The following is a 144,179-nucleotide window of genomic DNA, read 5'->3' on the forward strand; positions in this document are numbered from 1 at the left end:
AAACATTTAGCCCAAAGGAAGGCCTGTATCATTTTTGGCTGACAGTGTGTATGGAGCATAAGTGAAAGGGTAATGTTGCAAATGGGAAAAATGCATGCTATACAAACATACTCATGTATCGTTCTAATGCTAAGCATGTTAACATGATAACATTAGCCTGGCAGTATATTAAGATGTAAACTTGCTAAACCACAAAGTGAGGCTTAAACTGATGAAGGTTTAGTTTAGCCTGACAAACTGGGTCTGACATGTCCTGACATGAGCAAAATTAGGAGTACAACCCCTTTTGATTAAGGTAATGGTTTTTTTTTCTTTTCTCTTGGGACATTATAAGCAGTGGCGCCAATAGGAATTTGTCAAAGGGATGGCCACTTGGGGCCAGGGAAAATCTCAGGGTGGCACACCAAAAAGCCGAAACTAAATTTCAAGAATTCAATTATACTTTTGTTCTACATAGGCTAGTTGAAAATTATGTCACTATGATAGTTAAGGAATCACATACTGTTACAGTTAATCTTTCTATTCATCTGACATGCATAAAGTTATAGTAAGACAATCAACATTTTGAGTTCCACAGCTGTCCTGTTTTAATGTGTTATGTTTGTCAGGCAATTCATTGGTCTTCAAATAGGCTGGTTGTCCATTTCCTTTAGAGACAGCTTCAATTTAAAGCAGTACATTCAGTACATTGATTGTAGGGAACAAAGCAGTTTCCTGGAACAAGCCTTCAAAAGTTCAGTGGACCCCTTTTAAAATGGACTCTGCACCAAAATCGTACCTAATTTTGATGTGTTATTTAGCCCTCTCCCCAAAAAAGCAATGCCAAAATGATTGTTATAATAGGTTCATGTTGTTTAGTTTCACATAATACGACTACCTACCTACTCATCTTAAAAATGAACAAGCCACAGTCTCCTGTGTTCCCTAGGATAGCAAAGTTATGGCCCAGCTTACTGAGCCTTACTTTACCTCGCATTGGCTTACCCTGGCATTCTAACAATCTTACTTCTCTTGCCTAAACCTAACCAATCCAACCATTGACAGCAACGAGTACGAGTCAATCACTGAGAGAGTGGCGCAAGTCATTTCTTCGCTATCATAGGAAATGAAAATTTGCAGCGTTTTGGGGAGTCAGAAATTATATCATAATTCTCCTGATTTATAAGATTCTATGCTGCATCATAAGTGATTAATACCAACCATACACTAGTGTACTTTGAAAATCTACTGAAAAGACTGAAGTTTGACACTCACTGACATCTAAAGACAATGTGTCAGCAGTCAGAGTTTTTAGCCACAAAATGAGATTTTGCAAAGACTGGAGATCTGAATGTTTTTATAATGCATTATAGATGTGGTCTTCATAGAAAGTGTTACCAATTTTTTTTTACCACTCCAACAATTCAGTTTCTTCAGGAATGAAATGACCTTTATAAACTGAGACAGCAATACTGTGGCTGTAGACTTATGATGGGAAATATAATAAGCTTTTACAAACTGTAAACTGTGTTTAATAGACTGTTGTGCATTGTATCAGATTAAAATGTTCACAGAAAGCAACAACTCATTTTCATTATAATAATTAATTAAACGGATTTCAGTAAAATGATGATATTATCATATCCTCACAATGAGATTCAAATAGAAAGTCAATAAACAATATTGTTCAATTCCTGTTAGCCCTAGTTTTAGTCTTGTAAAGTATGATTTGTGTTAAATGATGCAAATTAAATAAAATGCAATTAAACATATAATTATACCACACAGTGTTTGTGGAAATCATATGGATGCTTATTGCAAAATAATACGCATGTATAGATGGGAGGAATTCAAGATTTTCTGCACAGTTCTAACTACTGTATGATCTTTCCAACTCTTCTCATTAAAGTAAATTAATTTAGACAGTTCATCGATACGGCCACACTATTGATTAAGATATCATACATTTAGCAAATTAAGGTGTAGCTGGAGTTTGAATAAGATCATTTCTGTGCCTAGTCAGAATAACTGTCAGTTCATTGCCAAATAAATCCATACACAGGCTTGTAAAGAGCTAAGCTCTAAAATTTAGAGGATTAAAAAACTTAACTCATTTAGTGGCATGTGGTATTTAAAAGGTAAAAAGAATTGCTTTTCTCTCCTCTCTGCTCTTTTACAGGGTTGTCAGGCTCAATTACAGCAGGAGACAACCTTCCAACCTTTCCTCCTGGAGCACTTGCACTGCTTTACAGCGCACCAGTCACCAGCCATGCCTTTGCTATCTAATGCATAATTTGGTGCCTAATTTGACAGTCCTCACTTCAGCCTGTTTTGCCTGTAGGTTCTCAGTCAGCAGAACAAGCTCTGCGTGTATTGCATGCTATTTTTATCTGAGTGCACATCTCTTGTTGATAGGTAATTGTTGAAACCCTCCTTCTCATCACCATCAGAGTCTGGGAGCTGCACATCGGCATTGTAACCTATTTCTTTTCACTGAGGTGGGGATTTTTTTGTCTAATAATGATGTGGCAGAATCAAATAAGGTCACAGAGATGTTTTTATTTACTGTATAATTTTTTAGTTTGAATGTGGTAGAAGATGGTGTTTCAGGAGATGGAGAAAATGGAAACGCATTGAATTGACGTACTGCATCAAACATTCACCCCTCATACTGTATTTCTGCATCTCATTTGGGAAGCCAGTCCAATTACTAAACATGAGTCCTTCACAGACATCTGTTGCATGGGGTTATCCTTTTATAGTCATCAACCAAAAATCCTCCACAATCCTATTTGTTGATAACCCCAGCCTGTGCCGGCTTAAGAAACATGAAATGAGACCTGGGAAATACTATTGAGCAAAGTTGCCATTCTCCCCAATAAACACAGTGCCATTATATCAGTCTATAATGAAATCGACCAGCATAGGCTACTCTGTCTCATCTGCAGTCATTGCCGGCGCTCTGGAGATGGACTCCCTGTACGCATTCACTGTGTTGAGTGTTTTATCAGCAAACAATGATTCAATGCTTTGTGGTCTACCACAAACCGTGCTTCTCACACATCAAGTGGAGTGCTATTAGAGAATACTTGGGGTGAGGAAGGGTGGGGGTTCGGCGCCTTGGGACGAAGTCTCTTTGCACTGCAGGAATTGTGCTGACTGAGCCTTTCCGATAGACAGACCATGTCTGTATTCAGAGCAGTGAGGTTCAGGAGTCCTATATGACAGCAGCAGTGTTTGCCAAAGGGGGGGAAAGGCCACAGCAAAACAAACACGTTGTTTTAGACCAGTGGAAAAGTCTGAGAGCCGGTCCTGTTTGCCAAAGTCCTCAGCTCTTTCTAAAACGGGAGAATGATGAGAGGTGAAATAATCCACAAAGAAAATCCTTTAGACATTTTGTGGTAAAAGCAATATTGTATTGCTCCACGGTACACACATCTCATCTCACTTAGTTAATAATCTCAAATGTCTGCAAGCTGCAAATTTGACTTCTGACACATGCATTTTAGCGTGATATATGGAATAAATCGGAGTGCAGCCAAGTCTTTTGAAGTCACACTCAGACAGCAGCATGGTACTGTTACAGAGCAATCTTTTGTGTCTGTAGCTTCCATTGTATTTGACCTTGGAAACTCTATTGTGAAAGAGACGATTAGCCAGCGGACAAACCCAGTCTAAACCACAGTTAAGTTCCACATAGTGGCCCAATGATGAACTGTTTACTTTTTCACCCAAACACTCCCACATAATACTGCAATTTTAAATGGGTCAAAGAAGAGTGAGCACGCAAGAGAACAAGTTCCATGTAGTGTTATGTATGTTTTCTGTAGGTGTTTATCACATGGCAACGTATCCTCATACAATGTATAATATCTTAAGAAAATACACATAAAATGGTTAGTATGAGATCAAGAAAAAATTGTCATCACATTATTTACTGAGCATAAAGTAACACATTTAGTGAAGAGTTACATAAGTTGGGTTTAAGCAAGTGAAGTTTCTCGGATAACATTTAGGAAAACAAACATGGTCTGGTTTAATAAAGTTACATGACTTAGGTAGAGGCAAGTAAAGTAAAGTATAGATTAAGGCAAGTTAAGTTACCTAGGTTAGACTGAGGCAAGTTAAGTAAGGTAAGTTATATTAAGGCAAGTAAAGTTACTTAGGTTAGACCGAGGCAAGCAAAGTAAGGTGAGATAGGTTGAGTAAAGTAAAGTTGCGTAGGTTAGGTTTAGGCAAATTAAGTTACATAGGATAGGTTTATGCAAGTAAAGGTACGCCAGGTCTCAGAAAAGAAACACAGTGATGATGTACCTTAAAATAAGTCAAAGTTCACTTGTTTTCACAAGACCCTATCTCTTTAGTTAAAGTCCTGTGATTGTTTGGCCAATCAACCACCACAACCTGCCTCCTTAGACTTTTGCTTTTCATCAGCACATTGGTCATGTGATCCCAGCTTTTCCGATCATGTGAATTATACTGGAATTACTGGCTCATGATTAAGTGTATTATATATAAACTGTGGTGCATTACATTATGGAGTATACATATGAACAATGCAGGAGAACAGCAGTTAAAGTTAAGTTTCTCATGCAGCCTCAGCATGAATATTTTACACTACGATTCAGATTCAGATTTCCTGTTGCGTTAAGAATAGAAAAGCAGTGCTGACTTTGCCAGCACTTAAAATTGTACATCATAATGTCTGTCGAAGGGGAGCACCTCGCGCGTAGACAATGAGAGTAGCCAGAAGTCACTGTAAAAACAAAATGTTTACATCTCAACCCAGCATGCAGCTAAAATCTGTTTGATTGCACCACTTATAAAAGAAAAAAAAACTACACAAGACACCAAGGTTTTTACAAATATCTCAGATAGCTTTTAGGTACATATGTATTCACTGCAAGCTTTGCATCATCTCTGTGTATATTAGTGATGCTGTTTGATCATATTTGCCTTCTAGGTGAAAGTGCACTCACAAAACCATAAACTACTCAGAAGGGCAGAAAGTGATGTGAGTAAAAGGTTTCTTCTCATGGGGTCAACAGCCATCCTCTTTTTTCTGTCAAGACCTGCCACAATCATATTCACAAAAAGGTTTTAAACCGCTACATGCTCCTGGGCAATTCACTTTCTTTCTTTCTTTCTTTCTTTCTTTCTTTCTTTCTATCTTTCTTTAAAGTTCTCTGCATGGCAGACTTTTTCAACCTGTCTCTTAAAAAGTAAGCTGCCAGTCATGAATAAACATCCTAATGAAATACTTTTTTTATCAGGATTACAAAACTCAAAGATGATAAATTGACCTTTTGCAGCACTACTTTCTAAGCTCCCATTTATTATTAGCACAGCTGCAACTACTCTTGTCAAGTAGAACTGATGTTTTGACAGTAATGAATCATAGCTCATAAGAAAATTAAAGCACTGATTCATATTATATATGCATGTGAAATTTTGTTTATTTATTATGTTCGTTAATTAATACATTTCATTAAACATACATTTACAAAAGATAAACAGTACCTCGTCAAAAGTTTGGACACACACTTACCCATTTACTTTAATAAAAAAAGTGTGTGTCCAAACTTCTGACGAGGTACTTTTTTTTAAATTATAATTCTGTTTATTGTATTTATTTATTAACACTTAACTCTCATGACAACTGAGTAACCACATCGGTTGATGAAGGCCACAACATGGGACTGAAAGCTCCAGGAGGAAGCTCAGGTGGGTAAAACTTGAGTTAAGTTGCTTGGTCCAGCCTGAAATATCACAATAACTATTTTAAATTACCATACAATCTTGTACAGACATGCATGTTCCCCAGAGGATGAAGTCCATTGACATTAATGATCTTTTTGACTTTTGCAATGGTGCCACCATCTGGTAAACATTTCCAGTTATCATGTAAAATATTTAAACCAGGGTTGGGTCAAATAATTTTGAAATATGATCAGTTGCTTAATGCAGCTTACTTTTATAATTACTGTTCAATGCATTGGATTACAAAAAAAATAATCTCAATACTTTTAGATTACTTTGAAATTAAACATTAAACCTATCTAACCATTTACCAAAAAAATGAATGCAGCAAGAAAAATTTGCATTTTTAATTAATTAAAAATGCAATTAATTAAAAATTAATTTGCATGCTTTTTGCATATTAAGCAATAAAAATTGGTCAAACTAAATTACCCTTACAAAAACAGTACTGGCACAAACTACAGGTTTGCTGTGGGGTGGCTGTTTCTTAAGTTTAAGGTTTTTTTCTGTTATTTTGTGATCATAGATCGTATTAGAAATGGACGAGTTTGGCATTTCAGCCTTTGCCATGCAGTTTTTTTGGAGCCAAAAGTTGCCATATTTGGCTGTTAAGGTAGAGCTGTATGGAGCAAAGGGTGGATCTGACTGAGGAGTCAAGGACACTACTGGCAGACAGTCTGTCACTCAGAGTGGCCCGCCCTTAAATTTGCGCAACTTTTGGCCTTAATAAAAAGTAAACAAGTGAGTTATTTAAAAAATCACCCAACATATGAGGTATGAGTGTTGGAATCAGCTATAGAGACCAAAACTGTTATTTGTGCTAGGCTGTAAATAAGTTCTGCAGTATAAAGTTTAGCAGTTTAATATAGGGGGGGGATTTACTGTTTTGCAGCCAGCCTGAAGTGGCCATTTGATGATTTGCAGTTTTTGGTACTAACACAATGGCTTCATTTTTCAGCCTCAGAGGTTGCCGCTTGTTTGTAATTAAGGGATCCACAGAGGACTTCTCTCTTGTAACATAAGAGGTCTTAAAATGTTCATCTTCTATTCTCATTGAAAATAAAAAAGAGGAATAAAAACTCCATTATCCGTAAATCATCAACAAAAAATTCCCATATTTAAAAGACTTATTTAAAAATGTTATCAAGTATCCTTGACAATATTATTAGAATCTTAGTACACATATTTTCCCAGTGTAATCTAGGCTGATTATACTTACTGTTTTATATACAGTATATATTCTGATTATGTTAGCCAGATTGCATGTAATGTGTTGCTCCCTAACCCTGAATTGGATGAATTGGCACAAAATTCTGTGCAGACATTCATACATTGTAAACATGTTAGCATGCTGACATAGTGTTTAAAACCGCATTACAGTGTTTGATAAATCATTTACTATGTGTTTACAAGCTGTTATTCCACTGTCAGACCTGAGCATCTCTCCAGCCAGATGTGTTGTGACTGCATTTCCTTTGTATCTTCCATCTTTCTGCTGCAGTGTTATTAATTCATGGGAGCTACATGTTTAAGGCTGGTGGCATCTATGTGACCACTACTGCACAGATCAGGTACAGCCCTGGGCAAGAGGATCCTGTGTCAGCGCATCTGGAGCTGCAGCAGGAGAGTGCTTCTGATACAATACACCATACCGCTCATCCCCTCCACAGAAATCAACCTGAGATTCAGGAGAGCTCCCCTTGAATCCCGTGACCCTCCATGACGGCACTAAATTTATGAGGCAGCGGACAGATTGACAGCGATTGAATAATCCTCGGTATTTATGAGTGCAGTGAGAGGACCTCCAAAGTGGTTGCGTATAATGAAAGATGATGCTGATGTTGTGTGAAAACACTGAGTGGAAGAGATGTGACTTGATATCAAAGTAATCTAATTGTGTGGAATCAAATGCATATAGTGGTGTATAAAGGGAGGAGGTTTGGCTCGCGCTAGTATGGAGCTGTCAATTCAATATTGTGTCCTTCCTGGTGCTGAATCGTATTCAATTCAGCAGAGGTTAAAACCTGATGATATGACTAGACAATTCGCCTGCAGAAATCTTATTGCTCCTGACAGTCAGGAAAGACGTCTTCTAAGTGACGTACAACAAAACAATGAAAGGAATAAATGCTCACTGCTTTGAGAGATATGCACATTCATAATGCTGTTAGAATTGGATAAAGAAAAACAAGTTATTAGCGTTTCCTCGAGCTGTTAAATTCCAACCTAAAAACGTATTTGTAGCCTCTACAAAGGAAAAAAAGTAATTAAGTTAATTTCATGATGTGCTACACTTCTTATACACTCCAGTCACATAAGAATTGTTAGGACAAATGCATGCATTAGTGCAACAATATACATTTTGGTGCTGGAACATCCTGATCCGACGTCTAGGAAAACACAGCATGCCCGGAATGTAAAATCAATGGCAACCTTCATTAGTGTAGAGCAAAGATCTCTATCGACACATAGAAATGTACTGAGAGTGAAATGGATATATTCAACAACACATTCTGTGTGTGCGTCTGTGTGTGTGTTTGTGTGTGTGTGAGTGGGTGTGTTAACCTTAGACAACATGCCAACAGTGGAGACTGCTCTTTCTAAGTAATGAGATTAGCTGACAGCACATGTGCAACAGGATAGTCTCTGTTGCAATGCACTCTTCTCCAACTCCACATTCTGGTCAGATTTACTGTTGCAAGATGCCAATAGCTTCCCAGTACTCTGTCCATTAACTTTCTGTAATATTTGGATTAGGAATAATATTGATAGATACAATTACCGTGGCCGACAGAGGCAAACGCGCTGCAGCTTAAGAAAACACTTGCAATTAGATAAAACATAAGCACATTTTTCAAAACATCATCAAGTTAAAGACACATGCGCAGCATTTGGAGAATGTGCTGAAAATACAACAAAACACAACACATTAAGAAAATGGGCTACAATCCATGGCAACACAATGGAAATGTGTCCAGACACTTAAGAGTGATGCACACGTCTGAATGCGCTTACAAAGGCTTACGTTACTCAAGTCAGCTATAACTGTAAGTGATGTTGGAATATTAGGTGAAATTTAAGTGTTTTTTATTCCAGTCAGGACAGTCTCCACTCCGTAAAGGACGGTCTAAATACCCACCACCTTGTTTAGTGGTTTGTATGATAGACATTATGGTAAGAGGATGTAAGAGCTGACTTTAAAATAACAGCTCTGTTTCGCTTAATCACATTCATTCAACAAGTCAGTCAGTCAGTCTGTCATAAAAAAAATGATTGAATACATAAACAAGCAAATATATAAATGAAACAATTCATAAATATATAAATAAATACACAGGCACAAATTAATACAGCAATAAATAGATTAGAGAAATGAATAAATATAACAAAATGGGTAATTCATAATGCATGCATGCATACATTCTAATACATCTAAGTTCTTTTTCCAACACCACTGCCAGATAGTGGACATAAGTCACAAGCTGCAGCCAAAACACATGCATCCAGATGTGTGCATCACTATTCACAGTCCTCTGGAAACACTTCCATTGTGTTGTGATGTATTGTAGCACATCTTCTTAATTTGATGTGTTGGGGGATTTGCAGTGTTTTTGCAATATGTTGTGTTATGGGATTTACAGCATATTCTCCAAATGCTGCGCATGTGTCTTCAAATTGATGATGTTTTCTTAATTTGCTTGTGTTTTGTCTATTTGCATGCGTCAGTTGCAGCATGTTTGCCCCTGTGGGGCACCTTATACAATGGATTAATTTTGCAAGAGATAAGAACAAATTCTATATCACTGGATTTAAGATCTGTCGATTGCTTACCACCTCGTTTTAAAGAGAAAACAGCCCCTAAGTGTAAGATACTTCATATAAAGTTCTGCTTGTTTTACACTTACACTTATATATATTCTTACCAATGCCTTCCGGCATTTAAATCTGTCATATTATGCAGGTTTGCGGTGGCGGGTGGTGAGGGCCGGGGGGCGGGGGGAGGGATGCAGTTTTCACTGGAGTGTGTGTGTGTGTGTGTGTGTGTGTGTGGGCATGTGAACTTGGCAGAGACATGAGATGAGAAAATACACTCACCAATTCTATTGTCTCCTGGAGATTGTACATCACGGTTCAGCCTGGGTGGTGTGTTTCTAAGCTCTGCAATGCATTTACCGTCCAAAGGGAGGATTAGTGAGGAACACGCAACAGGATTTGTCTTTTCACTGGAATGGCTCAGTTTTTATATCTCCTTCAACAGAGGCTCAAGTTAGGGTTCAACGAATGTTCGCAATCGCAACATTTTTATATCAATGGATTCTTTCAAAAATGTAACCAAAATAAAAAGACAGATATGACTGAATAACTAAGCTACAGCAGAATCATTGCCTCTGATGGCAAAACTCAGTCCTTGACCCTGTGAATTGTTATTCTGGAGTTTTTTGTTAAGATACAGAGAGTCAGTGATTAAGAGGTGGTAAAATGCTGCTTTTAACTTGATAAAATATGTGAAATAAAAATAAGTGTTCATTATGAAATTAATACATTTTTTTTTTAAAATAAAATTAAAAATTTTGTTTAGTAATATGTATTTAACTGTAGAAATGTTTATAGATGTAAAGTGTCTTTGGCACTTTAAAGGAAAGGCACTTAAAAAAATTTAAGGTATTAATATTATTTTACGCTTTTTTTTTTTAAAAAAAAAATCTGTTTTATTTGAAGCATTCTTTCTAATTTTGCTTTTTAGATATGTTTTAATACTATATTACAGAATAAGTACAAGTTGTCAGCAGTCATGCCCTTTGCCCTTTTTTCTAAAAAGCTCAACAAACGCAAACAAATTCAACAAGTTAACAACGGTAACAATGATGTCAACCTATTCTGGATCAGCTTACCAGATACTGCTGATTTAAAAAAAAGCAGTGTACATCTCCTTTTTTAAACAAACTTAATGCAGGAGGCTGCACATACCTACCAGTCGGCAAAATATAGGAAGCCTTGAAGAGAGTGGTAACGGCATCACTTCTTCTTCTGGTTCCTTATGGTGCGACTCCATTTGCACTGGGAAGTTGGAGTTTCTCTGTTCCCAGTTGGAGATTTCAACTGAAATGCCCCCCATGAAGTCAGATTTCTGACTTTAAAAGTTGGAGTCAACATCATCAACCCTGACTTCAAAATCCAAGATGGCTGCTCCACACATCAACAGTGATGTACGTCTGTCTTATTTGTCTAAATAAATCATCCATGCACACAGTACTGTCCAACTTCTATCTGTGGACATGTTGCTACAGTGTTTGTATGCACAAAATACCATGTTATCATTGCTAACGCTGTGTTCAAATGGAACTTGTGAGTTACAACTTTGGAAGCTGTGTACACGACATGTTTGGTGTTCAAGTGGTTAAGTCGTGAGAGAGACATGGTCTGTCTGGCTTATTATTAATAACATTGTAATTTCTTTATTTGGGGTTTTTTAGTTTGCTGTGTGTTTCCTCTCCTGTGTTCCTGTGCTGCCATTTTCCTCATTAACTATCCATACAGCTGTCCTGCATCAGCCTCCTTAGTCCTGCCCTGCTCTCACTTTCTCCCAGCCAATCAGCTTGCTGCTTCTTCTTCTGCCTCATCACCTCACCTGAGCTTCTCTGCCCTTTTTCTCCAGCTGCACTTCATCCCCTTGTCAGTCTAGTTTGTATTTAAGTCCTGTTCTGTTTACTGTTTTCGTGCTCCAACCTGGTATAAAGAGTTAGCGTATGTGTTTGAGCTGAGTATCTGTCTGCCCTCCCCTACATTTGGGTCCAGCTGCACCAGATCTCATGACAATAAACTGCATGAAATAAAAGTGTCACTGGCCAAAATGCCAACATGACATAAAATGTCCAAAACGGCTAATGTGAAAAAGATAATGATAGATCACTGATACTGAGTATTAATGCTTCAAAAAAAAAAATAAATAAATGTATGATTTATTTCTTTTAAAGAGAAAACTTTACCAGAATGAACCCAAAAAAAAACTGAATAAAAAACCACAAAACAAAAGTTACGAAAAATAATTCTGAAAATGAGTTCAAAAAAAGAAAAGTAAAAAAAAAAAAGTAAATGACCTCAGAAAAGTGCTTTAAAAATGATAATAGTTCTGTAACATAATTTTAAATGTAGAATTAATATAATAATTCTGGCTTTCTGAACATTTTCCCCTAGCCTCTCTCTTAAAACAAATCTAAATCTTATTTATTGCAGGATATTTTTTGCAAGGTTGATCTTTGTCTTTTATTCCATGTTTTCAAAAGAAATCAATCAAATATGCTCAAATTTCACAAGTTTAATACATCTGTAAGGTGTCTGAATGAAGCTCAAAAAGAGTAATGTCAGTCCAGGTTTCAAAGGGTAAATGATTTATTCAGGTATAATATATGATAGAATTGACAGAATATTTCACATTCATGTAGTTTTTTTTCTTTTAAATTTGTCAAGATTGACCACTTTCTCCACAAAGGGGTTCGTTTTAAATGTTACATGATAATGCTAAAGAAGAACCCTTAAAGTATTTAATATGTACATAAAAAAGTCATGAAGTCCTGTATGTTTCAGTCTCCTCATTTATCATTTCAGTACCTATCTACTATAAATGTTTAATTGCGAAGGAAAAGGCAGTCCTTTGAGGAATTTTGTTTAAATTCAAAGGGGAATTCAAGATGCTGAAACAGAAGTCAAAGGAATACTTGGGTCCATTGACTCCATCATGTTTCCGCCAGTGTTTGAAGCAGCGCCGAGGTACATCTGGGGTCTCTGCGCTGGAACCTTTGAGGGGAGGATTAATAGGAGTGGGGGTCTGCTGATGCATGCTCTTGCTCCTTCGGGTCTCCATAATTCACATTGTCAGCTGAAGAGCCGGTGCCGAGCGCCAACCCGGAGCTGTCTCTCATCATCACACACAGTCAAGAGCCTGTCAGAACAGATGAAGCCACCGGCTCAGCACTGTCGAGGAACATTGAGCCGTAATTCACATTCTCCTGCCCCGACAGGCCTCACTAAATCCAGGTCCTGCCATGAAACGCTGGAGTCTGATCAAGGAAACCCGGTGTCGAAACAACACGAGAGCCCCTGTGCTATGAACTGGATTAGTAATGATCGACTCGCCCTGCCACCCCATCACATGATACTGGCAACAATATATTCATATGTCACCTTCCGCTGCAGCTCAGTATGTGCCTGTGCATGAATTCTACGAGTGCAAAAGAATAAACTAAGACATATCTTTTCAATTCATGGTTGTTTCCGAATGTAGCAGATGTGTGTGACACATATAATAACTTCTTCTCTGCATTTTACTTGTGCAAATTGTATTTCAGCGATATGAAAATTAAACTCTGGGGGGTTGTTGGGGATTAAATTAGTGTAATGATACGCAACATCACACTGCAGTGTCCTTTTGCCACAGCCAAGAGAGGTGTGCAAGTTCATCCCACCCAGTGTAGTTGGATCTCGCAACAATTATCAGCAGCAGCAGCCTGATAATTGTGCTGATATACACATCTTGGCAGATGCAGACAAAAGCTGCAAACTCCCACGCCCCTCTTACAGAGAAAAAAACCTTGTGAGTATGTTTAACTGCATATTTTAACACCATCAGCATACAGAAGCCACATCTGTGTTTGAGTGGCTTAATTAAGCTGTAATTAAGAAGTGGGGGTGCTACACCCAGCTCAGGGATTTCTGGTGCCCGGTGTCAGACCTCATTTTACCACCAGGCTCCATGATTGGCACCCCAGTCTTCAGGGAACCTCAGGGCAACATGAACACCAGGAACAGACTGATGAAATTATAAGCTAAAAGCAAGACTGAAGACCACAAACGCGCAAAGTGAGAAATTACAGAAAGAGATCAGGAGCCAGAAACAGGAATATTTTGCATATTTTGTTAATTTCCCAGGAACGCATTTATCAGTGGACACAAATGATAGTTATAGAATATATAAATGAAACCGGGCTCATGGCTTGATTGAACATAACAGCAGTTTAGGAATGTTAATCACCACACCATTGCTTTAGCGTGCTGCTGATACAAATGTATAATTCAAATAATTCAAATACATATTTAATTTGCTCCAGGCTTGTGTGCAAGAGAACAAATTACAGTGCAGAAAAAGAACTGACATATTAACATATGTCATCTGCCAGGCTCTGGTTTTATGCTAGCTGCTCAATTAAATGGCTGTTTAAATTCTCTGTGCACGTCTCTTAAAGCTGTCAGACTTCTGCCAGACTGTGTAAGTGGCTTGCCCTGATGCATGCAACTTATACTACTGTATGTGCTGTATACTGTATAACTACATGCATATATGTGCTGCGCTGATGAGCAATTCATTTTTCAGCCTAATTTGCAAGTTTATCTATTAATAGTAAATGTTATGGAGGGCAGCCCTGAGAGCTCAAACCACTGCAGAGAGACACCACACAAGCAAATGAGAAACACCAGGAGCAACTTAACAACATACAGCATTTAGAAAACATTCACCAACTTGATAATAATAATAACTTTGTTTTTAAAGGTGCTATAAAGATGGAGTTTACAAACTGCTCTGACAAACAAGCAACACAGAAATGGGATACATAGATGGCAATATGACAACAGAAAGCTACACAGTCCTATTACACATGAGATAAAACTAGGGTGGAGTAAGGATGAAATTAAAACCAGAGGACAAATAAAGCAAGATATGGGACGTAAAATGTCATTATAAAATTATACAAAGAAAAAAACAAAAAACAAAAAAACAACAACAACAGACGCAATAAAAGTAATATAACCAAAATAATAAGAGAAATAAGAAATAAGAGAAATAAAAGGACCACTGGGCACAATGACACACAAAAACATCAAGCGCTGCAAGAACCTCAAAATACAATTGAAGCTGTTTCTAGTGATACTAAAAAGTGTTGCACACAGCTGGGACACACATTTTTGCAAAGATTTTTGCTTATTAAATACTGTTGTTGACTATCCATCAGTAATGTTTCAAAATCACCAAAAATGTTCATTTTATTTGCCTTACGTTAACATTGTGATCCCAAGATTCAGGTATGATCGCAAGTTAGCCCAGTAGAAGAAAATGTTGGCATTGTACGTTTCTGCACATCATGAATTTGTAATATTTTATTGTATACGTATGATAGGCACTGATTTATCTTTCTGTCAGTGGATGATCAAAACATCGTTGTTGTTTTATTATGAGTTATGAATTGTATGTTATGCTTTGTGTCCTCTTTTAACTGTCTTTGTTGCACATCAGTGTCACATAACTGCACTAACATAATGAAACTAACTTAGTTACAGGACTGCAAATGAACAATACCAGCTCATAATAGCAAAATGTACCTGCAATCCAGTTAGTCATCTCAGGGCAACTTTATTTTGAGAGGAGACTGAAAAAACAAAACAAAAATAAAAAAAACAAGTGAAGTGGCTGCTACTAGGAGCTGGCTATATTTACATCAACAGTAAAAACAAAACAGGATTGGAAAGGTCAGGAGGCCACAAACACACGGCTTGGTTCTCACACAACAAACAGCTCTGTCCATGGTCCTGAAATTTCAGTGACACTATCCATACACTGGATAACACCTCACCTGGCCAAACAAAACTGGTTATGTTTTAGCTCATCATCACTGTTTTTCCAGCAGATTTTTAGATACAAATGACTTTTTACTGCTAGGATAGTGCCACAAAAATGGACTTTTAAATAGAGACATTATGGGTTTTCCGACGGGGATTGTGCCACCAAAACCAAATTGGTGGCATCAGTCTAATTCATTTATTTTTTTGCCAAAAAAAGATCTTTTCCATCCATAACTACTTGGTTTTGTGTCTCAACCTGATCAAAAAATAACCCTGTGAAACCTGAGCACATATGCTTAATTTCTTTCAAAAACACAAAATGAAGTAACGAGCAACTTGACATGAAATGACCTAAAATTAGCATTAACAAAAAGTCAGACCTACAAGAAAATTCCCTGAAAATGAGCAAAAAATGAGACTTAATTATGTAAGTTCAATAATTATGAATAAAATAGGAAATGACATGGAAGAAAAGTTCTAAAATAATGAGAGGAAATAATTTATCTTATCATTATTAATGATAATGGATTTTTTGATATCATAATTTTAATTATATAATTCTAATAATTATAAACACTTTTCTTGATATTTTTCCTAGTTTTATATAATTTTCTTATGTCTCTATGTCTATCTCTGTCTCTCTCCATGGGCTCATTTTCAGGTCATTTTATGTCACCTTTCACTATCATTTTGTGCAATTTAAGGACATTTCTTGTTAAGTTTCCTATTGGCTTTTTCCAACTCTTTTTCAAAGAAATCGAACCAATTCGCTTACATTTGAAAGATTTAAATGCTTGTGAGAGGCATCTGAACACAGCATGAAAAAACAGATGGTGATCGTGGTTTCAAGGGTTGATTTTTAAGTCTCATTCCTATGTTGTCAAAAACCGCGATATTTGGTTGATGGCCAGACTGAAACACCAGTCAAAACCGTCAGTATTTGTTTCAATGTATCCACTACATAATAATGTACAAAGTTAAAGTATTCATGTTTTTACAAAAACATACAATCCCAACATTTCATTTTTTCTGGTGATTGGAATGTGCAAATTGCAGATCAGCTGTTAACCCAGCATTAGCCTGTTAATTAATGGAGAATGGAGAGTGGAGAGTGGAGATTTACATTCACCGGGTGGCCAGAAATATATAGCCAAATCAGTATTCATGTTGGTAAGCCAAACGTTTGCTCACAATACATTTCAACTTCATAGGGCCATGATGTCAGTTATGTCCCACTGTCCCCCAAGTGCCAAACAAATTAATTAATACTACTTTACCATGGTTATTGTTGTGCACAGTAAAAGCATGATACAGCCTGATAATATGTATACTATGTATATGATGATAATAATATCCTTCTAGAAAACTTATAATTGTTTTCTTCAAAAAAAAAGTAAAATGAAAAAAGTAATTTTGCAGCGCGAACAAATGTCACTGAGCTAAGAATATGCAGTTATTATGATAAGTCTAAAATAGAAGCTTTTAAATTTCAGTAACAAAGAAACTCTGCTGCTGTACTGATGAGCTTTTAATATAAACAGAATGAACTAATAGGGTGCATTGTATAAAGGCTTTCAGGTTGCAAACTTAAAACTCCACTCTCACCACTAAGTATTCTATAAAAGTACAAAATGTCTAGTGTTGATCAAATCTATCCATAATGTAGTTTAAGCACCTTATTGCTTGAATCCAGCGGACGATTTTTCATTAAGGTTTATTATTTGGGCTTGGGAATAATCATTTGAAGTTGTTTTAGCAGAAAGTTCTTCACGGTATAGGGAAAATTATAAAGCATGAAGAACATCATCGATCACTGTCTTGATCGCCAAGGTGCATGTACTGGCAGAACTTGCTGCCATCCGCTGTTCTGCAATAAAACTGGCGATGGAGATTTTAATAAAAAGACAGATTCATGAAATGCAATTAGACAAGTTCAGAAATAAAGAGCGTGGGTACATAATGTTATAAATATCGCCACAGTTTTTTTCAGCCTTTGCTCTTTGCACAAAGGGACATCTAGTTTACACTTTGACATTATGTTAAGATAGTGAATAGGTCTCTGATGCCAAAACAACATCCAGTTTTAAACTGGGTGGACACACAGTTCTCGGTGACATGTACAGTATCTGCAAGAATCCACACATAAACCTTTTTGTTTCAGATTAGCTACCATTCTGGATTATGCTGTTTTACAAGTTGTGAATGACGGCTGCTTCTGTTCATCCACGACAGCGTTATGATGAAACCAGACTCAGAGGATTAATTATCATGGGTGAAGAAACAGATTAATAACTTAAATACTTAAACCACACACTTTTTCTTAGGTGAACCTAACTATAAAATATACACTTCCAGACTTATCATACCTAATGATGTTTGTTTCACCAAAAAACAGATCCTGAATACTGACGTTTAACATGTTCTCATCCCAAGTCATCACCGTTTTTGCAGTAAACTGCAAAGTGGTCTGCGTCTAAATATTACACTCTGGGTATCTCTCTGCATCTGCTATTGACGTTTCAGGATGGCACTACCACAATGTCAATAAATGCATGTGGTGGTATAAATGCTGCATGTGGTTTGTTGTGTTTAAAAAAAATAAGCACACGGCAACCAACGCCAGGATGTCAACAAAGAACATACTGGCCAGGTGGTTAGGATTAGGCAAAGAGGCACATGGTGAGAGACATGAAAAGGTGCGGAAAGAAACATCACATTTAGAAGGGAAATGAACACCGGACTCCCGTATGAAAGTCCGGGATCTGTTTGAGCAATCCATTGCGCCCCCACAACCCTGCCTGTCTGCCCTATGAGCACCTTTATGCTCCTTTCATTATGTATTTCAACACGACACCTTCCAACAACATATCATATGGACAATACAGGTTCCATTCAACTGTGTTCGGACGCCATCCGGGTGTCAGCTGGCATATAACACCATGTATTTTTGTCCAACTGTCTGTCTAGACAACTTCTAGCAGCATTTCGTGCAGATAGGAAAGTTGGCTTATGGCATTGGGATCATATGCTGCAAGCACTGCAAAAGCTGCTGCATTTGACAAATTCAGAATGAAAACAGGTTGTGATGTTAGCCAGATATATAATAAAGTTAGAGGATAATTCTGGTTTATAACAACCTGAATTTTTTTTTTTTTCTTGTCGTTAATTTCAATTTGCACTAATACCAGAATTTAGAAATCTATTTATCTATGTATCCCTATTTCACAAATAGACCTCAAAGGGCTCTATAATCTGCACAACACATGGTACACTCTATCCTTAGATCAATAATTAAGGACCAATGAATTGCAAGAAAAAATGTTGGCATTGTAACCCTAACCCTAACCACTGATAAATTACATTTGTATATTTTTGTGTTGCAGATACTTTAAAATGTTGCATTGGTTGAGTTTAGGCACAAAAACCACTTAGTTATGGTTAGGAAAAGATCACATATTTACTTGCTTGGGATCATAATCCTGGTTGGAAGTGCAGCAATGTCTCTGTTAAAAACAACTGCTTTTATGGCACTATCCCCGCAGATAGCTTGCTATAAAACACCCACATTGACTAGCTAAAACACATCCTGTTTTGTTGTATGTTGGTCTCGAAAATTAGTCTGCAGCTCAGCATGTTTCTCATGAATGTGCAAATGTAGCATACTTGTTATTTGCAGAAATGTATAATGCCAACATTTTCCCCTGGTGGCTGGGCCAAGGAAAACTTGGGATAAAAAATCCTCTGGAAGACAAACATGAGTAGCAATACAGTAAAAAGAAACAAAATGACAATATTGTGTTAACTGCAAACATACAGTATATGAAGACTAAAGATGAGAGAAGATTTTCAAACCATACAGAGTCTTTACTATGAAGACATGTTAGTACACTCAAACACATCTGCAAGCATACTATAATGGCAAAATTTGGTACCTTTAATGAATTTTTTTTGGACAATCTGACAAAACTGTTTTCAAATTTCTGATATGACTGAGGGCTGCAGAAAAGCTACCATGTGGATCAGGTGGTGAGATTATTTGGTAACTGCTTTTTCCTGGTCAAGAAAAAACCTTCAATTTGAAGGTCCAGCATGTAAAAAAAAAAAAAAAAAAGTGTAGTTATCCTCCAAGGTTAAAATTGGGGTGAAATGTAAGTGTCTCTCTTCTGATTTTTTAGTTTTCTTGAAGTTGCAGTACCTTTTGAAAATTCATAGAAGAAGGTTACAGAGACTAATTTTTTTTAATCTCCTTAACATCCGAGTCCTTGTGTGGTCACATTTTGAGCTTGAAAAACCCAATTTATCTGATCTAGGTCACCCTTTGAAAATAAAACACTGTTAGCATTCAGAGGCACACACTAACCTTGTTTTTCTAATTTGTTATCCCTTATCTCTGTAGAGATGGTAGATGCTATGCTTCCCACTCACTCAGTTACATTTACAGCTTGGAGCTGCCCGGCACCGTCCTCGGCTGTTGGCCATGGAGCAGCGCCACAAGGGCAAATGGGGGTTAAGTGCCTATAACAAGGGGCAGTTCGATGGTAGTCGTTGAGGGAGGGAAAAACATTCCTCATTCACTTTCCCCACTTAGATTTCCCCCACTGGTCCTGGGATTTGAAGTAGAAACTGTCTACTTAGAAACCCGCCCGTTGAGTTTGACCCTCACTGATAGAAAAAGCAGAGAAAGACTAGTATTGAGTATCAGTCTTTTGCTGGTGCACTTTAATCAATCTTGATGTCCAAACCAAAGGAAATGTTGAAAGATTTGCCATACTTTTTGGTCAACTCATTCCCACATCCATACTGTATAACTTGCAACATCATTCATTTGAAGCACATGGTTTTTCGGACAATGACCAATGTCCTACTTCGTCGAGGTGGCCTTGTGCACCCTTGCAGGATTGCCAGTGGTTATGAAGTCACCCACAGAAACCGCCAGCGCACAGCCACTGTCTCCTGGCCCTCCACGCCTGACCAGCTGCCTCCTGGAAGGCGCCCTGAATTTATCCTCCAGAGCTCAGTGAGATCTGGGAGCTGGTTAAGGTGGTTTGGCTGGAGCCAGCTGTGAGTCAAAGCTCCCATGTGAGGTTCCCTTGACCTCACTGAAGTTGAGGCCAGGATGTTGTCCCAGTTTGTCCTTCTCATGTCATCACCTCTTTTACATTCAAACTTCTTCCGCTCGTGGTTACGTTCAAATTTGAGATATGATCCACTTCTCAAATACATATAAAATCCAAAAATTTGACAGTTCCTACTGTATTATATTGTGAATGCTGCTATGTGTGTTTTTGTGTGGGTTTGTTTTGTAGTTTATGAACATGCTGCTCTTAAATAATTGCCCCTAGTGGAATTAATAGTTGTTTGGAATTGAAATTGAAACTGACATATTTATCAAAGGTATTTCCAGGCAACTGTCCTCTCTGCTGCAGAAAATATTCTGTCCACAGCACAGCCAAGTAGATTTCTCACAATTTTTTACATGATGTAACTCCCTCAACCAAACAAAGACGTCAACCACAACTGACAGATCTCCTTGCTCACATTGTGCAATGTATCACCCCAGCTAACACTTTTCCTTTGATTTATCAAGATGGATTTCATTTTCTATTTTCATCTTATAGTTTTAAAACATGTCCATATTTTCCTTGCAATGCACAACACTTTCCTCTACAGCTAATACCCTACATACTGCACAGTGATACTCTTAGCGGGTGTAGTTCAGCAGAAAGAAATTAGTTCCTACATGAAACTTCTCACAACAAGGTCTGTGGATTATCTTGAGTCACCGGATCATGATTTCTGGAAAGAGACATTGCTGTTGAGTTTATCAGATTTAAATTTTTTTTGGGAGCTTTGAGCACCACAAGCCAACTGCCATCTAGTCCTGTTATATTCAATCAAAGGCAAACAGCTCTACAGCTGATATCTCCAACACACTGCAACCAAAATCAAAACAATCTAGACTGATAAATAGCACTACAGGTAAGAGGAAAAATATGTCTTTTTGATTCTGAGGTGAACTGTCATTTTTAGAGTCGCTCATGCAAGGTCAGATCCTGCTGGTAAAGTCTGCATACTGCATTATGTGTAATTCATCCTCCAGTCGACCAGAATTAATCTAAGATATAATTTTTTGGGAAAAATTCTGAAGACTGAATGCTCAGTGGGGGTGAAAAAAGCACCAGGAGGCTGACGGGATGACATTCAGGTGCTCTTTAATAAAGAGAAATTCATCCAGCTTCATTCAAACTAAATGTATGCAGTAGCTTTGCCTTTCAACAATAGCAAATATTAGTATTTCAGGTCCATTGCTGGTTAAATAATAATATTCCATTTGAGATGATGATTTTTCTTCTCTTCACTTGTGCCTATATTAAAGATTTCCTCTAAAAGCTTTGCTCAGCTGGTGTTTCCACGCAGTTCCCAGAGTGATGGATGGAGCTCGCATCAGACCGCTCCTTCTCATATTGTTCTCTGACCACACAGGGCAGATACCCCCTCATTAATAAACCTCAGTGATTAATTTCCAAACCTCCCTCTCGTGTCCCCTCCCTTGTCGTCTGTTAAAAAAAAAGGCACCTTCCTAATTACTGAACACTGATGGAGCATCTATAATGCCCAGGGACAAAGCTAAGGAACACCGCTGCTGTTGAAAAGCAATCTATGAATAGTGAAGTCACTGTGGCAGAACTCTTTAATCTGCACCATAAGTCTAGTAGATGTTGTCTGAGGGTATACATATCATTTATTCTTCACAATTTTCACATTCTAATGGCCTTTTGACTTAGCAGTCGCATATTATGTGATACCTTTATGTAACATAAAAGACAAAATGCATTAAACACATACTAGGCTATACATATTGGTAACAACTATTACACCCATGCCTATAATGCATTGTAAGTGTATGTATAATGCTTTAACATTTGTGCAATACTTTTAGGTCAGGTCATTTTTTGTTCATCCTTAACCCTTCAAAACCTAAGCAAATTGGTTTGATTTATTTGGTAAACACAAGGAGAGGGCATTGAGCAGAGAGAACAAGAAATGCCCAAAATTAGCAAGAAAGTAGAAACAAAGTGAAAAGGGAATTACCTAAACAAAAAAGTGCTGATGAATATATATATATATAAATATGTGTGTGTGTGTGTGTGTGTGTGTGTGTGTGCGTGCGTGCGTGCGTGTGTGTTTATTTTATTATATCATTGGTAACATAATTTTCAAAATCGTATAACATTTTTGCTACTTTTTGGACAGGTTTCTTATAATTTCCCCCTTTTTTTAAACAATTTTTTAGGTAATTTTCTTGTCACCTTTTACTAATCTCTTGCAGACTGTGGGACATTTCTTGCCTAGTTAGCCATTGCCTTTTATATACCATTTTTTAGAAAGAAATCAAACCAACTTGCTCAAGTTTCAAAAAGTTAAATGGCTTGTGACAGGTGTTTCAAGGGGTTAATTTTTCCATCTCATGTTAGTTTTATTTTATTAATCTCTGTCTCATGTCATCTCAGGCACCACATCCTGTCATGGTTCTCACAGTTCCCTCCTGAGTGATTACCTGCCCTGCCCTCATGTGTTTTACCTGTGTCTGATTGTCACACCTGTGTCTTGTAAGTGACCCTCCCCTTGTGTATATAAGCTGGCTGTTCCCTTCCTTCTGTGCCAGTTTGTCTTCGTCTCTAGTAGCAAATAGTCCAGCATTTTTTTATTATTAACCTTTTTGTGCCTGTAAGTTTTGGAATGTTTGTTGACTTTGCATCCTTTTTTGGATTTATTTGCCTCTCTGACAGATTGCTTGTGTACTGTTTTTATAATTAAAGACTTATTACTTACCTTCTGCCTCTGAGTCATGAATGTGGGTCTGTTCCCTGTGAGCCTGATAAACTGCTTACAGCAATGTATAAACACTGATTAAAAAAAAAAAAAAAAAAAAAAAACACATTTCAAACAACATCATTTACAACAATAATCATAACATAGTATAAAGGATTTTATCCTGACTTATGGGGTCAAGTATCATGATACTTTATAATTCCTGGTCTCTTACTGACTTTTATTTTGAAGAATCAATATTGTATTTCTCATAGTTTCAATAAATTATAGTAATAGTATAGTAATTTTATAATGCACTATAATCAGTGTTGTAATGTATTATAATTATAAGTTATTCTTACTGAGTCCTTTACTGTACGTGAGATAATGAAATTCCTAAAGGATGTATAGGCAGATTTTTAACATTACAAGCAAAAAATAAAAACATTACAAGCTGGTTATGAGTCACTACAAGTGGTTATTGTTTGCTTTAAATAAAGTAAAATAAAATATACAAGAACAACACAAAATGTTGTTAAATTAAGTTTTTGTCTATTTGTCCATTTGTCTATCATAACAGAAATTCAATAGTATAATTTGACACAGCCTTGTTTTGATAATAACTAATGGAAATTTACATTTCACTAATGTAATGTTTCCCACAATTTTCACTCTGAAGACTCATTTGACTCGAATAAAAGATAATACCTGAAATATAGATTATGCCTTTCTGCCAGAAAGCTTTTCTTAACACATGGGTAATGTTACGAAACACTCTCTGTTTAAGACACCAAAAGTATTAAGTTAGGTTTAGGAAAAGATCATGGTTTTGGTTACAAAAAAATGGTGCTACATATTTGACATAATAAATTTGATAAAATAAGTCAGTGTTGACTTTTGGTTTCACACAGGACACAAACAGCAGTCTCCTGGGTGAAAATCATGTATCATTTGACCCATTCATTAGTTTCTGCCTCCAGTGCTTACACTAAGCTAAGCACTTCCTATATGAGCTCTGCGGCAAACAAAAGTTTGTTATACTTACGTTTTGTTCAGCAGAATAATGGCCATAAATTAACTCCACTTTTCTGATTTTTGAAGCTTGAATGCAGAGCTAGAAGTAAAGCTAACACTGGGCCATAAACAAACTACACCACAACTCACTCCTGCACCACTCTATTTCTTTAATTAACATTTATGAGTTACAGATCCTGTTTTCTAGCAAATAAGAAGAAGAGAGATTGACTTTACAGCTCGTGTCAAGGCTTGATTGCTTTGATATTTTCCATTTTCATCAATCTTTTTAATCCGTTAAAAGAAAGCATTACTTGAATGGAAGGAAGGTTGAACTCTGTTATAGACTTATATCTCTTTTAAATACACAGTTACATTTTGTAGTCAGTTTGCACAGCACACAGTGGATCTGTGTGAAAAGACAAGAACCACTATATAATTGTAAAATTCTGATACACATATAGTATTAAGAACAGGCTACATAAGAAAGTATGAAGGGACCTTAAGTTATTCATAAACATCTCAAGAGTAATAAATGTACATTGCAAACAACTTACAATAAGCAGATTATGCTTACACTCCTGCTGCAGAGCAATTACTGCTGCTGCAGTTTGTAAGGAAAACGCTAAGTGAACTTTAATTTTGAAATGCTTTTATGTGACTATTTTGTGGAACTTGTGAAGCAGCCCTCCTGTCACCATATTTTAAAAACAATTTCCCTACACTGAAGGAAATATCACTTTCCAAAAGTAGAATAGACCACAAGAGCATGAACAGTGGTGCTTAAAAGAAAAGCTTTCATATATTTCTCATTACAACAGGACATTCTGTGGTGATCATTTGCATGCATAATAGATTGCATTTCTTCAAAGACACTGTAAAAACTGAACAGAGAGGCCAACAAGGGGTGAAAGCAAATAAGCAACCTTTTCTGACATATAATCACAAGTTTGAATCGCGCGGCTTGTGTATTACTTAGAGACGACCTCTGGTCAGAAATAAAGAAACATCTATTCTTCACAGATCTTGTGCCTGTGTGAGGCTAATGATGGGTAAAATGCACAGCGGAGAAGGCAGTGCAAAGCTGTCCTTTGATGAATCGGGTGATTATATTCTGAAACACTCCTTTGCTCTACAAACTGCTGTGGCATACAGTAATCCTGTTTGGATCTCACTGACTGAAAAAGCCTGCTTTCCACTGATGTGTGAATCCCACAAGCGGAGGCTTTCTGCCACTCCTGCCTCAGATGATAGGAGGTGGCACCTTTAGCACTGCTATGATGTCACCATTGTTGGTAAAGTTAATACATCTCATTTACACATTGGATTTCACCTGATATGTCTAAAGCCCTGGCATTTAACTGTTGTGAATTAATCAACAGCTAAGCTCTGTAGATCTATAGGTTTCTAATGCACTACTTTAAAATGTACAGTGCTTTAAAAAAGGGGTCATATTATTGATACTAGGTGTCATTTCTACCCAGAACCTCAAACACTGTGAGGATCTGACACGTAGAACAGACTGTATTTTGTTGTGCTCAAGCTTGTATGCAGTAATTGGTCAATTTCTGTGCATAATTAGATGTTTAGGAGTTTGAGCAAACAGATCTATGTCTCAGTTTATCCCTAAGAAACCCTTCCCAGCTGGGCACCAATGTCTTTCAACAGTGATTTTTGGTTGAGTTTTGGTTGTGACGCTGAGTGAGGGAAACTCAATGTCAGGACAATGTCTAATGTCAGCTTCAGTTGATGAGGAATACTGACAACAGATGATGTTGACATTTTGTTACAATTTTTGTTGCTAGGTAATCAAAATTTAACTTCTTCCAAATGTTCTATGCCAGCATCATCTTGACATAGAATAGATTTAGTCGTATGGTATGGAAGGACAAAACAACCTCTGCAAAATGTCATAATGGTAACATCAACACAAGTGAAAGTCAAATGTTGTTAGATATTTAGAATATCAACCTGATTTTCATTCCAACCACATTCAAGGTCTGCCAGATGTAAAAGTACAATATCTTTCTGATGTCATTGTGACATCCAGTGCCAGCAGGGGTTTATTATTGTTATTATTGAGATATGCAGGCTAATTTAGTCTTGAACTGGTCTTTGTCTCGATACCCTTAGGACCTTTGTCTGGTGTCTAGCTGCACTAGCTCAATCTTGGACTTCATTTGACTCCAAATTCTGCTTTCTGCAATGAAATTGTGTTATTTTGCAAAAATGGTTTCACTATCACATTGGTTGTTTTTACGAGCAGAAATTACCACCCATATTTATGTTTTTTCTTTATTCTGAGACCTCTAGTGGCTGTGTTTATTGTGATGGGGGAAAAGCACTGTCAGGTGACAAAGTATAAAGAACGACAAAGTCCGATCAGGACAAGAGGGAGGGAAGGAGCAATGGTTAAACAAACACAGGATTTTCATCTAGGAGACCGGCATTCATGTCCGCACTGACTTATTTTCCCAACACAGAATACATATGGGTACTATGAAAAATATAAAGGCTGAGCCTATTTTCAGGGATTGAGACCCACACATCCTATAGATGTCAATGCAATTTGATGTGTGTTTGAATTATAATTTTGACAGTTATGTATGCATTTATTTCTTGTTAAACAAATGTTTCTTTAATGTCTGATGATTGACGACAACCTTGCTTGAACCTGAGCAAAATCAAAATTTCATGTATTCTCAGTCTTTCCCCATCCAAGTGGATGACTGACCTAACTTAATGGCCTGATATTGCCTATCTGGACATTCATGAATATTTGATTGTACATTTTGCTTAGCGTTGTCTGTTTCTGTCAATGTGCAACGCATTTCTTTCCCCAAAAAGAGGACACAGAGTTGATGATAACACAATGCCAGTCTGGTCTACAGCTTGGAGCCAAAGTCCTTCTATTAACACTCGTATGGGTCGAATTCAGAGGTAGGAACATACAACTTGTGTGGTTGTATGGGTTGAAAGGCTTCCTATTCCAAATAAATATGTACCCTGTTGCCTACTAATTCCAATAAAGTACAATGCACACAGCAAAGCTTCATCATTTGCTAAAAGATCCAGAAAACTAACAATCCCTCCCAGCTGTAATGATACTTCCTGACCGTAGGTCTTCTGTGTGTCTGTCAGTTTGTGGTAATTTTGATAAAACACAACTTGATTTAGGAATATGCTCTGTGTGAGGAAAATATAAACAAAAATAACAGAACTTTCAAAACTAGGTTTCGACCCAGCAAGTAAAAGGTTAGCTCAAGATGAACTAATAATGCCGTCCTGCATTTGCTGATATTGTACTGTAAGGGGCAAATTCTCTAACAAATTTGCAATTAAGTAACCGCAAATCAACTGAACCTGGGGCTTAGGAGGCCCTTGGGGATTTGAATCGGGAAGCAAGCTGTTGGTGTGTGTATAGTTAGGGAGACGCAGAGGAACAGCCCACTGGCTGGAATAAACATTTTTATTAAGTTATAGTTTTAGAAAAAATCCAACACAAATTCACAAACAATGATTAACATGCACAATTTTAGTATACAAGACAAAACAGTTACTTTTCAATATGAAAATGCCATTCTACATGTCAGCATCTCACAGAGATCATTGATTAATACACCAGTATTAAGGTCGGGGAACACACTATATAAAAGCAGTAAGGTTGTCTTTGATGGCCATGTTTAAAAAATATATGCAAGCTATTTACACTGCACCAGGTACACTCCTTTCTAGCAACAACAACCACAGAAACCAATCTAACCAAACAGACCTTGTGGATATAAATAGATATGTTGTCGTTCTGTGATCAATACACTTCAACCATTCCAGCTGATGGCTCTGATCACTTCCTTCACTTCCTTTAGATTGTACTTTGTTATATTTATTAAAGCACAAGGCCAGAAACAATAGTTTTTGTTTTCTTATGTGAGCATGAGCAGAGGTAAGAAACATTAGGCTGAATTACAACTATGGAAATGATAAGAAAGCTCTGAGAAACTGCCACACAGCACTGTAAATTAATGACCTATGAGTCTGCCATCTTGCGATGAGGTTACCTTATTTGGATATTAACGAAAATATTAACACTACTTGGATCAAGTATTTGCACACACAAGCTGCTTTGAGGCCCGGTCACACCAGAAATTTATGTTAATATTAATCTGCATGTCTATGTGAAACGGGCATTGCCAGATGCTTGGTGACATAGTGAACACTCGCAGGGCTACTTTGTGAAGTACTGTAGCTGTCAAGCTGATGGCTAAATGTGCGAGACAGCTGGGAACAAGCTAGTGCTAGTCAGTCCTTTTGTTCTTTGTTCTCTATGATTAAAAAAAAACTCTCCAAGCTAGCTACCTCCTCACTTTCAGTTAGCAAGCCCATTAGCTTGACAAATAATGGGACATTAAGTTTATTCCATAGACATATTTGTTCCATCAAAACCTGTCTCATTACTTGTCAAAGACCTAGATTCTTTTGTGAAGCAGTTTGTACTTCGACAGTGCAGGGTTAAATGAAAGTGGTTCGTGCAACACAGCAAATAAGCCATGTTAGCTTCCCCCATTTTGATTTACCTGGTGGTCAAGACGGTATGCTAATGGTTAGCGGCACACAACAGTTCACCAAAGTTGAACAAAAGTTCATGAAAGTTGAAATTTGGATTTTTACCTGGATTTATGCTGCCTTCAAATGAATTTAGCAGGCCCGTGGGTACGACATGATAAGTCATGCACACAATATGCGTTCAAGTGCTTGAGCCATGAAAAGATCACTGCTAGGCAATGACAACATAGACGCTATTTGTCAGTGACACAACGCAGGCCCCATTCATTCCTCTTAGAGTTGCTCAGTGGTGCACGAAGCCATAATGGTTCAACTGCGAAGTATAAAATTACCCAAATGATCTGGGGATGACTGGCATGAACTGTGCGGCCCACAGAGCAAGTTGTGGACACAATATGCTTGCGGCTAACTTCCACTGGCAAAACAGCTAACATCCGGTTTGGCACTCTCAAAACTTATATTGGCATTAAAGTATTTAACTATGTGGCTCTTCTACACGTTCAAAATGTTATCGTACGGAATGGATTAAATTCTGATGGTTGAATTGAGTCATTATGCAAGGGTTGTGATGCTCAAAACAGTGTACCCACTGATTAGTAGATGTCTCTTTTAGCATGTAAGTTAATTGGAAAAAGTCTTTGTGGGAAGCAGGGCATCACAACACATATAATTACACTGTTAGGCCACTACTCCAAAGTCCAGCCATTTCCTGGGGGCCTGCTAGCAGCCACAGATGCTAACATTTTAGCAAGCTAGTGAGCAGGTCACATAATGCAGTTAATAGAAAGGCATAAGTAGAAAGAATAAGATGAGGACATCCGTGATATCAAAATTTTCCTCACACATACCATAAAATGACGAAGTAAAAACCTAAATGTCTAAAATTACAAAATATTATCTTACCATTGACCCAAACATAAACTTCCATGGCCTCTGCCATTTCTGAAAACCTCAGCAAACATGTTTTGAACTTGGAGCTTTCAAAAAATTTTTACTGACGAGGCTGTGAATATCACAAGAGGTTTAAGTGGAGTGGAGTTCATATGGACTCCAATCATGAATAAGCCAAATAGGACCCCCATTTGAAGGCAGCATTTCTTTGCCCCATAAGTTCATCTGTTGTCTGCAGCAATTTCATTGGGATGAACCGATTTTATTGTTTTAAGTGCTGGTGTGACTGGGCTTATAAGAAAGATACAACAATACTTGGACATGTAACTCAAAAGAATTGACTAGCCAATCAATTTCAGGTCACTGCTCCAGTCCAAAATCACAATCTACCACTACACTACAAAATACTTGTAAAATCTGTGAAAAAATTGAGCAAATACAGAGAGATTTCTAGTAAAAGCAAACTGAAATACAACAGAATAAAGAATGCCTTTGAAGTTGTCTGATAGGGAGGAATACTGAAATTTCAGTGACTGAAACACAACAGAACGAGTGCAATAAGAACGTAGCCATCAGTCAATCAAGCGGCTGAATTGTGACAGCTGTAATAATGGGGCAGGAAAATCAATATCCCATTGACTGGTCTGCAGCAGTCTAATCAAAGAGCACGGAGCTTTATGAAACCAGTCAAGGAGCAGATAGGACAGCCTGATTATGTCTGCCGTTTGGACTTTTTACGAGGCCTCTGGGGTCTGCACACCTGTTCAGATGGCTAAGTGAGGACATCCAGTCACCTTGCATCAATTCCTTGTGCTTTCATTCGACTTTGAGGAAGTGGGGGGGGGCGGGGGGGGGGACAAGAACAGGTGCAAAATACAGACAGCGACGACAGCCTCCGACCTAATGACCGTACACAGCCCCATGTTCGGCAAAGGCACAGTAATGTGTAGCAGTTCAGTTGACTGTATCCTTCCACATCCACATGAACATTGTAAGGACCCCAGTAATCGCACCTCAGCTTTTTCTTGGGTGGCTTTTGACAGACTCATCCACATGATAAAAGGGCATGAAAAGTAGCTGCCTCAGCAGAGTAGCAATGTTCTTTTGTTACTGTTCAGTCTGGTATGTGTCCAATAGACGATGATGGGGCAGGGGGGAGAATGACAGCCGTGCCTTTCGCTCCATTTCCAGTCAGGGCTCTTTCACCAGCATCAATTATTCTGATGCCTTAATAGCCCATAAATTATGCTTTGGATGGAGTCATACATTTATTATACCACAGACCATAAATACTGGGACCAAAATTTCCACCATATATCTCAATCCATTGCAGCTTTCCTAAAGCTTCCAACCCTCTTTGTCTTAGGTAACCTCTTAGGTGACTTGTCTCAATGGCTCCCTCTACATTCCTGTCTTTCTTAACTTCTCCAGAAAGAAAATCAAACAATGCCTCATCTGCAACATGAATCTTTCCCCTCAGCTATTTGAAAAGGAAAGAAAGAAAAAATCTGAGCTCTGGTGAAGGCACTGTTATCCTGTAGTCCATTGTGCACTAGGCCGGCTGGTCATCTGGGGTGTAGATGATGCATGTTCCGTGATATGATATACGTATCTAGAACACAGGTCGTCTAAATGTAGCGGAGGAACAGTACACATGGGATCTGTTTGACATGGTGAAACCACACATCTCTATCTTATGCAACCCTGGCTTTTTAGCCCAACTGAGAATGCAGAGTGTGATGGGCATTTATTATTTAGAGGACTATGAGATGGCAAAATGCCAAGATCTATCAGAGTATTGTAGAGAGGGCCTTAAGCTCAGGAGACTATGGCTGTCCAACAGACCTAATATTATTTCAGCATGGAGAGATAAGGGGGTTTGAGGCACAGTTGATCAATTTGCTATGCATCTTTTACATATATCTGTCAAAGCCTGGTAACATTTTTAAAGGTGCAGTGTGTAGGATTTAGGGGGAATATCATCAGAAATGGAATTTAATATAATAAGTTTATTTTCTTTAGAGTATAATCACCTGAAAATAAGATCTGTATTTTGTTACCTTAGAATAAGCTCTATATATCTATATAGTGGGGGGAGGTCCTCACCACCATGGATGTATCAACAGACCTGGATACAGCATTTGCAATGAGGCCCCAGTCATTCCAGTGAAAGTTGCTAAGTGCTCTGTTTCTGTGGTATGAAATGACCCGGCTGATCAGCACTGTCTCCACATCACTGGGTCCATAAAGCAAGCACATTCTACTGTAAACTGAGACAGCTACTTCTGGTTTAGCACTCCGCTAGCTTGATTGATATAAAATAATTTAATCTTGCAGCTCTTCTAAACTTTCCAAATAATATTGGACCAAATGAATTCAATCCCGATAGTGAAACAAGCCATTTCACAGGGAATTTGATACTAAAGAAAATGTATCCACTGGTTTAAAGATGTCTCTTTCCCAATGTAAGTCAAAGGGGAAAGTCATTTTGGGCCCAGTGGCATTACATGACGGAGTCAGGAGTTGTAATTCCACTGTTTGGCAATATCAAAAATTGGCTTTAAGTCCAACAAACCTCTTAGGGGCCTGAGATCGCCAAGTTACACTGCCATGTTTCTTATAGTAGTCTAGAATGGACAAACCAAACACTGGTTCTAGATAGGGCCATTATCATTTCCGGGATGGCCACCATAGTTCGCAGCCCCTCCGCAAAAAGCAGCATACTGTTTTAATGTGAAACTGTTTTATTCAGTGTTTTTTTTTTTTTTTTTAATGTTTTTTTTATCACCTGCTTTGTATGTTTTGGAGAGGGAGAGACATCCTCCGAAAATGTGGCTCCTGGTTACAGCCTCCTTAACAATGAAAACTGAAGGAATTCTAACTATGAGTAGATTCAGCTGGTTGCAATCTGCAATCCTAACCATTAGATGCCCTAAATCCCCCTAAATTTTACGCACTGTTTAATTAAGCCTGCAATGGATGTTTATTTTGGCAAAAGCTGCAGAAAATGTGATAAGGATATAAGCAGATGCTTGGTCAATGATCTGGTTTAGTTTAAGATTTTTGAGACAATAACATATGGGTGAAATCAGTGAATAAAGGTTAACCGTCTGTTGAGAAGTCAACCTGGAGAAGATAAATTCTAATGAGTGCATGTTTTCTTGGGTTTTTTTTTTTGCAAAAATAATGTATATACGGTCAAAGAAACCATAAAGCAAGCAGCCTCTGTCACCTACTTTGGTATGGACTGTATGTGTAAAATGGGTTTTAAGGCATTAGTATCTCCCAAGATACTACGACGATAAGTCATGTAGACATCATAACTTCTAAAATGAAACCTAGAGCATGGTGGCACTTATGACGCTGGAAGAAATACTGAAAGATATCATGCACGCAGATCATCACGTCTCTCTAACCGATGGCCCTTGAAACAAAAGCAGCATGGTCCCTTTAAGAGTTTGGCAGAGTCCAGTCCTTTCCAGTCTTTCCCAGTCCTGCCACTGAAGCCCGGGCCTTGTGCCAGTCTAGTGGACAGACTGACTGAAGGGATGGAGGGGGGAAGGGAGGGCGCTCCATAGGCTCCGATTAGACATCACCATGCGGAGCAGAGTAGCGCGCTGATGAGGACTGCAGAGAGGCACAATGGGCTGAGGCGGATCGCTTCTGAGCCCCGCGCCCCCATGCCTGCAACCAAAACCAGCAGAGCAGCTCGTGAGGAACCAGAAATCCCCCTCAGATGAAAAGAACAAAACCTGCACTCTGCTGTGCTATCCCCCTAAATTTCTGACAAGTCATCATAAATCAAACCCTGAATTTTTCCCATATCTACATTATTACTGCCTTTCAACAGGAGAGGCTATTTAAGTATCCTGGGAAGATAAAGTTCGTATCACATCAAAGAGGCGAGCGGCAAACTGAGCCGCCTCACAATTTTGCACAGCAGCAGGATGGGAGCACAGAACTGCTTTATATGCTGCAGCGCTGTGCAGCCAGTCAACAAGGAATAATAACCCAATGGCAGAGATGGATGACACCACGCACGCATTTCTAAAAAGGTCGCTTTTCTCGCACTCGAAATAAGTCTATTACACATGCTTGGAAAGGGATGCAGCCAAGGCCAAATTAAATGTTCTTTCTGAATTATTGAATCCTCACTTAAGTTTTATCAGTGGTCAAAAAGGAGCCCATGTGAAGGAGGAGAGACAAACTCACTTAATTTATGGATGTGGATGGCTTCACTGGCCGCACCTTCGCCGCCCTCACTCATGGCCTTGATCTGGATGAGATAGTTGTCATTAGCGGAGAGGCTGAGCTCCACAGTGGTTCTGTTGGTCCAGACAGTGTTGATGTCGTTGTAGCGGTGTCTCTTCAGCAGCACCTGAGGCAGGGGAGGGTGACGTGGAAAAATGAGCTAATGCAAAGAAACGTCATCCAAGATTCTGGAGATAAATCAGAGCTTTTCAGTGAACTGGGACCTACCAAATATCCAGTGACCTTTGACTCTGTCTCCATAGCTACGACGGGATCCCAGTGAAGCGTGAGCGTGGAGCCAATCATGGTCCATTGTATGTTGAGTGGAGCTCGATCTGGAGCTAGAAAAACAAGAAAACAGAAATAAAGGGATAGTATAGGATATGTTGCATATTATTTTCTGTGGTTATTTTTCTAAATCAATGCATATGGAACATTCCTGCTCTATACAATAGTTCCACTTGGAAAGATTTTGATATAAAAAAAAAAAAACACTATTATTCACAGTCTGAATAACAAATTGAGGCTAGGTCAGCGCAACACAGTACAACATGGAAAACGCATGCAGACAAACAGGCAAAATAAAGACAAATTAATAAAACACCTTAACTCATTTGTTACAACATTTGCATGGCATTTTGAAAAAAAAGTATGACAAAATGACAAAATCAAAAACAAAACGCAGAAAAAGCAAGAAACACTAACAAATTGCACTGTTTTATTTATTTTGCTGGGATTTTGTGTCCTTTTTTTTTAGTGCATGTTTTCTGTTTTTGCTGTGTTTTTAAGTATTTGATTATTGTCTGTTTTTGCTGTGTTTTTAAGTATTTGATTATTGTCTGTATTCTTCTGTTGCAGTGTGTAAAGCAGTGATTTAAGGCCATGGGCCAAATCTGGCTTGCAAAAGGGGTGGCCCACAGACATAATCTAATTCACAGTTTAAATAAATTGATTCACAGGGACTTTTTTGTGCTATGAATATAAATAAGGTGCCAGGGTGCAAAAAAGGTGAAAAAGAGCTTTAAGACCCCCAACAGATGTCCGAGGTAAGCTCCGATTGTCCTCAAATCCTAGAAACGGCCCTGTGTTTGGCTGACTGGATTTGCCTTGGCAAAGATGAGTCAGGGCAGCAAACATAGAAAAGGTTCAAACAGGCATTTCATTAACGGTGTTGTCAGTGTTAACACATTAAAAGCGATGCAATGAAGATCTGGACATAAAATGTTATTTATTCATTTTTTAAATCACGCTAACCACTTTCTGCTATTTTGTCCCTTCTATGCTCGACACCACTGTGTTTTTGAATGGATCAGTTCACTTTAATAAAATCAAATATAGCTCAGATGACAAGTCAAAGGTAATATGCACTATGTGTCAAACTGAATTAAATATCACTGAGGTACTTGGAGTTTGAGCTCCTGCCTACAGGCTGAGCACACAAGTGCAGTTAATCAGACTGATGTCAGCGGTAAAAAACGCTTTTCCAAAGCCAGCAAAGCATTATTTTGGATAGTGCAAATCACCACAGACCTGTGGATAAAACAAAATCAAAGTAGTTAACTAAAGCTTAATGAGTGGCAAAAGGCTGCAGATCATTGAAGAAGGGATCGCCTCAGGTTGACAAACACTGTATTAAGACACTGTACAAAGATTTCACCTCTTACACATGGTTTTATGACCACATTGTTTAAGCAGTGCAGCACTGATATGAAAGAAATTAAGTCAAGACTACAAGCAAATTTCTTTGTATTTATTTGATTCCCAGTCTAGTCACTCTGGTAACAATTGTTCCACCTTTTTAATATAAACTTCAAAACTACTGTGAAATGCAAAATAATGGAATTTGAAACATGCATTAAAAATTGCAATTAGCTATTGGAATGCAGCCAATAAAAAATTGAATTGTTTGACAGACCTCTTCAGAATATTAAAATTATTGCTTGTTTATTCACTAGCCTCTGGCCTCCTGTCGTTTTGAAAAAGTGGCCCCTGGGCAAAGCAAGTTGAGAATCTCTTGTAAAGAGCTTTCAGGGCCACCACAGAATTCTCACTATTTTCCCAAATAAAATTGTAGACCAGAATCCTGTTGTCATGAACATATAACAGGATGTCTGTAGGCTGACATCCCTAAATTTCCAGAAACTGGTTGTGCAGCAGTTGTCTAGATTAGCTTTAACATCACTTGTCCATTTAAAATACCTAAATTGTCATTGCAGCTATGTTCCACTCAACCCACTGATTACAGTTTTTCTCTTTTTTTTTCCCAAGGTAAATGGAAAGTTCCCTTGTCACATTGAATTTTATGAGCACAACCAACAAAGCTGCAGAAATGCTACGCCTGTCATGTCGAGGGCAGTACGACGTCATCACAGAAAGGCTGACACAGTTCCTGAACGAGGACCATTTGGAAATGATTTCAATGCCCCTCGGGGACGCACTCACGTGGTTTCTTTGTGGTGGCGTTGATGGGTGCCGACTGTGGCCCAGGGCCAGCTGTATTGAAAGCAGCCACAGAGAGGTAGTAGACTGTGTTCGCTTTCAGCCCTGTGATGTTAACCAGCGTGAAGTTTCCAGATATGCGCACTTTGCCAACGGTGTCAGGCTTGGTGTCGTCCTCCCAGTACACGACCTGTCGGGAGAGAAGAGTCACAATCATGGGCACAAATGACCAAATTCTAGTGGTGCATTTCATTGAAATTCATATTCCATCATGAAATCTGAAATGCAGTGTGTATTACAGAAGGGAGGGAGCGATGATGAGTAATGCATTTTTCACTAGTGGAGTCTCAATTACTGATGCATATCCTCTAAACCACCCCGGCCATATAAACAGGGCGCTGGTGGGTCATATGATAACTGACCCGGAAAGGAAAATTCATGATTATTGCCAGTTTTGTTCATAAAAACAGCCCCAGCTCTTACTTTTTTCTGAGGAAACTGGATATTAAAAGTGAAGAGGTTAGAGATAAATCTGGATAAATATTTCAAAATGCTTTATATGCAGTAACAAATCACCAGTTTCTCTGGCAAAGTGGGGTTCTGTGCTCTGCTGAACAAGATGCAGCGTTGGCTTTCCTTCAGGCTAGTAGCCTCTAATTAAGGGTGCAGGTGAAAGCGATATTTGATAAAGCAAATGGACTAATTTGCCGCTTGCTTTGGGTCGTCTTCAATATTCATGTGTCTGGTGTTTGGTGACATAAGAGTTAAGTCAATAAATAATTAAAGTGAAATGTAGAGTCTGCCCTCAGGGAAAATCCTGTTATTCAATTGCATTAAATTATTGTATTTCAAATTTGTTATCAATTAGAGTTGTGTTCGATAAGCGCCAGGATTCAGTTTGCAGTAATCTTTTGGTCAGTAATAACGATGATCACATTAAAGTTAAACTGGATTGCATTTTGCAATCTTAACAACATCTAATTAAAGGATTAGCACCGTACATGTGCAGTCCACCACAGCTCCGGATCCATACTGTTGGTGGCCTATTGAGATTCAGCGGCTTAAATCCACTTCAGGGCTGCATTTGGAGAAATGAGCTCTGTTTTAAAAGGACAATGTGGTAATGCCATGGCAACTGGAGAGCTTTGTGCTGAGGGCCAGAGGTGACAGATATTGAAAGAGCACCGGGAGGAGAAAAAAAACAGCAGTGCCCTGTGTGCATTCTTGAAAGGATGAGGGACTTTATTTTGCTCTTGTTGGTTTGCTGTTGGTGCACCAAAGTGTTGGGGTCATTTCATGATACTATTATTATTGCACTTAAAACCAAACTCTTGTCGAGGTACATAAAAAAATATGGTAGAACACAACAGGTAAAAACTACATTTACAGCTTTGGTTTTGTGCCTCCACCAGCTGGTCAAGTTGCTGTTTCTATGTCTGTCCAGACTAATAAAGAATATGCAGTTGAGACTTTGAAAAAATTTAATAAAGAGTACTTAGTGTATTTTTTGATTAAATGTGGTTGCATCACACCCAGATGATTTATACAATCACTGAAGTTTCAAGGTAGACTCATCAGAACTTGAACGTTTTTTGTAATGGTTTACAATGAGAATGAAGCGTTCTGCTTTCTGGTGAAGTGCACATGCGCATGTGCCCCCCTGCCCTCCTCCTCCTCCCTCCCCAATAAAGACATGAAAGTAGCAGAGCATTTTTATTTTATTTAGAAACTAAATTCATGGCAGGAAGTGTGTTTGAAAAGTGTTTGACACTCATGTTTCATATGTGTGCTCCCTAATGTTGCAACGAAACACACTCGTTGGAAGGGTGGGCAGACAACCTGAAAACATAATGCCTCCAGCCTCGGCTGTCACCAGCGCAGAGGCATTTGATAATCCTTGCAGAGATACGCGAGAAGATAGAGTAGAATATTAAAAGTTAAAAAAAACTGATATAAAACTAATTTTAAAAACTGTGAAAAGGTGGTTATGATCTCATAAACAAGCCACAAGGAGAAGCTCAATTATCATGTTATTTGAGGAAAGATAAAAAAGAAAAGAATGATTCTGCAGTGATTCATAGCGTACCTCATATCCAAGCACTCTTTCAGGGACGGCAGGGAGAGCTTCCCAGATCACTTCAATTTGCACTGCAGACACACTTCTAGTCCTAACCCTCTTAGGAGCCGCACTGGGGACTGCAGAAAATAGAGCGCGGGTGAGAATCCCAGAGACTCATCCAACACCATCACACACACTAATAGCAATAAGAGGGAAGGCACAGAGTAGACCTGTAGTTTCACTGAAAAGCTATTTCCCCCGCTGTCTTTTAATGGGATCTGTGACTGACATAAGGGAAGACTATCTGCCCAGCAAATTCAATTAACAGAATACCTCCCTGACAGCGCGGTGTGGTAAGTGTCTGCTAGGATTTCCTGTAATCTACCAGCACGATAACTAATATCAAGTTGACATTCCCAGCTTGAGAGGGGAGGGAAATAACAGCACTGTGAAAAAAAAGCTCATTTCATCATGACTATTCAAGGTCATAGTTGTAAGGAGAGAGATTATAGCTTATTTAAGCATCACTCTCTGCTGTGAAGTCAGTACGTACCTTCTTCTGCCGAGTACACAGTGGCAATAGAGCTAAAGGGCCCCTCCCCTCTGTTGTTGAAGGCCCCAACTTTTACGTCAAAGGGTGAGAAGGGTGGGATGGTGTCATTGCGGAAGTCGTAACGTGCCACACCGGGTGTGGAGATAACCGCTCTCGTCCATGTGACGGTTCCCACAGGCCTGAAGGCGATGATGTAGCCAAAGCCCTCTCCATTCTGCAGTTCCTCAGGCACAGGCTGGGAGCAAAACACAAAACTATAGTGATATTAAAAGGCATACAGACAAAGAAACAGACAGGCCCGTCTCTGCGCTGTACCTCCACAAGGACTCCTATGATTAGACGTAGCCCCCTTTCTTTGCCATCACCACCCAGAACTCTCTGCAATCACTTTTTTTGCCTTATCTTTTTGTCCCTCCTGCATGGCTATGTAATTGTGGCTAAAGTGCAAAGCTCTCTTGAGCAAGTGCTCTCTGTCCCTGCTTTTGGAGGGAGAAATGGCACTCGGAGGCAGAGCCCGGAGGAGAGGTGTCTCGCTCTAATGTGGGCCATAAAATTGCTCCGTTCAATTCTGCACAATTAAGCAAAACCATTACTCGGCGATGGAGAGAACAGTAAAATGTGACAGATGACTTACCTCCCATGTTATCACTAATTCAGACTTTGTGCCGCCTCCACCTCCGACATCAGTGGGAGCTGTATCAGGAACTGAGAGGTAAAGCCCAAAGGGGAGCAATTAGAACACAGTTTACAAAGCTCAATGACAAGCCTCCACTATATACTTGTAGCCTTATGACAAGGTCGCCTGCTGCAGCTCCCATTTTACAGCCCACAAATCCCCCCCACTCTGTGCAAACACAAACAGTTCAGAGAATGGTGAATTACTGATATTGCCCAAATGTCACCGTGCATAAACACCAAGTCAAGATCTGTAGCATTTTGGAAATGACACTCAGCTCAACCCACTTCATCCCTATTCCCATTCAGCTGTTTGTGCACTGCAGTGTGATGGCAAAGCTGATAGTGTAGGTGGAGGAGCACTGGTGCACGTCCTTATGGTATCCTATAGTAAGTGGAGCATCACATTTAATGTGTCATATCAGCAAATGGTTGATGCAGCATTTATATCTGATGCCACTGTATGGTTATCTATTAGGGTTCAGTGTTAGGGAACAGAGATCCAGGTACTACCTCGGAATTCTTACTGAAGTCTGCTTCTGTTTCTTGTCCAAAAATAACTGAAAATTATTTAGAATCATTCCAGGGCTGCTAACAGTTTTAAACTCTATTTTATGCTCTCGTGACATGACTTAGGCTGGCCACTGCACAGGGTTGGTGGTTTGATCCCTAACCCCCTCTGTCCCCTCTGTGTCTTTGGGCAAGACACTGAACCCCAAGTTGCTCCCAATGGGCGGGCTAGCACCTTGAATGGCAGCTCCATGTGTCAGTTTACATGCACAGTTAAGCCAAGCTGGTTATAGCTCGCTTAGGCAATTTAAATGGACTACTGTCTTTGTCCCAGTATACAAGCACCAGGGGATAATCCTTTTTTTGACAAAAGTGTGTCGAACTCTGCCACGGTAGGTGAAGATATGCCCCCTTTCAGCTATTGGACCTTCTTCCGGTTGATCTATTACATCACACACCAAACAAATTAGCAAGTTGCAAATGGATTGCATGACAACATGGATAACTTTTCGGCCCTGTATACTTTGTACATACTCTATGCTTTACTCGGTACCTTCATATACATTCCTATACATGAAAGAGTTAATCAACCCCCAACTGCATTATCTAGGTGTTAGTCCAACTTTCAAGAAATTTTACTAGTATGATTTCAGTCTGACTAAAATGCATACCTGTATTTAAAAAGACCAGTTTTTGTCAGACTAACACAAAAAAAATGACTTTTTCTGACATCAGGTAAATGTACTGACTTTGTGTGTGAATGGCAGAATGACAGGCCTTTTGTAGAGCTCTTTGACTGTTAGGGTAGAACAGAGCTATAAAGTAAATGCAGTCCATTTAGCCTAATAAATGGAATGTCAAACAAAAAGACTTGACAAACCCACTTGATGAAAAATAGAGCTATACAATATTATATTATGTAAATAAAGTATATTGTGTTTATATTATATTATATTATATTATATTATGCCCTTTTTTCACTTTTACAATTATAATGCTGTCTTACTGACTGGCATATGAACTCTAGGACCAACCGGTATCTAACATTAATTTGCCAGTAAGCCATTACCTTCATATTCCAAACGTATTTAGCAAAATCTTTTTGTAATAGGGTGGCCATCCTCAGAATGAACTCTAGGGCTGTTCTCATATACTGTTTTTTTATATGACCCATGTAATCATAAGCCAGAATTTCATATATAACCCAAGTAATTGGGAAGGCTGCAATCACAAGACGAATCTGCTGAGTAAAGAGGGAAGTAGTATAAAAACGAAAGTCTGTGTAAGAAGGAAGGTTGTGGTTGTGGAAGAGTCAAACAAACATAGGACTTTCCCCAAAGAGAATTTTTGTCCCATGTGAAACCAAGTGAACTTTGAGTTATTTTAAGTTACGTCATCACCATGTTTATTTTCCTAAACCTAACCGACATAACTTCAGGTTACATTCATAGCATGTCAATGCATGACATGATGATGACAATGATTTTTTCCAAAACCTAACCTACGTGACTTTACTTTCCTAAACCTAAGCTTAGTAATTTAAGTGAAGTACATAGCATGATGACCCATAGCAATGATTGTTTTCTAAAACCTAACCTACATAACTTTATCTAATGTCCGTAACATAATTTTGCAAAAAAATGTATTGTTTTCCTAAATCTAACATAGGAGACTTCACTTTCCTAAACCTAACCTATGTAACTAAACGTTAACAATTTAATGTGACAACACTCAACCATGATTGTTTTCCTAAACCTAGCTTAAGTGACTTTGCATTCCTAAACTTTATCCATGTAACTTTACTTTATGTGCAATATGTTGATGCAGTGAAGTGTTTAGTTTCACATACTGGCATCCTCTGTCCTGGTCTTGGCTGAGGGCGGGCTGGGCTCTCCCAGGCCTACGGTGTTGCGGGCCACCACCCTGAACTCGTACTCCACCCAGGCGTTCAGACCCACCACAGTGGCTGTCAGCATGTTACCATTGACCACCTCCGGCACTGCAAGGTGCAAAGTTGAAAATCCGATTGTCACACAACTGGACTCAAATTGAGAAAAAACTGACATGAGAATCCAGATAAATATTACAAAAAAGGCACGAGGAGTGTTTTACATTACCTGTGTCCACAGCCTGCCAGCCCACAGTGAAGGGCGTCCGAGCCTGGATGATGTAGCCGGTGATGGGACTGCCGTTGTCCCTTCCGGGCGTCCAGGAAAGCTGGGCTGTGCTGTCTGTGATCTCCTCCACTGCTACTTTGTCCGGAGGACCTGGCGGACCTAAATCAATGAGACAATGAGAAGGGTGAACCTGAGGTGATCACCCATTCCAAGAGGCCTCACCCTTATCACACTCATTAAGACTTCTGCACCTTGTTACATATCAAGGCCATCTTGCTCCCTTCAATTAAGGGCTGCGTCCTTGGTGTGTGCATTTGTGATGTGCAGTGCTACAAAGTGATTACAGTGCATGGGATTATCAGCAATGGAAAGAGACACTGGATAGGATCATTTATGAAGAAAAGGAAAGAGGGGGTAAATGGGAGCAGACATGAGCGAGGTGAATAAAAGTAGAGTTAATAGAGAGGGGAAGAGATAGGCGACTGTGTGTGACTGTCACACACTCTGGCTTTACCATGTTGCTGTTGTTTGCTCTGCTGCTCAATTATTTAAATGCTTTCCATGATATTTTGCCGATGTGTAAATGAGCCAATTATAGTCATTTTCTGTGATAAACATTGCCTCCTCAAAGCACCTGGGACCGCTATTACAGTTTGTTAAGGGCATGAATACCAATGTAAATCACCAGAGAGAAGCCCGCACAGTGAGCCAGATACACAGCACATATCAACAAAGCCACTCACACATGCCTGTGTGAGTGTGTGTGTATGTGTGCCTATTTTAAATTTTCAGCAACACATATATAATGTAAACAGAAGCTGACATAAGTCTGACTGGGGTAGAATCCATCTTTGTGTCCATGTGCTGTATATTTACGGGAGGCTTCAAGGATTTTTCACATCTTTCTCCGTCTTGCCATTCTCTTTGAATACTGATGCTTCAATGCTGCATTACTTTACAGTAAATATACTGGGGCATTAATGCACTAGCTAACAAAAGCAAGCACTTTAAATCAATTAATTCTCCTACCTTTGACGACCAAGATGGCAGAGGTGGACAGGCTCTCCACGTCTGTGTCAATAACGCAGACATATTTCCCTCCATGGTTCAGCTGGATGTTACGAATCATCAGATCCCCTGATATACTCTACAAGGGAATATGATCATTGAAAAAAAATAAAAATAAGGCTAAGTAAGAGATGCAGTGTTATTTCATCACTCAGCGTTTGGCTCTAGGATGTTTGAAACATTTATAATGCTTTGCACAATCACATCGTCTCCAGGCCACTGATTTTTGCATCTCTTCAAACACCAACAACAGACATGGCAGATGTACGCTGCACAAATAATGCTTTTGGCTGTCCTTCAGGCACTACCCGACCAACCAGCCCCCTCCCAGCCCCCTACAAACAGCTACCAGCTATACACAGGACACACAAAACAAACATAGTCAAGTTAATTGGCAAAACAATCCTAATTATTCTGTAATTACATAAGCTCAAGCAAGATATGAGTATAACTCCCAGTGTAAAGAGCAAATATTATTTTACATAAGCAGGATGCATGTGGAGGCCATGAGGGAACACAGCAGAACATCACAACAAATATTGGTAACTTTCTCATCTGTATTTATATTATCTGTGGCTGCAGGAAGGAACATTTCTAAGGGATGAGGCTGGTGTTTTCTAAAGTTTTCTTATTGTCAACAAATCCAGTGAAAATAACAAAACCAACAATGCCCTCATTTGTCTCTCGATTAATAACTTTTTTTTTCTGTCTGTGTCACTCTGCCCAAAGCCCATTGGTTCCCACTGAAGAATTTACAAATAAAACCAAACACACTTGAAAAAGGCTGAACAATGTCTCATAACAGCCGTGCACTGCAGTTTTTAGCAAACGATACTCAAACTGAAATAAATGATTAATTTAAGGGGAACTATTTTAAGCTGTGAATTAATACACATTTGATGCTCTCATATCTACATTACATTAATTCTAACCCTTTAATAGGCATTGTGACTGCATGGTTGACATTTTTTGTGATCAAATTGCTTAACTAAAAGCTTGGAAAAACCCAATTTCATTTTCTACAGAAATTTTTATAAAATGCATTTTAGTATTTTGATTGTACTGTAATTCTATTAAATTCTATTTTTATAGTATTAAATTTTTTTTTTTCTACCATACATTTTAAACAGTTTTTGTTACTAAATTCCTCATTATTTGTATTTATTTTTGTTTATTTTTTTATTTTATGAAGTCAGTTTGTTTTTTACCATTTGTTTGTATACAGATAAAGTTTTTTTCTTATTTGTTTCTATTTTTCTCTTTTTTGTTTGTATGTTTATTGTATGAGTTATCTTTATTTTCAGATTTCTATTGTATTATATTGACTTTTGCATTTTTTAATATGCATTATACTGGTAATTTTTTGCAAAGGCATTTTTAGTGCGACTGTTAAAGAAACAGATCATCCAGTGTGATTCATTTAATAGTTTTTGGACAATGAAGGAATTCAAGAGCCAAGAAGAATAAGCAATATCAAACTTAAAATGACAATATTGTGTTGACCACACTACAATGTGCAATTCTGGGTATGTGTTTGGGTATGGGCTGTATGTGTTTTTTGCTGTTGTCCCTTTCCCCTCTGTAGATCTGCCCAGGTGTGCTGCATCAACCTAACGAGATGCACTGCACCTGAGTGGGGAAGGAGGTGCTTAAAAAGCCTCTTTAACAACAGAAAGGAGAGGCTTCTGGTGTTCATGGTGCGGGTCATGCTGCCTCTCCGCCTGGATTTTTTTGGTTTTGTTTGCATGTTTTTGTTAATAAATCCAAGGAATCTAAATGTTTTTAAAGGTGTCTTACGTAATTATTTTGGGTCAGTTGTGGAGTGTTGTTCACCTCATAGAGCTGCCCGAGGGTATAAGGTTGTCCCAGGTAAAAGCTTACAATTTTGAGAGACATTGGCAAAAATTTTGGTTGTCCATCCAAAGTGGTGGTCCTTAAATACACTTAGAGACATGTCCACTTATGGGTAATGTGACAGCCAAAGAGAGCTTGTAGAAGATTTTCAGTGGGTCTGAAATTTAAGACCTAATTTTAGCAAAGTAATTGTTACTACAACTCACTACTTCAAATGAGCTCATCAAAATGTGACATCAAAGTTCCCCACCAGACATGTTTTATGCTATTACTAACCCTACTGTAAAATGAAGAAAACTCTGTCTGTTCATTTGTCTCTATCTGCAAGCCATTTGTCTCATTCACCCACTACCAGTTTCAATGACAAAAATAAAGCACAGTTGCCAGAGTTGGCAACCCCCTGCAGTTCAGAATCTTGGCAGAATTTTTTAGCCTGTTTATTTGCATTTTTGGCAAAGTCTGCACCAATATATGGGTCTGTGGTTTGCACAAGGTTGTGGGGTACACATTCCCTGAAGTCTGCATGTATTTGCAGTGCACATATTGCCAGGTATAGACTAATAATATGTTTAACATGGTTTTCCCACAGAATAATTAAACAAAAACAAAAAAATATTTGAAAAGAGGCAGAAAGCAGATCTAGTCTTTTTCCCTCATTGAGAAACTTAGGATCTAAACTCTGCCCACACTAGGTGTGTTTGCAAATAGTTAGTCTGAGCATTATTTGTAGCATTGTTGGAATATACTGTTCAGTTATTCAGACCACAGCACACTCTGGGCACAGATGGAGCAGGAGAGTGCCAAACACAGTGAAAGTGAAACATGACTGTTTTTTAATTCATACAGAAACAGAGCACTCTATTTCTTGGAAAAACAGCGCTCTCATTTCAGTGTACAGTGTCAGATTGGAATTATGAATGCAATGACCATTGTCATTATTTTTCCAACACACTTAACATGAAACCATCAGCATTTCCATGGAAAACGTGCACTCCATGGCTGGCACGTGCAGAGGGGGGGGCGGAGGGTGCTGGAGCACCTGCCCCTTTTCCTCTTGATGCCCAAAGTGCCCTTTTGTCGAGTATGTGTGTGTGTATGTGGTTGCCCTCGGTCGGGCGGTGAGCGAAGGAACAGGGCTCCACTGGGCACGTCCGGGCACGCCCGGACGTGCCCAGTGGAGCCCTGTTCCTTCGCGCTGCTAATTATTTAACGGCTGATAGCCCAATGACTCCGGTGAGTAGGATGTGCAGCGATATTTGTTTGTGCACATCTGGTGTATTCTTTCATTGAAAGATGACTGACGAAGTAAAGTGAGCATGAGCAAGTGAGTGTGTGCAACTGAGTCTACACACTCACCTCTCATGAATGATAGCCGAGTTAATGACAAATGCTGAGTCAGGCTTCTTTTTGTTTCTATATGTTTCTTTTGTCTTTGGCCGAGTGCATTAGAGAGATGTATAATTTTACTGTCAGTTGCAGTGGTTTTCCTGTGTTTGTAGAGGCAATGAGGCATAGGCTATACTGTATGTTATTTCAGTAAAACTATGCAATGTAGCCTACATATACAACAATAACAATAGTAATAATTAGAAGAATTTGAATTGTGATTTTCTCAACCTCTTGTTTAAACATATCAGTACACTACTTGTTTCTAGTTGTATACACACAAACTAAATATATTATGCATTAGGTAGGTTGGTGTAGTTTTATAAACTTTTATAACTTTGCTGTCAGTCAAACTGAATGAAAGCCCAAATACATCTAAATACATGATTTTTATATCATTAGATTCATTTTTACTTAATTACTAGTGCTGCGAATCAGCACCATGGAGCAATTTCATGTTGGTTATAGAGTATATGCCTTGAGAAGGTATGAAATGTCACTGTGTGTGTGTGTGTGTGTTTTATGTGTTCATCTTCGTCATATTTCATTCTGCAGAGATGCCTCGCAAGGAGAGGACAGTGATGTATGTTGAGTCCATGTTACATTCTTTACGAATATAGGTCGCTACCATTTAACCAGCTATACTGTAAGGTATGTTTCTCTATGGTGCTTCAAATACGTGCTCCATGTGCCCCGTTTAAACTTTGAGCACCTGCCCCTTCAAAGGTCTCTGCATAGCCCTGCTCCATGGTTACTGTGCTGGGTCTACAGCAACAGAGGGTTTGCTGATATGCTCCCCCTCCCCCAGTCAGCTACGACCACACATAGGGTCTAATGTTGGAAACAGTGTTTTTGTTTTCCAGCTTTCTCACGCTAGGTTGACCTGTGAAAGAGTAGTGTGGATGCAGATGGCTGGCGTTAGCATTAGAGGAAACATCTGAGAGATTCAGCTGTACATGTTTGCCTCAGATCCAGACACAGATTAATAGTCTGTTGTGCACCAAAATGCGACAAGCAGACATATCAGAATGTTAAGTGTAGTTAGAATTTTGTTGGCATGTAGGCTAATTGGCAGTCGTCGACAAAGCGTTAATGGTTGTGAAACATATAATATGTATGTACTAATATCTGTTTTTTGGGAGATACTTGAAGAAGCTTTAGGGTTTGGTTTACATGTTAAAACTGGACAGTCTACCACGTGTCAAAACTTTCATAGTGGTTCATTTCCCAGCTCCTCCACTTTGCATGTGTGAACAGCTTTGGGTGTTTAACTGAGTAGCAGGTGGCACCTTGTACAGTAGCCTCAGCCACCAGTGTATGCATTTATGTGTGACTGGGTGAATGTGACATGTAGTGTGAAAGCGCTTTGAGTGTTCATAAGGCTAGAAAGGCGTGATACAAGTGCACTTTACCATAAACATGAGGAAAAACAATTTTTTCATGGAGGAAGACTTTAAATGGGACAGAATACAATGGTCAGCATGACACTGGAATGGACACTTATATATGAGGTAGATACCACATTTGCATAAATAAATGCCACTTTAGTTGAAATACATTTTTGACAAAACGTAAACATTGCCAGCACTGTAGCTTGTATCTGAATGCATTTTTCAAAACATTATTCAAATCGTGACGATATAACATTATAATTCATGTACATTTATCACACAGTGTGACATGCACTGAACCTGTAATATTGCTGTTATCACACTGAGACATTTGGTACGATCAATTCATTGCTGGTTTTGGTCCTCTGATGGGATTCATTGGCAATAACAGAAATATGGAATCTCACCAGCCTTTTTTCTTTAAAATGACATAATGTATGCCACGGTAAAAAGTCATTTACAGTGTTGCAATAGCACATTTATCCAGAAACCACGATTCTGTTTTGACTGTGCGTGGGAATCCGCCTTCTGAAAGTCACCTCTTGAAGTGCTCTGTCACAAAGCATGTCAGCTTGCAAAAAGCAGTGTGTTGCTTTAGAAACGAGTCACCTGAGGGCAAGCCAGGTAGGACTTGCTGCAGTCACAGCAGATTTTATCACACCTGGCGGCTAGTGATCACAGCTCCCCTCCGCAGTGAACTGGGCAGGAACGCCCCTGGATCTCCACCTGAAGCACCTGACAAAGCAGAGCAGAGCCGAATGGCACTTCTATGCGGCCACGGGCTAAAGAGACTACCTCTCCTGCTCTTTCTTCTCTTTTACCCCTTCCTTTTATGTCCTTTTGCCTGACAGTTTTTTTTTATATGCAGCTCTGCCATGCCTGATTCCCTCTCTAATGTCAGCCGCCACCTGGCCAACCTGAGAGCTTGTGCTCAAAAGCAAGGCGTCCTGCCTTGGCAGGAAGGAAGTGATGAGGCAGATTTGCTTTAATTATGTTAATTAATTCATCAGAAGCTGTTGAGCAGGGGGCTGGTAATCTCTCTGGACAGGGCAAACAGATTCTGTGAAAACTATATCTCATTATATTCCGATGCAGAGTTCAGTGTCATTAGTAGTTGCCATTTGCATTCATGAAGATGTGATTTTGGCATGTCCACAACACTGCGAGGGCATTCAGGTATAATGTCAACCTCTAACACGTGAACAGCACTGATCAGACCGCTGACCTTGGATGATAAACGGCACTATAAAAAGCAAAATGCGTGTGTAAAGTAATTTCATCCTGACAAGCTCCGAACAATTGACTTTGCCCTTCATCAAAAGGAACAAATATTCAACAAAGAGTCGTCACTTATTATTATATCTGGGCATAAAGATTTCAAATGGACATTTATTAGTGCCATGCCTGCCCTTGGTGAATGCCAGCCGGCTCATTACCTAATTATTTCGGGGCTCAAGATTCATAAATAGGTATGCAAATTCAATTATGGCAGAGGGAGATGATAAGAAAATGTTCTCCCTTGAGGTAAGAGAAGTAGAAGGGGATGAAAAGTATAAAGACTTTATTAATGAAGACCCTCTTTTTATGACTGAAATGGCATTTCACCAATATATCTTTACAAGTGGAACACATGGCAGCTCTCACAGCCAATTCAAAAAGGTAAGGATCCCGATTACTGACCTGACAATACCTTTCATCGAGGCTTTAGCAGCATATGAATGAGAGAATGTCACTGATTCATTTCATCTTTTTGATATTCCATCCACCACTGACCACTGTGAAACTTGAAAAGTCTTGGCATGAATGTCTCCGCATGGGTATTATTGGTGTCTAAGAAGACCTCAGCAGGGCAGTGGAGCGTACCCTTGCACATCACACAGTATGTCCCAATTAATCCGAGAATAGCCAGAATGTAGCTGAGTTTAATGCTTGAGATGACTCACCCCGCCCACTCTTTCGAAATGATCGCTGTCTCGCTGGAAGTCGATGAGCTGCCCGTTAAATGCCCACGAGAAAGAAACATCCAGAGCTGGATCGCAGGCAATCTGGCAGGGTAACACGATGCTCTCGCCAACAATAATCTCCATGTTAGTAGGCCTCATGGTGATCCTGGTGGGCTCTGGCCAGACAACAGACGACAGCGTACGCATGTTAATATCTCTGCCACGGGAACCTTTAACACAGGCCATGACCCCGGCAACTGCCATCTCACTTCAATTCATGCCTAAATCAAGTCACCGGCGCTAAATTACCCATAGATGTGTGCTTTTCTCTGATTTTAATAAGCACTTAAATTCCAAGCCTGTCCATTAGCAACATTTAATGACATCGCAGGTTTGCACTTTATGTTCTGGGATCAATTTGGAAGAAAATGTTTGAAACAGGATTACAGAGATGGGAGCACATTCCCTACTGGTGACTGTGCTGGATTGGAGGCCTCAGAGTGTTGAGGAAAGGTCACAGTAATTAAATTCTATGACATTAAATGGTTCAGCTGTCAGTGTACGAGAAGAATAGAAGCTAATGAGAAAAATAGGTCAGGTGGCTACACACACAACAGATTAAACTGGAGGACTACGTGTTATGTCACTGCATTCATAAATAATGACCTTTAACTAAATCAAGGATAATGTTATGTTGCTTATTTAAATGCTGTTTTGCATAATGTATACCAGACATTTTAATTTGATAATAACCTTGGTTGTTAATGTTACACATGCAATCTGACTTGGATATAAATTAATATAAATGAGGTGAGTCTCAAGGCATAGATTGACAAGAAATTGTTGACCTTTATTTTGGAAGAACTGAAAGGAAATAGACGCTTTGCTAAGCCACTCCTTGGAAACCATAACTAGGCACAGCTAGCCTGTTAAAGCTTTGGATTTCTTCACATCCTGAAGCTAAGGAGCTCAGTTAACATCCCACCAGCATAAGAATGTTTTTCATTTGTTTTCCAGAATGATACTGTAATTTAATACAAGGGCTGACCTTGTACACAAACAATGCTGCTCTTTTATTCCAATGTCATCTACATCTACAGTCTTTTTTGCATTATTAGAGCACTGAATTAGTATAATGTAATTTATGTAGCTATCAAATTCATACTTAAAAGAAAAGTTCCAGAAGGTTTCATAGATAAACGTATTTCTTTTACCAAGAGTTAGATAAGATTGCTACTGCTCTCATGTCTGCAGGCAAAAACAATAAAAACATTTTTTTAAAAGCTACCACCAGCAGCTGGCTAACTTTAGCTTGGCATAAATATTTAAAAAAAAACAAAAAAAAAAAAACAGGGGAAACAGCTAGCCTGACTCAGCACTGACAAATCTTTGTTTTACTGGGAATCATATATTGGACTATTTCTTGGTTCCAACCCATTTCCCGGCAACTCTATCACCAGAATAAATGTTAGCATTGTAAGTTTCTGCAAACAACTGATGTGTTACTTTTGTACGTTATTATATAGTAGATACATTATAACTTTCCGTTTTATAACGTTTGGAAAAGATCATGTTTTGGTTAAAAATACCCAGTTTTGGTGGCACATTACTGGCAGGAAACATTGCAATGTCTTGGTAAAAACGATCAGTTCTTGTGTCACTATGTCGTAGAAAAAACAGTTACATGTAGCTCCACACCCACATTTGGACACTAAACACTAAACCTGGAAACACAGTGAAGCAAACTTGCTAAAAAAAACAACCACTTTTCTTGCACAGTGGTCTGCCGTTCCTAAACTATGTCACTTTTGAAACACTGAATATGGCACGTACAAATCTAACATATCTGTGGTTTGCAGAAACGTACAATGCCAACATTTTCTTCCGGTATCTGGGGTGTTCCTGCCAAAAAGCAGGAACTCCGGGAAGTTACTGACCAGTCATCGAAATTGTGTAATGGTTGCCAGTTTGAAATTACAAGCTTCTTTTGCCTTCTTCTGTTTAAAATCAATGATGTTTAAAAAGTTACCACATATCTTAAGAGGCAAATGTGCCACTGTTATCAGTGTAAACTTACTTAAATTGAAAGAATAAAATAAGCATGGCATAAGTAAGAAAGAAGGGAATGGCGTAGTTAAGGGTCAATTAATGGTGAATTGTTGATAGAGCAGGACTCACCGGTGATGAGCAGCCTCCCAGTTGTGCTCGCTGTCCCAAACTGATTCTTAGCGACACACGTGTAGCTGGCTGCATCCCGTCTGGTCACATTGGTGATCTTTAACGTCCCATTGGGAAGCAAAGTAATCCTGAGGGAAGTAGAGCAGCTTTTTACTATACTGACTGAGGTGGAGAGTCTAAAGTTTCAAGTGCTGAGCTTTGTATTGCATCTGCATTATTTTGTGCTGATATTTACCATCTTTATACGTGACAGTTTTATTTCACGCAGTAAACCTACTGTATGTTGTTTCTACCAAACTGTATTCTTTTCAAAATGGAAAACCCTCTGAAGCACTTTAACCCTAGTGGTACTTTAAAGCTCCCCTCTAAAGCCCAGAAAAATGAATTTCTTTGAGGCAGGTTAGCAGCAGGCGGGGTGACCCATCACCATGACTCAGCAGGAGGCTAAACTCTGGGACACATTACTAAATGAACAAATATCTTACAAACAGCTACACTGAATAACTCAATGAATAAATAAAATGTGCTTTACAGGCTTTATGTTGCTAAGGTCAGCGAGGAAAGTATCACGCTGGGAGCTCAATATATCTCTGTGAGCTAAAGACATCATAGAATAAAGTAGGTACAGTATAAAAGCACATTGCCCTGAAAAATAGTGCCCTGTAATGCTTATAATAACCAGCAAAAAGTGCAAGACAGCAGGACAGTTCCTCAAAAAGATAAAAGAAGAAAACATGGTCATTGCATTGAGTTGAATTGAATACTGATATATTTCGGGGGTTTTTTTAAAAGGTAATATTACTAATTATTTAATGCACAGAAATAAATGCCAGTACAGTTAACATTTTCAGTTCCTAAACAATCCTGTTTCCATAATTATATATGTTTACATGTTAGGCGATTCATTGTTCTTCAAATAGTCTGGCTGCGCTCTTCCTTAACAAGACAAATATACAACTTCAATTTGAAGGAGTACATTGTTTGTTATGAAAAAAATATTTACTTTACTAGCAATCCCTTTCAAGTTTATTGTAGCAGTGACATTATAGTGTTTAATAACCAATCGCAGTGCTCGGGGCACAAAGAAGACAAAGAGTGGACTTATTTTATATTTTTGTTTTTGTTTTTAAGAGCAGATTTTCAATCAGAACCCATTTTCCTTAAGATATCGTAAGATGAGAGTTCAAGGGACCCCTCTGAAAATGGCCAGTAATTCCCTTTGCCAAAATTTAGTCTGAATTTGGAGTGTTATTAAGACACCTTCCAACATCAATCCCAGCATGGTTACTATCAAAGACTGTATAATGTAATGGAGGTAGCTACTGTGACATCACCCATTGGTTGAGTTTGACATTTTGGCCATTGCTTCGTGTTGAAATTAGCTGTGGAGACCAAAACCATTTCTTGTACCAGCTGTAAACATGTTTATTCCTTCTGTAAAACTGGGCATTCTATAATGGGGGCACCACTGTTTAAACAAGAGCCCAAGTTTCTGGCATTTCAAAGGGTCTTTTTCACTTCAAGACAATTTAAGTCCTGCAAACAAGCAACTACTGCAGCGTCAAGTGAAAAGTATGTGTTGTGTTAAATGCTATACTGTAACTGTGGCACAAATAGAGGAGAGTCCTAAAGTCATTGAACTGACTCAATAATGTCAGTTGCTGATTGCTTTACTATTGGTTTGTGAGTACATGCAAATGTCTAAACTTTGTAGCAGGCCACCAGTATATGGATATAGGTGTAAATAGGTCAGTGTGACCCTGTAGTGTAAAAGCAATTTGAACGGTCAAAAGACTAAAAAGCCGCATTACAAGTCCATTTACATTAGCCACCATAAGCATGAGTGTATTGAATTTAGAAAAGGTGCATTTTAGTGCTAATGAAGCGTTAAGAAAAATCTTTTTATTTTTCAAAAAGGAAAAGCAATTTTTTTTTCAAACTCACCACATGCGATATCTGTTTTTTATTCTATTTGCCAGGTTTTGGACTAAAAAATCCGCTTTTGAAAATTCTGCCTCTGTCTCCAAAGCAATGACGGTGGATAGAATTGTTTTTGTGGAGCTGAAAGAATTGAAAAAGTACATACTGATAGAAAAAACTCCAACAGCAATGGGTCTTTCCAGAAACAATGTCTGGATAAATCATAGACCTCAGTGTTGTTATTTGAGTTATTTCTACCAAAGGAAAAGTCCTGGTTAAAAACTGTGTTCTATAGATTGTTCAAAGTAACAGAGACAGACATTTCAGAGATGGCTAAAGCCTGGGTAAATTAAGCCAAAACTATCTGCATGGCTAAATATGGTTGAAATATCTTTGGGTGAAATGAACTTTAACCAGAGTATTTAGTGACAAAACATGCACAAAATCCATGTTTCCAAAACACTGCTCCAATTTACAGCTTGACTGCATACATGAGAAAGCACTTCCCATCCAGTGTCTGCTTAAATCCAGCGTTGTGCACCTTGAAAGACTATGTGGGCTTCACATACAGCGTGCTAAATGTCAGTCAGCTTGGGGATTTTACCAATTTTCTGCAGCTATAGATGCAGCTTCCCATCTGGAGCCAACTGAGGAGCCTTGGTGCTGTTCTGACAAGATGCTTGGCTTGTATTGTTCACTTTCAGACCTCCTTTTAAATAAGCAGTATGAGAGTGATTCAAACAGCACAAAGTTTCCTCAGTGCACTGTGTTTCAGTTGTTCTTATTTAGTCTGTCCTGCCTGTGTGTGTGCAAAGTCTAGAAATGTGTGCGCTGACTTGCACCAAGGTTTAGTCACCACTTTTCTTCTCCCTCTGATGATGAAAAGTCTGCGGATGGATTGCTCAAATGTGTCATTTCTTGCCTCTGATTTTCATTTGGATTTCTCCTCATTTTAATTGGTCCTTTAGTGTTGTGCAAACCGTTTTCAGTAGCTCAAATTTAGCTTCTTGGGTACTCAATAAGAAATCAGACAGCAGAGGACAACAAACAAAATTAAGCACCACTTCATGCTGCTCAAAGTGGTGCCCGAAGTTTGCCCATTGTCTGCATCATGTGTGTGTGGAGTCTCTCGTCTAGTTAAGATGTTAGGCGTTTTTGTCTTTGCAGCTTCAGTAATTGCATGAATCAAACTCTACTTGTACATCATGATAAAGTACAGCACTTTGGATAATTATAGGTGCAACAGCTTTAGTTTTACTTCCTCTATTTAGGAGCAGATATCTTCAGCAGTGACTCCATTTGCTCATCTTTAATGTTCTTAAACATTTCATGCATGCATTGTGGATATAGCCAACTGGCGTCTTCATCCCTCACACCCGGAAAATTGCACAAGGCAGTATGATACACACCAGGCAGCAGTAGTTTGTTACACTGGCAAATATCGTAATCTAAAGAGCTATGGCAGGCGGGAGGGGATGTGTCCAACAAACCCCTGACTTTCAGACTAGTCTTCTCTTCCCATATGAATGTAGAGCCAAACCATGATGGGTTTTTTCTAAACCTAACAACTAGTTGGGCCTGCGTAAAAGTTTTCAAACTGGTTTTATATTAAGCCAGACACTGGACTGAACCGGTATACATAATTTTATCAGGTGACCCACGTGATTCAGCAGCTGCTGCTGAGTAGAACATAATGACACCTTGCACCAACAGAAAATGAATGTCTACCTATCACATAGCATTTTGTAACACAGGAGCTCTATGTCCACACTGAAACCATTAAATATGGACCTCTGTTACTTAATGTTAATCAACCACGGAGCTATCAGCTGTGCACTCAAAATCAGACTAAAGACATTAACACTTAAAAGATGATACTTGATACCTTTTTACATTTGTAATGTTACTTTTTAAATCAGAAAGCACATACTGTATATTGTGATATTTACTAGAAATTACATACAATATAGCCAACAGCAAGTAGCATTAGCCTAGCCCATTTTCTTTATGGCAATGGTCATTTACTTCAGCAGAGACTTTTAGCGTCCCAGTGATCTCCCTCCAGCCTGCTGACACTTTGTCATTATAGTGAAAAAGTAGGTTTCATATACATCATTTCTCGTTTCAGTTTCATAAATCAGTCAGTCCTCTTCCACAATGGAGCTTTCAAAGTGAGCATCAGATAAAAATAGAAACATAGTGTCCGCAAAAGTTCAGTTCACAACAGCTGCTAAAATTAGATGTCTTTCATGTTGCTGATACCGGCTGACTTGGCTCTGCAGTAAATTAAATATGACCTGTATGACACAAGTTGCTCCATTGTTGAGTTTACAAGCATGATATCATATTAATCACGCTGTCATATTGCTTATTAATAATGCAATTTGAGTTGGATTTAGCACTGTGACTTACACTGCTTTTAAAATTGCCTGAATATGACATAATGACAAATGCCAGTTCTACCGGATTGCATAAATCAAACCGGTTTAAGCTCATACACAGGACCAGACCAGAAAAACTGACCCAACTCTAGCCTAAACTCATCACATGTTTTTGACGCCTAAATTCAACCACATGTTTTTGCAACCTGTTCTCAACTCGAAATTTGTCAAATACCGCCCCTTATGCAGTGATTTGGGCATTAGATCCTGCTGAGAAAGTGTCCAGACAGAGCCATTTGCAGTGTGCCTTCATTTCTCATGCACTTTTGTTGCCTAAATATAATCACTTGCTTTTGGTGTAATACCACCATGCATTTTTGATGACAATCCAGCATTGGTATCTGAAAAACTTCAACAGCAGATGCAGAAGGATACCTACAGTGTATGTAGATGTGGATGTCCACTAACAAAGCCACAATATGCAACAACTTGGAATGAGAACATTTTGGTTGTTGTTGCCCACACCTAACCACACGCTTTTATTGTTTGAATCAAACCATGTGCTTTTGTTGCCTAAACCTAAAAGTTTGCTCATTGTCTGCATCATGTCTGTGTGGAGTCTCTAGTCTAGTGAGATGTTTAGTGCTTTTGTCTTTGCAGATTGCATAACTCAAACTCTATTTCATGATAAAGTAGAGCACTTTGGATAATTACAAGCGTTACAGCTTTAGTTTTACTTTCTCTATCTAGGAGCAGATATCCTCAGCAGCAACTCCATTTGCCCATCTTTTATGTTCTTAAACATTTCATGCATGCAGTGTGGATATGGCCAGCTGGCGTCTTCATCCCTTACACCAAGCTATTTGCACATTAGGGGTGCACACAGTGTATTAGCCATGTGCAATTTTCCTGGTGGGTGCCCTGCTCTCATTCTCCTCATTAGCCTTTCCTTCTATGCATCTGCACAAATCCCAAATACACTATTCAAACAAGTCGGCTTGCAGCGAGTGTGAACAAAAGCTGCCAGGAATATGCACTTGGACTTTTATCCTACCTTTCAGTTCTCTGCAGGATCTCATTCCCTTTCTTCCACAGGCTAATTGCTGGGGGCGAGGCCTGAGGCTTGCATTCAAGAGTGACTTCACTGCCTGAGCGAGCTTTTAGCAAGGCCCTTAATGGACTTTTGGAGAAACTGGGAGCTGAAGCTGTGTGGTGAAGAGCAGAAGAGAGGCGTGAGATTAAAAAATATAGGCAAGCTGTACCTTTGCAGATCAGCCGTGCTGTATTGAGATCGACTCTCCTTCAGCTTTCAGAGGGAGCAGCTCAGAGATCTCAGCATGGACTCAGCAGAAATACCTAATGGGCTTAAGGCTATGGACCCAACCTGCCAGCCCACCCTTCAACTACACACACACACAAGCTTCAAACCGGCTCTTGTCCAACATTTATCATCACATTTTGTCAGCCGTCATTTGGACACCCAGGTGTCATCACATGCATCAAGATGGGATTGAATTTCTCATTGAGCCAGTCAGATGGAAGTCATCAAAGCATTGCAAATAAATCAATACCCTCTCTACATAAGAAAGCATGCACAATGCCACAAAGAAATGCATTTGTAGTATCCAAATCAATATGATGAAACGGCCAGAAGTAAAATGAGACACTACATCAGATTCATATTTTTTGCTGCTGGAGCCCATGGTGACATCAAATGAGTCTGCAGACTGATTGCTGAGGAGGGCCAAAGCAGGCTGCTGGTTTTTATCTCAGGAGATGATCAAACGCACACACAGATAAGCAAGATAAAAGCAGAGGGAGGGATGCAATCTTACCTAACACCATTAGTTGGGCACCGGAATAAATAATGCCATGTTTGTTTTCAGCCACACACTGATACATCCCGGAATCTGACAGGTTTAACGCAGCTATAGAGAGGGCCCCGTTTTCGATTTGTACCCGGCCCTGAGGAGGAAAGAGAAACAGTTCTGCATATCCATTGCAAGGCCGGCCTATTATGTCCAAAAGCACAGCAGCAATTACTGGTGCACCATAAAGGGAGGAGGACAGCATGAGAGGAAAAATAGGGGGGGGGGGGGACTTAAAGAGCCTTGTGGCATAATACGTATGTTCCGCTTGAAATTGGGGAATAGATGAGGAGGCAGTGGTGGAAACTTCTAACCTGCATCTTAGATACACAGCAAAGAAGCATTGTTGACAATAGCACCAGATGCAAATTAAAAAGTCATTTATTTTCTGGGGTCGTTCAGCTGGAAAAACTAGGAAGACAGCTCGGATGATGAGTTAGACTGATTTTTAACCCAGTGAGCTAATCAGAGATCCTCCATGCTACAGAGGGAGTGGCTTCTTGCAGTGCCATCTTAATTATAGAGACATATAGAAAGCTAGAACTGAGAAAAATAGAATATTAATGAGGTAGAAAGTCACTTTCCACTACACTACTAACCTTCACACTGTATCAAATCTAACTTTGTAGCACATTTCTAAAAATTACTATATTTTTGCACTCTTCTGGTTCATTGCTGGTTTAAAGGGGTACTCCATTGATTTTACACATATTAGGATACAATATTTGGAGCATTAAAATAGCAGCACACAACTTTTTGCTCTGTCAAGATATAGTGGAGTAGTGGCATGCTTGGGCAGAAGATGTAGTCACGCTGCTTCTGTGTGTGTTGTAATCCAAGCTTCTCTGTTTTTTGTTGGGATGGTAGCCAGTGCAGAGGGTGCACATTTAAGAGCATGTGATTCCCTGCACTGGCTTGGTAATCACAGCTTCTCTACACTGTTCTCATATGGCAGTTACCATTTCCAGTACCATTGCTGAAGCATAGCACATACTCTTCAGTTCGCTCCAGGTTAACATTGTTAGCTTTGTTAGCCCTATTACCATTGTAAGCATTGTTCACATCGCTACCTAAGCTCATTCTCAGTCTCCGTCTATCAAATACCGCCGCTTTGTAAGTGATGTCTGCAACAGAAACTGTCGCAAAGAGGCATTTTTCATGGTGGTTTGATACTTGCCGGGAAGCAGCTGTTTGCAACTCCACCAGCAACTACTGTAATATTAAGAGCTTGAAAGTCCCACATAGGAAGGGCAGGAGGGGTGATGGATGGGTCCAACAAACCCGAACTTTCTCTCAGCTGCCCACTGTTTGCTTCCTGTGTGAATGTAAAGTCAAACCATTATGTTTTTCTCTAGAATTAGCTATGGGGTTTTTTTTGCACATGGAAATACACATAAAAAGACTATATGTATGTAACAAACAGAAATTGAACCCTGCTGAAAAAAAGTTTTCATCACATTGTGCAAATCCCATTACAGTAGACTTAACTGATTTCTGCCCTTTTCTTTCCATACTACCTCTTCATGACACTGCTAATTTTTCTATACTCAAGGACATTGATTTAGTTTGAGTTTTACAAGAACTTCAATTGATAAACCAGTTTGAGTGACCATCACAAGCTGATATGACCAGCTCAAGCATCAAAGACTATTCAAAAATATAATTTAAGTTGGCCAAACAAGCTGGTCAGCCAGCGTAACCATCTTAAGCTGGTCAAACTGTTTTTTTCGGCAGTGGAATTACATCATCCAGGTATGTAACGTGATGCCATGGGGCCCAGAAACACTTTTTCCGATTGACTTACATTGGGAAAGACAGATCTGTAAATCAGTGGATATATTTTTGTGAGCATCAAAACCTCAGCGAAACAACTCATTTCAATAACAAAATTTAATCCATTCAGTCTCATAACATTTGTGAAGTCAAGTTTAAATCATTTGTTTGCCATTGAAGGTATCAGGGCGCTAAACCCGAAGTCAGCTGCAGAGATTACCTGCTCTGAAACAATCGGCCAAGCTCAGCCACTGTAATTCTCTAGTGCTCATACCCTAAGGGCTCCATGATACAGGAAATCCAGGTGTGTAAATACCCCGAAAAATACTGTTTTTTGCTTCATGTGCTACTGAGCAGCTCCCTATAAGAATGAATGAGCCCTATCTCCATCCTGTATCCAAGTTTTCTTTATACATCCATGCATAACACAGATAACATGTTGATACCAGGTGTGGATGAGCCCTACATTTTACAATACCGCTGCAAAGTTTCTAAATCTTTCTGCAATACAATGAAAGCACAGTGCAATATCACTGGAGTACCCCTTGAATTTTGTAAGCAGTAATTCTACCTAACAAGTGGAAAATGAATGAGCGGTTGATTCTTGCCATCAAAACCAGTTCCAATTAAGAAACCCTTCCAGAATATAGTTGACAATTGATCTCTTCAAATTTTCTTTACAGTTCTGATTCAGTGTAACTAATGAGCAGCTCTATCAGCATCCAGAGGTATTGTAAGTAAACATTCACTACACTGCACCACAGTTATTGAGATTTTTCTTACCTCAGCCATGACCTGCTCCCCATTCTTGAGCCAGCTGTAGGACGGTTTAGGCTTTCCATTGGCCTTACACTCCCAAAAGAGGTTTTCCTCGATGGACAGAGCTGTGTCCGCCATTGTCTGGAGCCAGTGAGGTTTAGCTTTGGAATAAACGAGAGGATTACCTTTTTAAAACATGTGTTTTAATTATAGAGGCAGTGGATTAGTAAAGAGTGGTATCAGAAATCATAAATCCATTAAAGCAGCCTTGCATTAAATCATCAAAGTTTAAAGTGGATTATCAGCATAATGAGGAGTACAGGCTGGTAAACAGACTGGAATATTGAAATTCGGAGCCTTTGCAAAAATATTAACGTTTTACTTTTCCAGCCTGGATGCATGGCCTGTACTGCAATTTCATGGTAACAAAATGCCACTCACGTTGTAGACAAATAGGTTTTCTATCAAACAAATGAGATTAAAGCTGCTGGTCACATGCATGTTTCCTGTACAGTTCAGATACATATTCATTCCAGCTTCTCTTTGCATCAATGTGAAATGGTTCACTAACCGTGGAATGAAATACGACCCCGTGCAGCATTTTTGCCTCGCCGATTCTCCGCCATACATTCATACGTCCCTGCATCCTCCTGCTGGAAATTAGGGATTTCAAGGACAGCGTTTGAGTTCTTCATTTTCACTTTGCTGGGGAAAGGGATGCCACTGGTTCTCCTCCAGCTTATATCTGGGACGGGGCTGCAAAAAAAATGAACAAAGAAAAAAAAAAGTTCCCATGATGGCAACTGTCAGTCGCACTGATCAAAGTGTGATTAAGCACGGTAGAAAAGTAGTTGAAGCGAAAGCCTTGTGAGTTATTGCTCCCTACAAATCAAACTGCGATCGCTCTGATTTCAGAGGCTCTTTAAAGAACTTTGATTTCTGCTCCCTTGTCTTTTCACGCCGCGGCCCCTTGCTCTCCTATGGATTGATGAATCTGAGAATGAGTAATGTTACGCTTGTGCATCCTTAAATCATCTTGAGTAGCTCTAATTCATGCACAAATCAGCCTACAGCTTATGTCACACACACCCACACAAACACACACACACACACACACACAAACACACACACACACACACTCTCACACACTAGGCTGACTTACTTTCCCAGAGCGAAGCATTCCAGTTTCACCACCGACTCCTTTGCGGCTGGGACTGAATCAGGGAAATGAACTTCTATTTTGGGTTCATATTCACCCATTACTCCTACAAAAGGGAGACAACAGACGACAAGCTTTTTACATTAATGATGAACAGCACACATTATACATGTGTTGGATCAAAGAGAGAGCACTAACGCAGCAGGACAGCGAACACAGAAGTCTTTATGCATGCAGAGCAAAAGTGACCACTGGGCTGCTAAAGACAAAATCAGAGGTGGCTTATAAAAGATTCAGCGAACACATCAGGGAAAAGACTTGCTTGGTAGAGATTTATCACCTGTGGCAATGTGACTTCATTTATGACTTTATTTATATTCACATCACTGGGCCGGGTCAAAGACTCCTTCCCACAGATAGTAGAATGCCCTTTGCTATTACCAAGTACAACCCCACAGTCTGGCAGCAGCAGCTGATTTGGGGTCCTGTGCATGTTTTCAGATTAAAGGTCACTACAGACTTTGAAAGGCTGTGATAAGTGTTTGCATCTTACACCCAGCATGAAAAACATGCAGAATATACAACCACATGTCCTTAATGCAAAATCCACACTCCGATCATCCCAGTGTTTAGTTAGTAATGATCTGTGACATTTTGCTGTATAGAAACGTCCACACTAATCCAAATTCGATAATTTCAGCTTGACAGTTCTTTTGTGTTTTGTGCTTCAAAGCGATCTGATTGGAATTATGGCTTAATAGAGATGCACATATTTAACCCTTAACATCTGTATCAGTATCAGTTTTCTTGCGCTGCATTCAGACACCTTTCCTTAGCACTTAAACCTCTGACACCTCAGAAAATTAATTTCTTTTAAAAACATTGGGGTAAAGGCAATTAGCAACTTGACGAGAAATGTCTGGCAAATTGCAAAAAAACATAGTAAAATGCTAAAAGAAAATGACCTGAAGATCTGCCGGGAAGATTATCAGATATTGCCAAAAGAAAGAAAGAAAGCTGCCCAGAAAATAATAATTCTTATAATTAAAACATTTTAAATTATGTTACATTTTTTTACCTCTATTTGAGGTCATTTTCCTCTGTTTGTTTTTGTTTTTTTAACTTCCCTTTTTCTTTTTCTGTTTTTTGTGGTAATTTTCTTGTAACGTTTCACTCATTTCTTGCTTATTTTTTTGGCCATTTCTCGTTAAGTTGTTCATTGCCTTCTTCCCATGTTTTTGAAAGAAATACAGCCAATTTGTGTAGGTCTCAAAGGGTAAAAGACTCAAGGAAAACCCTGTGCCACAGTGTAATAAGGAAGCCTTTGAAATCAGTGCCTTCATTAATAGTTAACAGATTATTTATTGATGCTTTATTGATGAGTTTTAGGCTATTAAACAACCAACATCTGGGTTGCCCATTTGTGAAAAAATATTTGGCTGGTGCATTCTCTAATAGAGCAATTTCAACTGTTGCCAATCCACTGATGCTGTATATTGTTATGGAGTTCTCAGTTTTTAATACGCCATCAAATCAGCAGTTACAAATGTTGACTATGAGACCATCATGCAACAGGATTACTCCAGCCAAAATAAAGGGATTTGGGACTTAAAGAAATACTTCACCTCCAAAATGGGCATTTGAAAATAGATCAGTCATGCCTTGTTACCTTAAATCCATGAAGAAATATTTGTTTCTTTCTCACATGCCTCCATGGAAAACGGTGAACAAATTGATTTATTGATTAATTTTGTTTACATCTGTTTACAAACTCCCACAACTCATGCAGTACATTCTAAGTCTCATTTATCTAGTCGTATTCTCAGAACACATGCATTTTGTTAAAAAAAAAAAAAAAAATAGTCATTAGTATTGGAGTCTGGCTTTGAAAAAAGCATAGTTACGTGCCACTTTGGGTTCTATTTAAATACTTATGTTTTCCGTTTTTTAAATGTGGTCCCCGCTCAATCAATATGTTCCCCCTTTTTTTCGTTGTGGCATGCAGGAAAACAAAGGTTTTCTCACAAATTCAAGGTAACAAGGCATGAATGACTGATATTTAAATGGACATTATGTGGATGAAGTATATATTTAGAATGAATGCCATCCAGGGAAGTGGGAGGCAATGACCAAATCTCTCTACAGACAGACAGTCACCTGGCAAAATACACAAAACAGCTTTTGTAGTATTTCCCACTATAACAGGTGTCACCAGGACTAGATTTTACCATGATGACACACACACAAACACACATACACAGACTCACAAGGTGAAAACAGTACCAGCCACCGCTAAGATGTCATAGCTGCTAATAAGTCATCAGCAAACATATTGTAGTCCATAGAGGGTTGTACTGGAAGAGGATAAACATGGTATTTGTTCTTATGATTTGTTTAGAGCTAATCTTTAGAGCTTTTTTATGTGTTGCCTGGCATGTAATTGGCCTTTAGTAACAAGTAAGAAAAGCCTTTAGAAAGCATGCCAGAGTAGTAACCTACCAAAATACTATCACAATGCTGACCACAGTGTGTGAGAATACAAACACAACTGCAATGACTCTGTTATGAACAGATAAAAAAACAACTTTTTCCAACAGAATTTTAATGAGTGTATAGATGGAGCAGGCCCTGCCATTTTGTTGAAATATATTCAGTGATATGAAACGCTGCAGGGAGAATTGAGACATCCAATACTCCGAGCTGTGATGCGGCAAGTCCTGTCAGCATGTAAAGCTAACTTTAACGTTTACTCAAGCAGCTTATGTGCAGCGCTGACAACAGTGTCATTAGGGGTCATCATCAGGTGTCATGCGACTTACAAACAGTTTTTTATTACTACTATAACTGGCATACTACCTTATGTAGCTGTTATCAATGCATGCAGTAGTGAAAAATCACAATGACATTGTTAAAATAATAACCTAATGGTCTGACAATAACATTTTGTTTACAACCAAATCACAATCAAATTGCTCTGTATAACCTAGATATAACATCCAATAACCATGGATAGAAATAATGATGTAATAAATATGGATTATTTCCAGTGTCAGTCTAAAATTCAAGAGTTCCTTCCCTTATTATACATAGTTTAACCACTTTTTTTTTTTTTTACCTTTTTTAATTTCCTGATCATCTTTGAAATTATTTGTTAAAATTTTTGTTTTTTGTTGGTTTGTTTTTTAATTTTGTGCTTTTTGGTTTTTTGTCTGTTTAATTTTGTAAGCCTCACTTGTTTTATTTTGTGTCTTACCTACTATCATTGTCACATTTCATTTGTTTCTATGTACTTGAAATTGGCTGACTGGTGTTACTCTCTTTGCTGAATGGTACAGTGGGGATTGGTTAGCAGAAAGATTGAGGGGTGGGGGTGCACATGTTGTATCTTTTTCCAATTACATCTGTGATAAATTCTAGTCGTATGACTTTAAATACAAATAAAAAGACCTTGAGCAAAAAAAAATCATAGCTAAAGGCTTTTACCGTCACTTCTGAGGACCAGTGGTGTAGGAGAGCTGAGCACCTTCTCCCTCGTGACAGTGTTATTAACCACACAAGTGTAGTTTCCGACATCTGAGGGCTCCACTTTTGCAATGTACAGACTCCCGGTCTCCTGAGAGATGAACCGTCGACTGTCTTGTTGGACAAAGTAGGGGTATTCATTGAAGATCCATGCAAATGTCAGCTCTGGAATAGAAAGGAAAACAATTAAACTTCCAGCAATGGTCGCAAAGCTCAACTGATTCCATACATATAGTATTAGATACATCACCCTCTATATCTGAATGGCTGAACCAAAAGAAGATACCCCACTGTGGCCTGAAAACGTTAGCATATCGTGCCATTTTCCTTCCCTTATCTCCGTTTCCTTGGGAAGAGATACCAAGACATGGCAAATGTAATAGCTATCAGTGCAGAAGAAATGAGAGACCCAAGGAAAGGGAGCGAAACAAAATGGATTACAGCGCGTCAGTGGCCCTCCCCTGACACATGGCCTCCATTCCTTGGGTCCCTGAGTGACTTGGTTGGTTCATGGGAGGCCCAAAAAAAAAAAGTAATGGACGGATGGATTGAAGTAGGTGCATGTTGTGATGCCCCCTCACAAGCTGCAGGTCTACCATATGAAAAGAGAGACCTGCCATGATGAATTACTGTGTCATTTTGATAAGCGCACGCTGCACAGATTTGTGAGGAGACGTTCGGTGTAATCTACCAGTACAGAGGTGAAGGGCTCAGAGTCAAAGGGTATACGCAATGACTGTCAATCATATCCGATGCCCCCTCAAGGGAACGCGGCTTTGCACGGGATCGCACGTCCGAGCTGGGAGCAGCGATGCGGATACAAAGCTCCTTCTGATTAGGCAAGCAGGAGCCACGAAGTTCAGACTCAGCATAACCTCCATCTGAACCGTGTAGCTGTAATGAGCAGTGATAGAACTGTAAGCAACTGTAAGTCAAGTGCGGAGTGCAGATACAACACGAGAGCTTTTATGCAACACAAAGAGTGACTTATGTGCTAAAAAAATGTAAACAAATGTCTGCAGCACGATGGAGCACAAAAGTGACACAGCAACAATTGCTTGTGACAATATTGTATTTATCATATCTGTTGTAATGGATGTTGTGTTGGAGGAAAAAGCTTTTGCAGAGCTCAAAGTCACCAAAGTGTAATGAGAACCAGGAGGGATGCCTTAGCAGGTGTCAGATAAAGTTCACTTCAAGGTTATGTAGCAAATTGATGCTTTCAAAATTCAAGAGAGTGGGAGGAACAGAAAGAGAGAAGAGAGAGGGAGAGGGAGAGAGCCAGAGCGGGAGCAACAGGGCGAGAAAAGAAGAAAGGGACAGCAAGCTCACACTGCTTAACTTTCATTCACTTCTCAAAATGTGGAAGAAAAAAATAACACAATAGCACCATGGTTACAGCAGCCAACCACGTATAAGCCTATGTCAGAGGAAAGCTGTCAAACTGTATTTCACACAGAGTACTCTGACCCATTATCCCATAGACCAGCTGTACAATGCACTGTGCTACAAACTGTTCTCTTGTGAAGGAAACTGGTTGTTCTAATGTTCAAGCTACTGTATCAAGGAAACCAGCGAGGCAGCAGCCATTGTCCATGTCTTCAGAGAGGTGGGGCCGAGCACGCTGCGTCTTTATCTCTTAATTGTGGCCTCTCATTTAAAGAATACATTTTTTAGCGTCTTAGTTGATCATTTAAACCATCTTCTTTTAATATGTGGAGGTGCATATGTATAAGGCTACAGCCAGCAGCTGGTAGGCTGTGCTCTGAATAAGGGCATTATTCAAGGAGAAACAGTTTGGTCAGCCTGGCTCTGACCGAAGGTAAAAAAAACCCTGCCTACTACCATCTTTTTTGCTCAACCCATAAAACACCAAAAAGTAAATACAACAAGTAGTTTTACAAAGTTTACAACCACCAAACAAAAAAGTTAGTCCAGCACATAACTTCCCTTACAACCACAACATTAGAAGCAGGCATTAGCTCTCTCTTCGCTCTAGATTGCACTTAAGGAGGCTACAGTGTGCAGACCTTTCTACATGTTGTTTACTGCTATCTTTTATTGGTCCAGCACCTTTCTTAAATGGTTTTTGGATTTACGCCACAACTATGATTTTTTTAAAGAAAAAGAAAAGAAAAAACTGGAGCCATGACTTTATTAACTCGTTCATTTTTCACAGTTTCTCTTCTAATACACTGAGCAGAACTGCTGATAAGAGCGAGGGCTTTAGCATCTCCAACACCGATTTAACATTATCAATTGGTGGAAAAATAGCCAGCAAAGGCAAACAGTGTTGGTCTCAACGCAAAAACTATAACATCAGACATTCACTAATAGCCCAATATTCACCGATGGTCGACTGTTGGTTTGGTGTGTCAGGGTCCTTAGGTGCCATAATATCTTGTTTTAATGGAGCACAGATACAGGCCTGTAATTTAATTTACCTAAAAAATCTTGAATTGAATTGAAAATCGCAATTATAACTTTAAAATAATAACCTATTGGCCTGACACAAAAAAACAAACAAAGCATAAACAAAAGAAGAAGCTTTACAGAGTTTATAAGGAAGTTACTACTACCAAACAAAAAGGCAGTAGTAGTCGTCCAGCACATAACCTCCCCTACAACCACATAATGTTTTTATGCTTTAGTTTTTGTACCGGTTAAACAAAAGAGTTATGTGTCAATGTTTTGGCATCAGTGATGACGTACACACAAGGAAAACTGAGTTTTTGGTTCAGAACGTCAATTGTGCACTGTTGTGCATTGTTTAAGCGTCAAAAATAAGGTTGGGTACCATTCACATTTAAACCAATACTGCAATTTGGTACCAGTTTCCAATGGTACCTTTTACTTAACTTTCTTTGTAATAACAATGTAATTTTTGAACAATCTGCCGCAGTGACATAGTAGACTAAAAATCAGTTGTGCTCCTCTGCTCTTTTCTAGTCACACAAAGAGCAAATCTTCTGTCTTTGTCCATCTGTCTGCTTGTGTCTGTGTATGTGTGTCTTCTCGTCTAGCATTGATACTCTGCTATTACCAAAATAATACTGCATACTGGCGCTGCATGGATCATTGTAGCACACTGGGAAACCACAGGAGCAGCCAAAGAAGTCGCCAGTGGATCAATGGAGCAACAGAGCGGCCAACGGAGCGGCCAACGGAGCGGCCAACGGAGCGGCCAACGGAGCGGCCAACGGTGCTCCGTTGCCAGCCTCAAAGATGTTTTGCTGGTTTCCAGGCTTTAGGGCAGTTTGTGGCACTGCCACCTTTGGCCTAAAACCGTCATTCTCACCCAGATGTGCTCCCAGGTAAAATGAAACTGAAATTTGGTATTCATGGATGGGTTGTAGCACGGATCTAATTCAGTTGATACCCTTAAAAGAAGTTCAGTACCCAACCCTCATCACAGATGAGGCCACATTTCATGCAATGGTGAACTTGACCAAAATAGTCCTGGCTCTAAACCTTGCTATGAGGACTTTTAACATGTTAACAAACAAAAAAACAGTTACACTTCAACTATACAGAGGAATAGAGGCATCAGAAAGTGCTTCATAGGTCACTGCTCCAGGCAGCCTTTTGAAAATAGCTTTTTTTCAGGCTTCTGTTTGGTCAACATTCTCTTCTTGTTTGTGAGATTGGCCAACATGGCTTTAGGGTTACAGTTATAATGCTGCCTGTTGGTTTGGCATGCTCTTCAGTACTTCAATTGTGTTTTTGCGTTGTCATTTGGATAGAGACTTTTTTATAGCAGTGCTTGTCTGGAAAGGGTTTGAGAATGGTGGAGGAAAAGCCCTGTTTTTAAAAATACCTGTGGACTAGGCTTAAGACTAATTTGAGAAACACACTGCTGTAATGAGAAAAATAATAAGTACAGAAACACCCGAGTAGGGATTTGCCAAGAAGTAGTACTATTCAATATGAAATAAGGGGATAATTATTAAGAGCATGTGTACACATAAATGAGCGTAAAAGCGGAATAAGTTATGAGTGTGGCAGTAATCCTTTATCAAAGGTTGCCATGTGAAACCAGAGGAGAGAATTATACTCGCTATGAGTCATGTTTAAATAAGAAGCAAAAAAAAGAAAGAAACATACCCAGACAGAGTAAACTCACCTCCAGAATGTGCAGGTGGTCCACACAACAGAACCACTCCTTGGCCCTCCCGGACGTTTACAGCGCTCCTCACTGTTTGAGTTTTGAAGTTATCAAGATCTGATGAGTCAAAAAAGATCGAAATCGAATTAGACTGCATCATAAAAAAAGACAATCAGCAGCAGCAGCATGGAGATGAATATCAGACAGTGAAAAAAGACTATCGTCTGTATTCTTAAGTTTCTTTGAAAGGGATAGTTCAGAAAATAGAAGACATAAGTTTTCCCAAATTCCCCTCACTGATTCACTGAGGCATGTTTTTTGATGTTACATTTTGAGCACTGGGACTTTAATAGGGCATCATTGATTGCCCTGGGACACCTCCTGACAGCCTCCGACACTTTCAAAGGCATCAGGGGTTGCTGATGAAATAGATGGACCTGCAACACTACACTCCAGCACCAAGAGGAGATTAGGCTGAAATGGGATGAAATGAGCAGGACTGGGGGGGTGTTGAGGAAACGTTTCGCACGGACTGAGCAAACACTGGGGAGCGTGCATGACAAATGACAGTTTGCAGTGCCAGCAGCAATAAGTAACATCATTATTAAATGTGGTGTAATCTTGCACTTAAAAGCATTAGCTTCCCCATCAATAGTCTCAGCACAATCTATCCCTCGCAAATGAATGAGCACTTGCTGGCAGACAAAACCTAAACCTGGGATGATAAACCACCCCTGGCTTCATGACTGATGGAGAGAAGCTGCCGCAGTCCGCTCTGTACTCTGTCTGCACCCTCTGGCTAACAGCCTAGAGTAAGCCTTCCAAACACAAACAAAAGAAAGTCAGTGTGACCGATAAGGGAAATTAGGAGAAGGAAGATTATGGAGAGAAGTGGGACAGAGTGTGGGTAAGATTAATGAGCAGCTCTCTGATGACCGCAGTGGAATCAAACAGAGCCAAGTCACGGCAGGACACCAAGGAGGCCACAGGAGGAGGTGGCTGACTTGAAATACAGGCAGAGGCAACGTCCTTCTGATCTCACCAGGCTGCCTGACCAAATAAAAAGTCTGTCTCCTGAAGACTGAAAAAGCATCGTCATGACAGCTGCTGATAATTATAACAACAATGCTTTTTCGAAAGGTGAATCAGAGAGCTACGAATAATCACACAGTGGACGAGGAAAGGATAACAACTTCACCAAAGATTGTGCAGAACGGCACAGAGGAGGGCAGAGATGGGAGCTGGGCCTCGGAGCTGGAGGGGATACACTTCTGTCTTCTCTGGCCTCTGAGCAGAAGAATAATGGGCTTCACTGGAGTGAACTGACCACACACTGTAACTCTGAGAGCTAGAGGCCAAACTCACTGTAGCTGCAGTGATTCCATTGTAAGCAGAATCCGTCTCTGCCATAAAAGAATGGCCGGCCTGGAGATTACAGAGAGCAACCATTACGGCCCAAAGATGATTGGTCTGGGCAATGGTGGCGCTGTATAGACATTCACCGTTTTATATTGTGTTTTGAGCAAAAAGTGCTTTTACTGTGACAAAATGCAGCTGTCTCAATGTATCTTTGCCATTTCAAACAACAAAAACAAGTTCAGAACTCTTCTGTTGCGCTTCTTTTTCCTATTAATTTTAATAACACTGTATTAAGAAATTGCTGAGAAGTGGGTACAGGTTGACATCATTACAACAAAATCCGACAAGGGCAAGGAATGTCAGTAGTCAGACCACCAGACAGGGTGTAAACAAGCCACACTATTTAAAGCATTGTTTATTTATTTATTTATTTTGGCCACTAATGAGTAGTAGTACAAGCTGTTAAGACAACACAGACGTATTATCACCTTGAAAAGCTGATATGGTGTTTGCTGTGGTGTTATGGTGAGATGGTGTTTGCTTATTTACACATCCAGCAGTGGAGCAACCCGAGCAACACTTTCATTTCATTAGAAATCCTGTCTTTGGCCAGGCGACAAATTCAAGTCCAATATTTACTCTCTTCTTGCTCTGTTTTTGGTCTCCACCAATTCTTCATTAAAATACCTCATTCTTTGACTCTCAAAAATGTTCCAGTATGTTCACCAGCTAGTGATTAACTGTGTCTGTCTGTTGTTTGGTGCTAAAGCAGGTGGCGTACAGTGGGTTTATCATTACTAAACACAGCTGCCAGCTGGGGCTGAAGATGACACTGATTAGAGTGCTGAGACTGAACCAAACAGGACAGTTGAGGGCCATAAAACCAAACAAAGCAGCAAGCTGAAAGACGCTAAAGGGCTCTATTGAGCTGAGGTGATGTGTAAATTTTTTCACTATGAGGGACACATTTCACACCATGCACAGTCACTGGATCCATTGTTAACATAAATAAAATGATTATTGCAGCTTTTAATCCATTTATTTGGAGGCAAAACCAAAAGTAGATTCCCCCAAAATGTGTATCAGCAAACTGTGAACACACAAAACTACAGTCAATGCAGTGGACAAAAGTTGAACCAGGAAGTCAGTCTGTAAAGTGCACTGATATATCAAAGTGGAGATGAAACTATGAACAATATGACTGTGATTAATCTTTACCAGTGCTATTAAAGTTGATATTTACTTAGATTTGCTTGGAAACTAGATAGTATTTCACTTTTTTGGCAACAGGATGCAGCCATCTTTCAATATGCTACTCAGTGCAATACTGACAGGACTCATCACTGTTGTTGCTTGTTCACCAGTAGGTTGTTGAAGTAGACTTGGTAAACTTGGTACTGTAGACATGTTTTGTTCTTTCATGACTCTTACATTTGTGTGTGTGTGTGTGTGTGTGATCAGTGTTACAGTACAGGACGTCAGTCTTTGGCAGTACTGCTTAACAGGTATATTTTTATGTAACTCACCCTTTTACTTGTTGTTAACGCATAAAGTTGGTCATAATGGATGTCACAACTTTGAACGACAGGTGTGTGCCATCTTTTGACAAATCACTACTACGGCAGCTATTTGTTTGGGTAACTTAACCATGGAGTAATTCCAAATTTACAGTATAGTATTGGTGTAGGTGTAGGTGTAGCTGTTTCTATTGGTGTGTGTTTTCAGTGGATGAAAGTTAATTGTAAAGTTTTGGTTGCTTAAAAAAAGTCTTGCTAAGCGTTCATTTGAACTAATAAGCCCTCTAAGGAATCTGATATTCAAGTACATTCCCAGGGCATCATTCATGCCAGGTCTCAGCCGAGTCAGGCAACTGGATGCAGCCATCTGATTTTAACAAGGAAACTGTGTTTAGGTTCATGCTGGGCCAGATCATTTTGGTTTTGTTAAATGGTTTTAAGCCTATTTTATTGTAACAAGCATGAGTATTATCACTTTTAACCATAGCTCTAAATACACTGTGTTAACCAAGCTAGCAGTTAGTATTAGGGTTAGCTCCACCCTCTCATCCAAATATGGTCACATTTGGCTCTAAAAATCTGAAATTGTGTTGCCCAAAAACCCAAACTTTAAGTTCAGTCAACAAACCAATGGGTAATAAAGAACGTAGCCACCTACTGGCTTAGTCCCTTATTTTATACGTATTGTCCACAAGGTCAACCTTACTTTCTGTTTTGGGATTACTTATATGCAAAACCTGACGAGGAGTCATTATGAAAGCAGTAAGAAGTAAACAGAGTAACATTTTTGTTTTTGATCTAAGGCAAGAACATTATCAACCATTGAGCCAATTCTGTGGTTAAGAAGTGAGCTCTTCATTTCCAAGACTCGACTGAAGAACAGGCAAGATCTTCAACAAAAAGAGGATGGGCACATAAATGCATAATTGAACTCATAGCACTGGTTATCTAACCTGACACACACATGAAAATGGGACAAGTCAGGTAGCGCTAAGCCCCTTCAGTTCTTTTGATGGTGGGCCACACCTTTTACCGATGCTACATGATGCAGAAAATGTCTACATTTGACTGAACTTCTAGGTGGGAATAATGTCAGTCATAACATATGGTGGCCTGAAGGAGGTGGTTGTTATGGTAAAGCACATATTTTGAGTGAGGTTTTTTGTGTGGTAAAGTTGAAATTATCTTAACTTTTAAGCACACACCAAAAAACACCAGAAAAAAACACAACACATGGCAGCAAGAGAGGAGCTCTCTACAGGCACACTATACCACAGGGAAACAATGGTTTTGGTGGCTTCTCTAGCAACACATCTCGGTGTGATCTGCCCCTTATTCATACACCACCTAATGGGTTGACTTTTAAGTCCAGGCATCCTATAATTTGCCGCTGTCATTTCACTCCATGTGAAAAGGTCTTTCCATTATTAGCTCAAAAAGCACAGGGAATTGGTTTTTTTGGTAACTTTGTCCTAGTGTTCAATTCAATTTTACACTTAACTAGTTTGAAGCACAGTGGTATACTCGTTATTTCTAATAAACAACCATTCCCAAAACATCACCAACTACCTTGTTAAAATATGGCTGTCCCTACCTAGTGAAAGTGAAATATTATCAAGCTTTCTGGCAAATCTTGGTGAATAACAAGTCTGATTGCAGTGCTTCATCTTGCCACAGGTAAAAATCAAACAAACCACACTGATATTGTTGAATGTTTTATCTCCACTTTAAAAGAGCTGAATACTGTGTGGCAACTTAGTCTTGCTGCTAAAGCATTGTGCCACATAAACTAACATTATGACACAAAATGTTGACTGCACACATCCAACTGCAAACAGTGTACTTTTTTATCTTTGTTTCACAAGGGTTTTTTTTTTATCATTAAAGTTTTATATTTGCAAAACTTTTCCAAAACCTAGAGCAGATATTTCTATATGTTTGACTTCATCCCGATGTAAAGTCTAGGCTGAGCAGGACAAGTGCATTTGCAGTGGGGCCAGTGTTGCAATGTTCCTAGATATCAGCAATTAACTTGATGATTACAATGTTATCAAAACTGATGGCGATTGCCCAAACTCTAAAAATAAGACCCAGATTGGATGAAATTACATTTCTCTTCGAGGCAGTATGCAAAAGATGAACTCATCAGTGATACAGTGTGTATGCTGATGCCTTAGAGTGCAATCTCGTGTTTCGTTCTATGCATTATTTCAGTTGTTTTTATTGCGAGCAATGTGAGCTGTGGGAGGGCATGTAAGCCTATAGTGGTTGCAGCTGAATTTTGAAGGGAAGCAAAGCAGCAAAGAAGGCATGACATTTCTATCTTAGGGCAGTGGCCTCATTACACAGAAAAGCAGAGTATCAGCCATGCTGATCTCCTAGACCTCCCTCACTGTGCATTAGGCAAGACAATAAATGTCAAGCGGCTCGGCTCTTCACCCAGTCCCTGCAAGTGAGATTCATTACTGGCTATAGGGATAATGGCAGTCCATCTCCTGAGAGGAAGTGAAATGCTCTCTATCCTTGGGACATGATCAATAGTCAGCAGGCTTGATCAAGGGAGGAGAGGTGCCTCTACAGTGCCTGTCTGGAAGATAGGACCCCACTCCACAGCATCACTTTCCAACCTGGCTTTTGTGTTTCCAGCAGTCAGCTGACAGAGCGGCGCACAGCCTGTCATTGTCTGATACGCGCACAATCTGCTGTATATATTATGAATAAAGAAGTGGCTGGTGATTACAAAGATGCAAACACTTCTTAAGCATCATTTGTGTTTGTCTCCTTTAAAGTGTGGATCACAGGGGCTGGCATATCACTTGGCAAAATATGAGTCAATTCGGACTGAGCATAGATGCTGTCAGAGCTGGAACCACTAATGAGAATCAATGGAGTTCAGAGGCAGTCAGAAGCTGCCTCACCCACTGTGTTTGTTGCATCTGACATTTCATTCAATTACCATTTCCCCTCTCGAAAATCTATTCTCAAGCAATCTAAATGAGAAATTGGAGTAGTGAATGGAAAAAAAAAGAAGGCCCGGGCCAGAACAAGCATATTACACACATGTCAGACTGATGTACAGGAGGTACAAAGAGACGCCAGAGTGTCATAAGTATGTCAGAGGCGTGCCAGGAGCGTGTTAGCATTTGTAGGATCACTTACATGCAAATTGCAGGCTGGCTCTGCAGCTGAGGATGGACCCCCACGTGTTGAAGGCTGTGCACTGGTACACCCCGATGTCCTGGTCCTTGTCCAGGTTGCTAATGATCAGGCTGCCCCCAGACATGTGACGCCGGTAGTCATTCCCCAGATCAATGAGTGTTCCGTTTAGTGACCATCTGGAAAAACGCAAACACAATCAGTAGCTGAGCCCCCTGGAGATGCACGCTCACAGTGTTTATCACAGAGATCGATTTGATCGGTCACATCATGCTGAGAAGATAAAAGGTGAGTAATAAGAGAAGGACTCTGTACTGTTAACAGAGAAATCTGAATGTCCCTTACAGCAAGTTCATTAGAAAAAGCAAACTTTTTGACACTGAGGACAGTTACATCTCCTAGTTCTCGACAGTTTGAGTTTATTCATGTATTTTTATTTTATTAATGCAGGCAAAAACTGTGCAAATCCGCTATTTTATTGATTTTTCTCCCACTTGCATAGTAAAGTGGGTTTATTTCATCTTAGTTTTAATTGCTTTCACTAAGGAGGTTATGTTTTTGGTCCAGTTTGTAAGTCTGCTGGTAGAATATCTGAAAAATCTAAACAGATTCCATTGACATTTGGTGGAAAATTCAGGCCATGGGCTGAGAGCTAAGTGTTGTGGTGCAGATAAAAATACACAAAATTATGCCTCAGTAAACAGTGAGAGGGAGCATTTTGAAAACTGTTTGCTGATTTTAGCCTTAGTAGAGGCAGTGCAATGTCGATCTGTTGGCCAGTCCAATATCTGAAATATCTCAAGAACTATTGGATGGATTACCATAAAACTCTGTACAGACATTCAAGGTTCCCACAGCATGTATCCTACTGACTTTGGTGATCCTTACTTTTCCGGCATCACCATGGGGTTGGCATTGGTGGTTAAGAGTGAAATATCTCAACAACTGTTGGATAGATTACATTAAATTTTGGTAAACATAATGATGCCCAGATAATACAGCATAACAACTTATCAGTTCACTAAAATATGATTCAAAAAACATTTCAGGCAGGAAATATGCAATATAGTAACAAAAACGTGGTTTAAATTTGTTCAGCACTGTCTGGTTTTACAGTTTGGTATGAGTTTGAGTTTGAGAGAGAAAGGAGCAGCTCAACACCAGCCCTACAGCCAGCGAAAATCTGCCAGATAACCTGGGTAGTTGATCTGGGAGATGAGGAGGGAGATCTCGGCCCTGGTTAGATAGGGGGAAGTTTGCCTTAGTTTATCAACATATACTACTTAAATTGTTATGATAAAAAGCTGGTTGAAAATCGTTGAAGTATCCCTTAAATTAAAAGTACTGCAGTATTATAATAATAATAATGTAATGCCGAGTGAGTGCTTTTATACTTTGAGTTACTTTTTCTGATAAAGTATACCAGTGGATTATTATTGATGCAGTAACATTTAAGCTATAGCATTGCTCTAGACTCTTATACCCATTTCCACCAAAATTAGCACATGTATGCAGGTTTTTAAATACTTGTTTAAAAATATGTGATAGACTGGTTTCCCATTGCCAAATTTGTGTACCAAAATTCATACATATCCAATCTATTTTGGAAAGCTACAATCAATTGACCAACATACTACTTTCAGTAAAGAGGCAGAAGTGGTCCTGAGCAGTCCACTAAGGATGAGGCTGGGGTGGTGGATGGGTTTAAAAAACACAGGACTTCCTCCAGAAGACCAGTTTTCAGAACCATGTGAATTTTGAGTCATTTTAAGTTACATTGTCCCCATATTTTTTTTCCTCAACCTAACCACAGTAGCTTTACTTGCCTAAACATAACCTCTGTAACTGTACGTTAATTACGTAACTTTACATTAAGGATGAAACGTCATTTGTGGGCCATGAATGCCAAATATTTTGTGTGCATGTTTGTAGGATATCATACTAATTGTTGCATGAGGATATGCTGGCTGTGTACACAGCTCTTTAGTGGACAAGTATGATTTTCTGTTTATTTTTTTTTTTTTTTACTGTTGAGTCACATTTTACACCATACAATGAAAAACTGGTTAGTAAACAACAGAAAGCATCATGGGGGCCAGTGAAATTGTTACTTCTTTTTTATATCTCTTTTTCATTCAGTCTCTCTCTCAAACTCTGAGCCCACTAATTTTTAATTGTGAACAATGTCTGAGTGCTGCCTGGAAAAAGACTGATGACATGTGGATGGCGCTGGCAAAAAGGTAAAAATTAGTGCATCTACCCAGGTGTTGAATTTCCATCACAGCTGATTGAAGCTGATTGGAGCTGGAGCCTATAAATGCCCATTACTACTGCGGAGTCATTCGACCCCACAGTGATAGTGGTAACAATCACTTTAGTCTCAATACTATTTATTCATAAATTACAGCACTTAGTCGGATTAAAAAAGAGAAAAAAATATGACAAAAGCATCCCGTAATTGTGCATCTTTATGTGTATTTTGAAGGAGATTAAAAACGCCTTAACATTTTGTGTCATTAAAATTACAAATCTAAAGGACTGTGCAGCCCTGGCTGAGTTATGTGCTCTCTGAGTGCTTTCTAATTAGTTCATGTTTGTGCCTTTGTGTTTCTGACTTATTGCTTTCTGACACCTTCATATTGCATTGTCTACAGACCATTTCCTGCAAAGAAAGGTCACGAGATACTTTGTCATGCAAGCTCAGTTCAGGAAGTGACAGCTATTAATCACTCTACCAACAGAGACAAAACACTGAATAATGCTCTTGGCAAACAATGAAAACACTTTATATATTATTCACTGAAATCTGCATTTTCCTGACAGCATTTAAAGGAGATGAAAACTGAGTGATATGTATAAGAGCATGGAGGGTAACAGGGCTTTATCTCAGAGCATTAACAGATGAAAAATTACTTTTCAGTTCTTTATGGAATATAAGAAACAAAGAATTATTGGAATGCTGCATGTAAGTCTGCCTTTGTGACAGGAATGTGAAATGACAATTCCAATCATACAGAGAGAGAAAAAATCAATATCATGTTTTTTTTTCCTCCCGGGCAAACTAACAGGCTGTTAGAATGATGCTTCATGCAGTCTTAAAGCCAGTCATGGCTCTCCACAGTCTCCTGCCTGACAGACTACAAAAGACGAAGCTGTCTTTCATCTTGTAGCTTGCATTATTCATCTTACAGTCGGTGCCAGTCACTTAATCCGACTGATTTTGTCACTGTTCCAACAATGATATTACTTTAAAATATACAATACTTGGCTTGACAAAGCTTATATTTCCAAGCATATATATGAAAACACACACTCCCTTACCGAATATAAAACGTTTTGAATAAAGCACACACTATACGGTTGTATTTTTTGGATGAATTCCCCATTGTCCTTTTCCTCCCTGTTTGTGCCAAACAGAGGATTATTGTATGTGCAAGAAGCGAGGAGGTTAAATGGAAAAGGATGAGAAGCTAGTTAGACTTGCAGCCACCCAGCATGATTGAACTTAATGGGAGAGGAAGGTGGGCAGCCTGGACAGATCACACACCCTTGGAGCAGACAGCTGGCCGGGTGTGATGGTGTCTGCACTGCAGGCACAATCAGTGAGCCACCTACCTGCTCTTGCTGCAGAAACAGCTGAGATAGGCTCTGCTATTAGAGGACATAGGGGAACCTTGTTAGCCTGTTTCATGAGCCCAGAGAAGGTGGATGTGATTTAAAGGTGTGAGGAAAGATCAGATGAGAAATAAGAGGTAAAGAGGATGTACCCAACTATTTAAAGGATGACTGTGACATTTTAATGGCAGCTGTGTCACTCTTTGTCAATACTAGCCGGTTGTGAACAAAATAACTTGCACTTGCAAATTCCCACATGGTGACAGTGAGAGGTGGGTGAAAAAAAGTGACGCTTTCACACCCAGAAGATGTGAAGAAACATCAACACAACACACTGTACCCAGCATCTATAGACAGCTTGTAAAAACATTTTTAAAAAAAAAACACAAGAGAGAAATGCAACCTTCTCTAAACTGAGAGCTATTTCATTGCATTTTAATTTTGTGCAAATGTTCAACTTTGCCACTTCCTTTTCCACTAATGTGACTGATACCAAAGTAATAAGTCAAGAAAATCTGTGGTATGTCATCTTTGATTATAAATATTTACTAGCCATTAATGAATAATAATAATCCATCAAATCTGCAGTTATAACAAGTCCTCCAACCAATATTACCAAATACTTAGTTGTTTCCTATTCTCCAATTTGACCCAGAGGAGAGTTTCCTACATCAGTGCACCTACAGGTCAGGTTTAGAGTCATGGATGGGCATGATGACGTTAAATGTGTAATATGATGTTACATACACAACAACATATACAAACAGTGAAAACACTTTATATATTATTCATTGAAATCTGCATTTTCCCGACAGCATTTAATGGAGATGAAAACTGAGTGATACATATAAGAGCACGGAGGGTAACAGGGCATCTCAGAGCATTAACAGATGATGTTTCTTGATACAATACTTAACTATGTATACTAAAAATAACTCAACACTAACTTTCTAGTTTTAGACAGGAGACAAACGGCGGCCTCCTGGGTCAAAGTCTTGTGTTTTTTGACCTACAATCTACAATCTACAATTTCATTTAGCAGACGCTTTTATCCAAAGCGACGTACAACACAGGCAAGAATTTAGACTTAAGGAAAAAACCCTTAGTAAGTGCAAACCTGTCCATCCACCCCAACCTCCTCCCAAAGCAGACTTTGTCAGTCTTTATATAACTTCACCTGATTTCCTCTGTTCCTCTTGTTGTAATTTAAAAGGCCATCAGAGGACATCATCAACACCAAACATCTTAATATGTTGTAGTAAGCTGCCTGTATTTTTTTGGGAGGATGAGAATGTTTGTTATAAATGAAAGTAAATTATTCATGGGGGCTTTTTTACAATAATCTTAGTCTGCAGTTGTAAATAATAAGTTCGTAAATATATTTATTTTATTAATTCAAGTGTAATGCAAAATAAGGATATTACATTTGTTGTGCCTAATAATGACTTACAGCCAAGCAGCAACCTCCGAAGAAGAAAGATTGAGCAAGTGCATAAATCTGCAGTTCCTCAAATGGCCACTTGAAGTTCCAAGAGTGAGTCATTCCCCATGAGCACACTTTGTTAGAATGCCCAACTTTAAAGCTGAAATTAATATGTGAACAGCCTGGTACAAAAAATGTTTTTGGTTTCTAATGCTAATTTCAACATTTGTGACAACTGTACGGAGGATTGAATTTTAAACTTGCCCATTTGCATTCTATTAAGGCCTAAAGTTATGCTTGTGGCGTGGCCACTATGAGTGATGTGTTCATGATGTACTTGCGCTCCCAGTTAGAGCCACACCTCGCTCTCCCACAACTCGACCGCTCTCATCCAAATATGGGACCAACCAATGGGTGATGTCAAAGTAGCAACTTCCATTATCTTTTAAACAATCCATGCTTACAATTCATCTAAGAGCCCTAGTCATTTAATAACCATTCATAATATATTGATTGTACAGCACTTTAAAGGATAATTTGAGTCCACTTTGTGGGGTATAATAATTCCATTTAGACACTCAAACAACACTAAAAAATTATACTTCTAGGACTGTGGATGGACAATTTCCGACACAGGGTAAGACTTTTTCTCTTCTTAATATTTACCATTCACCACCTGTATGATATAGTATGAGTGGTCATAAAAAGACCATTTTTTCTGACATGCACTTAACTTTGCTTATGTTAGCTGCTTGTGAAATATTGTGAGATACTTTCACTTCCTCAGTTCGTTTGGTTCAAATTATTTTTTTTAATTATTTAAAAAATATTTATTACTATATTTATTCTAAGACAAATCTCTTTTATGATAAAAACAAAAGCTGTGATTGGTGGCGTGTGTGTGTGTGGGGGGGGGGGGTCCATAAGTAGACACAGAATTGTTTTAGGGATCATAAAACAACCATAAAACCCTACTCATTTGAATGTAGGAAATTCCATTTAAATAACTATAACAGTAACTGATTAGCACTTTTCTGTTTGTAGCCAGCCCTTGCTGAAGGACAAGCCATTATAGCAGTATTAGTTCTTTGTATCCGTGTATGTATCCTCCATTATAATTCCCCTTCAAACACAAACTGCAGCAGTGAACCAGTGAGGTGACTCAGGCAGAGCAGAGGTCTTAATGCGAGCACAGACCGAACAGACTCAGACTGAATCTCACACTACATCAGGTGGAGAACAGCTTACAGTGCGCCCAACAGAGTACAGGAGAACAGTCCTATTTGCCGCGGTGTGCTGCAGGCGCGAGCTGATCTGAGCATGCTCTGAATGAACTCCCCGTGACCTTGAGGTTCACATCAATTTTGCATGAGGTCTCCTCATCAAATAGACTGGGGATTGTACTGCAGCACTGGCTCACCTGGCTTTCCTTTAGGCCAGACACCCACAGAGACGGCAGTGACCACACAGACTGCGTACTGTTTGCACACACAGGAACACACAGAGCTTAGAGCTGATAATGGAAATTCAACTGCTGACCAGGGTACTCTCTACAATTATGTTTAGTAGGTTATTGCTGCTGCTTTTTAATAAATTGATGTTCATTTGGCTCTCAGGCCAAATGTAACACGATAAATATTCCTAAAACCACCCCGCATCAGTGAGCGTTTCTGTGTGTGTATCAGTATGTGTATGTGTTGTGTGTGTGTGTGTGTGGGGGGGGGGTGTTGCCTGTATCAGCTCCTATGGAATTACTGAAATATTAACAGGGATACAGTGAAGCTGTACACATACACACAGAGTCATAAACCCTTACACAGACATAATTACATTTACATTTACAATTTAAAGTCTGGATAAATTATGCATTTTCTCAGAGCAAAAGAAGAATAAAAGCACCACACAGTAAATACCTATAAATCCATTATCAATCGTTTAGACACTAGAATTACTGCCTTGCAGGTGTATGCTTCCACATGCCAGTCAAGTTGCACTTACAGTTTACATCCATGTCAGTGACAACTTGGATGCTTGATGCACATCTTTCTCCAGCAAGAAAAGTGTTTTTATAGAAGATTAAGATTAAAAAATAATCAAGCTGTTCTTGAGATATTGCATTCACAAGAATAAGACAGACAAGGTCACACTAACCCTGACCTTTGACCTTCAATCATCAAATTCAAATCAGTGTATCCTTGAGTCCAAATTCCCTAAAGGCATTCTTGGGATATTGTGTTCCAAGAATGGGGTAGAAAACCTGAAAGCATAGTGCCTCTAGCATTGTCGGCACAGAGGAATAAAACTCTAGCCTTTATTTAAGACCACAAGTCAGGATTCTTCCAGTTTATCCTGTTGGTTTTGAAATGATCCCATAAGCCCAAGGGTCATAGAATTTCTCACCCTCTAAAAGGACAAGTAGCCCTCCAAAAGATAAAAATCAATTCCATTTGGAACAATTTCTAGATTCAGCCTTGTGCATCTGGCTCTGTGCTGCAACAGAATACATAACAAAAAAATAACATCTTCTAATCACACCTTCACATTTCTATTTATGTCCCTGTTACCCTGAACCGACCCGTAAACAAAGGTAGAGTCATACATCTGCCTGAAGTCACATTACATGATAGCAGACACCAGCCAGAGTACTTTTTTATTCCCCCTTTCCAATCACTGCTGTGCCCTTGATCCTGTGTTACAGCAGATTCATAGTAAACACAGTGACAGGTGTATTCATAAAGCACAGCTCTGAGCCCTGGAGTGTGCTCTAGCGCTACACTGGACTATTTGTCAACTGGAGAACTGTCAGGCTTCCCGTTCATATATTCATGGTGTCACCGAGTGGGCGAGGCAGAGAGGGAGCATCGAAGTGTTGGAAACTAAATCAGACGATATGAAGCCAACTAGCAAAGGTTATGAGCATAAGCACACATGGCAGCCTGGCATTCTCATTTAATCGTATCATTTCTCTACTCTCTATATTCAACCCAATCGCCAGGATAAATGTTGGCACTGTACACTGCTGCAAAAAAAGTGGCATTTGTGTATTTCATATGTAGCTGATATTTCTAAACTTTATTTTTCATTCAGTGTTGTGACAATGGCTTCGTTAAAGGTTCTGAATGTGTCATTAGTATGAGCACTAATGTAGCAGCAAATAACTATTTGGAATGCAAGGACAGAATGGCGTAATGGCGTCCTGGGCAGAGAGTGAAGCCCTGCTAACTTGAACTTCTCTGTGGTTTATTGTCATGAGCAGTCCGGCCATGCATGCATGTTAGTGCATGTGTGCATACCACTGGCTCATTGCAGTCGCTTGCACTGCACGCATACATTGGTTACCAAAGCATAGCGCCCACCCTCCCCTGTTTCCCCCGTGTTAACACCGTTAGCTTTGTCAGCACTGTTGCCTTTGTTTAGTGATGTTTGTTGAGTTAGCACCATTAGCTACAAGCCATCGGCTCATCCTCTTCCATGTTGAGAGCAGTGTCCAGACACTTTTTAAACCTTTATTTAACCACAAAAACCCCTTGAGATTAAAAGTCTCTCCTTTTAGATTGTCCTAGCCAAAACAGGCAGCAATGTACGTTACAGACAGATAACACAGAGCAAAACATCCAAAATCAAAATATACAACTCCAAAACAAACAATATAACACACCTAAAAAAGAAAAGATAATGAAATTACAACAAGGCAGGACTAAAAGGTATGTAATGCTTTCTATAAGTGAACCATAAAAACAAGAAAAAATAAAAGCCCAGCAAGAATAGGCCTACACCCTGATATTGGCATGTACAAGATGACATACAAAGGTGCTGCAGCAGTGCTTTGCAATGGCCTAGAGGAACCAATGAGAGCAAAAGATTCCACGTATATGGAGCAGCATACATAAAAGCTCTTCTCACAAACCCTGGATATGTAGACACATAAATATGCTGGAGGTAGGCCGAGAACAGCTTTGTAAATAAAGGAATGCCAATGAAAAAAAGTCTACATAATTTTAAAGACAGCCTCTCAACCAGGGTATACAGGATACAGTGATGAGTAAGTAAACTGTCAATTTCCCTCAGCTCATCTTTATTCATCATCTGTGTTCCCTATTTTATTTTGGTAACCATTGTCTCATCTCATTTCAGATCGTGCTTCCTGTCAAGTTTCCCTCCTTTGTGATTACTTGCCCCACCCCAATGTGCTTCACCTGTGTCTGAATGCATTTCACCTGTGTCTCCATTGTCTTAGAGTATTTAAGTCCTTGTCTTCTCCTTTTTTGTTGCCAGATCGTCTTTACCTTTGAGTGAGAGTTCCAGCATTTTCCTAGAGTTTCCTGTGAGTTTATGTTAGACCATTTTTTGCCTTTTGACCACCCTTTTTGCCTATTGATTCAGATACTTTGGTGTGTTTGACTGATCACCTGTGTACTGATCTGAACCCGATTAAAGACCCTGAACTTTTATCCAAGTCTGTGATTTTGCTTTGTGAGTCCATCTCCAGTTTGTGCTTGACAAACAACTCATACCCTTTAAATTCCACATAGAGCCATTGGTCAGGTCAAGGGGAAAAAAAATACTTATGGGTAGAAAAACATCATGGTTTTGCTTAAAACCATGAAAATGACTTGTTTTTGTCACTACAAACATGGCCAGAAAAGTGTCAGTCTTGTTGAAAATACCCACCTTTGTCATTGCAATCACGGCGAGAAATGCCCCAGTCATTGAAAAATCCCCCCTTTATCACTACAAACATGGTTGATAATGTCCTAAATAATGTCCTGAACTCTTGTTTAAAATACCCACCTTGTGGTTGCAATCATGGTGGGAAATGTCCCAAACTGTTGCTGAAAAATACCCACTTTTGTCACTACACATAGGGCTAGAAATGTCATGTTCTAAACACATGTTAAAAATACAAATACACTGAAAACAAAACAAAACACCACTGGGATTGTCCCAAACTCTCTTTAAAAAGACTCACTTTTTGCCCCTACACTCCCATTATAAATACCAGCTTATATCGATACAAACATGATCTGAAAATTTCCAAACTCTCAAAAATTTTGCAATAACCTGCAATCATGGCTAGAAATGCATGTCATTGAAAAATGCCCACTTTGTTGCTACAAAAACAGCTATAATTGCCCTCAACTCTAATTATAAACTCCAGTTTATATCCCTTAAAACATGGCTGAAAATGTTCCAAACTCTCATAAAAAATACTCACCTTGTGTCTGCAATCATGGATAGAAATGTCCCAAACTCTTGTTATAAATACCCTCTAATGTCACTACAAACAACTCTGGAAATGTCCTGAACTCTCATGAAAAAGACCTGCTTTCGTTGCTATAAACATGGCTAGAAATGTCCCAAACTCTTGCAAAAATAGTCGTTTTTGTTGGTCTCTGACAGTAGTCTCACTGATATGCAGAAACATACAATGCCAACATTTTTTTTTTTTTGGCAACACGCCTGCTCTATTTAAATCATCTCGCCAGGATTTTCAAACTTGCCAAACAGCCTATTAAATGACTTGCCTCCTTCCATATTACTGTTAAATGACAGCACATTTTCAGTATGTATTCAGTTGGTGGTTTCCTGCACTTTTCCAAAATGCCAGTCTACATCATATATATTCTGGCCCCCTGGGGTTTATTTCTAAGATGAATTTTTCCCTGTATGATTGTTAAACATCAGTGTCTGTAAAACTTATAAACCACCTGACAACCCGACACATATACTTGTAATAATTTAAAGGGTAATGCTGCTTATGTTAGATAATTTTCTGTCAGTTGATCACATTAATTTTCCAATGACTACCAAGTATGTTTTATGTAGCTGAATCCTGATATATCTTTATTTCTTTGTACTCAGGCTGTATTGTTAAAAACACATCAGTGTGTCACACTATTACACCGGGTGACACATTCCTTTATTACTCTGAACATGAGCGCTGCAGTTTATTTTGACTCAATCCCCCACACACCTTCCTGCTGCTCTAAATACTCACAAAAGCATCAAATTTGTATTAATCCACTGCTTAAAATAGTCCCCAATAAGTGAATTATTCACTCCTGTGTCATATATTTGCTAAAAACTACAATGTAAAGCTCTTTTAGGAAAATACGGTCTTTTTGTTTTTTTGTTTTTTTTTTTTACAAATGAAACTACATGTCTGTGAGCCATTCTTAAATATTTATGGATTCAGTGAGAACAAATGGGCTTGGAGATGAGAAGAAAGAGAAATCAGCTCGCATTCAGAGACAGACTAATGTTTTGTCGATTCTTTTCAAAGGATTTGCTGACAGTGAGAAAATTTGAGAGTAACACCAGCTATACTTAATACTACTCTAAAGATCTTTAATTTGGATTTTTGGCATGGGCATCCTTTGACTGCTGAGGAAAAAACGTTATTTTGTATAAAAAATGAATACATGGAAGGAAGGGAGTATAATTTAATCAATGACACTCAGCATTTCCTCTTCAGACATACAAAAGACAGCCTGTTAATGTATGGTGACCTACAGTATTAACATATTTTCTAAATAACAAAAATAATTCAATGTGGGTGGTTAAGTTGTATGTTTATGACTCAAATACCATATTATATTGTAGCTGGTATTATTGCATACATTTTATAGTCCATTGCAGTAATGCTAAAAAAAAATAAAAATATTTGTAAATATTTGGCCACTGTCCACTGGATTTAGGTAATATCTGGTTAATAATTTCAGTATTTTATCACTGTAGGATATGCAGCTGAAAAATGAAACACCCTATTACAAGAGATGTGATATCTCAATGCTACAGTGGCTCCCTGACAAGGGTTAATATCATCTTCTCTGACAAATTCAATATTGTGTGACCTAATTTTTTTCTCTGGATATTAAACCAAATGGATGATTTTTTCTTAATAGCTGCAGTAACTGAGGAAATTAAGTGTGGAGCTCTGAATGTAATACCCTCTCGCTTGGCATATCTAATTATACAAATACTGTTCATTTTCAGGGTCTAGGCCCACAGTTTGCAGACTCTGTTGAAAGTCACAGCGTGACCACTTCCTAAAGGCAGTTTTTTTTTTTGGTCTGCTCAGGACATTTTGAGGTTCTAATTTCAGTGTTGGGGAAATAAATTGCTTGAATTTATGCTTTCTATTTTATCATCAGGACAAAAAAAAGCCCACTCCTCGCCCGAAGGGAAACAAGACAAGGACAATCAGTGTCAGGAAAACTGATGCAACCTAAATAAAGCTCAAAAAATGACTCCTTCGTCAAAGTCAGATTAAGGGGTAAAATCTAGTGCCTTTAAAAGCATTACCAGAAATGTCAATCCACAGTGGTGGAGTTTGCTCACTCAAACATCAATTCCTTCTTTAAAACCTGGTTTCAGATATATATTTTTTTCATAACTGAGGACTCTGACTCCAAACAGTGGACCTACTGACCTAGATGAATATCGCCAGAGTGAGACGTGTTCGTGTGTTGTTTTGTACTCCAAACAGAAGCTGAGTGTTCTGAAATGGTGAACTCGGGGTACTTCAGCTCTGAGGATACATTAAAAATGGACAAAATAAGAGAGAAGCCACACAAAGTTCACTGGAGAAACAGGACTGAGTCAAACAATAGCTTTATGTAACATCAGAGCAATCATTTTATCACCAGATCGTATTAAGAGTGGATTTTGTAACATGCTTTAATTAAAATGATACAAAACAGTCATCACATTGACTGCATCACATTAACTGAAATTTAAAAGTCCCATATTGTGCTTATTTTCAGGTTCATACTTAAGTTTGCGGTCTCTACTACACCATGATTACATGCTTTAGGTCAAAAAATTCTGTATTTGGTGCCCATCTCCCCTCCCAAAAAGTGAGTCTTCCATATGTGCGCTCTCGGTGCCTCTGCATTGTCAATGAAACCAGGTTATACATATTAAATGGTCAAATCTGTGGTAAAGTTGTGGAAATTGGACAAAAATGTAATGTTCATTGAGAATTCATGTGGATCGGCTTAATTTGCATTAGTTTTTGTATTTGCAAACATTGTGAAATCCTGGAGCAACTGACCATGTAAGTCTAATATTACCACCTATTAGCTGCTATATGCTCTATTAGCCAATTCAATTCAAGTCAATTTTAATCAATATCACAAATTTTGCCTGAAGGGACTTAGCAATCTGGGGGAGAGACCATTTTCAGCTGACACCTTCTCCAACCCAACCTTCTAGGGGGGTCTGTGTAGAATTCTTGCCAGCAGAAATTTTCACAAAGTTTACAGGTGAACTAATAATTTTAGAGCATTTTGAACAAAAATCTTAGATCAGGGTTTTCAAAGTTTATGGAGCCAGCATATGACTGAGGGCCTCATGGGAAAAGTGCACACACTATGACATTTTTAATGACTTTTTTATGACATACTATACTATGACCTTTTTATGACACTTTTTATGACATGCCAACACTTCAAAGAAACTATAACAGTTGACAGTGATATAACACTCATATTACATTCTATTCCTCCACTTTTTTGTCACATTTAAATGTAATGGAATATAGAGACAGTGCAGTGTGAGACATTGATTATATCTAACCACAGCAATCGAGCAACAGCTTCTGCTGGCATACAGCGACAATACTTGTACAACCCACACACAGAACTGCTGCACACTGTAAAACTAGAACCGGTAGAAATAATTTAACTTTATTAATGATTATCATTTACTAATGATTATTTTGAGCAGCAGTGCATGGTTGCCTATTACAGTTAAGCAATTGTTTTTCTTTATGTTTTCAATCAATAATTTGAAATATTAGGGGGAACCCTTACCCTGTAATACTGCCTCATTTCAACAGTCTGTATCCTTAGATCATTGATTAAGTTAAGGATACACTCCTCAAAAAATCCTTAAGCCCCTTTAAACCTGAGCAAATTGGCTTGATTTCTTTAAAAAATACGGGGAGGGGGCAACGGGCAACAAATGAAGAAATTACCCAAAAATAGCAAGAAATCAGTAAGAAGGCAGGGGAAATTGACTTAAAAAATAATTTTCTAAATCTATCAGTTTCCTGCAGTTTGTTGCTCACTGCCTTTTTTCCCCATGTTTTTCAAAGAAATCGCAACAATTTTCTCAGAGTTCAAAGGTTTAAATACTCCTGAAAGGAATCTGAAAGCAGCACAAGAAAAGTGATGTTGCCCCAGATTTCAAAGGGTTAAACAGGAAAAAAAAACATGGGAGAAAATAGGAAGAGTACCAGAGGAGGGATGGAGGAAGGATCACTGTGTTCACTCGCTAGTCACTAATGTTGTTTGTCTGCTGTTTGGTGCCGGGCAAGTGGCCTAAAGTCCGTTTACCAGAGCTTTTTTGGATCTGCCTTCTGCTGCACAAAGAACCTAAAAAAGAAAACTTCTTCCACAGCACAACACCAGAGTGCTTCAAGTTGCGGTTGAAATAATGCAAGTGATGGTTTCAACTTCATCCTGAGACAGTTCAGGTTGCACGAGGAGTATAATGATACCCCCCTCCACTGCTGCGCCTGGACCATGTTTTCAGTGCAGACACATTATAGGAAATGTAAGCATTTAACAGAATGTCACTCACAAGGTTATTGCCTCTCTCCCCTGCTTGCTGCGCATCTACATGGTGCTGACCAAGCTCCGAAACACAATCTACCACAAAAAACACCGCCAGCTGCCATTTTCAGGCAGGCTCCCTGCACCACCAGGGAATAGCCGCGGAGATATCAAAGGATCTGTGTTGCAAATGAGTCGCTGGAATCTCCTTTTCTCTCCTAATGATTTCTTTAGCCGTGCACCATATTATAAATCATCAGCTTTAGCCGCGCTGTGGCTTAAATCTTATCATTAATAAAGTTAACCTCACTCATATCTGAGGTGTCGGCATATTCATCAACCACAGTGGCGGCTCCCTGACTCTAACTCTACATCATAGCCTCGGCTGAGATAGATAAGCTTTTTTCAATTAGAAATGGATGCTCAATTAAGCAGTGGCTCTTTGAAGCCTTTCTTTTTGTTGGATGGCGCGTAATCTCTCTCGAGCATTTATGTCCAGAAAACGTTGTTCCTTAACAAATCAATAGCAATCAACGCTATCGGTACCCTCTTTGATTTCCGCAGAAGCGGCAATGAAGATTCACAAGCAATTAAGCAGCAATGGATTTTCACCATGTGATGTGCATGCGGAACCGAAAGCAGGTGGACAGTTGAGTCGAGGCTCGTGGGGACTGTAACTTTGATGTGGTAATTTACCTGTACTGCGGAGGAGGGCTCCCCTCTGCCTCACACGTGATGGTAGCCTGCTGGTCTGGGGAGTTGATCGGTAAAATGAGGTCACTTGGCTCCGTCCTCCATCTTGGCCCTTGAAATATGACATCCTCTGTACAGGCTGAGGAAAGGGGAGAAAGTCTATAGTAGTACAAGCCAGAGAAATTGTCTCTTTGACCTTAAAAAAATTGTGGACGAATACTGCAAAAGCAGAGAACGCAGAGACACTGTGAGGACAAATAGTTACTCTTGCTGAAATACAGCAACTTCCTGACACTCAGTGCATATTACTTTTTCAATATATATACATAGAAGCAGTGTTGCTCCTTTCAAAGAAAAGCAAAGAATTGCATTAAGACAATCCCCAAGATGTATACCCTTTGCTTATCTTGCATTAAGAAGAAAAAAAATCCCACTTACCCTTGTTAGGCATTAACTGCTAATGCTGATATATTTGGTATCTGTTTTTTATTCTAATAACCTGACACTGGAACAGTGAAGAAAAAACACTGACCATAGCACTTGTGTGTATTTTACGCCAATTTTGCATGCACACACATTTTCCAAAGCGCCAGGCCTCACAGTGTCATTTTATCATCCTCATAAATCATCATCATATTGTTGCTACTGTCCAATATGATTCATTTCTCTGCTTCAAAACTCACATGAACAAATGCAAGTAATAAAATATACTGCAAACATGTCATATATTGCTTTGACGATTGTGTAAATATGTAGCTGGCTAAAGGCTTAGACAGTTTAATGCAGTTATATGTAGCCCACTGAGTCATATAGATAAACTGAGGTGTTCAGTGTTAATTACTTGGCGGAAACAATATCAGAATGATAGTTAAAAATAGGTGGGGACCTGGATGAGCGCTAAAGTCTACAATAGTCGACCACTGATGTAAAAAGCCACATCTATCCTCAGTAATTAATAATTCCCTGTAAGTGACAGGGTTGATAAATAAAGCAGAGTGATCTATTTTCAGAATGTCTATGTCATACTACGCATGCACCGGTTAATTGAGGCCATAAGGATGCACTCATCTGCCAGCAGCTTAAAAGGAAAGATGTGGAACACAATCTGGTACTAAATGAAAGCGGAGTCAACAGACGGCCAGAGTAGGCCTAATTAATATCCTACTGCTAACAGATTGCAGCATGTGGCTAACAGTTCTACATGTGGTTTTAGCCGGTAATGATAATATGTCGAGGATTCAACACATATTTCACTGGGTGAGAGGTTGAGCAGGGACAGATCTAAGACATTTGGAGCCCTGGGCAAGCTTCCACTGGCCATCCCCACACCACCCCAAAAATATTATCATGATTACATTACTGAGAAGAACAAGAGTTAATGAGAAAAAAACTCACATAAACAGGTTAACAATAGTAATAAATAACAAACAAAAGAATACTGTATGTTTAAACTTTCAGTTTTTCTCCTCTTCTGATTTTTGCATCATGCTCCTTATGACTTTTATCTTTTCTTTTCTTTTTCATTTTTTTTTTTTTTTTTTTTTTTTTTTGGAGCCTCCCTCCTGGGTGGCACCCTACCAACATTAGTATGTGGGGCCCATGTTAGAAGTTAATGGGCTGAGCAATTGGTCCTATATGGGATTTTCCATGGTTTACAAAAGGCTCCATGGTTTTCCATGGTTTACAAAAGGCTTTCTCCATTTGGAATTTGGATAATAGAAATAGAAAATAAGCTCTGTGGCAAACAATTGTTTATGATTTGTACATGTTTTGTTTAGCAAAATAATCTTCACAAATGAACTACACATTTAGAATTTTGGAAGCATAAATGCAATCATCATAAGGAAAAGGCTTACATTAAGCTATAAACAAACTACATGGCTGCATGACTTAACATCCAGACCACAACATGGCTGAATCGTTGTGTTCAGTGGGATTACATATAGCCCCTTTTTAGCAACTTTCTTTTTAAAGACAAATAAAAGATTTCAAATTTTTAGACAGGTATTTACTGACATATTTTATGTCATAAACAAAACTGGAAAGTCTCTCATGCTTGTGTTGACCACAGATCGTATTTCAGACATCTAACCAAAAACCCATTTAAAAACCCATTGACTTCCAGTGGAGGGAACTGGGAGTGCTAAAATGTAAACTCATTTCTGGGTTTTAGGACTCATTCCCGAAGGAGAATTTGTAAATCCTGGGATGAGCTGCCTTCTTCTGCCTTACTCTGCATCTGATTGGCTTACTCTGACATTCTTACCATAATCCTATCCAATTCCATTCCTCTTGCCTAAACCTAACCAATCCAATCAACTAAGGCAATGAGTAATATCATAGGTCAGCAAGGCGCGTCATGACTTTGCTATCCTAGAATTTGCAAATTTGCTTCCTGGAGTACTTTATGTGAAGATCCACCACTGAGGTTGAGAAACAACATATGACAATAAATCAATGCAACTCTTGTTGTGGTTGTTCAGAAATATGAGGATATTGGAATTAGCTTTGACCCAAACAACAGCAACAAAAAGTGAAATCTGAAACTGTCACCTATAATTTAGGAGACTGTCATAGAGTGCTCTATTCATAAATGATCAAAAACTAGCATCCCAGCAAATCTACACCTCACAGTTTGATTGAACAAGCTGAATTTGAATAAAATGCCATGTCGGGTAAGATCTAAGGTGTATTTTGTGAGTTTCAAGAATACAGAGACAGACAATATGTCACTTCAGATGTCATAATGATTGCTATCAGCTGTAGTGATTTTCAAGGGTTTCCATCGCAACAGCGAATAAGAAGTAGCACCTATAGGCAGCAACCAAGGCACTGTTAAAAACACTTGTCCGCCAGGAAGGTGAGACTGCTTGGATCCAGCTCCCTTGAGTACTGCGCGTGAATTACCCATGAGCCAATTTGAATAACATTCATTGGGATTTACAATGTCATTTGAACAAGGGTTGACATTCTGGTGGAGTGTCTGTGCTTCTCCTGCTCTATTCCCAGGTGGCCTCACAAGGGCAGAACGAAGCATGGTGGCAAGTAGATTGCACTAAAATGCAGGGCTGGATTCATTGCATGGATCTTGATAATGATCTGGACAGGCCATAAACAGGAATGGGATCGGACTCCCAGCTGCGCCTGACAGTGTACTGTAAATGTGCAGCAGGACACTGCTCGAGGGAGCGTTGAAGGACATGCTGGAACGGCGTACATGTACTGCCTGCAACTTAATCAGCGTAACCTTTTCGGTCGAGAAGAAGAGATTTTTTTTCTGAGGTTATATACAACCTTTCTTATTCTGTCTCTTCCTCACTAATAGATGGAAGTCCATATTTTATATAAACACTGCTTACGAAGAAAGCTTTTATAACCTTTAACCTTATAGACATGCATTCAGTCCCTGAGTAACGCCAGCAAAAGCAAAACAGTAACATTATTCTGTAATGACTATGCATTAGGAAACAAATTCATTAGAAGAGATGCTGTCGTGACATAAACAAGTGAAGTGAGAGTAAAATATAATGTGTTAAAATATCTTACCTGCAAGGCATCCAGTGATTGATAGCAGAACAATTTGTTTCCATGGTAACATCATCTTTAGTTGCCGAGGGCTAATGAGACTCTCATCCAATTGCTCGTGAATGGAAAGCTCTCCCTTGAATACAAGAATTTTAATCTGAAGGGAAAGTAATTATGGATGTGATTAAAATATGACATTTTGATCCAAATACGACAAGCATTCATCAGCAAAAAAACATGATTATAGCACTGCTAAGTTACATAATTGCTTCTTATTATTTGGAAGACACTGCAAGTGAAGAGAAAGTGAATCTTGAGGAAGTGATGGGGAGGGAAAGGGAGTGGGAGTTAGGGGGGGGGGACAGCAGCACACAGTAAAAATCTGAGAATACAACCCAGAGATGGGATTTTTTTCGGGTGGCACAGAAGCAGATACAGCTGTTAAATGAGTATGTTTTCATCCCGCCTAACAAGCTTAATTCTGCAGCTTTAAAGAGACGTGAGGAAGGAAATGATTGACCTCAAAAGATACTTCTCTCTTCCTATTTGACTATTAATAGGAGCTGGCAGACTGTATACCAGCAATCTACAAAATGCCACTTCATACTCTAACAAAGAGTTTGGTGGCCGACTGAATGTAAGCAAACTGACTGTTTTCATTTTGATATGCGTGCATCATTCCCTTAGATCAACAAAAAATACAAGAAGGACACGTACTGAAGCAATACAAATGGTACATTTTCAATGACAGCTATTAGCATTGACTGACATAAAGATATAAACTGACAAACTGCCTTTTCTACAAAGGTACTCTATTTAATCGTTGAAAGGGGCACAGCATTACACATCAGCATCAATTTACTGCTCAGCCAACATGTTCTCAAGCCAGGTTGTCAAATACCAACATTCTCAGGTCATCAAATACTGACACTTAGTCATGCCACTTGGCATGTAACACAGATTGTACCTTTTAGCGTCTGTATAGCCCCTTTCCCACTACACAAAAAACTCACTAATATCTGCCTTTTTTGTTTAATGAGAAAGGTTACAATTGGCATTTACACCCGGGTGAAGTGACTCTGAGGTAATCACAGGTATTTATTGGCTATGACTCAGATCAGCTTTGACTGGCAATGAAGAAAATACAACACCACAGTGGAGGCACCAATTTAAGCCCCAATGCTGGCTCAATGTAATGGTAAGTCGCCACAAAATGCTGTCAGTGTCTACCCAAGCAGCAGTCGACATTGTTCCAAATTTAGTCTGCACCAGGTTTAAAGGAGAGACTAAGTAAGTAATAGATATAAAAAAAGAGGCAGGCTATAAAATTTTCACTGGCCTCCATGCTCATTTGCACTGTTTACTAACCTGTTTTCTGGTCTGTCCGTGATGTTGAACGTGACCCACCAGACAAAATAACAAAGCACAGATAGGCTTTCTCCTCTGTTGCAGAGCCATGTACACAGCTCTGGTCTACTGGCAATAGTGAAGTATACTGCCTAGTCACATGCACTAATTTGGGGGGATAAAGGGGCATATGTAACACACAGTTGTCTCCTGGGTGAAACATGTAACACTTGGTTAAAGCTTTCAAATGTTCGCAGTTAGGTTTAAGCAACAAAACTACTTGGTTAGGTTTAGAAAACGTAAGAACATGACAGACAGATGTAAGTTATGTAATTTTTTATTTTAACACCACTGACCTTAAGTTTCACATGGGATAGAAACAGTTGTCTCCTGGCTGAAAGTCTTGTTTTGTTGGACCCATCTACCACATCCTCCTCCCACCCACTGCAGACTTATTTGCTTTTTATTACACCAGTTGCTCTGAGGTGTAGGCTTTATTGTAACATGGGAAGACTTAAAACACTTACATTCCTGCATTCTAAATTTTTATGCGCCATTTGTGCCTTTTCTGCATCAATTTATGGTGTAATTGTCTTAAATTCTGTCAAAATAAAAGTCCTCTGTTACTTTTTAATGTTTTTGTTGAGGGGGACATGTCCCCTGCATTCCCCCCAAAATCTACATTTATGCTCTGAGCAGCAAATATTGCCACTAATGGGTTCACATTGGAGTTTTATGAAAGCCCAGTGCATGTCATAAAGACGCCCAAAGATTCTTTCTAAGTCAGTATCACATGCTGATTGGCGTGACAAAGCGTTGGTATTTGCCAACCTGGGTATGAGAATGGGCTAACTGAGCCATAGTTGTCTGTCGGACACAATCACTTGATCAAATTTTTATTTTATTTTAATTTTTTATAGACTAGTGTTAACCTCAGTGAGGGGTTATCCTGACAGTTCTGCTGTTTCTGTTAAACAACTCTGCCCACATGATTTACTTCTATTTAGGAAGATATTGTACAGCCTTGGGTCTTTGTAACAAGTTTTCAATCAGTGTTGCCAACTTCTCTGAGTGCCACACTCAATTTCCCTGTGTAATAGGTCTTATTTAAGTGTATTATGGAGATCAGTATGTGTAAGAGAACATTCACTTATTTAGATGTTTCTGTGAGGTTAATTCACCATCTCTTCCTCCACCAAGTTAGCTCATATCATATGTCACTTTAGCATTGTTGATATGATAAGTATGAACCATACAAATGTAAGGTGTTCCTAGTTTGCAGAAGTGTACAACGCCAACATTTTTCTCTGGTGACTGGGCTTCCTGCTCCGAATAGCTTTCTCGGTAGAAACAGCATTGCCAAATGTCTACTGGTGGACATTTGTCAAGGTTAGACTAGTGGTAATGTTGCTCAGTGCTAGTAACAATAAACTAATTACCAATTAACTAATGTACTGATTACTTACTAAGTAATTGCTAAAGTGATATTAATACTTTTTATGAGTAAAAAGTATTACACCTATAAGCATCACCATGATGCATTCAAAGGTTGATCATCCATCAAATATTAGATATCCCATCTAACCAGTAATCAGTGACCTAAATGGCCATCAAACTTTACCACCCCAGTCCCCTGAAAAAAATGTTGGAATTACACATTTTTGCAAACAACAGATGAGCTTTTATTGAGACATCACTGCCTCTTCCTGTGGCTTTTTAGCTACCAAATGTGGTTAATGTTTAGTGACCCGTGGTTGTGTTTCCACCGGGGACAGCGCCAGCAAAAGAGGTTGTTTTTACTGAGACATCGCTCCACCTTCTAGCAACTTTTTAGCCACCAAAACCAGGGGCCCTAGTCACAAAGCCTCTGAGGAAAAAGAGTTACTCCTTATGATGAATCTGTAGAATTATGCTGTTTTCTAAGATTTTCCACTTAAATTTTAGACTTGGTTCAAGAAAAGTTAAAAGTTATTCACAAAGCACCTTAGCCCCTAAGAGAGCTTCTAAAGTAAAAAACTGTTAAGAGTAGGACTGAGGACTTTTAAGAGACTTAAGAGTTTCTTAACCAAAGGAGAATACAGTGGAAAGACAAAGAGGTTGGAAAAATATTCTCCAAACACTGAATGACATTAGACATAGCGTTAATGACATGCTACATATTAGATGGTGCGTGGCTAATGTGCATGATCGATCTTACTAGGGATACACATATACTTCTCACCCAGTCTAACAACAATCCTACGACTCTTTTAGGCTTTCCAAATGTTATTGAACTGGATGGTTAAATCTAGATATTGAATTGAGTCGTTTCTCAGGGGTTTTAATGCTCACAAAAATGTATCCATTGATTTACAGCCGTCTCTTTTCTGATGTAAATCATTGGGAAAAAGTCTTTCTGGCCCCACGGGCATTATGTGATAGACCCAGATGGTGTAATTCCACTTTTGGCCACTATCAAAAATTTGCATCAGAGCCTGGCACACTCTCTTGGGGCTTGGTGTCCACACCTTGCAGGTTCACAAGAGAGTGTGTCTGTGACAACCAATCACATCTTTGATCCCTTCCTGGCCCAGAGTTGCTCTGAGAATGTTCTTAAATCACTCCTGAGCTGGTACTGTTTGCTATAACTTTTTTGGCTAACTTGGGAGCTCTCTGAGAGTATTCTCTGAATTTTTGTGAATAAGGCCCAGGTAGACAAAAGACAAAAACATTTAAGTTTCAATATGTCCACAATATAATAATGTACAAATGTAACGTATCGGCAGTCTGCAAAAATGTTAAATGTCAGCATTTAGTCTGGCAATTGGGTTGACTTTTCTTTGGATGGGGTGGTGGAACCAAGAGCCCTAAGACTGTAATTGTAGTATCAGTGGCACAGGAGGGGCTTTGCTCAAGCTCTGACCTACATCACAGTAAGTGGAAACTGATACGCCTCTCAGGATTAAGAATTCAACCCAACCCCTCATCCTTACAACACAGCCCTGTTATGCGGATTAACCCAGGGCTATCTTTGGAATTCTTGAAACATACTAACCACTCACTTGTTTCACCAACTTGTAACTGTAGGATTGTGGCTGTGGTTTGACATGAAAAGCATGGTAACATAATCTAATGGAGGAGTATGAAGCAGCTGAGCAGATACAGTGGAATCAGTAGGGGTGGGAATCATCCCATTTGCCTGATCATATTTTAATGGCCAGTGTTGGCTTAACTTGACCGTCCTGGTGTCAGTAATTGTTCCTCGTCTGGTGTAATTGCAGGCACAGTGAGATTCAGACTGGATTTCCTGGTGTCTTTCAAAATTTAAGGGGCGTTTTGCCACTCCAAAAACCCATCACATTGGATTACACGGTTTGAGATTCTACTGGAGTAAAAAATGTGTGCTGCATTTTTCAGTTTGAGTGCAGTATTAACCGCCATCCGCTTTCTGGAGGATCCGACCTTGTCATCCCAACCCATCAGTCCAGAGAGCCTCAAGATCCTGAGAGGAAAAGCTCCTCAAAAAGACTTTCTTTGCAAGTTGGGTGTTACACAGTTCATGGCACAGTGTCTCGGCTGATATGATGGATGTTTGTCCCCGAGCGCAGATTCATTCTGCAGTCTGTAAAACCTGCGGTGACATTTTCACTTCTTGAGCATTTTCTTCTTAGTTGATTTGTGTCTGAATTAATGGTTCACTAAAAGGCGCTGCTTTTTCCAGCCATTGTGTAAGAAGTGCGTGTCACCCTGCCTTGAAGAATTCCATTTTCAGCAGACAGCTTTTCAGTGGCTCTCCGTGGAGTGCTTAAGTGTCTCATGATGCTCCAAAAGCCATTTCAGTGCGGCTAAAATTAAAGAAGGAATTGTATCACTTTTGACCTTCAAAAAGCTGCACCAGTGTCAAACCTTGAGGAGCTGCATTTGAGCCGAAGTTTTCGCAGATCCAAAAGAAAAAGACAATAACTCTGGACAAAGAGAATAAATACTCCTCTAGGGCTTCGCAGCAATGAAGGTGAGATGGCATTTTCTTTCTCAACTGAAATGATGAGCAAAAGATTGCTCTGCCAAATGTAATGAGGCATCACACTTTCACCTCCACAGAAGCTAAACCTAATGGAAGTCAGTGGCTAAACACGTTCCACAGTAAATGAGATGGCTTCTTGGTTAGTGGGGCTGTTGTTGGCACATAATTGATAGGAAAGGTGGTTAAAGGCATCCATTTCCCCCCCTGAGGACAGAATAATTGCAAAAGAATCCAATAAGGGAGGAAGGAAGAAAGAGTTTGTATCATAGGGGTGTGCACGCTCAAGGTCTGCATTCAAATCACAAGCTGTACACACAGCCGGGACTTCGAGATATATCAGATCATGCAACAAAAAAACCTTCACCTTGTCAAAACTCAACACCAGGGACACAATAGGTATGAATTTACTACACTATACAATGCATTCATTCCCACTAAGTTATTGTCTTTATGAGTATCTGCTGCCATCTCCATTAAATCACTCAGCGAGAGAACCTAGGAGACAAGGATCCGCCACCAGGGACCTACTCGTTTTGAATACACAGCTGCTCTGTGCACCCGCCAATGAATGGAGAATTCACAATCAACTGTGTACTGATGCCTCCTAATTTACTCCAACTAAGTGAAGACCTGCACATTTCACACAAGCCAGGGACGATTAAAAAATAAAGTGATTAACAAATAAAGGAAGAGCTCAAGCAAAAGACATAAAAAGTGACTCTCTCCTGTGTTAAACATGGCTGAATCCCTCAGCTGCTAAACTGCTCCACAAACCAATTAAACATTAAATTTTTATGTTTCATGTGTATCATATCATTGTTTCTAAAGTGACATATAATACATGAATTGACTTTGTTGTTGGGAGGTGGAAGAAAGAGTATGGTGTGTCTCCTAGGTGAGACACATGTCAAGCTACAAACCACCCAAGACCACCATTCAAGACCAACAAACCACAAAACTGGCTGTTATCAAGGGAGTTGTATTTTAAGCTGCTTTTTAGGCAGCAAATGTGTGTTGTAGCAACCCACAACTGTTTTCGAGCGTTGATAGTCTCACAAAATAATGTTGCCTTTTAACAGGGATTGTTCTATGAAAAGTGACTGTTTTTTACCAAGACATTTTCAGTGGGGATTGTCCAATGACTAGCTGAAGTTTTCAAGTAAAAAAGAGCTTTTCCAGCAGAGATTGACACATGAAAAGCAGTTAATTTTTACTGAGATGTCACTGCATTTTCAGCAGGGATTGTGCACTCCAAATATTTTAAATGAAAACCTGATCAATTCTTATGCATAACCAAGTGTTTTTGTGCCTAAACCCAACCACAGTGTTATTGAATTGTAAAGTTTCAGCCTATCCACTATATAAAAACTTGCAAATTATTTGTGGTTTGCAGAAATTCCAACATTCATTTTAATGGTAATGTGTGTATTTCATGGCTTAGGATACAGCAGAGTACTTATGAAATGAAAAGAGGGAGAAAAGTGGGAGTAATTGTTTGGTATTGATTGCGTTATAAATCTGCTTGAAACCTAGGTGAGTGCGTAATGCGTCCCATGGCAAATTATGGATTAAGATTTCAAATAAAAAGCATTCCGTGTAATTTCCATAAACCAATGTGAACAGCTGTTACATTAACATTCATGTAAGAATTGCTTGGATGCATATTCTCTCCTGAGATCTTTCATTTCCTTTAAAGCACAGCCTTGAAGGCTAAAAAGAAATAGCCACTACACACATGACTGTAGCATGTGTGAATAAGACAGTATGATTAGAAGTGTGGTCACATGTTAATGCTGGAGGACAGCATATAACGGTGAATAGACGAGGGAGAGGTTTGTGTCACTCAGTGGCACTCCACGCACAATGTGAGTTTTCACACAAAATATATTGTATTACACATTCACTTATAACCTCTTCTGGCTTCTTTTTTTGTTTGTTTGTTTTACATATTTAATATGTTTACCACAGAAGAACTTAACATCTGTGCAGGAAGCTGTGGAGCCGTTATACAGCTGTGTTATCTTCATGCGAAAAATCACCAAATCCCTGGAAGACAGCAGGACGCCCCCAGTGACTCTCTCCTATGTTAAACACGGCTGCATCCCCTCAGCTGCTGCCTAACGCAGGGGCAGGAGAGTAAGTGCACTTAAAAGAGAAGGGAGCAGCGATCCATTTCTCAACCCCATCATCAGTCAGGCACATCCCCCCCACCACCACAGCCACAAACACATGACTGGGAGGTCAAGGATGAGGAGCAGGAGACAGGCTCTTTACATATCAATTTTTTCTTTTATATGTGCCATTCAATCCATTTCACAGCCGTTCCCGGAAAAAGAGCTTGTAATTGCCACTCTGGTTCAATCAAAAGGGATTTTTGGAAGCAAATGGTGCCTACAAACTCATCTCTGCACTGCCAGGCAGCGTTATAGAATCATTGACTGCGTGGCTTCAAAGACATGTTTCACCTCTCATTTGGCTACTGCTCAAAATATGTGTGAAGGATCTATAAATAAACATGAATAGAAGGGAAGAATGATTACAATCCCTGCTGAATAGTACTTTGAAGATGGCTGAGCAATTTTTCTCTCACTGTTGGGTCTGTCCTTTTTTTTTTTTTTTTTTTTTTGCAGTCTGGGTGGGAATAGAAAGAATAGTGTGCGGACTACTGGTGACCAAATATTTACTTTAGGAGAAAAATTGATATTGAAGCTGTAATTTTTTAAATAAAAAAAAACCTGATAGCTGCAATATTCCTGTGAGATTTTTGAGAAAAATGCTATCAGAATATTATAATGTTGAGCGGGATGTAAAATCATGATTCAGAGACTAAAATAATTGCTAAAACAAGTTCGGGAGCGGGCTTTCCTCCAGGCTGCACAGTCCTGATGCTGTTTCTCTGTGTGACTGAGCAGAGCAGCACCATATGGACTTTGTCCTAGATGAGGGAAATGAGCCCCAACAGTAGAAATCCCAGTAGGACCTTGCAAACCATTAGAGACTCGTCTAGAAACGCAATCATCAGCATCATGCATGTGTGACCACGATCGGCACCGTCTCACTGCCCCTTTTTCTCCGATTTTTAGATGGAGAGATCTCGCCACGGGGCTTTTTGGATTATTTCCTTTCGCTTTGATTAAAATTAAAATATATTTGCCGCAATTTTTACAACTTGGCAAGACAGTTTATTGCATATTAAAATGAAAAAATATAACATGCAAAGATGATAATTTCTGACCGGATACTTACTTGTTCTAGGACGCAATTTTTTCCTCTTCATTAAACTGCTTTGATTGTATTTCCAGTGTCCCTCACATGTATTTTTTAGGCTCTAGTGAGCGCATAACATCTCTCACAGCAACTCTTGTCCTCCCAAAGAAGAGGCTTGCTTTCTGCTCCAGCAGCACTTAATTCTGCTCCGTTTCTAAGTGCGTTTTTCTGTCCTTAAAAAATGGGACTAAACAGCAGCCTCAGCCTCGGTAAATTCCAAAATCAGTGAGTTTTTTTTCTTTTGCTTTTGCACCGGGATGCTCCCCGAACCTCTTCGTATTACACTCCACAAGATGTTGCCAAGAAGCAGCAGCAGCAGCAGCAGCAGAGAGGACAGCGGTGCCTCTGAGCGGAGACTCACATTGTGCGCATCCCCGGGCTCTGCTCTCTTTGTACGCAGGAAGAAGCGCCTACTGGTGACGCGTGAAAACACCCATCGCAGCACAGTAATGCGCCACCAGCCTATGGGCACCTGCCATTCCTCTGCTGGAGAAGTAAGTGCACGTTTGATCAAGGGATATAGCTACAGAGGTACATAGCAGAGATCAAGAAGGAATTTTCATGAATATACCGTGAATCTTAAGGTTGTGTTTTGTTTGTGTGTGTAAAAAAAAGAAAAAAAAAGGAAGAAACGATCAGGGGAATTTTCTGAAATTGGCCAAAACTGATGATTTGTCACGATAAACAAATGTCTCACTTCTTTATAGTGTTTTTGGTGGTAAATTAACCCCTTAACACCTGAGCAAATGATGATTTATTTATTTTTTTTAAAGAAGAAAGAAAAGAAGGCAGTGGGCAACAAAATAAGAAATGACCAAAATGAAAAAAATAAAAATAAAAATTGCAAAAAATGTTAGCAGTTAGTTTTTTATTTTATGTTTTTTAAAAAGTGCAAGAATATTACCTGGAAGTTAGTTTTTTTTAAAAAGAGAAAATCAGAAATAACAAAACAGAAAGTTTGGGAAAAACAAAAAGGATATGTCCCTTTAAAAGGATGCCTACATTTTTAAATACATTATTACGATAAATAAAAACATAGTTTTCCCTAGCTTTTTACCCCCTCAACATTTTTGACCTAGCTTTTTAAAAATAATTTTCAAAAACGATACCAATTTCTTGCAATTTGTGAAGCATTTATTATCAAGTTGCTCATTTCCTTTTTTCTGTTTTTTTTTTTTAAAGAAATCAAAACAATTTGCAATTTGCTCAGGGTTAACAGGTGTAAATACTTGTGAAAGGTGGCTTAAAGCAAGAAAAGAAAAGTGATGTTGCTCCAGATATTAAAATGTTAATATAGGGATTTTGCTGTAGATGCTTTTGCTGAACAATGACAGAGGAAGAGGATTAAAAAAAAAGTATGGTGCACTGGTACAACTGACCCACAAAAAGTTTTTTATACCTCAGATTAAAACATCAGTAGTCATCACTATTAGATGTGAAATCAGCCCACAGATTGTACTCTTCAGCCCGAGCCTTTATAGAGTGTGAGAGGATTTCATCCTGAAACACTGCTGCACTTTAAAGTACAGAAGCTACTGATGTGCAGTAGAGGACCATACACACACACACACACACACACACACACACACACACACACACACACAGGAGACTTTAACCTACACATACGGTGGCAAATTGAAGTGACACAGTGATGGAATTATAATTGTGAGTTTTTTCACTGTTTCTGTAAAGTCTTAAGTGGAGTTCTGCTATGGCACTCATGTTTAGTATAGCTTTAGGATATAAGTATGAGATTCCTGTCACTACAAATCTGGGCTGCTACAACACACACACACACACACACACACACACACACACACACATATGTATATGTATATGTATATATATATATATATATATATATATATATATATATATATATATATAAAAGAAAGAGTTTAGTAAAAGTACAAGATAATTACCTGAAAATTAACAAAAAGAAGAATACAAAAACAGAAAGTTAAAAACAAACCGAAATGAAAACAACCTGAAAAAAGTTCTAAGAAATTATTTTTTTTAAAACTACACTATGAAATTATAATAATTCTAAATATAGGCTAGATTCCCCTTTTTCTAATTTTAAACTCTACTAATTTCTTGCAGTTTGTTGAATATATCTCATCATGTTGCTCATTGCTTTTTTCCATGTTTTTTTAAAAAGAATTGCACTAGTTTGAGTTCAAAAGTTTAAATGCATATGAAAGGCATCTGAAAGCAAAAAAAGTAATGTTGCTCCAGGTTTCAAAGGGTTTAAGGTCTAGTTTGTAGGATTAAGTGGTACATACTGGCAGAAACAGAGCTTTTATAAGATTTCTAACACTGTTTTCAGTTTATAATCACCCAAAACTAACTACAGTTGTGTTTTTGTTACCTTAGAATGAGCTGTGCATACAGAGTGGGTCCTCTTCCATGGAATATGCCATGGTGTTTCAACAGTAACCCCCAAACCAAATCCTGACTCTAGATAGGGCTAATCCTCTTTCATGTCAACTGCTGTACTTCACCTTTATGGTTGACACATGACTAATTTCATCTGGTTCCAATCTGCAATCTCACCACAAGAGTCCACTAAATCCTACACACTATAGACCTTTAAAGCTGCACTTATCAATATTTTGATATTAGCAGTGGATCACATTACATCATCTGTAATGTGAGGGTTGCTTGTAGTGAGGAACATAAAGAGAATTATCAGCTGACTCTGGGGCCCTATTTAAACGATCTAAAGTGCATGGTCTAAAGTGCATGGCACAAGCGCATTTAGGGCGTGTCCAACCACTTTGCTGGTTAAACAGAGCAGTCTGTCCTCAGAGTAAGGCACAAGAGGCAAAAGGGTTGAATTTAGTTCATTAATTAATCATAGGTGTGTTTTTGGTGTAACATAAATTGAACCAATTGGAGTGAAACACATAGCATCTCTTTATGGGAAGTCAGACAGCAGCTCTGCAGCTCTGCTATGTTCACATTTTAGAGAATGTAATTAATATTGTAACCTCCTGGGTTATTTCATTCATAAACCCTAGGATATGTTCCATGTCTTCTGTGTATGGTCATATGATATACTGTTTAAATGTCTGTTAACATTTACATGGGGAGTAGAGTAATTTACTAAAGACAGTGAATGCAGCATAAGACTACTCTTAGAAATCTAAACTGCTAAAAATATCATGTACATTAAATGCTGTCATACACATATTAATATCCTCAATGCCACATTGTATTTAAGACCAAATATGCCCCTCTCTCTGCTCTAAATAATAGTATTTGTGTTTATTTTATTTTTATGGTGTTACAGAAACTGTTGCAAAACACGAGCAGCTTATAGTCTAAACATCAGAGTGAAAAATGAGCAGATGTTAAAAAAAAGGGAAAAAAAATGTTACCAGTGAATCTCAGGAGCACATTTTATTCCTATTTATTTATTATTTTTATTTGTCAATTTATTTATTTGTTCATTTATTTATCAATTAATGTATTTATTTTATTGGCAAAGAGATAATATAGCCTATCAAAATTCCAGTAAACAGCAGCACAGCCTACAGATCAAATTTAAAAAAGAACGTATGTTACATATGGGGAGGTGTAAAAAACTAACTTGCTTATATTAATGTTGCATCCTATTGCTGTTTGTTGGATCCTAGCTCTTATTCGTGCACTCAGTGATGTTGGAGGGTCATAGTTTCCGAGTTGGGAAGTCTTTTTTCCAACTTTGTTGTGTTCTTGTGCTTTGAGGTAGTAAAGTGGGAACAACATGGAAGTCACAAAGAAGATGGGTTGTATTTCAATACCATGTCACACTTTATATGTAATCAAAAATTGATATTTAATACGTGAATTTATAAAAAAAGTTTCTTACCATTGACCAAACATTTACTTTTGCTTATGTTAATGCATTGACGTCAACTCGGCAACTCTTTTTGTAAAATAACATTATCAATAGGGGGGTTTCCATTAACCCTCAAATTGTGCAAATTAAAATTGCAAATAGGTAAAATACGTCTAATGGAAACACATCAATCCCACTTATCTCAAAAAAAGTTTTCGCACTGGCATTACCTGGTATTTCAGGCAAAGCCATATTTTGCAAAACTGCAGTGGAGAGTTTTTCGCTTCCATAGGTCACATAATGTACAACAAACAGTCAAAGAGTCGCTATAAGAGGTGTTATTGCATTGAATTGTTGACACTGTTTACATGCTTAATGCCATTTCTGCTGCCCTGAAACGTCAATCAAACGTCACAACTGGGCAACTTGGGTATCACTGACATTTAAAAAAAACCACTCATAATCAGGACTTTGGAGGGCCGCTGGTGTGCTCCTATCTCCTAAATGAGGTAAAGGCTGCATTAATTAATCTGTCATGAGCAACGTGAAGTTCCTCAGCGTCTGATTGGCTGAGGGGCGGGACAACAACATTCAGAGGTGTGCAAGAGCAGTTCATCAGTAGCATGGATGTCGCCCGTTGTGCGGACTCAGAGAGGGGATTCAGAGGAGTTATATTGACGCTTCACAGAAAATCGCAGTGTTTCCCACTATTAAATGTGTTGATTTTCTAATATGAGTGTGAGTTTCCAGCTAAGCTAACAGTCGCGCTGCTGCTAAGCTAACGTTAGCTCAGTGGACTTCGGACTTCATTAGCTCCCGTGCTAGCCCTCAGCTAGCACACTTATGGACATGGTCAGCCTCGATGGCGGACAGCAGGAGACCAGACAGCGCGCTGGGTGACCAGGCAAAGCTCAGCTGCTCCTCTGGCGACGAGGGAGGAGAGACTTTCCTATCCATTGCAGAGGAAGTGGTGAGGGGAGCCGCACTTTCCGTGGTCAAAGAACTGAAGCGACTGAACTACTAGTGGGTGAGTAACTCAGTTTTGTTTCTTTGTTTTCCCTTTCTTTATTTAAAATGTGCAAAAAACATAGATGGCATAATAGTACAAATAGAAAGCCATAACAAACAGTGTTATTAAAAAAATTGTAAACGTCTGAGAGTGCTTCATTGTTAAAGTGTTTGTTGTCATGTTTGAAACGGTCTATAACATAGGAGATCTCAAGAATTACACATGAGGAAAATGACAAAAAATAAGAAATGACAGTTAAATAACATACTAGGGAAAACATAAGTGTCTGTCCAATGGGATAATGCTTAAGAAAGCCAAGTAACATCTGTGCTTTTACACCTTTTATCACTTTGAAAGATTTCCATGTACAGTTTGAAGAAGGTTGAGATAATTGTAGGATTCTGTTTTTGTGTTTAAGAAAATTGACTAGACAGAGAATTGCATTGCAATAGTCTTAACAGAGTTCATTGTAATTTTTCAAAGTAATATCAATAATAATATTGTCTCTAGAGATAGAAGCTGGAAATAATGAGATGTTTTGTTTTGTTCTATTTGTGAATGTCAGACCAAAATGTAGCGTAACCCAGTTTTCTCTGGGTTGTCACGTTCCTTAGCTGTCCTCTTCAGTGTAGCCCAACGCAAGTTAGCCACAAGCAGGTCTGCAAAGACTTTGTCTGCTTTTTTAAAAATTATTTCTTAAGTGTGTGTGTAAAGATGTATGTTTCTGTGTAGTTCTATATTGTTTAATTACTTTGACAAGGTTAATTAAAGGTCAGAGAAGTGTTTGAGTGTTTTCAATGCACGCTTTTGGGATTTCTTCAACTGTTTCATTAAGCTGAGTAAGGAAAGTGTCAAACCCTCAGTTGGTAAATTGGTTTGCTCATTTGTGGGATTTGCCTATATATGTATTTTGGCAGTTATAATGTTTATAGTGTCACTCTTCAGGGCTAATTTTGGTTCAGTGCATCTCTTAATTCGGAGTTTAAAATGGTAAATGTGGTGAGTTGTTACTAAGTGGCTTATTGAGAGGCTCTGAAGGTGCATCAGAAGTGAGATCACACAGTTTTTGTGTCTTCATTTCTTTACAAAGTATACAGTCACCCACTCAAGACACCTCAGAAGTCTACAATACGGGCATTATTACTATTGGGTGTAAGTAAACAAATGTGGGCGCTGTTAAGGCCCATTGAGCAGAACAGTGTTGCAGTTTCTTCCTGATGTATTATTTCTCCTACTCACAACCTATCCACGTGCCCTTGTGTGTAACAAGCGCAGTGAATGCTAGGGATATGCTATATCATGTTGTTCACGATAATACTGGTATTATTTTTAATATGAATAGAAAAGTTCGTACTAGGATACTGGCAGTATTGCGACTTCTTGGCATAATTGCATAATACCATTACGCACGTCAACTACAACCATGGCTCAAAGTGAAACTGCTACCGGCTTACGAGCAGCTGTAGTTGTTAGTAGTAGAATTAGTGTGGTTATTTGGCTGGCGCGCCCTGAATGTTTTCTGGACAGCCCTGGACTTTTCAGACTTTTAAAAATGACTACTGCCTTGGTCTGAAACTGGCAATAATGGTAGCCCTGTGCAATGCATCCATTCACATCCGCTGTAAAATAGAGCCCAGTAGTTTTCTTCAGCTCTGATGAGCGTTGTGGCATCTTTCAGCTGATTGTTTTGGTTTTTACCCCTGCAACTATACTGTTTGGTCTATAAGTCTATTTTTATCTGCGATTTTAAATAATAAACATGATGAGTAAATCATAACTACTGGCTGAAAAAAACATGTGACTGTTTGTTGTATCTGAAACAATGTTAGAGCAGGTCAGAGGGCACATGGATGGGCGCCCAGTAGCTCATCTGGTAGAGCAGGCGCCCCATATTTTAAGACTATGTCCTTACCGCAGTGGCTGCAGGTTTGACTCCAATCTTCAGCCCTTTTGCTGCATATCATTCCCTTTTCTCCCCCCTTTCATGCTACACTGGGTCTATCAGATAAAGTCAAGAAAGCCCAAAAATAATCTTTTTTAAAAAAGAAAGGTGCACATGGTTTTAGTTGACTCCTACAGGAGAATGGACAAAAAATGGCTTTACCTTCAAACCATTATCTACCTGCCTTTTTTGTCTAGTGATTGTGCCTTTCAGTTTCCAAAATTTCAGTGTTCGACTCCTTTCTTGCAACACAATAGACTGGCACTTAGTTCTGCAAAAAACATCATTCCTGTGCAGTCTTATTTGTTTTCACCAGTCTGATGAAAGTTGTTTCCAGCAGCAGCAATACTGATCTGAAAATGTTGTATTTACAGCTTGCTGTGCTGCCCCAAGTGGCCAAAAACTATTATTGCTGCTTCAAGTAGATGTAAAAATACATGTAATAGTGAACGTAATTGCCAATATTCTCCATTAACGGTGAGGCCCAAAGAATTATCTACCATATAATGTCATGTATATCCCTGATTTATAACCAAAAGGAAGCGAACCAGACTTTCCATCATAAATACAGATTCTGAAAGACACCCGATACTGATAAATAATATCATTTATCATTACTCTGAATAATTGATTGAGCCCATTCTTTTCGGGGTCAGTTGACAAAATTGACCAAGATTTCCTCCTGATGGAGATATCTTACATCCGCTCTCAGGACAAGAGGACCGGCTTTGATTTCTGATATGTAAAGAAATTCAAATGCAATGCATCCCCACAGCTTTTGTTCAAGCTGGTGTAGTGCAGCCTGGTGCTGTGAAGCCCAAATGAAATTGGAAGCAAACATGCGAGGCTCATTGTCATTAAATCTCAATAAAAATAGAGCCTCCACTTTGGCGCTTTTAGCCATTTTATTCACAACAATCTGCTGGATGGCACTACAGTTTGTAATTCTTCTGCTGTCAGCTGCCGTGAAAGAGTCTGTGTCACTTTTATTTTTTTAGTAAAAGTGGATATCTCTTTTTCAAAACTCTTCATAAGCTGTGCCAGCGATTCTCTTTCAAGTTAAGGGAAGCCTTGAAAGACGCACTGTCGTCAAAAAGAAAGAAAAAATAGGCAAAGAAGAGGGAGAGCGGCAGACATTCAGCCTCATGTTTCACCAACTGTCACTCATCACACTAAATAAATCTCCCTATCACTGCATAGATAATTGCTGTTAGTTTTATCTGGTGCAATCCATTTGATTGACTTAAATATTAAAATGATGGAGATATGAATATTTAATGTTTCTGGGCACAGGAGAACTCCGGGGGGTTTTCAGAGAGACTGATGGAAAATACAGAGGAGGTGAAAAAGCCATTAATTAAGGTCATTTGGTATCTTATTGGCTGTGGAGAGGTGTGTAGGAGTGGGGGTTTGTGTTTGGCAAAATGACAGTTCAAGGTCAGTGGAGATATGAGGCTGCCACATACACTGCCCCTGCAGATAATCCGCCCTCACCCACGGGTAACGAGGGTGGTGGAATGAGTAATGAGGCCATTCTGCATGTGCAAGTAAACGTTTTACAGAGCCAAAGTCCTGCTGAAGTGTCCTGAAGAAAGACACCGTAGGTCAACCAGGTCTGGAGCTTCTTTATAGCCAAATCTGAACTCTGACCTCTGCGCCGAGGCAGACAAAAGAAAATTAATGCTCCCTTACAGTTAGATGTTGAGGTGACACTGTATGTTTCAAGCAATTTACAGTTACATCTAAAGTTTTTGAAGTAACTTTGAAACTTAATAGGTGTAAAAAAGGAATATTTAGTCACAGTGTCATGCTGCATTTTACAGAGAGAGCGAATGTTTTGCCTGTAAACCTATTTTAAATGTCAGATTTCGACTTTTGAAAAAGGCAGAGAAGATAGTGGCTCTGTTATTAACAATCTGAGCACTAGACTGTTTTCACTCCCTATATATAGAGGCTCATGCAGGCGTCATTACTTTATGTGTCATAGGCATATCTGCAGCACTATACCAGCACCTTTATTCCAGAATAGTTTTTATAGGATATATTTACATGTAGACATTTACACATAGTGAAATTGTTCATTTCTGTGCACACAGATTCAAACACAGCAGACATCTTTATATGAATGCACAGAGGAAATGATGTTTCAGAGAGAGTTTATGTACTGCACTGCACTAAGTACTGTTAAAACTCTTTGATGGTGGGAAAACGAAACAAAAAAAAGCTAATTCCATGGTATAATGTTACTCCTGTAGATTTTCTGATTATTTCAATTTGGGATAAATGTTTTTAGATTTCTCCATCATGCTTTATAAAATGTAAACAGGGGGTGTAATATTAAATAGAATGCAATTTAATACCTGTTTCATCATCATTACATATAAAATACGAAAATATGATCGAAAAGCAGTAGGAGCAATATGGTGGACAAATATTATTATTGCTTTTTTGATAACCAGTTGCCAGAATAGATGTTGCCATTATACATTTCTATAAACCATTGATACATTACATTTGTACAATATTATGTAGCAGTTATTTTGAAACTTAAAGTTTCAACAGCACTGTGGTTTTACGTATGGTTACGTTTAGGCACTTATTTTAGTTAATTTAAGTGTTAAATTGACAGTTACCCATTATGATAAGAAGATCATATTTGTTATAGCTAAAACTAATGACAGTGTCCTGCAGCACACTGCACAGTCATAACATTCCCACTTGTAGTTTATCAGTTTGTAGCCCAACATCAGATACAAAAACATTTAATACATAACATTGTGTAAAGGTACAGAGGTTGGGTTTAGGCAAGTAAAGTTACTGCGGTTAGGTTCAGGAAAAGAAACACAATGAGGAAACTGTTCCAAACACCAGTCTCCTGGGGAAAGTCCCGTGTTTTGTGATCCATCCACCACCCACGAAACCAACACATCATACGAGCTCAAGTGAACTGTGTGTTTGTGTGAGTGACGGGCAGAACTCCATCAGTGGAGGTATAACAGTCAGTCATATATGATACTTGATACTATTGTATTAAGTATAAATATGATGATCAGGAGTAAAGATATGAACTTACATAGAGCATCTTTTAAATAATTTCTAAAAGGATAACAAGCATTCATCTTTAATAGACTTTGGAGAAATATGCAGTGAAAAAGCCTTGGTTCCATGTGTATGGTGTCTGTTCTAGTTTGATTCTGACAAGAAGGGGTGAGATTTTTGATGCAAATTGCATCACTTGGGTTCCTCTGCTTTGCATTGCCAAGACCTTCCCCACGTGTTTCTAACTCTCATACAAAATGTTGGGTTGATAGGAGCTGCTGCACCAAATTGAGGGTTCTGTTAGAAGCCATATGTTGGCATAAACATATGCAAATCAGATTTAAAGAGGCCACGAGGCTGGGAAGCTCTAGACTTTCTGCTCTTCAACACAACAGAATCCTATGCAGATCTGTAGCTGACTGTCTCCTCTGACCTGCCTGAGCACAAAGTGCACGCGGAACGGAAATGTTAGATGTGTAATTATTATCATTCCCTCTCTTTTCATACTTAGATTGAACTTGTTTTTCTGAAAGGACTCTGTTCGAGGGGAGAAGTTAGAAAAAGAAAACTAGTGGAAAGTGATCAGAAAGATGAAATTCACCTGAAGGTGTACAGTGCTTCCCAGTGAGATACACAGCTTTGACTGAGATTCTGGTGTGTTTTTTAAGCTGCAGGCTTGGCAGCATACAGTACTGCTTTCATTGTTGTTACTGCCAGTTCTCTAAAGTTGGAGGTATAACAACATCCACTGGCGAGAATAACACTTTATGTTTTATTGGCGCACTTTGGGTCTGTGCTGCAAAGAAAAGCCAAGAGATGTGGGTAACACCTCACCGTGAACTTGTCAAAGGTGGAACAAGTGGAAAAAGTAGGGAAAAAAAAGAAAATACAAAGAAAAAGAAACTAACACTGTTACATAGTGTATGATGTTTCCCATGCAATGCAAAGGATAATAAGGCAGAAATCAAAACATATACAGTACAACTGCTTTCTTTAGAGAGGTGCAATGCTTGAGGTAAATGTAATGTAACACTACATTAGATAAATGTGTACAGTAATTGTGTGTGGAATACAAATATAATGCAGTAAAGACCAACTTGGCTAATGGTCTTATTTTTCAAATGCATAGAGACACACTGGCCATAGCTGAAATTAGTACTGTCGGGTGCTTTTGATAGAACTTTCACATTCTATGCAAAAAACAAGCCATTTGCATGCCACTATTCTTGCAGGAAAAAAAGTGATATCTTGGTAAAAGAAACATCTGATTTTATGCAAATCTCGGCAGAAAAAGCAGCCTATTTCTTGTGTCATTATCCCAGCAAGATAAGCAGCGATGTCTTGGTAAAAGCAGTCAAACTTTGTGCCATGATGTCTTGTTTCAAGACAGCTGATTTTCACGCCACTGTCCTAGACAGGAAAAGCAGCCATGTCTCTGTAAAAAGCAGCTGTTTTTTGTGCCGCAATCACTGCAGGAAAAGCAGTGATGTCTTGGCATGCACAAACACTTCACGTGGCTTAAAAGCAGCTGGAAACACAGCAAAGGGTCGGTGCAAAACACCTATGATGGAGCCTAAAAAGCCCCTGGAAACGCAATAATGACTCCCTGAATCACAATCACATTGTTGGTTAGTCTCGATCAGTGGTGTGCAGCTTGGCAGGCATCTTGCTAAGGTATCAATCCATTCACCATCACCTCCACCACCAGATGTCAAAGTGAACTCATTTGTTATGTCATACTATGTGTATGATATGTGCAAATATTATAGATCTGAGGTGTGCAGAAACATCCAATGCCAACATTTTCTTCTGGCAGCTTGGCAGCATGATGGCACCTTTCAAAGTTTGGGTTTTACACAACGAACACATAACAACAACACTAAAACACTTAAAAATCACCTTAGTTCAAAGTGTTTGAAACAGTGTGTAGGCCCAGATTTCACACTGTGTGAAAGCCAGCCCAGAGTGTCAGGAAAGGTGATTGAAGGCAGATTTTGGATATGCTTAAAAAAAGGTGACTTATTAACATGATGCAACCCAAGTGTACTTACAAGTGTAACTCAAAAGAAAAGTAAACTTACTTGCAAACTAAACTAAGTGAGAAGCAGTTGTAGCAGTGTGTTAGCCTCACTCTCTGTACCTTCACCAGTGGTTTCTGAGGTGGACGGGGTGTCTTCTTGAAAAATTACAAAATGGTCCACAAAGGCTGGCTCACAAGAATGTCCATACATTTAATAAAAGTGGAAAATATGTTTCAATATTACATAATTGTTAGCTTGCTAGTTCACCTCCTTGTTATGGATAGTGATTTAGTGTTAGCTGGCTAACATGATTGATCAAGGATTTATAGGCCACCGTCAACCTATCAGTAATGTTGTGTGCAGTAATCTTATTTTATTTTATTTTATTTTATTTTTTTGAGTCGGTAGTAAGTGAAACTTTTTAGAAACTTGTATTACTGTCAAAGTGTGAAGGCATAACTCTGCAGTTCCACGTTATATAATACAAAGCAATGCACAAATAAATTACGCTGGCACTGTTTGGATTACGCACTTACATTGTGAGTGTGCTGAGTGATTGAGTGTGTGCATGCTTGACCTGTTCTTTCTGAGTGGACAGGTACTGTTTGAACCAAAACAAGCTCAGACAGCATCTTGGCATCTTAACATGAACATTTGGCAATGTGCTGCCCACCTGCATAGAATGTATCCGTTATTATAGAGCACTTTTCCTTCTTGTTGTTTAGCTCTCCACCTTCATGCATAGAATGCTGCCAAACTTGATTAGATGCAGACTTCTGGACCATCCATGTTAAGGAGGGTTCACTAATTTATTCCCAAACTTTTGTTTTGACGTGAGGACAGAGACAAGTGCACAGCTTTATCAGCTCAGGCTGTTACCAGACTTTATATTGTGAGATGGCTCACAGTAAGCCCAAAGCCCACCGGAGTTTGTCCCGATCCTTGTCATTAACACCCCGCCACTGGCAATATACTACTAGCTAATGCTTTGTGTTTCATTATTAATCTGTGTTGTCTGTGTCATATGTTGGGATGTCTGCTCAACGTGTACTCTAAGCTGCATGCAATATACTGTAAAGCAGCAGAGAGTGGCAGGATATTTATTCAATATACTGAAATAGTTGTGAGTGATGTGGAGTCTCTTGAGTGCAAAACAGTCTGACAGCTGTTTCATCACATTTTGCAATTCATTGGGTTCCTTTCTTCAGTAGAAAACTCAGTCCCCGTCTGGTTTTGCAGTAGCCTGAGTGCACACATTGTGTTTTCTGCACACTTTATGTGGAAATACAACATATTCACTGACCAATTCTGCCAGTGAGTCAGTGTATGTGTTTTGTATTATTTCAGATTGAATAAAACAGCGGCACCAACTGCTAAAGACATTGGGCCTCATGTAGCAACATTCTCTCAAATCTTTCCAGCTCAGGTCAACTCTCGATGCACCTAATGCTTTTAACCATCCAAATCTGCTCTTACCCAGGTGCACTGAATGATGAATCCTACTTGATTCTGTTAGCATAGGTAACACCTTCTAAGCAATATATAAGGGCAGGTGTTTTGCGGTGTGCAAATATTTTGGCACATGCTCATGAGTTGGAGGGATGCCACCAAACAAAGGCTGTGAGAAGAAGAGAAATGTCTGCAGTAGTCAAATCGATGTACTGTTAAATAAACATAAACTATGTAAATGAATCTTTCAGAGTGTCAGTACTGGTGTTACAGGAATATCCAAAATACTACTTTACTTAAGTAAAAGTAATAAAAAATATACATACACAAAAGTGTGTAATTACATTCAAGAAAAATGTATTCAAGTATTGACAGAAAAAGCACTTAATGCAGAGAAAATTCATTCTCTCATATTTGAGAAACTGGAAATTGCTTTTTCATGAAAAAAAAAACAATTATCAAAATATTTGCAATCAAGTTTATGTCAATCGATCAGTCGACTTCTCATTTCAGCTGCATGCATTTTCACATGGTTGTGTGCAAAAATCCTAATTTGTACAGGAACTTGTAAGTAGGGCTGCCCCTTCAAAGTCACAGGCTAGAATCATCAGTCGGACACCGTCGGTTAACTAAGATTGCATCAAGTCAAGCAGTCGTTTTTTTTTCTATGCGGTGCACTTTTAGGGACGTTTTGGTCTGCGGATTTTGCCGCAAAGTGAGTGCTTTTGACTTTCAGGCTACTCTGTGCAGCTGCAGACACGATGCAGCAGCACAGAGGAAGAGCGAGACCACACTGTAAGATGAGCAAGTGGTGCATTTACAGCTCACGGCAAGTTAATATGCTGCAGTCTCTGCCTTTTGTTAATATCTAGAGGTGGCAAAAATGTTGTTGTTCATTTGCGGTTTTGTTGTAAGTGCTGTTAGCTATATTACATTGATGCCTGCTGTCACACTGTTCGGCTGAGCCTATTCAGACTTTAAAACTTTGTATGGAAAACAAAAGGAATCTTAAATATTCAGCCAAATGGCAAAATCCGATTCGATATTCAGGTAAAGTTAAATACTCCAAGTTTGTACTAAAGTAAAGTACATATTGTTGTTGTATTTAGTTACTATCCAAATGTATTGTTGTTTTATTTAGTTACTATCCATCGCTGGGCAGCAGAGGGATACATAGTAGCGGAAATTAAAGGAAAATGCTTTTGAAGCAGTGCTCCCTGCAATCCGAAACAGCTCAGCAGCAATTTATCAAATCTGTAATCTGTAAAAACACGTTCTCTGTATGAGGCCTGGAAGGCCAAAGCATCTAAGAGCAGTATGTAAGCCGTTCAGAAGCTGGACACGCATTATCATCCAAAGGTTTTTATAGCCTTAATTGGGGTCAGTGGTACAATGGTATTGCTTTAGCCCGCAGATTTAATAATTCAATCATTATAATTACCCTACATCATATGATAATCTAGATTTGATGATATGATATTCATGCAATCTTTTTTTATGTTCCTCAAATTTAAACCTTGTGTTTCCTCCTGCTGGACAAAAAAATTGTGGACTGTGAAAACTAAATGTTTTTCTGTTGTCTTGGTAAGTGGGCTCTCTACCACTCATAATATTTAAATCATTGTTGAATCTCTGCAATCAATTAGTACTAACAAAATCATGGATACAATAAAACAAGAGGAAATTTGTTTGTATATTGCTTCCTGCACAAGGGCCACTGTGTCACTTTCTGTTAAACCTTGTTGGACATTGTTAATCCTCACTGAACTCCTGCATATTTTTTTGGTCTTCGAGCCCAGCTGAATATTTTAGCAGATAACAGAGAACCGGAGGTGACTCACAGCTTCTCCTGCACAAATTAGGAAGCTGCTTACCAGCAACCTCCCAAGCTCTGTAATTCACACATTGTATCTTACTTGTCTCATCTGCGCAAAAAAAAACCAATTGTGTGAAAGCACAATGGGAGGTTTTAGACAGAAGTACATGATTGACTTTCTTAATGTCACAATTGTTAACTCTTTGCACTTTTTCTACATCTTCAGTCTGACAATGCCTCCACTCCACTAACCAATTTATGTGAGGCAGGGGGATTTGATTTTTTTTCCTAACCATGCACTAGGGACCAAAATTTCTGCTTGAGTTTCTGCCTGAGGCTGGCTGCAGTTTTGGTCATAAACCCCGCCCCCTCCATGTTAGTGAATGTGACATGGACCAAACTAAAAACTCAAAGTATACGTCAAATTATTTTTTTTTTTGCCAAAGATAGTTTATGTTATTTTAGGTAGTTATTATACTGATGTTTGTTCAGGTGTAATGTTTGGTTTTAATTAGTTGTTTATTGCTATATAACGAGCATGTGATGTTTTGATTGACATTTGTTTTTGCCTATCAGTATGCTGATTAGTATTATGATAAGTATTGGTTGGATGGATGTATAGGGGGAACTCAGTGTTGTGGAAAATTCTACTGCGCAGACTGTGGCTCCAAATTATGTCACAAGTGCAAGATAATGGCATTGCTGGGATATTTTGGCTTCATTTTTGTATAGTGGGGATGATTGGAAATGCGTCATCCAGCTTTATATAGAGTTTATGGTCCACACTGATGTAGCCGTGCCAACATACAGGTTTTGCCAGGGTTTTAAGAGTGGGGTGGAGTGAAGTAAAAACAAACCACAATGTTGGGCGATAGTGACAAGACATGTTAATACAGAACAGACTTGATAGCAGCGTCCCTCTTGCCTACAGCAGTTGCCCAAATTGGGTTTCCATACATCTCTTTTTGTGCACATGTTCAATTTGTGCGTGAAAAAAAATCCTGAGTGGAAAAGTGCGAAAAAGTGTTTATATTGGGAGGAGGTGAAAAAGTTGGTGTACTGTCAAAAGATAAATGTAACTAAGCACAATAGAAATAGATCAAGCGAATAAATGATAGAGTATAGTCGTAATATTTTTTCAATGCATAGGCCACTGCAAGCTGTCTTTATTGTTGGTGGATGGCTTTTAAAATCTTTTTTTACACAGGGCTGTTACAAGAAATTTAATGTAATATTAGTTGTTTCTATTTGGATTTTCCATTGTTTTGTTGTTATAAATCCATTGTTTCCTTTCTTTGCGATTCAACTGGTGCTCTTTTCATTTTGTCATCTCGTTGCTCCCTCTTCTACAGTTGCACTTCACTGGGGATTTAGTGCCACCCACTGCTTATCTTGGTGAACCAACTTCCAATATTTACGGCATTAACAGCATCGACTACAAAAGTGCATAAATTTGCATTTTCTTTTGCTGAATTTGTGAAAATTTGTGCTACGTTTAGATGGAAACCCAACTATTGTTATTCCTTCCAGGCCACAGCTTAACAACACTTGAAAACAGCTTGACAATGGCGTTAGGCCTGCCTATGGCACTGATTAGCTAATTGTTAGTGCCTCCGCTGTTTCATGTCATGATGCCAAATGAATCAGACATCTCGGTGGAGTAGGCGGATTCAAGGTCTTGACCCAGGCAAGTGTTTAACTATTCTTCTGGTGGAGTGACTTCCGGTAATCTTGTGATCACCTTGCGGTCACCAGGCAACAGACTTCAGGAATTCGCTGCTCCCTGCAAAAGAATTAGTCCCCCCAAAAACCCGCTGTAAAACAAACATTAATTTTCTTTGTTACATGACTTAAAAGTGCCTTCACAGAGGCACATGACCTACCAGCCTTTTAAAATAGAAACTAGTGGGATATCTGGGACACCACAGTCCCTAGAGCTGATCATGTGATTATTGCCAGTTTTTTCACTACTCATTATGACCTCTGTTAAAAATATGACCAAGTCAAAGCAACATGAGGAACTGTATGACAGGCAACCTCATCTTGAAAACTAAGAGAATACTGTACAAACAGCTTCATTGTGGTTAATTATTAATTGCTACTAAGCCAACAATTGCCTGCAATAGATGCTAGAACATGTGCTTGTCATGCAAATTTAATTTTGCAACATGTACAATACAGTGGTTAGTTTTAGGAATTCTGAACATCTACACACAAAAGATTAAGTGAATCAAAATCTATGCAGCCACAGAGTCAAACAGTTTCCTATAAGAAAGCCTATTAATTTATAGCCTGACATGGCTGCACTGAGTCATTGGCCATTCTGAGGCTTGTTAATTCATAGGTTTTTGATGCCCTGAGGCACTTAAAGTCTCATTATTGTTTTATTACTCTACACACTATAATGCTTAGGCCTGCCACATGTAGGACCACTAAAGGCAATAATAGTACTCCGTCATAATGTTGCAGCCTTACTTATGGTTTCATAAGCCATGCTTTACTGTACCGCACTGAAAAGGCGGCGATAACTACACATCCATTGACGTGCTGATGTTGAAAGATTTCTCACTAATGGTGTTGCTATGTTTAGTGAGTCAGATCCACCCCTTGATCATCCAAAAGTGGCCCAACCATTCACACATGGTCACTTGTGGCTAGAAAAAAATCCAAGATGGGGAAGGTTAAAATATCGAACATGTTTAATACACTAATCAAATATACTATATTAAATCGTTGCAGTTTGAACATTTTCATAATTGTGTGTGTTCCATAATTTTATACAATAGCTTTGCTCATCATAGAATGCCTCCTGGGCTCCTCCAGTTAAAGGTTTTCCAGGCACATCAAACAGGTAGGAGGCCCCAGGGTAGAACTAGAACACACTGAAGGGATTTTAGAGCTCATCTAGCCTAGGAACACCTCAGGACTCCTCAGGAGGAGCTGGAAAAACATTACTGGGCATGGGGGACATCTGGAGAACCTTGTTAAGCCTGCTGCCCCTGGTCAAGTGGATTAAATTGAATAAATAGATGGATTCACTCACCTTGATACTGTAAACTATAACTTTGACACAGTTTATGAGGACACTGAGTTAATACCCAATTTTATCAGTTGGTTTGAATCATAGTTTATTGCTGTACAATTGTAGAGTGGTGCATGGATGACCTTTTTTGGTAGGCTGACGCAGCAGTTAGCTTCCCCATCCAGTGATGCATCATACAGACATGACAGGTTCCGTCCCCTCTTAACTTACACTGACCCTCAGGGTATTGTGGTGCCTCGGCAGGTGTCATCAGGCCGGCCGCTGGCTTATAATAACACAGCGAATGTTTCCGTCCGACTGCATTCTCAGCTGACGCTGTCCAGCAGTGTATCATGTGGACCCAAAAGGTGTCTTTTGGCGTAGAGAAATTCATAAGTGGGGTATAGAGTGCCCCAGGGATGGCGTTTTTCTGTAGGCCGACCCCAAAGTTAGTGTTGCCCTTGTTCCCTTGCCAAAAAGCCTATGGAATTTTTTTGCTTGATTTTGGATTATTGCAGAAAATAAGCTCTGTGGCCAACTAACTTTTTTGATACTTAAAGATAATCTTCACAAATGAATGCTACTTTTACGATTTTTGAAGCCTAAATGCAATTGCCAGAATTAAAAAGCTAACATTGGGCTATAAACTAACTACTCTTTGGTCACATGATTTGACGCTGCCACCATAAAAAGACTGTAAAGCCATCTCAGGGGCAGCTTGGCGTGTTGGTGTCCGAAGTCTCATTTTGCCATATGTTAGCAACAACCTTTTACAAGACACCTAAAAGCTTCAGAATTCACAAGTGGGGTATTTACAGACATACTTTATGTTGTAGAACAAACTCTCTAAAGTTTGCGTTAACCTTATTTCAGGCATCTAACCAAAATCCCACAACTACAAGATAAATTGCTAAATCATTTTGTACTCATCTCTGCAGCACTCAAAATACATGAATTTTCCAACTTTTTAAAATTTGATTCAAAAAATGTCCCTTGTTTTCATTTCACAAATCTGGAAACCCTTACCTCTTTCTAAAAAGTTTTTCCTACATAGGTATGCACAGGCAGAACTGCAAAGACAACAAACACAGTGTTCTCTAAATTTCCACCTCTAGGCTAAAATATCCACGTTCACCTCTGATTCAGTGGTATTGCTGCCTTAAGTGACCTGTGCATGAACTTTAGCAACATTTTTACCACTGAACTCAAATGCAGCAGATATTGCCTATCAAAAGCTGCATCCCTATTAAGGGCAAAAAGTAGAAAGAAAGGAGCAGGGAGTTTAGGGAGGCATAAAGATGGAGATAAAATGTGAACAAATTAGACTGTCTGGAAAACATTAGCCATTACACACCTCCAAGCAGCCTTCGACAAAACTAATTCACCGCAGGCAGACACTGGAATTAGAGGACAGAGATTATAAAGATGGAATGCAGAGAGAAAATATCACACAAGTTTGGAGAAGAGCTTTAAACATGGAGAGGTGGAGCTTTACAAGAGCAGACTTTAGCTGAGAGCTGAGAAAATACAGAGGGACAAACAGAGTTTATAGGAAATCAGATGTGCGCCACGTGTTATTTCAAATAATAAACCAGGCAAAGAAGTTAGATATGATCATTATGGGCAGTATGTTTGGGTTCTGTACTGACAGATTTCACTGTATCTGGGTCAATGATGTCCTCTTACAGTGTCTTCTTTCATCTACTGCCTCTCCCCTGGGTTACGCTCTTTCCACATGCTTGCATATTTTAATATTTAGATAGACATTTTATCACATTTGTGGCTAATGTTGCCATTCCTACACCCTCGCAGGAGAAGGACAGCGATAGATAAGTTTTATCTGCGTTAAGCAGTAGTTTCTCCCTGCTTTCTCTTCAAGGCACTCATTAACAGAGTGGGAAACTTGAAAACAGCCAGTTATGTTTACTGGTGTGAGTTAGCCTGCGAGGAGCACAGTGGTGGTGAGGAAAGCTAATGCTATTCTTTCCTGCCCTGACAGCCCCTGGGTGCCAATTTAGGTGTTAATATGGGACTAAAAGAACCTCTTAGACTGCTTCATTCTAACATGCAGGGATGTAGTCCCCGTCTCTGTGTTTTTTGATAATTTGTTTTTAAAGGTCCAGTGTGTAGGATTAAGGGGGATATATTGTCAGAAATGGAATATAATGTAACAAGTGTTTTCTTTAGTGTGTAATCACCTGAAAGTAAGAAATATAGTGTTTTTGAAGTCTTAGAATGAGCTGTTTATATCTGCACAGTGAGCGGGTCCTACAGAGATCGCCATGTTGCATTGCCATGTTTCTACAGTAGCCTAGAACGGACATGTTGAGCACTGGCTTTAGATAGGGCTATTCACATTTGCCACCATAGTTGGAGGCCCCTAATGACGAGAACACTGGTAAAACACTGATTTTCTTTTAACAAGGAAACTGCTTTATTCAGTGTTTTCACTGGTTTTAGCTGTAGACTGTATAAAATAATGGACATTGGTTTGTTGATTGCCATTTAGAAGCCTCAAATTTGGCATCTTGGCCACATTGCCGTCTTGATTTTTGGAGCCAAAAGTAGCTGTATTTGGACAAGGGGCGGGAGTTGTGCAGAAGACAGAGATTTGTTTGATTCAGTGTTTAAAAATAGGGTTTAAATAGGGTTTAAATCATTAGGTCGGTTTATTTTGAAGAGGAAGAGACCTCTGCAGACAATTCAGCTCCCGGTTAAAACCTCCTAAACAATAAACACTAGAGGAATTATAACAGGGAGAAGTTTCAACTGGTTGCAATCTGCCATCCTCACTGACAGATGCCACTAAATCCCCCTAAATTTTACACACTGGATCTTAAGTATGTGGTATTTTACATTAAAGAGGAATGAGAAACTGTTGTGGTTTAATGCTGTCGACTTGTACTTGGTTCATGTTTATTATTTATCGTGCGTTATTTTCTGCTTGTGTGTGCTGTAAATCCTGCAAACCAGATTTCTTTTGTGTATCATATGTTATTGAAATTGTCTTGTTAAAATAATAGTCAAATCCTAACTACAGCACAGAAAAGCATAACGGTATGAATTGAATGTTTATTTCCATAATTGGTAAGGAAGAGCAAAGACCTCTTAGGGAGAAATCTAAATAGTGCATGAAGCTGAGAGCCTCTCAGTGATCACACATGGCCTTTTCTGCAGATGTTGATACACTGACATTCACCAATGCACTGTAAGCAATTCTAAGAGAGAACCGATGGAGGCATTCATTCACCAGGAAGGAAGGATCATGAGGACATTAATTGGTATGAGTCACTCCAGCGCCGAGCACAATAAGCAGCTGTGTTTTCGTGTCGGAGTGAGACTGCGATCCTAGGGGCGGCTGCGACTGTGCACAGCTGTTTTTCTTTACCTGTACGGTTTTGAAAGTTGCGCTGGGGCTATGAAGATGTTCCTGTTGTTCTGTCACATGGCCCTGCCAAGCTGGGGCCTTTGTTCCTTGGCAGCATGCCACCCCACAAACCACTGCCAGAGGAACTGTGTCATGCCCTGCTCAGTTTGGTTTGTAGACAGGGAACGCAAGGAATAATCCATTCCATTTGATAGCTCTTTGGCATGAATTTGAGTGGCTGTCACAGCAACTTAAGAACAGATTTGCTGTCAAAACTGAAATATTATGTATATCACTACCCATCTATTAAGGCACATGCTCACCCCCAGGCCTCACTGCTCTCTGTAAGCCGAGAATAGCTATTTATCCAAAATCTCTGTTTCACTCGGTATATGTAGCTTCAGCAAGAAAGTTTGAAAAACAAGAATTTAAAGAGAAACTTGTAAGACTCTAATACATCACTCTCCTGTAAAAAGAGAGGCAGAAGGCAGCCTCCTAACAAAGTGGCAATTAAATTATCTTGTTTCTAATCAGTCACTGAGAGAAATTTTAATTAGAAGTACAATTTGGGGGTCTGATTGTAGAAGATAAAAAAAGAGAAAAACTGATCAGACATCGACTCTCAAACATTTGCCAACTGATCCAGGCCAAAGTCAGCCAAGACAATATTGCACAACTGGGCACAAAAGAGCAATCGCACTTATTATTCCTTCTGCCACTTATGTTTTTTTTTAGGGATGCAGAAATGTTGAAGCTTTGCTTGCATGTTAGAAGATGCAGGGTGCTATCAGGGTCAGCAATCGGGGTTAACAAGTAAACAGTCTCAGTCTCACACACCTCAGGCGTAGCAGTAAATCCTAGCATCGCTTCCCTGGCTGCCCCTCCACCCTGGTCCACTCTCAGTCTGTAATGATGGCACAGGTAATACCCATCACAACAACATTAATCTCAATAACATAGGCTAATGGAATGTGCTGGAAATAGCACATTTGTCAGTTAAGAAACCACGCGGATCCAACAAGGACCAAAGGCAGAGCTCAACTGCTAAATGGTTTGGGCTCGGCAGTAATTACCAAAATAAGAGTGTTCCAATATGCAATTTATCAGAAGATAACAAACAAGTGTTTGACAGAGGACAGCAGTACAATGCTAAAAAAAACCCCACCATCAACAACATGCATACAGCATTCTGTGTAGTCTACCAAAACATCAATACAATTATCTGGTGTGTGCAGACCCCTGTAACTCTATGGTTGAGTGAGCGCCTATCTTCCATGACTCTTCACTCTGAGGCCTTCGGAGGTCCACTGGTATTAATTAAAACCAGAACAAGCTTCTCAACACAGGCCTGGCACCAGCTCCGAGCTCCTCAATTAGCTGCCAAACAACTTGTCTTCTTGTTGGTTTCCGAGGTTACACAATTTGAGAAGTAACTCTTGAGACGTTTGGGCCTCAGAAGGTACTGTAACAATATCAACAGCTCTCATTGTTCAATCTTCTCGGGAGGCAGCATGTTTTTTCGCTCCTTTGTTCTCGTTGCATTTCTTGTGCCACTACTTCTGCCTCGTCTTAAAGTATTTCTCATCTTTGTACATTTTGCTGGCAAAACAACACCGAGCTATATTATAAATGTAAATATATATTTAACCGCAATATTGTAATGTATAGACTAAATTTAAAAAAAATCAAAATATGAAAAATAACATGTACTGCTACATTAGGGGTTATATATGGTCAATAAGTACATAAAAAGACACAAATCGATGCTTCTATCTGTACTGGGCTTTCATTATGTCATCACAATGTCAAGTAGGAGAAACATTACTGCACATATTCAGTTATTCAGAAGTAAACCTGGAAGCTATAAACTTTTTTTGTTTGATCGCTCTCGCACACTTAATGGTGCTGTATTGAAGAAGCATGGGTAAAATTTAGAGATCCACACTATTGCCTTTTATCTTTAAACACTTAAAAACATTTGTCAGAATTTGAGAGTTCTGTAAATTCAGACTAATGATTTCCCTTCTATTAGGGTACTGACAACACATTGGCGACACATCGTTGGCAGCAGAAGCCTTTTGTCATTGGCTGTGAAGACCCATGGTTGGTTTCAAGTTCATGACATGTAAAGTTTTGGCAAAGCAAATGTTGTGCAACTTACCACAAATACACTCACAGAAAAAAATTGGCTCCAGTGATGTGTTAAAAAAAAAAAAAAAAAAAAAAAATTTGGATTAATCCAAGTGCAAGTGGCATTAGAGTGAGACAAATTACACTGTGTGCCATAAGTAAGCTATTTAAAGTAGCACTCAGGCACAGTGCACAGTAATATCACACATATCACCTCATGATAATACAAAGGTAACTGCACAAAGGATTGCACAGTTAGTGATTGCACTTAGTAGGTGGGGGAGTGAAATGATTGTGAAAATAACCTGGCATAGACAGTGGTAGCTGTTGTATTAACCTTGCATCCTGATATGCTTACCTTTTTCTCCAAGCTACATAACAGACATTCTCTTCTTTAGTCCATTGTTGGTTTGTGGATGAACTATTGTGGAATGCAGATGGGATGCAGAGGGCTAAGAAGTTGTGACTGTGCCTAAATGTTGCCGTTCTGCCCAGAGGCACTGGAGGACCTGGAGGGGTTCACAGCCGGGGTTTGACACGTCAGGGCTGAATTTGCCCCATGGCAAGAAAAATAAAGTTTGTAGATGAAGTTGCAGCCAACAGGTCTCAGGTGACAGGTTTATGTGCGGCACAGCGGCCAAGCTGAACCAGACTTGAATGGACAAGGTAAACATGGATGTGTGGGGAGGTGGGTCACCATAAGTCTGCCACAGGCTGAATTTCTTAAGCTTCAGGAGATTCATGTTTGTCTCCATTTAAAGCACCTGACTGTAGAAGTTAAATCACTTAGGCTACTGAAAAGTGGGGGTGCACTAACCCAAAGATACAGAGCAGTAGGGGTGTCAACGTTTACAATTTTTTCTACACGTGTAAACGGGACTTCTAACCGACGTGTACCCGGTTACACGTCGGAGATTTATGATCTTTTTCTATCGCAGTTGCGCTATATAACCACTAGATGGTTCTGTCTCCATTCAAATACCTCCTAATCCTATTAAATCAAAGCCATTCCAGTAGTTAGTTATCGCACAAAAACGTTTATTCAGCAAACAGAACTTAAAAAGTAGGCAATCCATCTCACCATTTAAGGCTTAGACCTACTTATGACAGAAAGTAAAATGAGTTGAAAATAAAATCATCAATTTTGACAGACAAGAAAACGTACAAGTGAAAGCTGGAAAAGGTTTAACCTTCTTTTTTAATCATTGTTTTAACTATTGCTCACTTTTGTACAATATATTTTTTTAAACTGCATCCCTCTCTTGCAACGGGAGCTGCAAGAGAGGGATTTTAATATCAACGTAACATTGCCACCTGTGCATCTATTATGTATGCGGATAACTGCATTAGTGGGAACATTTAAGTGTACAGTTAGTTAATGTTATTATCTTAAGCTTTCAGGCAACATTATCACCCCTAAAAATACTATTGGTGAGAAATGAACGAGGAGGAGGAGAGGAAAAAATGACGTGTAAACGGTTATTGATTTTTCTGAACGGTTATGATTTGTTATCTGTGTACCCGTTTACACGTGTAGATGTTGACATCCCTACAGAGCAGACTGCAAGGGTAGGCATTTAAAATAGCATACTGCTGATAGAGTGAGGCCTGCAGTATGTTACAAAATGACAATGAAGCGAAAATAAGCACAGGTGACTGCAGCAAAACATTCACAACCTGTTTTTTACATTCATAACTAACAGACTGACACCTGACAACATCTTTTTTGGAAAAAAAAAGTATTGTAAAAAAACAGGCTTCAATGCTCACATAAGTGGAAATTAGCAGCTGCCACATTGCGAGTCAGGTCGTGGGCAGGTTAGGTGGGTACCAGTCAAGATATTTTGAGCCAACAGTGTTTCTTAAGCACTGAAATACACGTCTTTGTTAAATTTACCCACCTCTGACAAAGAGCAGCACACAACAGCTTCCTTATGCTTTACAATGGAACTATCCACGGGTTTTCACCCTTTTACTGGATGACAAGATCCCAAATGGGGCTAGGTGTTTCTGTGTAACCCTCAACACCCTCAGGCATGGATCAAACCAAAATCTTCCCCAGAGGGCCTTGGAACTGTTAAAGCGGAGGCAAAGATACTGCGAGTTTGAAAATCGGCCAATCAGATCTTACACACTGGCTTGAAACACATTAATATCATTCACTGTGACTTACACCTCCCAAGGATATCATAATCTCAGATGTCCATCATGAATTCATGTCCGGAAATCCCTTATAACTTGCCTTAGAATCATCCAGTTTTAAAGTTTTCCTCAGTATCAAAGTCCACTGATAGTTGGTACATCTAAGGATACACTGCAAACAGAGCTGAAGCAAATACATAGATATGCACATCAATTAGCTCCTCTTAGAAGGATTTTAAGGTTGTGTAACAGTTCGAGCACCTTACTCATCCTAGACTTCTATAAGATAATTCTACAGATCCACAAGTTATTTCTTTGACCCAGCAACTATCCCATAAGGCACTAGTAAAGGCCCGGTTGTAGACTTATGTAGGGCTGGGGCGACACGTCGATGTAATCAACGCACGTTACATTACCAGGTTGTCGGCTGTGTAGGAGCTTGATAAGGAGCTTCATAAATTAATGGAATTTGTGCTTGTAAATAAAGAAAAACAGCACCAATAGCAGCAGGTAGCGAAGCAGCAGCGACGTTACAACAACACTGTACGTGTGAACACCACAAGCATGAAACACGCTGCTGCTCAGCGAGGCAGACTTGTCGCGTTCATGACGAGCTGTGTGGAACAGGCCTTATATCCTCCTTGCGACATTTCGACGCACGTTACATAAATTGATGTATTTACGGAATTGACGCAATCGATTACGTCAATACGTTAATTTACAGTGTCTATTCCTGCTGACAAGCGCATGCGTCACACATAACACAGAAAATCGGCAAGCCACCTTTTCTCTAGATGTGCTGAAGCTAACAGGCAGCTCAGACCCGCCTGACAAGCGCTGCTCAGGTTAGCAGTGTGCATGCTCTCATTTGATAACATGAGCGCCGAAAACAAAAAAACAGCACGAGCGGTGCTGCTCATGCTCTCCTGACACGCGCTGTGTGAAACGGGCCTCAGACCCAGTTGAAGGCTGGACTATTTTGATGCAGAAAGAATGTTCTAGTTATAATTATTACTGTTAGAGAAAGGTTATAGGTTTATTCAAATTACACTAATTTTACTGTAAGATGTTTTGTTGGACTGCTACATTTGAGGTTTGCTACTGTATAAAAGAAAAAACTGTTTTGTTACTCCTCCTGAAAGTGACTTGAATTTTACATTGTTTTATTTATTTTGCTGCTAAATGTAGATTGCACTACATTACTTTTACTTGAATGGAACAATCGCTTGCATTAATTTTAGACTTTATATCAGATTGTAAAACACACATTACCAGTCAAAGCTGGGATACTTTTTGTTGGAGAATAATGTCCTGCAGTGTATACTTCATCTTGACTGAATAAAATATTGAAATATGAATGACAACTTTTAAAATATTTTTTTCGGTAAATTTGTTGTTATACTAATTGAGTAATAAAAAAAATAATAGTTAGATCAATAAAAAAAAAATCAATAGATTAATCGATAAAAAAAATAATCGTTAGCTGCAGCCCTAGACTTATGTTTTTATGATGTGTGGTGGTAAAATATATTGGTTTGTCACCAATTACTGATGTAAACACATGTTCTTTTGGGCTGGAAGCTATGGTGTGCAGTAGGCTTGGGCATTATTACGGCATTAGGGTATACTGGGGTATTAAGAAATCCCAAAGGTATATTTTTCAAAACCATCATAAATACAGGCGCTCCTCTTTCTATTCATACTCATTGTATGTGGTGTTTAGTCTCTCTTCTCTACTGGTAGAACAGGCAGCTAAGCTGAAAGACACCACAACACCTAGTGGTGGAGGTACAAGTTACAAGACTGCAAACAGCTGGTAGCCAGCAATGGCAGAGATATATTATGGAGAACAACAGCATGTTTCTTACTTCTAACTCAGTTAATTAAGGATTTATTTTGATTAAACCGGAGATTGTTGGAACCATGGACTTACTAACTAGATTACTAGCAAGAGTAACCTAGATGGTTTGGGTAAGTTTTATTTTGTTTCTTTTGAGTTTGAGTGATTTGAGTGTGTTTTATGATGAGTTTACCAGGCAATTATGTCCTGTCAGTCTTCTGTGACCAACAAAGTTAAATTTAAAGGTGTACAGTAGTATCTCTTTTTAATCAAGCAAATAATAAAGTTTTTATTGTTAGCAGGGCACAGTTATGCCATCATTTACAGTATACCCCAGTTAAATTTCAGGAATGTGTGGAAGTATAAAATGTTTCGTACCGCCCAAGCCTATCGTGCACTGTTTTGTGTCTATCTAAAGCTAAAAGGTCGTTTCTAGGGTTTGAGAACAGTCAGGGCTTAGCACATACCTCTTAAGAGGGGGTGGGGAGATCCTGATTTACCTTTATTTCCTTATTTATCCACCTTATTTACATTTAAAATACATGCCCTAATGATTGAGAAATTGAAAGGTATATTTCAAAAAGTGTGGTTTACTTTCCAGATTAATTGTGAATTCATTGTGACTTGTGATGGTACAAATATAAGTTGTTGTTAGTAATTATTGAGTCAAAACATAGTACGTCACAACTATTGTCATTAAACATTTATTGACTAGACTTGTAAAAAGTAATGAATGTATTTATGTTAACATTGGTGGAATGTAACTTCACATTTACTGAAGTACTGTAGGCCTACTTAAAGTAATGCTTCACTCACATCATCACCATTTTAAAATTACACAATTTTGCTTTGACTTTGTGAGAAAACTTTCTTTTTCATGCTTCCATGTGCAGAACATATTGATTTAGTAATTGATTGTGGACCATGTTTAACAACATAAACTATATCAACATCTGTTTACAAACTCTCACACAACTTGCACAGTATTATCCGAGTCTAAATTATCCACTTGTGTGCTAAGTAATTCTCAAAGGCATTCATTTTTCCCTGTAGACATTAAACATTTCAGTTTTGGAGCCACACTGTAATGTCATGCAGCGTGACTCTTGACAGAGAACGCTGGGTCAAACCAATGCTGCTGTGCAGTTGATGCAGTTGGTGTCTGGGGCACAGTCTAAAAAGTACAGTACTACAATACACTATTGTCACCTGGTGTGCTGATGTGTTGCAGTACTAGCTTGTAGGCTTTAGAACTGACAGACCTGCGTATTTCCATGTGTTTTCCTGTAACGTCCTTTGTTTGGTCTGGTCTTGTTTCCTTTCTGTTCACTGAAAATAAAAAATTACAGTGCTGACATCTTCTTTAGTGACTATTAACCGCTCAAAGAAAGGAATGATTAGGAGCTGAAGACGCCTATGTTTGGCATTGGTGAGGTAGGCGGAGCGTTTGGTGGGGCATTGCCCCCTTGTGCCCATGCTCAGAACCAGCCTCTTTGGGCAGTGGGATGTGTCTTTTCCATTTACTATTCTTATTACACTGCAAACAGGACCTACCAATAGCTAATTTGGCAAACATTTAATGGTGCCAATATTTTTTTAAATGTAAGAAAGAAAGGCAAAGACTTGGTGATGGCTGCTTTCTGTGATGTCCCAGCGTGGTTCCAGACCTCTGAATCACTACATCTCTCCAATTTGTTCAGCAATTCAAAAGATGTGTTGTCATGCTCTCTTGACAGCTTTTGGTTCCACCAGAGTTTATTAAAAACTGGTTTAATACTGGAGACATCTTCATACATAGCTTGCTAACTACTCCGCTACATAGATGAAAAGCAGTGACAGAGAAATTTTGACAACTGTAAATGAGATTGATTTATTACAAAAAAAAAACCCAACTCTTACTGTAAATGGACATATTTCCTTGATTGGTGATTGCTTTGACAGCTTTCATGTCAACTGAAAATAGTATCACTGGGATGGATATGTCACTTGCTACTGACTGGTTAGGACAAAACAAATAACAAAAATTACTCTAATGAAATGTCAAACATACTAACATTTAAAAGCCACCAGGAGACATATCAAGATATTATCTTTGTGCATAACCTTTGTAGTCAGTTATACAGAAATTAGAGACAATAATATATGTTATTGAGCAGGAAGAAGAAAGAGCTTTTTAAGAGTACTGCATGTTGGGCTGACTACTTTAATTCATTGCCACATTTTAATAGAGCATCTATTGTTTAACATGTCTGGCTGGAGTTAATATCTGTGCCTAGATATTTCTACCCTATATAAAAAAAAAATCCAAACTCTCCCTTTATAAAGAAGTTAGATTACACTGGCCTTTGGCCAGGAATGTTAACTGCAGTCACTTCCCTCCGGAGCTAATATATAAGCACTATAAACTCCTATCTCTCGCCACTTTCCATTGTGAAGCACTTGAAAATAAATGGTGCAGTGGCCCCAACTACTTCCAGACAACATAATGCTTCTATGAGTTATACATTACAAATCCATCCAAGTTCTTACCATTTTTTTTGTAATCATTGCAAATGCAGTTGTTGAAATATGAAAGGTACGTCCTCCCACCACATGTCTAATGCCCAGTGGAAAAGCTAACTTTTAAAGTTCATTATCTTACTTTTGCATTTTTTAGACATACGTCTCAGTTCAAGAAAGTCTGCGTCTCAGTAATTCAATATTATATGACATCCAGTGCTAACGCCTAGAGCAAGCTGAGAGACAGGGTTATAAACATATCATAGTGTCTTGGATTTACCCTTTCAATACAAGAAGATTTACTGACATGTCTGGTGAGACGAGAGTACAGGGGCCTTGAGTTGTAAATCCTGTCTTGGAGAACTTTTGGCATTTCCCTGCAAAGAACTGTATTACACCATCAACCCAAGAGAAACCCTTTGCAACCTTACCCAAAGACTCAAACATCCATCCTATCTGAAAGATGTCAACATGGGAGCAGAGCACCATTAGTCCAGAAGAGAGAAGGTGGATAAAACTTATCATTGATGCACCATTAACCTTTAATGAACTGGTGCTACATTTCTAAGACAAAGCTCCTCTGAAACTCCCCTTCCCAGGAGGTCAATTTCCTCTTGCTGGGCTGTCCTTGTCAACAAAAATTTTGTCTGACGCTGCATCAGTAATAGAGTTAAAGAGCAGCTTTCGATATGGAAAGAAAATTTACCTGAGTTTACACAGTTTTGTTCAGTTGTATTCATAACCATGCAGTGTTCTCAGAAAGCAGAGGCCAATTTACGCCTCACAGGGATCATACAGTGATTTACGGTACGCTCCGTGCTGGGCTGCACTCATCAATAGAGGCGTTCTGTCATATTGTAATGGCTGTTGTTGATGTTGATGAGGTATTATTTTGCACATAAAACACCCCCACATGCTGACTTTTTCAATGCTAATTATGTTTGGCTCATTTTTGATGTCTCTGTCGCAGTGGGTCGGCTCCGCTCACGGTGCCATTGTTAAATCAGAACCTGGGCCTTTTCCTTATCCAGCTGGTCTCCTCGCAGCACGTGCTGACCGATACTTCAAGTTCACTGCAGGAATGGCGAAAAGCCATATTCATGCTTGTTACGCTTTGAAGGTAACCTCAAGACCTGACTTGAACATGCATGTTTGATAACTAAATAACATATCTGCCACATTAAAAAGGATGTGATGTGAACATGCTGTGATTAAAATGTCCCCGCTGCTGTTGGACTTTTGAATGTGTTTTAAAGTGATTAAACTGATTCCTGGTTGTGTCATTAGTGAGATGGTAGCACACTGACAATTGGCCTTTGGAAATTAGCAGCACGCTGGGGGAGCCAGCTCACTGTGCACAAACCTTATTTACCTACAGCACTGTGCATTCTCATTGGCTCGAAACAGGATTTACAAATGCAATACTTGTTTCACTCATTATTTTTATGACTTAACTGCCCACTAACTGTTGCAATTACAACATAATGGCCCATTGAATTTTGCTTAATTTCTTAGGGTTCTTTAGGCTCAGTTGCTGAAGGTTGTGATACAAATGGAGCTATCCAAAGGCATAGGCTATGTGGCTACTTTTTTGTAGCCTAAAGGCTACCGTTACTGTACTAAACACTGCTCTGAGTAATCTGCACATCCAAAAACAATATTCAACAATGCAGTAACATGAATTCAAGCTTTCAGTCTGTCTACTTGTCATATTTTGCTTTTTTTACTGTTTCACATATGTTGCTTTTTTGACCGAAGCTTCTTGTTATTGCATTATTCCTTTCCATTATTCTGCTGTGGCACTGCAAATGTACCTGCTGTGGTTCTCATAAAAGTTGGATTGTCTTAGTTTAAAGGAATACTTCACCCATAAAATGACTATTGTCATATGAATAACTCACTGTGTGTCATGTTGAATTTGTGGGTAAAACTTTGTGTTTCCTTCCAGCCTCTATGGTGAATGAAAAATCCCAAAATTTCCAAAATCCAAAAACATTCTTCATGAATTGGAGTAATCAAGGTCTGGATTAAACGACTGGAAAACTATATCAAAACATCTGTTCACAAGCTCTCATACAACTGGTGCAGCGTAATCAAAGTCTCACTCATCCAGGTTTATACTCAGTACTTCCCAAACACATGCAGTTTTGCTAAAACATTACAATATAAAACATGTAGGCCTACAAGAAATGCACCCTGACTGTAAAACAGACTGACTGTGAGGTCGTGCATGTTACAAAGAAATAAATTTAATTAATTTTCAAAATTCCAACTGCTTAATTTTTATTAACAGAATTATCTTTATTACATTTAATATCGTAAATTACTTTTGCTACTGAAGTACAGTAAATATCAGATATTTTAAGACTTTTACTCAAGTAATATTCTAATAGGTGACTTTAACTTCTACTAAAGTCATTTTTCGGTAAGAAATCTGTACTTTTACACAAGTATGGCTCTCAGTTATTTTATCCACCACTGAACTCATGTTCCAGAACATGCTGCTTGTCCGTCCATGTAACTGTATGTACTGACTTTTTGTCCTGACAAGTTTTAAATACTAACATTTTAGCAATTGATGACCTCAATTCATGAAAGAAGTATATATTCATTCTCCATAAATTTAAAGGTAAGGCATGGTGAGTAATTAATGTACTAATGGTCATTTTAAGGTGAAGTATTCCTTCAAATCACGAAGAAGCTAGCAACAACTAGTGCAAACTTGGCTATTGCCGTCGTCCCACTTGCTCTTGCCTTGTACATCACAAGTGTCTAGACAAGACGTCTAGATTCAATTACAGTCATTAGCAGGAAACAGTCAGTCAGTCAGTCATTTTCTGTAACCGCTTGTCCTCGTAAGGGTCGCGGGGGGGCTGGAGCCAATCCCAGCTGTCATCGGGCGGAAGGCGGGGTACACCCTGGACAGGTTGCCAGACTATCGCAGGGAGCAGGAAACGGTTTTTAAAAAAGTTAAACTTAATTGAACAAATGACACATATTGCTCATTTTAAAAGTAACACTATCCATGGTGTAGAATTCAAGCAAACATACCAGTGGTGTTAAGTTCAATGATTAATACAAAAGGAAAAAGAAAGAAACAAACAAAAAACTAAAGGCCCATTTAAGGCACATCTATAATATTATAGCCTATTAAAGAATCAGTTCACAACTCATCGGTGGAAAAAGTGTCTCCTCTTTTGTCCAGTCAAAACTTCGAAGTCCAATGATTATTCTAAGAGATCAGTTCCTTCACAACAGCTTATATCCATATTAAAACACATACTCTACAGTTAACACATGCTATTGCAGTTTTTATGGCCTTTTTATTGGTACACGATTTGACGTTTTTGCCGGAAACACTGTGAGCTTGTGTGGTGGGCGGCAGTGTTCTTACTTTTCTACACAATTATCTGTGAGATGTTAAAGCATAGTGTAACAGTGGCACAAGTAGAGCCATTTAGCCATAAACTCAGCAGCAATATTTGGCTTAACTCTGCTAGCATTAGCAAACTTTAAAGCCTGCATATCCTTACCTGGATAGAGTAGTTTTACAAGATGTCAACCATGTCACCTGGTGAAAGTTTTATAGCCGTTTCAAGACAGAATGAGACACGGCGATGCACACTTTCAGCCTCTCCTCTGAGGCATTACTGTTGCACAAAAAGTGACAAAAATAGTTGTGTGAGGAATGAAAGGAGAGTGTGAGAGAGGACTTTGTCTTGGCTCCTGTGTGAAGTGGGCATGATTGCCACATAGGCCGGTTTCACATTCACAAACAGTGACAGATGAGTGCACAGCAGGAGCGTAGAAAACTCATGGCCACAATGTCATGATGGACATCTGTAGAATTAAGAAATAAAACAACATGCTGACAACCTGAAAAATACTGTTTAGAAGTAAATATGCAATACTCCTAGCATATCCAAAACATAATTATTAACAATTATTAAATATTGCCAGAAACAGAGACTGGATTGGTCAGGATTTAACTGACATTCTGTACTTTTCAACAGTTCAGACAGGTGAGCTGTCACAAAGATTCTATGATTATAGGCCAGAGTCATACCTTTGTTACAAAATGGCCATGCTCAGGTTGAGTCACCTACATCAGAGCTGGCAGGACTTTTTTGTTTCAGTGTAAGTAAAGGTTTGATCCATTAACTATGGGGGAAAAATACTTTCTGTCATGTCAGATTTATTCTTAACATATTTTTCAGTTTTGCCTCTTTTGGTCCAAAGTCTCACAGTGTTTGAAGAGGCATTATTGTGCCCACGGATGTTATCCCCATATACAGAATGGGACCTCTCCAAACATTAAAGTAAGTTAAAATAATATGGCAACAGGTAGTTATAAAAACTCATTTTACTGTAGCATAAGTAACTGCATTTAGATAAACTATCATTATTTATACTACAGGATTTTCAGTCATAAAGTTTACTAATGAAGCCGGTTTTATGACAACACAGTGTCATAAGTCACATGTAAAAATCAAGGGGCTTCAAAGTTTGTAAAGCGCATGACACCCACTGTCCGAAGACTTGGTATTGATAAGGAAAAACTACCCCAAAAATTTGGTTAGGGTTAGGGTTAGTGACCCATCCACCACCCTGACTATCTATCAGCGTGGACCTTCTTGCTATTTGTCACCTATTGGGTTGTATCAGTAGCTACTGCACATGGCTGTCTTTGACCCAGTGAATTTGTGTGTCCAGCGAGAGAAAGGATCCTAATTGAATTACAATTGGTACTGTTTGCCTGGTGCCAGCACAAATTTCAACACAATACGTGCAGCCACCACATAATTCTGAGTTAAGAGGTCTTGGCCATTAGAGGAATTTCAGATCTTGTTGGACATGCAATAGATGTTGTCTGTCAACAACACAGACAGCATATTTGAGGTATTATTGTGGTGTGGGGCTTCATGCTTCACAGAGATGGGCTTCTTCTTCTCAAATACACCACAGCCTTTCAGTCAGTTAACCCAAATTACCTCAACAATTACTATTAATAACCTTCAGTGGTACCTATCCAGTTTGAGGTTAGAGCTGAACAGATAATCTACAGAATTAACTGTCTACAATTTTCATGGTAATATTTTGTACTGAAGAAACGGTCCACATGAAACTGTCCACAATGAGGTCTGTTGAAATTTGCATCTCTATTGTTGGAAGAATTCTCCAAGATTCCCTCCCCCAACCCACCACTTGCGAGAGAAAAAAACCCCACAATCTCTCTCCAGCTGGTAGTTGAAAGTTGGCAACCCTGAGTTAACATGACTCATATTCCAGTAAGAAATGGCAGCTAGCAGCAGTGATAACTCTTAACACAGAGCACACTGAGTTAGCTCTACAGGTAATGAGAAATGAACAGTAAGAGCCCCAAGACAGCAAATGGCAGCACAAGTAAAAGCACAGAAGCCCCCCTCACACATGTAATGTTTGTATAAAAAAAAAAAAAAAAAAATAAGCTTGGCATGACATTCCTGCTTTCGGACTGCTACACAGAAAAGCACAGGGGCAACAGTTATTACACTCCTAACATTAGCATGTATCCTGAAATATACCAGACACAAAAATCATATTGGATGACTGCAGTGTAAACAGGCAAAGCTTCACTCATAAGAAATTGTGTCAATATAGGATTTAATAAATCTTATTTATCAGCCACACAGAATAATGAATAGGATCTACGCTGACTATTTTTTTCTGAAAAATGAGAAGTACAGCGACATTATGCATTTTCGTAAAGCCATCAGTCTGCACCTCTGTCAACTGTCACCAAGTTCCACTCTCAAACTCTGAACACACATCAAACTGATCAGCAAAGCATTGATCACAAAGCCTGACAAATGTTGGCGCTCTCCATAAAACACACAATAATAGTGTGAGCTGTCTTAGCTTGAAATTGACATTTATTCCTGCAGTTTTGGTGCAGCACAATTCGTTGCCTTTTTAAAATCCATTTTAGATTTTCCAAAATATTGTCTGGTTTGTGGACTCTAGTTTGAAAAACCTTGAGTTGGGCATTTTGGCCGTCATCATCTTGGGTTTTTGGAGCTCTAAGTGGCCAGAGGTGACCATATTGGTATGGTTAGGTGGGACTGGGGAGGAGCAAAAAGTGGACCTGACTCAGACTGAGGTGATGCCGAGCATCAGTCTGTTGCTCAAACTGGCCAAGTCTTATATAACTTTAGGCCTGAATAACATTTAAATAAAAAAGTGATTTAAGAATTCACCTGCTGAACAGTTGTCATGAACAGGGAGATTAACTATAAAGACCAAAACCTTTTTGTACTAGGCAGTAAACATGTTCATTTCTACTGCAAAGTTGGGCATTTTAACAATACTTTTCCAAAATCTGACATTTTCCGTCATGGTAGCAGAAGGGCGAGGTTAACCTCAGCTAAAGTTAAAATATGTTGGTCATATATTAAGCAACACCAAATGCGACAACGAGAATATGCACAAACCTATGAATTCCAAACCTGACCACTTTCGTGTATTATTCAGTGGTATTATTAATTATTAAGGAAAAAGAATGCCATTTATATTAATCCACTAGTGTTGCAGAGCTCAGGTTGGTCCACAATTTGTGGCACCCAAGTAGCGTGGGTTTGGGTAAGCTTACACATTCGAGCAGGTCAAAAAGAGAGCAGTATTATAAGTAATTAATAACTTACAGAAACATTGTTGCAGTAGACTGCCTCCCACCTTCCCTTTCCCTCTCTGTCACTCTCTCTCTCTCTCTCTAAAACACACACACATACCTTTGAGAGCGCAGCAGTCACCAGTCCTTGTCTTGGTCCATATCTCAGCCCTGATAATTGTGCTTCTAAATTGCATGTAAAGTTGGTGGTTTGCGGGTCAGGTTTGGGTTGTTGATTAATCTAGCCAACAATAGATGAATTCGGTGGGTTAAAAGGAACTTAGTGTTGTGGTGTTTAGTTTAGCATCCCTGACAAGTAAAGGACGTAGGCAGAGAACTTTTATATTTCTTTAGTGGTGTATTTTGTGTCAGCCTATTTGCTACATACCTACAACATAACTAGTTTTTCCTGTTTTCCAATATCGCGGGATTAAACCTTAATGGGAATTTACTTTCTTTTCGAGTCAGTCTCAAGTGGCTTTTTTAAGGAACTGCAGTTTTTGGCACTTTGATGTTTGCTACATTTTTTCAGCTTTTGAGGTTGCTGCTAGATGAAATCGAAGGCTTTTCACCAGATTGTTGGAGCTAATAGCTAACCGGAAGGCTTCCTTCTTGGGATCATTGACATTTTGCATTTAGCTTTTTTTTTTTTTTTTTTTTTTTTTTTTGCAGTTTAAAGGTCAAGTGTGTAGGATTAAGTGGCAATTAGCAGTAACGTTGCAGAACTGACACTTCTCCTGTGTGCCAGGCATGTACAAAAACAACTGCAGTGGTTGACACAAAATTGGGAAACAGCATGGCTGACTCCATGGGAGAGGACCCTCTCTGTATGTAGATATAAACGAATCATTCTGAAGTAACAAAAACACAATTAGCATTTTCAGGGAATTATAAGTTGAAAACATAGTTATGAATGTAAGACACCGTTTCTGACAATAGACGTCCCTAAAACCTACATACTGGACCTTTAAGTCACAAATACATCTCTGTGTTGCCCTTCTCAAAGCTATCAGCCACTTTGAAGTTTTTTTTTTTTTTTACCCCCAGCATGCACATGCCACTTACCGATGAAGTAGCTGGGAAACCGTTGTGTTTTTTGGAAAGTTCCAAAACTTGTCATATGTTAAAAAAAAAAAAAAGAAAAAGGAATGCTTCCCTTTTAACTGTAGTAAATTGATGGAGAGAATCCAGTAGTATTAGCAATGAGGTGTGTATAAAGGTGTTGTATCCAGTCAGTTTATCTGAGAATCAGAAATCACAGAAATAAGATGTGTGTATTTATTTTGCTGTTTGGAAGCCATATATAGCAGTGTGTGTGTAGTGGCGTACTGCAGCATCAGGTCAGACACGGTGCTCTTTATGTTTGCTGCAGCCCCCTCAGTAGCCACAACGCTCTGGTTAAGCTGAGGCTGATTCCAGTCTCTGTGAATGAGTAGATAGGGAGGTGAGTCTCATATCTCCATCCTGACAGGCTCAACACACCCCCGCCTGTGGACTCCACACCAATCATCCCTGATAGCACACGACTCGATTCTCCCCTCCTGCATTCACACACACACACACACACACATACACACAACCACTCGGCGAGACCCGGCACTCGCCTTTTTATTTAAATGCGATAAATATTTAATTTGTGAACGTGTTGTGAAAGATCACACGAGCACGCACAAAGGACCCTCAGCTGAATATGCAACACTCTGATAAATATTTCAGTACTCCATTTCCCCAACCCCCAGTTGACTCACCAGGAACCTGGAGCTGATCCTGGCGAGAATTAAACATGTTTTCTTTGCAATATTTATTCTTTAAAAACAGCCAGCACCTTGCTGATACGCTGATTTTGAGAGGTGACTGTGACTGGGCTCGATCTGGTGTCCATATGAAGATGCTTGCTTTAATGACATATCTCCCCCAGCTCCCCCTCTCTCTCATATAGGTTAGTAGCACAAGACTAATAACACCAATAATCCTCCCACTAACATAATATCCCCCCACTGCCTTTCCGTAGCTATAAATAGTATCACACACACGGTAAACTGTGCCTCTCTGTCTCTCTCTCTCACTCACATACAACACCTACATCGCCATCCCTGTAATTAATTTTTGTTTCATGCAGAGCGACGCACAAGTCTGAGGTTACTTTTATAATGAACAATCTTGAGACTCGTATGCTAATTTCCAAAGGCTCTCTTTGTTTAATGTCACAGTTTTACATTTATTTCTCTGCAGGGAAGATAATGAAACAACTTAGACCTTGCAAACAACATAAACAATGATTTTACCTCTCCATCTAAACATACATTTCATTTTTATAGACCGGAAAATAGCGGCAAATAAAAAAAAAAAATACGACGTAAAAACATTCTCAAGGGCAGCCCTCACCTACACAACCACCCCACTCTTATCTGATTTAAATTAGACAGAAAGACCAGCAGTATTAATTTTGGTGTGTTGAAAAGTCCCATGCCAGCCTGGTGTGGTGCTCTTCCTTGTATGAGAGAAAATTCATCAATAAAGCAATTGTTTAAGCTCCCAGTAGGTTCCAGCGCGGGCTGTAAAATTTATGAGCAGCAGTACAAACAGACAGTGGATGGATCGAAAAGGGTCCCGGAGGCAGCCGGAAGAGAGTCCTTAGCAATAACAACACAATCAATCACATCCATCGCACGTCAAATCCAACCTCAGGCTCCCCAGCAGTGCATTCAAAACATATTCCCACGTTCGCATGATTGCAGCTCTGTCATCATATCATACTGTGAGAGCGTCTGGTTTTATTATATATGAGTGAGGGTATACACAACCCCGCAATCCTTATATGTTAATATCTATCCGCGGTGTCCATCCATCTGAGGGTTATTCAAGAACAAGCTGTTATGTAATTACATTTGGTGTGACAGCCCATCAGTGCAGTGTGTTTTACATTTTCTGTTCATTTAAATGTTCAATAAAGGATGTTTAAAATGAATTTGACCTAATATACAGAGGTATACAGTAGTTTGGCATTGTGTCCTTAAGCCCCTGAAAACTTGCACTGAATAATTAAATTTGAGGTTTGTGGAAAAAAAACATCCGTGAGACTATTGTATAAAAATCTACCACACAAAACTTGAATCTGCTTCATCCGGGCTGTGTAAGTGTGGTTCAATCACTGGTAATTGTTTGACACAGTTGGCAGAAATGTGTCTTGCATCCCCTGCATGCTTGTGTGCTAGGTGTAGGCAGTATGTAATATGTCATACCTTCACACCTTCCTGAGATTTCACCAGGGTTTACTGTATATGACGGCATAAGTGTGCGACGCTTAACCCCTTCCCACCCTCCCACTGTATCTCCCAACAGCTACTGGGCTTTCCTACTCACTACAAATAAATACACAGTAGAAACCCACAAAATGTTTAGGAAGGTAATATTCTCGCACCTATTTTCCTTGTTAAACAGAAAAATACAGCCGTATACCTTTTGAATTGAACTTTCTATAAGCCATGGAAGACTGACGAAGCTTGACTGCCTTATTAACTCATCATGAAACATACTTCATTCAGGCTCAACAGACACAAAATAAAACTCATCCAAACCATCTTGGTTACTCTTGCTAGTAAGTAGACTTACTAGTAGTAGAGTATTTTTCAAGTCCTCTTTTCAAGTGTGAGATAAAATCTCTCTTTCTCAGGCCAGTTGCATTAGGTCTTTACCCTCATTGGTTGTTTCGACAGTAAAGTAGTCAGACTGAGTTCAGTGTGAAATAGGTATACTATGAGTTATTAAAAGTTACACACAATAAGCTGAGCTGATCCCATGGGAGCAGAATGACTGTTTCAGTTCACATTCACTTTCATGCTGTTCACCTGCCCCTCACATAGTGGGCCTTGGTTGGCAGTGCCCACCTGTCGTTCTGCCCTCGGATCAACACTCCTTTGTTTTGACACCCTTATTCAGCAGCCTCAGCACACACTGTAGTTTCCAACCAGTTCCTTGCTCGATTGTTTTCTGACCTCCTGGGCATGACGACCTCAGTGGTACGCAGCACACATCAACTTGTGTATAGACTGCAAAGGCACATGTTTTGCTCTTCATCTAGGGTTAATAAAATATATATCCAATGTCCGAAATTAACTTTTTGACTCACCGGCCAAAGTGGCTGCAAATACCCATCAGCTAAGCATATTTTCAACAGCCAAAATTATGAAATGCCTTATTTGCTTTGCATATACATTCATCAGTACATTGCATTGAGATAATAATGTATTATGTTGAATACAAACTTAAAAGAAGAGGCCAGAGTGATATCTGGAGCAATATTGTTAAAAAATATTTTTGAACAAATCACCACAACATGTGAATAACTTTTTTCTGGGAAGCAGTGATGCAGTGTCTATGTCTAGGGCTTTTATTGTGAAAGGTTAGAAGACGTTGCCACTGAC

The 144,179-nt window shown here is 39.1% G+C and overlaps 1 protein-coding gene across 1 annotated transcript; it reads right to left on the minus strand.

Annotated features, from left to right (window-relative positions):
• Positions 1 to 32,986: 32,986 nt before the first annotated feature.
• cntn3b (contactin 3b) lies at positions 32,987 to 103,000 on the minus strand. The gene is made up of 23 exons (XM_042495342.1): positions 102,987 to 103,000; positions 94,412 to 94,547; positions 90,869 to 91,004; positions 75,578 to 75,753; positions 69,561 to 69,659; positions 65,399 to 65,602; positions 61,919 to 62,021; positions 61,328 to 61,512; positions 60,781 to 60,917; positions 58,192 to 58,321; positions 57,411 to 57,561; positions 52,056 to 52,183; positions 49,878 to 50,053; positions 43,265 to 43,382; positions 42,236 to 42,394; positions 41,968 to 42,117; positions 39,568 to 39,638; positions 38,934 to 39,168; positions 38,408 to 38,517; positions 36,325 to 36,511; positions 34,111 to 34,223; positions 33,844 to 34,009; positions 32,987 to 33,315 (listed from the first exon to the last, which is right to left on the minus strand). Exons 2-23 carry the CDS (start codon positions 94,464 to 94,466, stop codon positions 33,224 to 33,226), a joined length of 3,081 nt encoding a protein of 1,026 aa, XP_042351276.1. The 5' UTR covers positions 94,467 to 94,547; positions 102,987 to 103,000; the 3' UTR covers positions 32,987 to 33,223.
• Positions 103,001 to 144,179: the final 41,179 nt, after the last annotated feature.

This window comes from Plectropomus leopardus, chromosome 2 (genome assembly GCF_008729295.1).
Source record: "Plectropomus leopardus isolate mb chromosome 2, YSFRI_Pleo_2.0, whole genome shotgun sequence".
In the NCBI taxonomy this organism is placed as follows: domain Eukaryota; kingdom Metazoa; phylum Chordata; class Actinopteri; order Perciformes; family Serranidae; genus Plectropomus; species Plectropomus leopardus.

Excerpts from the sequence above, each read along its gene's own strand:
- cntn3b (XM_042495342.1), bottom strand. The coding sequence starts at position 94,466 with ATGATGTTACCATGGAAACAAATTGTTCTGCTATCAATCACTGGATGC. Across the intron at positions 61,513-61,918 it reads GAATGCTTCGCTCTGGGAAA|CCCCGTCCCAGATATAAGCT; the intron begins GTAAGTCAGCCT and ends TTTTTTTTGCAG. Across the intron at positions 33,316-33,843 it reads CATCCACATCCATAAATTAA|GCATGGGGGCGCGGGGCTCA; the intron begins GTGAGTTTGTCT and ends TTTTGGTTGCAG.